The sequence below is a fragment of the Dryobates pubescens genome, chromosome 20, assembly GCF_014839835.1.
Source record: "Dryobates pubescens isolate bDryPub1 chromosome 20, bDryPub1.pri, whole genome shotgun sequence".
Taxonomy (NCBI): Eukaryota; Metazoa; Chordata; class Aves; order Piciformes; family Picidae; genus Dryobates; species Dryobates pubescens.
In genome coordinates this window covers 5036242-5159645 of record NC_071631.1, presented here as the reverse complement: position 1 = coordinate 5159645, position 123404 = coordinate 5036242, and the positions used below count along the sequence as shown (strand labels likewise).

At 47.0% G+C, this 123404-nt stretch overlaps 4 protein-coding genes across 6 annotated transcripts; all 4 read left to right on the top strand.

The window, feature by feature from the left end:
- The first annotated feature begins 25037 nt into the window (after positions 1-25037).
- On the top strand, positions 25038-36118 carry TMEM200B (transmembrane protein 200B). The gene is made up of 2 exons (XM_054171046.1): positions 25038-25227; positions 34345-36118. The coding sequence occupies exon 2, from the start codon at positions 34368-34370 to the stop codon at positions 35670-35672; it is 1305 nt and encodes a 434-aa protein (XP_054027021.1). The 5' UTR covers positions 25038-25227; positions 34345-34367; the 3' UTR covers positions 35673-36118.
- Positions 36119-49299: 13181 nt separating this feature from the next.
- GJA9 (gap junction protein alpha 9) lies at positions 49300-51045 on the top strand. Its single transcript, XM_054170656.1, has one exon. The coding sequence runs from the start codon at positions 49317-49319 to the stop codon at positions 50874-50876; it is 1560 nt and encodes a 519-aa protein (XP_054026631.1). The 5' UTR covers positions 49300-49316; the 3' UTR covers positions 50877-51045.
- A 2584-nt stretch (positions 51046-53629) lies between these two features.
- On the top strand, positions 53630-59597 carry MYCBP (MYC binding protein). Of its 2 annotated transcripts, XM_054170499.1 has the most exons (5): positions 53630-53689; positions 53880-53952; positions 55630-55678; positions 56365-56494; positions 59500-59597. In XM_054170499.1, exons 1-5 carry the CDS (start codon positions 53675-53677, stop codon positions 59542-59544), a joined length of 312 nt encoding a protein of 103 aa, XP_054026474.1. In that variant the 5' UTR covers positions 53630-53674; the 3' UTR covers positions 59545-59597. The 2 variants fall into 2 exon arrangements, with proteins under 2 accessions (XP_054026474.1, XP_054026475.1); XM_054170500.1 differs by lacking the exons at positions 55630-55678; positions 56365-56494; positions 59500-59597 and adding an exon at positions 54158-54397.
- An 893-nt stretch (positions 59598-60490) lies between these two features.
- On the top strand, positions 60491-72934 carry RRAGC (Ras related GTP binding C). Of its 2 annotated transcripts, XM_054170498.1 has the most exons (8): positions 60710-60813; positions 60902-61016; positions 65757-65960; positions 66927-67126; positions 67996-68110; positions 69543-69685; positions 71058-71206; positions 72442-72934. In XM_054170498.1, the coding sequence occupies exons 3-8, from the start codon at positions 65772-65774 to the stop codon at positions 72591-72593; spliced, it is 948 nt and encodes a 315-aa protein (XP_054026473.1). In that variant the 5' UTR covers positions 60710-60813; positions 60902-61016; positions 65757-65771; the 3' UTR covers positions 72594-72934. The 2 variants fall into 2 exon arrangements, with proteins under 2 accessions (XP_009908917.2, XP_054026473.1); XM_009910615.2 differs by lacking the exon at positions 60902-61016 and having other exon boundaries at positions 60491-60813.
- The last annotated feature ends 50470 nt before the right edge of the window (positions 72935-123404 follow it).

Here is a 123404-nt window from a genome sequence, read left to right as displayed (position 1 = left end):
GCATGATGAGCTGTCACCCATCTCTGGGGACCTGAAAATCCTTCCTAGCTGGCATCTTTGTCACCAGTGCTGTTGCTGTAGGCCCAGCCCTGCAGCTTCTCTGGGAGCTGCTGGGAACAGAACAAACACACTGTCCATGACTGTGCAGTGACACAAGGAGCATGCTTGGGCTTCTTTCCCTCATCACTCCATGTCCTTTGGCCAGCCTTCCAGCTGCTGAGGAGCAACCTGTGACTTGCCTAAAGCAGTAAGCTCCTTAAAATTGTCAGCAGAGCAGAATCCACACTGCAGAAGCCATTGTGTCCTGCATTCCTGTCCAGAGCAGTTTCTCTCCATGCTTTGTGTTTTTGTAGAAGGTGTTGAGGAGCTGAAGCCTTCCACAGAGAGGAGATAATGTTGGGGGTTGGGGGGGGAGATACTTAGCAGCTGAAACATTACATAGCAGCCAGGCAGCTGCAGGAGAGTATTTAATGCAGTGTTAAGGACTGAAGCTATGAATTAAGGTCTGAATTGAATTTATTGCAATACATTGCAGTAGGCTAACCAGGATATTCACCAAAGAGTCAGGTTCCTTCATGCCTCTGCACCTCCAGTGTCAGTGTACAGAGTGGAATCCTCAGTGGCATGTCCTGGGCTCTGACACAAGTTGCCTTCTAGGCAAAGCTAAATTGGTTCCTGACAACTGGAGCAGAGGATCCTTGGCTGGACTGTTTTGTTCCTGGCTTTTCAGTACTGTGCTAAAGAGCCCTGAGCCCTTCTTTGCTCCAGTGTCCCCTTGCAGTGACACCTAGCCAGGTGGGGTTTTACTTCGCTCTTGTTTCTAGCAAGCAGGTCCTGCCAGGTTTTCTGGTTTGCCTCCTTCCTTTGGGAGAGCGAGCTGGGGGACAGCAGATCACCTCCAGCAACAAAGAAACACAGGAGATTATTTCATCTCCTTTTACTATATATAGATAGAGGATGAAGAGACTCAGAGAAACAAGCAGTGAGATTCTAGTCACTGAAATTATTCAAACAGAAGTCTTTAATCCTTGAGGCTTCCAAGCCAGCTGGATCGGAGCTGAAAATGCGTACTTGGAGGCTGTTCAGTGACAGAGTGTAGTGCTCTCAGCAAGGAGGAAGGAGGAACCCTTTTAGGGCTGGAAGGAGGAGGAATGTGCTTCTTGTGCCTTTTTTTTTTTTTGCAACCCAATAATTGTCTTTGCAGAGCAAGCAAGAATGTGCACACATCTATTAGCAACTCCTTTCCCAAATATAGCTGCAGTCGCCTAAAACCCAGCGGCTTCACTGCCAGGCAGGGGCAGAAGCATTGCCAGTGTCTTCACCAGCCTCACTTACAGCTCCCTGTACACACAAGACACAAACCAGCTCGACCAGCTCCTCCTCTAGCCCCATAACTCGGGAGCTCCTTGGTTGCTGAGGTTCTGTCAGAGGCGGCTCGGGGCCACGTCCCTGCTGCCAGCCTCTGCCTTCGCCTTGGCCTGAGCTGCAAATGCCTTTGATTTGTCTGATGCCTTGCTGTTGTAATTTGAAACATGCACTTTGAAGCAGAAAGCCAAAAGTTGTAGCTGTGTGGTGAGCACAGCTGAAACTGGTTAATGCCACTTGGGGATGGGAGGCTTTTGTTGTCTGCTGCATGGCAGCAGAAGTCATTGGCCAAAGAGAGCCCAGGAGTGACTTAAGGGAAATCTAAGCTGTGCGTGGGGCTGTGATGGGGGAGTGTCAGCTCTCAGTTGCAGCTGATCTTTATTCCTGGGTATTTTTGTTGTTCCTGTATCCCTGGGTTTGAAATCCACATCTTTTCTCCTGGGTGGAAATTCTCCTGTTTCAAATGCCTCGGTGGCATCACGGGCGCTCAGCCTTGTAATCCAGAAGCAGCACATTTGCCTTCTGGGTAACGAATCGCATTAAAGTTGGAGAGAAGGGTTTGGCAACGCTGATAGCAAACCTCTACTAACCAAAGGGAAGAGGGGGGGAAAAAAATCAACAACCTAAAGCCCTGAACCACCCAGCCTGGGGGATAAGCTAGTTCAGCTGGAGAAGATTTCCTGCCTGCGACTTTCATGCCCTGCTTAGGGATTTATCCCACAGCAAGCTTTAAAGTTTGTGACATCCTCTGAGTCATGTGAGGAGCTGGCTTACTTCTGAAATTCCTCTTTACTTGAACTGGGAACACGTGGAGGGAGCAGGAACGTGCTCCCATCCCCTGGGTCCAGCCTCTGAGATGTTTGCCTGCTCTAAACCAAACACAGGCTGGAGGGTTCTGACCCTGGCTGTGACGTTGCACTCCACCGATGCTTCCTTCTGGAAATGTGAATAAAAGTAATATAAGGTCCAACCTGGCTGCTGCTTTCTGGGCTTGGGGCTGACCCCACTGAGTGTGCTCCTGCCCTGAAGGGCTGTCAGTGAGGAGGGTTGGTCAGCATGGAGGTTTGTCCCCTTCCGGCCCCGGCGCTGGCAGTCAGAAGCAGGCAGCTTCCTTCACCTCTTTCATCAGGCAGAGCTCTCCATGGTTTGGACACAGGACAGCAGCAGCCTTGGCCAGCATCTTCCACTGAGGCTGTACCTGATGCCAGGCTCTCCTCTGCTGCTGACATTAATCATAGAACTGTAGAATGGTTGGGGTTGGAAGGGACCCGAGAGATCATCTAGTTCCAACCCCCCTGCCATGGACAGGGACACCTCCCGCTGGACCAGGCTGCTGAAGGCTTCACCCAACCTGGCCTTGAACACCCCCAGGGAGGGGGCAGCCATGACCTGCTTGGGCAACCTGTTCCAGTGCCTCACCACCCTCACTGTCAAGAATTTATTCCTAAAATGCAATGTAAATCTCCCCTCTTTCCTTGCCCTATCAGTCCAAGCCCTTGCAAAAAGTCCCACATCAGCTTTCTTGAAGGCCCCCTGCAGGTAATCCCTGTTGGTTTCCTACTGCAGCCCAGCCCAGGACTCTGCTGTCTTCCAAGAGCAGCTTCCACATTCGAGTGTGTAAAGCTAGCAAATAGCAGTGTGAATCTGTGCTAAAGCTGCATGCTCACAGAGACACAGAATGGGTTTGGTAGGAAGGAACCTTTAGAGCTCATCCAGTTCAACCCCCTGCAGTCAGCAGGGACAGCTGCAACCAGAGCAAATTGCCCCAAACAGCCTGACCTGGGATGGTTCCAGGGATGGGCATCTCCCACCTCTCTGGGCTGCCTGACACCTTCAATGCTAAAAATCTCTTCCTTCTCTGCAGTCTGAATCTCCCTCTTTCAGTTCAAACCATCACCCCTTGTCCTGTCACAACAGGCCCTGCTCAAGTCTGTCCCTAGCTTTCTGAGCATCCCTTTTAAGCACTGGAAGGCCACCAGGTCTCCCTGGATCTTCCTCTTCTCTAGACTGAACAACTCCAGCTCTCTCAGCCTGTCCTCATTTTGGAGTCTTTGTGTCTCTTTACCTTTCCTTAGTGGCCTGCTGGGCTTCATGGTGTCCCCATCACCCTTTTCATTAACTCACCTGGCCCTTTGCATCTGCCTTAGTTGTGATTAGCTGGTAAATTACAGAACACTGTGGAGAATGCCCTTCGGTTGATTTTCCCCCAAACCAGGTGGTGGGAATCTTTCAAGGGTGGAGGTCATGAGGGTGGGTGGTTTTCAGTGCTGGCCAGTGATAGGCCAGGGAGCAATGGGCACAAAGAGAACCCAGGAGGTTTCACTTAAAGAGAAAGCTCTTTGGTGTGAGGGTGCTGGAGCCAGGTGCCCAGAGAGGTTGCAGAGTCTCCTTCTCTGGAGGGATTCTCAGCACACACACACACCCCACCCCCAGCCATTGTGATCCTGGGCAGGCTGCTGTGGGTGCCCTGCTTTAGCAGGGGGGTTGGACTGGATGATCTCCAGCGGTCCCTTCCTACCACCAGCATTCTATGATCCTCAGAGGCTCTGCTGGGGGTGAGGGGCTGAAGCTGCAACCTGCAGCACATCGCCGAGAGCTGGGCAGGAGGACCCCGGGCTGCAGATTGCCTTCAGTGCCTGAGGTTAGCAAACCTTTAGACTAAAAATATTGGCGAGCTGGCTCCCAGCCATCGTTTCAAAACTCTCCCATCATCAGGGTAAACATTGGCTCCCATTGGATTTTCCCTTCCAAGGTTTTTTTGCTTCTATTTAAACCCAGGGGTTGTTTGCTTTTGTTACCGTGATGGGATCCCAGCCTGGTGAGCTGGGGTGCTGCTGGCATGCTGGGGAACATCACATCTTGCTTGCTCTGCTGAGTCCCCTGGGGCTGTGCTGGGCTGAGTGCTGCTCTTGTGTCCTTCCACTTGTGAGAGCTGCATTTCTCTGCAGAAGGGATTGGTGTTTTTGAACCAAGCTGTTGATGGAGAAGCCTTAGCAGTGCAGGGTGCATTAATCACCCAAATGGCTGATTATATTTGCAGATTATTCTGCTCAGGCAGAGGGAATTTTTTTTGTCCCAAGTCATATTTCTCCTTGGCCAGGCAAAAACCTGCTGTTTATTTTTTTGGATGCTGGAGTTGTTCTGTGGTCAGCTCTGACCATGCTCCTCAGGGCTGGTTCCTCCCCCCGTGCCAAGGCTCTCGCACGAGTGCCCAGAGAGGTTTGCACACCCACTGGTGGGTTTGGGGGGCTCTGATTTAAGGTGAAGACAACCTGTGGGGGAAGGACGTGCCCCCTGCATTGCTTCGTTGCATCATCTCTCCTCTCATCGCCCCTCAGACCAGCTCAAGCCACCTGAGCAAAATCCCTTACACTTTGCCTGTCCCAGAGGCTCACCAGAGCCTTCCAATCATGCTGAGCTTGGAAGCTGTAACTTCGGGCTTGCATCTGCACAGCCTCCATTGAAGCAGGTGGGTGAACCACTTAGCCTGGACCTCTAGAAGAGACCTCTTCCACTCATGTTGCTCATCCTCCTCGACCTGCTCCTCCCCTCCAGCAGCTGTGCCCCGTGGAGGACAGCGATCCCCAGCCCTGCAGCGAGGTACGTAGAGGAACCTTCACTTGTTGCCTTTCTTTGCTGGCTTCCCATCAGGAAAGGTGTGTCCTGCCCTGCTCATGGGGGTCTGGGTGGCTTGATCGCTTGCAGCTCCCCTTTGAGCAGCTTCTTTGTTCTCGTTAACGCTGGTGTGAACGTTTGCCAAAGGAGCAAATGTGGCCGAGGAGGGTAGAGCCAGCAAGGGGGAGGAGGAGCATCACCTCCACCCCGGGCAGCACTTCTCCTGCACGATAAAACAAGTGACCACCCATCTTCTCCTCCTTCATCTCCTTTGGAGGGCTCAGCAAAGCAGCTGCCCTGGCACTTCCCTGATGCTTTCTTACATCCTTGCCACTGAGCACAGCTCAGTTTATTAATTTCCCCATGATGCTCTCTCCTCTCTGCATTATTCACCACCCAGACACTGTTAATGTAAGCAAGATATATTTTTTCCCTTTTGGAGATGGATACATTTGCTGCTGGAACGTTTCCAGCTGTTCCTCTGAGAAACACACTGAGGTCTTGTGCAAGAGTATCATAGTATCATCATAGAATCAGTCAGGGTTGGAAGGGACCACAAGGATCATCTAGTTCCAACCCCCCTGCCATGGGCAGGGACACCCCACACTAGATCAGGCTGGCCAGAGCCTCATCCAGCCTGGGCTTAAACACTCCAGGGACAGGGCCTCAACCACCTCCCTGGACAACCCATTCCAGGGCTTCACCACTCTCATGGTGAAGAACTTCCTCCTCACATCCAGCCTGAGTCTCCCCACCTCCAGCTTCATTCCATTCCCCCTAGTCCTATCACTACCTGAGAGCCTGAGAAGTCCCTCCCCAGGCTTCTTGTAGCCCCCTTCAGATACTGGAGGGCCACAATTAGGTCACCTCTGAGCCTTCTCTTCGCCAGACTGAGTGTCCATGCTGCAGCCCCGAGGTGCTGGCATGGGGGGGGATGTTCTGGCATCCACCCAACAAACCCCTTCCCCACCAGCTCCCATCTTGGAGCGTGGCACTGGTGCCCTCAGTTGTGTGGGTGTTGCATTTGCAGTATGGCTTGTCCTTAAATCAAAGGTTGTGGTTTCACCAGGGTCACTCTGACCTAGAATCATAGAATGGGTTGGATTGGAAGGGACCTTAAACATCATCCAGTCCCAACCCCCTACCATGGGCAGGGACACCTCTCTCTAGCCCAGGTTGTTCAAGGCTTCATCCAACCTGGCTTTCAACACTTCCAGGCTTGTGTCAGCAGTGGTGTGTCCTTTGGGCCCAGAAAGTGGCTTTTTTGCAGCAATGTTCATTTCAGAAGCTTTTCCACCTACAAAGTGTGCTCCAATCTCCCTTTCAGCTCTGTGCTTGAGTTGTCTCAGGTTACCGAAGTGTTACAAAACAAAACCAACTACCCAAACAAACAAAACCCCCAAACAAACCCACCCCCCCCCAAACCCAAACAAACAAAACCCCCAAACAAACACAAACCCCCCAAACAAACAAAACCCCCAAACAAACCCAACCCCCCCCAAACCCAAACAAACAAAACCCCCAAACAAACACAAACCCCCCAAACAAACAAAACCCCCAAACAAACCCAACCCCCCCCAAACCCAAACAAACAAAACCCCCAAACAAACAAAACCCCCCCAAACCCAAACAAACAAAACCCCCAAACAAACAATTGAATGTTAGGAAAAAATGTCTTTCTAGAAAGAGTGGTCAGGAACAGGCTGCCCAGGGAGGTGGTGCAGTCACCTGGAGGTGTTCAAGAAGCTGTAGATGTGGTGCTTCAGGACAGAGTTTCGTGGTCATGGTAGCTGGGTTATGATTGGACTCAATGATCTTAGAGGTCTTTTCCTACTTTAATGATTCTAAGGTAGTGCCAAACTCGGCTGGTTTCCATGCCTGGGGTGGTGGCTGTGCTGGGGGGCAGCAGCTCTGTGGGCCAGGGCTGCCTGGAAGCCTCCTCCTCATGCAGCAGTCTGACTCCGGAATGAAGCTTTTCCGCTCTGGTAGCCAGGGCAGGAGGCTCTGGGCTGTGTTATGCCTGGCAGCAGGGAAGCTCTGGCACGTCTCTGCCTTACCAAGTGGGACCACACAACTGTTCAATGAGTCTCTAGATGGCTTTCACACCGCCTTGAACTCATCTCTCTTAGGGGTGGAATTGAGAAAGGCCAGAGAAGGGCTGAGATATAAATTTCCCTTTCCCCGAGCACGTCTCTGCGGCTGGCCGCTGCCTGAGGGAGGTCTTGCTCTCTGCTTTTCAGGGGAAAACTTTTCAAGCAGCTCCTTTCAGAAGAAACACAACAATTGAAGCTTGGATTTATTTCTTATTTTTCCCCAGGAAATAGTTTTGGTTTTTTTTCCTTCTCCTTCTTACTCTGTGCCAGTGCCATGTGCTGAGAGGATTAACCTAATTAGGCTTCCCAGCTCAGCAGCACCTTCCCTGTGTTTCTCCCTGGGTTGTTTTTCCTTCCTCTCTCTGATCCTGCCTGGATGTGGCAAATGACTCCACATCTACTACAAAGGGAAAACCTTTATGAACTTGGATTGGAGCCAAGGAACCTTCTTCCAGGTGGGATAAAAGTACAGGGATTTGCCCCTAGGACTGCAAAGCAAAGGGCTGGACCCGAGCACAGACGGTTACAAAATGATCCCTGTCCACTCCTAGCCTCAAAGGGCTTGTGGTGGTGACCTAGAGGAGCATAACATGCTCATGTCCCCAAACCCCACATTGTCCACCCCAGCTGGAGGCTCTTGGCATGGCAGGAGTAGTCAACCATGAGCCTGGGCTCTCATTTCAGGTGCTGTGTTTAACTAACACCCAAGTGATTGGAGTACCCAACCTTTGTGGTGGGGTGAAGGAGCTTCTGGGAGGTGCTGCTGGCAATATCCTCCCTAGTGGTTTTCTATCACTCAGATAGAATCATAGAATGGGCTGGGCTGGAAGGGACCTCCAAAGGTCATCCAATCTGCCCTCCCCACAGTCAGTAGGGACATCCCCAACTGGATCAGGCTGCCCAGGGCCTCATCAAGCATCACCTTGAATATCTCAACCCTGCGCAACCTGTTGCAGTGTTCCACTGCCCCCATAGTAAAGGTGACACGAAGGTGATGTTTCTGTGTGAGGTTCATCAGTGGGAAAAGCTGGGAATATGTGGGTTTGGATGGTGGAAATTGGTAAGAGGTGTCTTCACAGAGCAGTGTGGTGTAGTGAAGTGAATTCTCAGAGCACCATTTGATCTTCCCAAGTCTTCAGCCAGAGCAGTAGCAAATGCATCCCTTTCAGAGGACACGTCTGGTTAAGATCATCTACTGCTTCCTCTGAAACAAGATTTAAAATAGGAGACCTCCCCTTCAAAGAGGCAGCTTTGTTTAGCAGTACAATTGATTAATTACTGGAAGGGCTAAAGAAAACAAAGTCTTCTGTTGATCCCTCAGGGTAGGACCTACTATGGCAGAGATCCTCTGCAGAGATGTGGCTTTACCTTCCCTCACCCTCACCACAGCCTCTTCCTCTCGGCCAGAAACCAAACAGCTCTGGACCCTGAGGGACCATCATTGCTCTTGCCCATTTTCTGGAGGAAGCAGTGTCCAGATGGGTGCAGACCTGTCTGCTGGTAGCTGCAGCACAGAGCATCAACTGCTCAGCTGGAGGGCAAGTGAGGACAGGAGCCCCAGCCCACCCCTGCCGTGTGCGAGTGCTGTCGGCTCTCATCCCTTCTCCCTGGGCACGTGCAGGGGAGAGGGAAATAAGGCAGGACAGGCTTTGTGTGGTCTGCTGTGGGCCAGGACACTGCCTAAAGGATGATTCCTTTCAACTGGCATCAGCTGAACGTCTTGTCTGAGGCATCTCAGCTCCCTGGTGAAGGGAGAAGCAACCAGCACGTGTGGTGGTGGTTGGATGCTGGTGCTCTTACACAGCTGACTGGGGATCAGCTCTGCAAACAGTGACTTGCCCCACACAGATTCACAGACTGCCTCAGGTAGGAAGGGACGCTCAAAGGTCATCATATCCAACCCCCCTGCAGGCAGCAGGGACACCTCCAACTAGTCTCCAGGGATGGAGCCTCAACCACATCCCTGAGCAATGTGTTCCAGTCTTTCACTACTCTCATTGTGAAGAACTTCCTCCCGATGTCCAACCTAAACCTGCCCTGCTCCAGTTTCAAACCATTGCCCCTTGTCCTATCCCCACAGGCCCTCCCCAGCTTTCCTGTAGGTCTGAGGTCTCCCTGGAGCCTTCTCTTCTCCAGGCTGAACAGCCCCAACTCTCTCAGCTTGTCCTCATAGCAGAAGGGTTCCAGTCCCCTGATCATCTTCGTGGCTCCTTGGAAGAGCCCTGAGGACAGCTGACTTCTCATGGCTGAGGTCAGTGGTGGTCAATCCCCACAAGTGAGATCTATGGGATGTTTCTCTGGTATTTATCTCCTGTGGAATTCCAGTAAGAGGGCAGGAGTCTTCTCCTCTCTCTTCCTTCTTGCCTATCTGCTCAGGCTCAGAGCATGATTAACCTAGAAAAGCTCCTTGGGTGTTCAGCAAGTGCTGAGTAACTCCAGGAAACCATAGGCTGGGAAACATCCTCAGCTGCTGGAGGGGCTGGTGCTGTGAGCAGAAGGCTCAGGTGGTCCCAGAGGTGGAGGGTGTGGAAGCTCCTTCCTCACAGGGCAGGAGGGGTCAATTAATTCAGTGCTGCTCAGGCAGCTCAGTGTAAATCCACAGATAAGAAAAATCAATAGTTGGATGTGAGATCATGAAAGAGTCCCAAAAGGATGAAAAACCAACCCCACTCTGCTGCTCCTGTGGGAGCTTGGCTTCAGCAGGACTCATAAAATCACCACTTGAGCTCTCAGCACAGTGTTAATTATTTCCCTGCCCCCGTTAGCAGGGTTAGTGAATTACTCTCCCACAAGGCATCTCCTTTTTTATCCCCTGGTTTTCATCTAGACACAGGCACTTGGAGACCAAATCTAAGTCTTCTGCTTAATGTGGTGTCAAAATCCATTGCTCCTCAGCTGATCCCTTTCCCCTGGAACCCCTTCTGTCTCGTTGAGAAGCCGAAAGAGCTCGTGCTGCTGCCTTGGGAGAGCTCCAGGGACTGTGAGCTGATTCGTTTCCCTGGTCTCCAGAAAATCATCCCAAATTTCACATCATTTCTAGGAAGATTAAGCAGCTCATAGAGGAAAGCAGCACTCCAGCAGCCAAGTTCCCTCTTGGGACATAACTGCTTCTTCTCAGGAATTTCTTCTCTCTGGGCAGGAGCTGAGGCCAAGGCTCTTCTTTGGTTACTCTTTAATTAGTTCCTAAGTTCCTCTGGTGTGAGTGTGGATGTCCATAAATTAGGATAACGATCTCTGCAAGCACTTGGTGAGGAATGGAGCTGTGTAAGGCTCCTGCATCGTGGCACAGCTTCCCCAACTTCCCTCTGGACCTGCACATCTCCTTCCCTGCCTGTTTCTTGCCTTTTTTTCACCCTGTGTTTAGCTTCTAGTGCTTGCTTAGGATCAAAGAACCTCAGACCAGTTTGGGTGGGAGGGGACCTTTAAAGGTCGTCCAGTCCAACCCCCCTGCAGTCAGCAGGGACATCTGCAACCAGAGCAGGCTGCTCACAGCCCCAAACAACCTGACCTAGAATGCTTCCAGGGATGGGGCATATCCCACCTCTGGGCAACCTGGGTCAGGCTCTCACCCCCAGCATAAACATTTCTCTCTTCTCTCCAGTCTGAATCTTCCTCTTTTAGTTGCAAACCATCACTCCTTGTCCTGTCACAACAGGCCCTGCTCAAAAGTCTGTCCCCAGCTCTCTGATCCTCCCCTTTAAGTCCTGAAAGGCCACCAGAAGGTCTCCCTGGAGCCTTCCCTTCTCCAGGCAGAACAAGCCCAACTTTCTCAGCCTGGCCTCACAGCAGAGAGTTTCCAGTCCTCCCAGCATTGCTGTGGTCTCCTCTGGCCCTGTTCTGGCCCCCTGTCTGTGCTGAGGACTCCAGAGCTGCCCCAGCACTGCAGGAGGGTTCTCAGCAGAGCACAGCAGAGGGTCAGAATCCCCTCCCTGCCCCTGCTGCCCACACTGCAGAGGATCAGCCCAGGACAGGCTGGTTCTGGGCTGGCAGTGCCCAGTCCCAGCTCATGTCCAGCTTCTCATCCACCAACATCCCCAAGACCTTTTCTGCAGGGCCAGCCTGGATTTGTGCTTGGGATTGCTTCTTCTTGTCCATGTCTGGATCAGGATCTCAGCTAAATACCCCATGGCAGGGGGGATGAGGAAAAAAACGGGTCAGATGGCTCAGACCCCTTCAAGGGTGGCTTAGATCCCTGCCACCATCCAGCTCCACTGAGCCTCCAACACTTTCCCCTGAGAGAAGGAAAGAGGCTGCTTTGGTTTTTCAACTGCAGCCCCCAGAGATGCTCCTTGGGCTTGACTCCTTGACAAGTTTCAGCTAATAATCACACCCCAAAGTGCCTGCAAATATAATCAGTGGTAAATGCAGTGCTATAGTCATGCTGGGCAAGAGGAGAGGTGCCACTTAGCAGCTCCAGAAAAGCCTGCAAGGAATCAGCTTTCTTCAGCCTATTGGTCCTTGGGGAAGGATAGCACATGCAATATTCAGTGGGACATGGAGAGCAACACGCAACAGCCATAAATATCTCCAGGAAAAATATCACTGGTGGAGATTAGGAAGCTGGAGAGGATCAGAGGGTCTGGAGAGCCTCTTCTGTGAGTCAACAGCAGGCCTTGAGACCTTTGAATCACAGAATCACAGAATGGTTTGTGTTGAAAAGGACCTTAAAGGTTGCCTGCTTCCAACCTCCCTGCCATGGGCAGGGTCATCTGCAACTAGAGCAGGTTGCTCAGAGCCCCAGACAGCCTGACCTGGAATGATTCCAGGGAAGGAGCATCTCCCACCACTCTGGGCAACCTGTGACAGGGTCTCACCACCCTCAATGGAAAAATTTTTCTTCTCTCCAGTCTGAATCTCCCTCTATTAGTTTCAAGCCATCACCCCTTGTGCTGTCACAAGAGGCCCAAGTCTGTCCCCCTTTAAGCATTGAAATGCCACAAGAAGGTCTTCCTGGAGCCTTCTCTTCTCTGGGCTGAGCAACCCCAACTCTCTCAGCCTGGCCTCACAGCAGAGGGCTTCCAGCCCCTTTCCTACCCTTTAGCTCTTGCTGAGCATTGATCAGATCCCCTCCCAGGCTGCTCTTCTCCAGGCTAAACAGCCCCAGGGCTCTCAGCCTTTCCTCCTCACAGAGATGCTCCAATCCCTTCAGCATCTTTATAGCCTCTGCTGGACTCTCTCCAGCAGTTCTCTGTCTTTCTTGAACTGGGGAGCCCAGAACTGGACCCAGGACACCAGCAGGGCAGAGTAGAAGGGGGGGAGAACCTCCCTTGATCTGCTGGCCACACTCTTCATGCCCCTCAGGAGACCATTTGCCTTTGTGGCCATGAGGGCACATTGCTGGCTCACAGGCAACTTGTTACCCCTCAGAAGGACTCCCCAGGTGCATCTCTGCAGAGCTGCTTCCCAGCAGGTCAGCCCCACACCTGTACTGGTGCAATGTATACAGGCATGTGTGGCCTGGGATGGGTTGTATAAGGCTTGGTGTTTTCTAGGTGAAACTCCTCACCAAAGCTATGTAACTGCTGTTATTTCACCTCCTGGATTCCTCTCTGTGCATCCAGCCCCCTCACCTCTGCTCCATGCCCTCAGCCCCACCAGCTGAGTCCTTTCTAACAAGGCTCTTGGAGAGAAGAGGTTAAAATCCACCCGGTGCCAACAAACTCCAACCAAGGGCTTTGAAGTTTGCTGAGGGCCAGAGGCAAGACCTTGCAGTGGGAATGGCTGTGCTGTGCTAATTGCAAACAGCATTGCTGGCTCTGCTCACAAAACCACTCCACACTGCCTGACTGCACCTTGACAGCCTCCAACCCTGTCCTGGCAGAGTGGGAGCTCACGAGGGCTGCTCCCAGAGTCTGGAGAGCAGCTTTTGGATGTTTGTCCTTGAGAACTGGGTCACACAACAGAGCAGGGAGAGGCTGAGCAGTCCTTTGGCTGGGAAGGCTCAAGCTGGGCTCCTTTTGGCAAAGCAGGGGGAGGCAGGCTGGCGTTGCCTGCTTGGTAGCATGTCGGGCTCGTCAGGAGCAAGGAGGGCAGGAGGCTGGCAGGGGAGGGAGCAGAATGTCTGTGTGTGTGTGTGAGCCTGTCTGTCTGTCTATCTGTGTGAGTCTGTGTGTGTGTGAGTCTCTGTGTGTGTGGTAATGGTTGCCACATGGATGCTTGGCTGGCTGGGACTGGGCAGATCCCAGTTCTCATGATGGGTTGAAGCTGCAGGATGTTCTTTGTGGGCACCTTTGCCCTGGAGCAGCCCAGCCTGGGCCAGCAGCAGGGTGGCTGTTCTGCCCTGCTGCAGGAGGCAGAGGGTTGCACTGAATTCCACATTTCCATTATTTCTCCAGACAGGAGTGTGAGATAAATGGGAATCTGCTGACACATCTTTGCTTTTGGGACCTTTGAGCCTCTTGTAGCTTCTCCTTGCAAACCCTCTCCCATGCCCAGCAGGGACCACGCTCAGTACTGACTTTGCACCCAGTGAGATTTAAGCCATCTCCCCACTGGGGACCAGGGAAGCCCAGGGAAAGGGAGAGGACTTTTGTCCAGCTGAGGATACAAACCCAAGGCTGTGCCCAGCCCTCACCAAGATCCCATCAAAGAGGATAACACATTTCAGCTGTTACCCAGGGCAGAGGGGACCTCATGGAGAAGCTGCAGAGCTGGGTGGCTCAGCTGAGGCTGGAAAAGGACAATGCTGCAGCCCATGACACGTGGGCCTTTATTTAACTCCCAGGCAGATGCTGTTGCTCCCTTCCTTTGTGAGTGATCTGTGTTGGTGCTGAGCCTTTGGGTGGGAATTTATAAGGTGCTCTGCAAGAGGTGCTGGAAAGGCACTGGCTCCTGATGTGCTGAGGTGTGGAGGAGGCTGAAGTCAGCACTGGAGGAGAGGCAGAGCCTGGAACACTCACTGTAAAGATGAAAGAGAGCAGGGTTGTTGCAACACAGCCTCTTTTTTCCCCTCCCCTCTTCTCTCTTATTTTCAAGGTGAAAATGCTTTTGCTGCAAAAATTCTGACTTTAATCTTAATTGCAGTCGTTAGCAAGGAGCTAGTCTGGGGTGGCAGGCTGGCTGCTGGAGGGTGCTTTGCCACTTTGGTGGCCTGAAACTGCATATTTCTGGATCTTTTATCACCAGGAGTGCCTGTGATGGAGTGGGAAGCAAGGGCAGGGTGGCACAGCCTGGTCCCACAAGTGCCATTGACCTGTGAGTGCTGCAGAGCTTCAGCCCAGTGAGAGAGGTCCTATCTCCCCACCTCACCCCATCTCCCCCTGCACTCCCACACAGAGCAAGACCTCAGAGATTCGGGTCTGCAAGTGTCCTACTTTCTCCTGGAGCTGCTCTCCTGTCCCCAGAGCCTCTGCTCTGGCAGTTTTACCTGGGTAAGCTCCAGCTGTCGCTTCCATTTCTCTGGGCTCTGTTAAGTGCTTGGCACTTTCATTATTCTTTAAGTGTGCAGAGTTCTTCCAAAATTCATCTCCTTCCCGGGGAGATTCAGCAGTTCCCACAAGCTGCCAGTGCTGAAGGTGTGCAGCATCCTAGCCAGTGGCTCCCAGTGACCTTCCCCAGCAGCTGGTGGTCCGTGCTGGGGGGATGCTGAAGCTCCAACACTGTGCTTTGTCCTGGTAAACATGGAAAAGTGGGATCACAGCTTCACCATCTGGGCTTTTGCTTGTACCCCATCAGCTGTGGATCTGCTGGTTTGGATCTAGAGAACAGCAGATTGAAGGTACATCCCTGTTGCTAACAGATCATAAAGTGATTTTGGTTGGAAGAGACCTTTCAGATCACCCGGTCCAAACATGAGCCCAGCACTGCCAGGTCACCACTCAACCATGGTCCTCAGCACCACATCTCCATTGCTCTGAAACTGCTCCAGGGATGGGGACTGTACCACTGCCCTGGACAGCCTGGTCCAGGCATTAACAACCCTTTTGGGGAAGAAATTGTTCCTCATGTCCAACCTAAGCCTCCCCTGCTGCAACCTGTGACCATGTCCTCTTATCCTGTTGCTTGTTTCTTTGGAGAAGAGACCACCACCCATCTGGCTCCAACCTCCTTTCAGGGAGCTGTAGAGAATCAGAAGGTCTCTCAGTCTCTTTTCCTCCAGGCTGAACACTCCCAGTTCCCTCAGCTGCTCCTCACCAGCCCTGTTCTCCAGACCCCTCCCCAGCTTTGTTCCCCTTCTCTGGACCTGCTCCAGCCTCTCAATGTACTTCTTGGAGTGAGAGGCCCCAAACTGAACTCAGATTCAGGGTACAGCCTCACATTTCAGTTGAGGTCCCAGTGCAGTCCCTTGGTACATCTGTGGGGGTGGGAAAATGCAATTAAAATCTCTCCATTCTGCCAATAATAATTAAGTTCATTAATGAGCCAGAGACTCTCCATTTCTGCTGAGCCCTGGGAGGGTCTGGGGGTGCCTGGTGACATGGCATTCACAGGGAGGTATCCTGCATCAGGACTTATGTTCTGGAGTGAAAACTGAGCTGTCCAGAGGGTGTGTAGCAGGCTGGGAGCAGAGCCTGGGAACTGGGATTTTTATATCCCAGGACCTGGAGTGCATCAGCAAAGCAGAGCTGGGACCTGTGCTGGGAGCTGCAGCTGAACCCACCCTGCTGCCAGCTCCCAGTGCTTGGAAATGGGGATCCCTGCCCCCCAGCTCTTTGCACCAGATCTCCTCAGATTCTGTCCCCAGTTCATCCCACTGCCACTTCCAGTGCTCAGCATCAGCCCTGCTCACAGCCAAAACGACCTACCCCAGCACCAGCCTGGGCAGGGGGAGATGCCTCCAGCTCTCCTGCAATGCAGGAGAAGACATCAAAGGTATGAAACCCCTGACTTGTCCGTGTCCCTCCTCAGCCCCTCTCCTTCCCACATCCCAGTTTGCATCATGGAAAATAGAGTCTGCAGGCTCCAGCCCAGGCTGCTGGCTCTGCTCCATGGAGCTGCTCAGCTGAGACACAGACACCAGTTCCTCCTCTGTCCAGGGAAAGGGCATTTTCCCCCCTCCCTCCTCTGATGCTGCATCACTTCCCTTCTCCAGGAATAGTTGTAGCTGCCTGGGAAGTGCTGAGGAAATGCAGCGGAAGAACCTGCTGCGATTTTCTCCTTCCCTCCTCCTTATCCACCAGCCATAACCAATTAAACCCCCAGAGGCTCAGCTCTTCCCTGCTTTCCTTTTAATTTCAGACCCTCCATAAGAGGAGACATGATAAAATGCAAGATTAAATGCCTAATACCCAGGATTTGGGATTACAGAGGCCAGGCTGGAGGTAGAAGGATGTGTCTGGTTAAAGTGAGGTTGGAACTGGTGATGCCTTCCTGTGTTTGTTCTCCTGTCAGTGGCATCAACAGGGCAGGACAAGTGTGGAACCCCTGCCCAGATCCAGCCTGGAGGTGTTCAGAAATCCAAGGCTTCACTCACTGATCTTCAGGGGTGGCCTTGGAAGGGGTTTCTGCACAGGGCTGAGGCCCAAATTCCCACCCCACAGCAGCAGGCTGAGAGTCTGTGGGACCAAGTCTCCTGAGTTTGTAGGCAGCAGCATCAAATGGCTTCTGTCATGAACCAAACACATTGGCTTGACATCCCCTCTGTTCTCACTCTGTGCTGGAAGGTTTCAGGCTTTGATGGCTGGAAAGATGCTGCTGATTTATTCATGGCCACTTCCCACCCATTAGCATTAATAGCTCTCCTTGCTCTGGTCCATCTATGGAGCTCACTCCTGTCCCTGGAAGGTCAAGCACGGTGAGATGCTGGAGCCCAGGTAATTCCTTGGAAATAACTGGTGTGCCAGGTTCCCACCCTCAGCATCTGACCTTTCCAAGAGGAGAGGAGAAGGATTGCAACAAATGCCCTCTCTCTGATTCTTCTTTCTCTTGATCCTCTGGCTCAGGAGAAGGAAATTGCAAAGATGAAACTGTGGAGAGCTGGTCTGTGGCTGCCTCCCTCCCAGCTGCTTGCCGGCCACACCATATGGCAAACAAGCTCTGCTCTGGCTTGCTTTGGGTGGGAACTGCCCTTCTGAGTGAATCCCAGCCCCGCATAAACCCCACAGCCCTTGATGAGGTCCCCACGTCTCACTGAGTAGCCAGGGGGTCCCCAGGACCGTTCTAGAGAAGGGAGAATCAAATGTCTGAGATAAACCTCAACATCTGAGCTGGTCAGAGGGAAAGGAGCTCCCCAAAAGACGCTGTTAAATGCCTGGGTGCTTCTGCCCTTCGGTTCTCTCTTAGCTTCAGACCCTCTCCTGCTCAGCCTGCTCTGGCCCTACGCTTCCACCCCACCACCATCACCTTTAAACACAAACAGGATGCAGCTCCGGGGTGCAGCTCCAGGCCTGCTGTCAGGCTGATGTCCCTGGGGGTGGGAGAGGAAGGTTCTGTGTTGTAGGACTGAAATCCCCTGCTGAGACCCTCAGGGGGCTGCCCTGCCAGGAACATGGCAGGGAGCTGCGTGGGAGCATTTTGCATCCTCCCAGGCCCCGGGAAGTGAGAGATGCTCTTTGCTCGTGGCAGCTCTGCGCCTGCGGAGCAGCGTGGGTGGGGGGATCCGAACGTGTCGAGAGAAGGACTGCAGAGGATGAGTTTGTGGCCAGGGATGAACCCAAACCAAGAAAGCTTTGTGTCTGAGCTTCAGGTTGGGAGCTTCAGATTGGGTTCATGTCCCTTTCCAAGGTCCTTTGCACAAGTCCTCCCTCCTCCCGAGGTCTCCACCCCTTGCCTGCACCCCAGGATGTTCATAGAAAGGTTTGGGATGATATGGACCTTGAAGATCATCCAGTTCCAACCCCCTGCTGGGAGCAGGGACACCTTCCATTAGCCCAGGTTGCTGTTATCTGAAGCAAAACCACGGATAAAAGCACAAATGTTTGGGAGATGCTGAGATGCAGCTGATGGGAAGAGGAGCAGACAATCAGGTTAGTGTTGAGCCACTGCTCAGGCTCCTCCTGCAGTAACTCACTTGCACACACAAGACAAGGCTCTGCACCACTGCACCAGGTGATTTGTTTATTGTTACTAATCCTTTAGAGGCTCAGTAGCAGAACTGGAGCCTTCTCCAGGGCTGCCTGGGGAGGTGATGCTCAGGCACAGCAAGAGGTGTCTGAAGTGAGCAAGGCCACGTCTCTGCTGTGGGGATATTCCCTGGCTTTGGGAGATGCAGGGACATTTGGGACATGTTTGGGGGATAGTCAGTGTGCTGACCCGTTAAAGGTGTGTGTCTTGTGGACCAAGAGAGCTGAGGGGACATCTTCTCCTCATGGATGCCCAAACCCTGTGGTTTCCCTTGAGTGCTGGAGTGAAGATGCTCAGCTTCTGCATCTGTGAAATGAGTATTGAAACGTTTTCATGAGATCATGGAATGGTTTGGGTGGGAAGGGACCTTTAAAGCTCATCTGTTCCAACCCCCCCTGCAGTCAGCAGGGACATCTGCAACTAGAGCAGGTTGCTCAGAGCCCCAGACAATCTGACCTGGAATGGTTCCAGGGATGGGGCATCTCCCACCTGTCTGGGCAGCCTGAGCATCATAAATCTCTTCCTTCTTTCTGGCCTGAATCTTCCCTTGCCCTGTTGCAAAGAGCATTTTGGCACAGGATATCTCTGTGTTCTGCCCGTGGCAACAAAGGCCAGGGACATTGGCAGACCCCATTGGTGTCCCCTCCACTTAGTCCTTCCATCAGGCTGTGAGCAGGGGACAGCCTTCACCCCTTGCCACCCAGCACAGCGAGCTGCTAATGAAGTGCTAATGGGGGTGTGACTTAATAGGGGAGAGGGTAAACAAGGAATGGGCAGTGTGGAGGGTGTGAAGTGCAGCCTGAGAACCAAGGTGAGAACTGGGCATGAGGAGGACAATGCTTTCCTGGTGGGCTCCATCCCTTGAGAGCGCCCATGCCAGAAGGGTTTCTGTGGCTGCAGATGTCACCCCATCGATCCCAGTCGTTTCCTGCTGATGGACTTCTCCATCAGTCCGAGTTCTCCCCTCTGAGCTCGTTCATGAGCTCTGGCAGCGACGGGTCCAGCAGTTCAATCAAACAGGGTCTGCAAACCTGTTTCCCTCTTTGGCCCTGATGGTTTTGTTGGACTTCCCCAGGCTTTCTCCCGTAGCACAAGACGTCACAAAGATCCCTGAACTGCTGGGGTTTGGCCAAGCTGCCCTACCTGGCATCAGCAAGCGCCCAGCCTGCCCTGAGCCCTGCCCCAGCCCTGCCCTGCCCGCGCCGGCAGAGCAGGAGAGGGTTGGAAATACAAATTGCCTTCCCCCAGGAGCTGTGTGGAGCTGGAATTGTTATGGCTCATTTTGAAATGAAAAGGCAATCTCCAGATATGACATTTCTGCAAAACATCCCAGCCCAGCTTCAGCTGAAGCACTCTGCTCCAGCTTTTATATTTCTTGCTTCGACATTAGCAAGCGCTAATGCTCTGCAATTTAGAACATAACCCAAATGACAAACCCCAAGATTATCATGCAGGAACATCTCCAAGATCTGGGGAAGAGTCAAGCTTTTTGGTGCATTTTGGGACAAGCCTTCATAGATTCATAGAATGCTTTGGGTTAGAAGGGACCTTGAAGACCATCCAGTTCCAACCCCCCTGGCATTGATAGGGACACCTCCCACCAGCCCAGGTTGCTCAAGACCTCATCCAACCTTGGCATCCATGACCTCCCTGGGCAAGATGTTCCAGTGTCTCACCACCCTCACTCTAAAGAATTTCTCTCTAATATCTAGTCTGCCTAGATGGTCCCTTCTTCCCATCAGGAGTCTGATCTCCATCCCTTGTGTGACCAAGCAAACAAAGCAAAGTAGAGAAGAGCAGATTTGGATTGGATGTTAGGAACAAGTTCTTTACCATGAGGGTGGTGGAACACTGGAACAGGTTTCCCAAGGAGGTGGTTGAGGCCCCATCCTAGGAAGTATTCAGGGTGAGGCTTTAGAGGGCTCTGGGCAAGCTGATGTAGTGGAGGATGTCTCTGGTGACTGCAGAGGGGGTTGGACCATATATCCTTTGGAGGTCCTTTCCAACCCAAACTATTCTATGATTCTCTAACCAAATGTAGCTACTCCAGAGCAAAACCCCTTGATCTGAACACTTCTGGCTGCTTAAAATTAGGGCCTGAGCCACCCACAGAGGTGGTAGACATGTGCAGGATGGGAGCAACCACCTTTCCTCTGTCTCTCTGTGGTTCCACACACCACTAGTATGTATTCAGCTTCAAAGAGATGCTGGGGGAGATGAAACCCAGCTCCAGTGCAGATTTACTCCCCCAGCTCCTGCTGAGGCTCTGCTGTTGGAGCTGGAAACGCAATGGCCAAGTGGCTTCTGGCTATTGCTGGTCCCAGGTGTGCAGCATCTTCCTCCTCATTCCTCCTCCTTCTCTCCCTGAGTGGCTGCTGGAGCATCAGGAATGTAACTGCAGCAGGCAATGTTATCTTCCCAAGCAGTCTGTGTCAAGAGTGGAGGTGTTCCTGTGGACTTCCAGTTGCATAAAGCTTGTCAGAGCTGGGTTTTGGCCTGGAGTTATCAGCTCGACGTTCCCTGCAGGGGGAAAACCTTTCTTTTGGGCTTGTTTGTGTGGAAGGAGGAATCCTTTACACGGAGCTCTGCAAGCCCTGAGGCTGGTCAGGCGAGGAGGAATGGCTTTACATGGCAGTGGAGGAGGGATGCCATAAATCAGATCCCACCTCCTCTCCTGCACAAGCATTCCTGGGGCAGGGAATAAACTCCAGCATCACACGGAGCAGCGTGACGCGGTGCCATCCAGGAAAAGTGTGCAGAGCCGGATTAGAAATCACTGGAGAGAGGAGAGAGATTTCCTGTGAAGCTTTGGGAAGCTGCTCAGAGTAGCTGGCTTTGTAAATTGGGTTAACTGGTATTAATCTGTGAGAATCTGCAGGTTTTCCTCCACGTGGAGACGGGTGACATTTCCAGAGCTCCGCTCTTTCTGCTTCTCCAGGCTCCCACTGAAAAGTCAGAGATAATTACTTTTCCAGGGACATAAAGGTAATAACTCTGCATTGACAGAAGATGATTAATAACCAGGCTGTTTGTATTTACAGCTGCTTCAGCCACCACTCAAACAGGACGACCTCCCAAGCAGCCCCTGGAGCTCTTTGTCCCGTGGCACTGGGAATCTGGTGCCGTGGGGAGGCCCAGGCAGGGCACCCAAGGAAAAAAAATCTTTCTGAAAGGGACTTTGGGAAGCTGCTGGCTCATCCTCTTGCTCCTAGTGCCTCACCCTAACCTCCTTCCCTGCCTGCCTTGGATCAGTGGATGGTGCAGAATGGTTATGCCCTCTTCTCTCTGCAGCAACCTTGTGAATATTAAGAGAGCTGCTGCAGCTTCTCCCATGGGTGGAAGCTGGATGAAAGCTGGATGAAAGCTGGGTGGAATCTGGATGGAGTAATAGTGCCCTACAAGTGTTGTCTGCCAGCAGCTCAGGAGGGGATGATGATCTGACTCCTCAGCGGGAGATTGCTTCCAGCCACAAAGTGGTCTGGCTCTTCCCAGCATGACCACAGACTGAGGTTGCAGCAAACAAGAGCTGTCCTGAGGCTTCATAAGCTCCACAGCTGACTCTGTGGTAGGAATGCATCACATCCCTGCTCTGGGCCTTGCTTTCCACAATACTAGGAAAGGCAGAGGAAGAGGGAACAGCTTCAGGCTGCACCAGGGGAGGTTTAGGTTGGGACTTGAGGAACAATTTCTTCCTCAGAAGGGTTGTCAAGCCCTGAAACAGGCTGCCCAGGGCAGTGCTGGAGTCCTCCTCCCTGGAGGGATTTAAAAATCTGTGTAGATGTGGTGCTGAGGGACATGGTTTGGTGGTGACCTGGCAGTGCTGGGTTAATGGGTGATCTTACAGCTCTCTTTCAACCAAAACCATTCTGTGATGTCTGCTTCAGACCCTGAGGCTGAACAGAGCTGACCCACCCAGCCCCATCCCATGGCAGGGGCGTTAGAAAGGTCCCTTCCAGCACAAACCATTCTATGATACAATGATTCTATGATCCCAGCCCCACTGCTCCACCTCCCCCCTTCCCCAGGCAGCATCACTGACCCCAGCCAAAAGCAGCCCAGCCTCTGCAGGTCCCTCAGCCAACAGTGACCCTGCCAGCAAGAAACCTCACTGCTGAGCCTGCTGCCCAAAATGCCTCCCCGAGCCATGACCCTGCCTTGGCAGGCAGTCTTCCCCTCCCCATCACCTCCAGCACAGGTTGGCAGCTGCCTCTGCCAGATCAGAGACGTTGTGGAGGCTCCTCTCTCCCCTCTCTGCTAATGGGGAAGGTTCAGGAGCTGGTGCCAAATCCTTCTCCAACAGCTGTATGTTCTCCAGCATGAGTCATCCCCACCCCGAGCTCTCAGCCTCTCCATAACAACATTCCTTCTCTCTGATCTCAGATCCTGGCTGTGATCACTCGCTGTCTAGTTGTCCTGCCTCCATCCACATGGTTCCTCCTGGCCAGGCTCTGTCCCCTCCTCAGAGAGCAGAGGAGGCTTTGCCAGGGTCTCCAGAGTTTGGACCAGGGCTGATGCAGATCCCCTCTCTCCCCCAAAGTCAAAGGAGGTGCCCAATTTCCATGAGATCCATTTCTGCTCTCTCTGAAGAGAGACAGTGACACTGATTCTTTTTCTTACTGCTTTTTGTTGTTCTGCCCCATCCAAGACTTGTCTAAGAGCAACCACCAGCCTCTCCCAGAACATCAGGGAAAGTGCTCAGAGCCTTTGGTCCTGCTGCAAGCAGATCCATCTCCTTTGGTCTTGCTGCAAGCTCCTCTCCAGAGCCTTCTTCCTCTGCCACTTCCCCTCTCTCCCTGCTGTCACTTTCATCCCCAGTGGGCTCATTTCTTTGTCTCTCCGGACACAGACAGCAGCAACACCCACCTCCTGCTCTGTGAGGAGGGGTGGAAGAGCCAGGCAGACCTCTTCCTCCTCTGCAGGAGCTTGTTCCCTGCATGGTTCACCTTGAACCCTGGAAAGCTGCAGGCAGCTGCCTGCAGCATCTTTCATCATGTTAGTGGTAGGCCCGAGGTGAGACCAACATTGCTGGGTGGCCTGCAACTGGAAAAGTGTTTTGGAGCTGGCTCCTATGTGGGGCAGTGCCAGAGCTGCTCTGGCACTGCCTGTCCCCTCCCTGCCCGTGCTGCCCCTCACTCCCAACACAGAGCTCTCGACGCTTCCCCCTCCTGCTCTTTAGCCAGCTCAGCCTGGCACAGGTACAGCCTCTGAATAGAAACCAAATTTTTCTCAAAAGCAGTAATTTCTCCTGGAGCGTGGAGTGCCCAGATGGCCTCCAGTGGCAGTGAAGGGAGACCTTGAGCACGTCACTTGAAAAAGCCAAAGTCAAACAACGCTCCGCGGGCGGTTGGGTTTGGTCACTTGCCTGGGCGGCTGGGATGAACACAGGATAGCTCCAGTCTGGCACAGCTGGAACCTTGAACCCCCTTGCCTTTCCCTGGCACTCAAGATGCTCCAAAGCCTCCCAGGTGCTGCAGGGGGTGGATGAAGAAGACCCCACACAGCATCTTCACAAGTGGGGATTTTCTTTCTCTCACCATCGCCTCACTGGATGCTGCTCCTCTGCCAAAGTCAGGTGAGGAGTCGGTGTGCTGTGCCCCATTCCTGGGTTTTCCCCTAAAACCCTTTTCCTGGGTGCAGTAACGCAGGGAACTGTGGGGTTGTGGTCCATGGGGAAAGTAAGGTCTGGGCTGGTACTCTGAGATCCACCAGGAGGATGGGGAAGGGGCAGCCAAACTTGGGGCATTTTCATTGAAGGGCTGGTAAGGATTCTCTGCCTGCAAAACCTCACTGGCCTGGGAGGACAGCTGGGCCCAGTCCCCTCAGCACTTCCCAGTGCAGTGTGGTGGTGAGAGCTGGGGTCACTGGTGCCAGAGCATCCTGATGTGACACCCGTGGATACAGCCCTGGGGGATGCTGCTTGCTGCCCTGTGATGGTAGAGATGTGGGGATGGGGATAGGAATGTGGAGATTGGGATAGGGCTGTAGGGATGGAGATGTGATGATGCAGGGCTGAGGATGCAAGATTGGGGATATGGGGAGGGGAATGGAGAGATGGAGATGTGGGGGTTGGGATGCTTGGGTAATGGGTACATAGAAATAGGGATGTGAGCATGAAGCTGTGTGTTGGAGATACGGAGCTGGAGATACAGGGACATGGAGATGGGGATGTGGGGACGAGGGTGCAGGGATGCTGGGATGGGGATGTAAGGGTAGGGATATGGGGATCCAGTACCATGATCCCTGGGGCTAATGAGAGATCTGCGTGTGTCTCTTTGGGAGGTTCAGTAGAAGGAAAAGCAAAGCACTGCACTGCAAGCCCGGCAGAATCTCCCTCTGTGCCTTGCCTGGGGGAGAAAGTGCCTCTGGATCCTGCTTTAGATGCTGTCTGCAGGGTGGGGGCTGCATCAAACGCCTCGGCTGCCAAAGTTAACTCATGGCAATGCTACCCCTCCCTGCGCCCTCACAGCTGGAAAGGGAAACTCCTGCAAGTCCAGAACTGGTGCGTACTGGACTGACTGGGAGAAATAGGATCTGCAGGGCCGGCGGAGCTGAGGGGCTGTGCTGTGGGTGAAGGGTCCCTGCACCCTGAGCATCCCCCCCGGGGTACCTGGGGGAGGTCTCAACCTGCGCAAGGGGCTTGGCGCAGCAGAGTGAGGAATCGACACGGGGCAGGGGGGGTGAACCCGGCGGCTGCCCGCGCTCCCGCCGCCGCTCCCCGGCTCCAGCCCCGCTCCCGGCCGGGAAAACCTCACCGAGCCCCGCGGAGCGATCGCAACTTTCCCACGGCCGGGAAGCGGAGCCCGCACCTCCGGGGAGGGGCAGGGGGGGACCCCGTGTCTCTGTACCCCCACCCCCTCCCCTCTCCCCGCCATCCCGGCGCTCCGCCCTCCCGCGGGGCCGCGGCCGGGGCCGGGCGGGGCGGAGAACCGGGGCCGGGCGGAACCCGCCGCCCCCCGCCCCGAGCTCCAGACGTCCCGGCGGCGGCGAGCGGGAAGCTGGGAGCGGGGAGCCGGATCCCGCTGCCTCCTGCAGCTCCATGGCCCCGGCCGCGGCGGCGGAGCCCAGCGCCCGCCGCCCCCGGGGCACTGGCACCGGCTCCGGTCCTGGTCCCGGTCCCGGTCGCGGCGGGAGGAGCACGACTCGGAGCCCCCCGGTGAGTGCGGGGCAGGGGGAGGGTAGTTTGAAGGGGAGAACAGGGGGAAGGGGAGAGAGGAATCGGCGGGTGGTGATCGACACAGGCACACGGACATACGGACACACGGACTTAAGAATACGGCACCCGTCGGGCGCGCTGAGATCAGCCCCGGGCACACCAACCCCACACTGGGGGGCACCCACGGGCAACGGAGCACCCACAGGCACGGGCACCCACAGAGACAGACACCCACGGGCATAGAGCACCCACGGACACTGGCATCCATAGACACAGGGTACCCACAAACACCAGACACTCAGACACGAAGCATACAGGGGCACGGAGCACCCATGGGTACAGGGCACCCACAGGCACAGGGCACCTATGGAGACAGAGCACCCACGGACACCCACAGGCATGGGCACGCATAGGCACTGGCACCCACAGACATGAGCACTCACAGGCACCAGCCACTACCAGGCGTGGGGCTCCCACGGGCATGAGACACCCATAGACATGGGCACCCACGGGCACAAGGTGCACAAAGGCATTGGGCAACCGCTGGTGTGAGCACCCCATGGACACAGGGCAGCTACAGGCATAGGGCACCCATGAACACAGGCATAGGCAAGGGGCACACATGGACAGTGGGCACCTGCGGACACAGGGCACCCACAGATACCAGGCATCCATGAACACTGGCACCCACGGGCACAGGGCACCTGCAGGCACAAACAGGCTCCCACAGACACCCAGAACACACAGGGACAGTCACAGACACAGGCACCCGGGCACACAGCCATGGACACACACATGCAGCCCACACAGTCTGACGTGCAGGCACCGACATGCAGGGGTGCACAGATGTGCACAGATGTGTGCTCACACTCGTGTGCAAGCCCACAGGTGGGCACACACAAGCACCCTCGCATGGCAAGGATCGGGGAGCTGGGCAGCACCCCACTGTGGGGCCGAAATCCCAGCACTTCTTGCAGCTTTCTAGTCCCTTGGCAGAGTGAGGAGCTTTTCACTGTGCAGGGTTTGGTGTAGAGCCTCGAGAGAGGGGAAGAGGATGGAAATTATCCCAGTAGCTCCTGGAGTTTGGGATTGGAAGAGTTTTTGGCATAAGGGGCACAGCTTTGCTCTGTGGAGCAGGGAATAACTACAGCGAGCTCCTGGCACACTTCCAGGTGGATTTTGATCCTGGGCATGGAATTGTGGGGTTTGCAGGGGAAAGAGGGGAGATGGGAGGTTTAAAATGCTAGAGGTGAGAGTAATCCCAGCTGGGAATATGGCTGGGAACTTCAGAGCTTGCAGCAGAGTGGGATGTGTGTCCCTGGGGTGGGACGAGATGGGTTTGTCACCCGCTGGATCACTTGTGCCATGTCTGGGAGCAGGGAGGACTTGGCAGCTCCCTCCCCACTCCTCACTGGCAGGGTTTTTTCACAGTTTGGTCCCAATTCCCTGGAAATCCCAGTTTATGGATTGGTTTTGTCCCTCCCTCCCTCTCTCTTGGCCACGAGGATTTGCATGGTGCCTGCCTGCAGCCCACATCCCCGGGTACCCTGGCACCCTGCATTGCTTCCAGGAGGCAGGAATTCTCCCAGGAAATCCCCCTGAGCTCCCCACTCCTCCTCCTCCTCCGAGGCAGCAGAAAGCTGCCATTAGAAACCCGCTCTCTGTTTAAATTTAGATGCCTGCATTAGCTTGAATTTGGATTTATTAATTATTTGCATCTGGTTCCTATCAGACAAAGTTGAGCAATGCAGATGTCCTGGTTTCAGCATCAGCGCCGAGGAGGAACTCACAACTCGGTGGTGGTTCTATTGTCTGCTTAAACAATGGCCTGTTGGGGAGCGGGAGCAGGAGCAGTCGGGAATGAGGATCCCCAGGCAGGGGTCTGACACGAGTTAAGCATCCAGCTGGCTTGCGTGGTCTGCTCGTGGCTCTGGGTGACTGCAGCTCATTTCCCAGCCGTGGAGATTAGTCTAATTAGCAGAGCAAATCTGGGTAAAGCAAGCGCCAGTAATTAGCAGTCGGTTGGATGTTTCCATGCACTTTCTTTGCCTGAGGGGCAAGAGGACTTTAGAGGATGGCCCTGTTTTGGGAGCTGGGAGAACTTTGGAGAAGTCAAGGTGAAAGGAGCTGCTGGGGGGCACTGAAGGTTCTCCTCACTCCCGGGCACTGCTGGAGATCATTTGCCCATCAGGACCTTCTGGAGGAGCTCATCAAGCAGGGAGTGGAAAGCAAAGGGACAGGCCCATCTGTGTCCTCAGCCCACCCCAGCACCATCTTTGCTTGTAGCCTGCTGTTCTGGATTGTATTGCAAGTGACAGTGGTGGCCCTGCTGGCTCCTGGCTGCTGTCTGGGATGTGTGACCTGAGAGACATGGTTCAATTGGTGACCTGGCAGCTTATGGTTGGATGGAATGATCTCAAAGGTCTTTTGCAACCTACATGATTCTGTGATTCCATAAGATGGGAATCCAGCAGAATGCAACTCGGTGTTCTTCAGCCTGGAGAAGAGAAGGCTCCAGGGAGACCTTCTGGTGGCGTTTCAGGACTGCAGGAGGACAATCAGAAAGATGGGGACAGACTTTTAAGCAGGCCCTGTTGTGACAGGACAAGGGGTGATGGTTTGAGCTAAAAGAGGGAGACTCAGACTGGAGAGAAAGAAAGAGGTTTTTTTACTCTCAGGGTTTTCCTGGCCCAGGCTGCCCAGAGAGGCAGGAGATCCCCCATCCCTGGAACTGTTCCAGGTCAGGTTGTTTGCGGCTCTGAGCAACCTGCTCTAGTTGCAGATGTCCCTGCTGACTGCTGGGAGGTTGGAAAAGATAACCTTTAAAGGCTCCTTCCCACCCAAACCATTCTGTGATTCTGTTACTTCATGATTCTTCTCCACAGCTTGGCCGAGTGTGGATCCACGCTTGGCCAGCTCCATCCATGTGGAGCGTGGATGTCTCCCTGAGCAGTGGAGGTGATTGGAAGTGAACATCTCATCCCCCCTGTCCTTTTCTTGGCCAGACTGAAGTCTTCACTGGTGTGGAGAGAGGAAGAAGGGATGTTCAGACATATGAGCCATCACCTTTGGGCAATGGGCAGAAGAAGGTCACACCTGGGGTCTTCTGCACTACAAGCCCAGTTAAAATCAGGTGTGAGACCCTCAGCCCAGGACCAGAAGATGATTGCTGCTGGGAGGGGGGATAATCCTTCCCATAATTAGCATTACTGGGTTATGTGGAAGCTTCTATGAGGGAACTTAATTAACTCTGATTGATTAACGTGTGTCCCCCGTGAAAGCTGAAGCTGGAGAGACAGATTTTGTCACCATGCTGGGAACACGCTTGTGCCAGGGTCACAGTGGGGAGGCTTTTACCCCTCAGGACTGAGCCTGGAGGAGGCTTCAAACTGGAAGCTGCTGGGGGGTGTTGGAATGGTGAGAGGGTTTTCTCCTGCTTGGAGAGACCCAGAAAGATGCCTGGTGGCTTTTTATCTTGTTACTTCTCTCTGGACATCTTTAATGTGCAGCCAAGGGGGAGGAATTCGAAGTGAACTGAGACAAATAGGAAAGGAGGAGGCACCACAGAGGCCTCAAGCCACCCCGAGCATCCAAGATGAGGGGTGCCCCCGCACTGGGACCGATCCTGCTCCACACAGTCCCCTCCCAGCCCCGTAGTGGGGGCGGCAGTGGAGGTTAGGCTGAAGCAGGGAGTTATTTTTAATCATCAGAGCGCAGTGCAGACTGTCACTACCCTTCTCCCTGCCTTCAGGTGGGTGGGAAGCCAGGAGGGCTCTTGTGGCACAGCTCAGAGCATCCTCATACCACTAAAGTCCTGGCTGCTGGGTCCCCCCTTCTCTGTGGATTGGGGTTTTTGGGGGGGCTCAGCCACCGCAGGCTTTGGCATCACTGACTTCGTCATCACAGACAACCTTGGGGCATTAGATGAAGTGGAGGAAGCTGTTCTGTGCCTTGGTGCTTTGGGGGGTGTGTGGGCTCACACATCACCCTGGCTGATGTGGCACCAAACTGAGCTTTCTTTCCCCAAGATTAGGAGAGCAGCTTTAAAGTCATAGTGATTGGGGGGGGAATGGGGAAATGTGCTTCTGTTTGCCAAGCATTTCCTGAGTGTTGGTTACACCTGGGCTGCTCCCAGTGCCACCTCCCTGGGGTGATGCTCTGCAGATGTGACCCAGGGGATGGGATGCAGGATGGGATTGTGCCATACAGCTGGAGCAGGACAGGACAGCAGTGGAAGCTCTTTCCCTGGGGAGATGCTGGGCTTTAGGTCCCTGGTGGAGTCTGTCCTGCACCAAAGCCCTTTCCAGGTGTGATCTGGGCACACTCCTGGAAGGATCACAGTATCACAGTATCACAGTAACTAAGGTTGGAAGAGACCCCAAGGATCATCAAGTCCAACCTGTTCCAACAGACCTCACAACTAGATCATAGCACCAAGCGCCACGTCCAATCTCCCCTTGAACACCTCCAGGGACGGCGACTCCACCACCTCCCTGGGCAGCCCATTCCAATGACGAATGACTCGCTCAGTGAAGAACTTTTTCCTCACCTAATGGGTGGGATAATGGGTGAAGGGGATCAAACCTGATAAACCTGCAAAGGTGGGAGGTGGCAGGTGCCCCCAAGTGTTGCCTGCACTTGGCCCTTTGGAATAGGATGGTGTTGCAGCTCTCCAGGACATCACAGAGCTGGCTGGCTGCTAGTGGCATGTGTTGTGGCACTGCCCTGATGTGGCACTGCCAGACACGATCACAGTCCCTCATCCTTTGCCTGAGGGGAGGTTTTGGGAGCAAATCTGCATTTTGATAGCCTGTGGTGTGCTGCACATCAAGCTGGCAGTGTGGGCATGGCAAGGTCAGAGCATCCCCAAGGCACCAAGGGGATAAGGGAACCCATCTGCAAGAGGGACCCTTCTCAAACTCCCCTTTACCTCCCATCCAGCTGCACTGTTCTGAGATGTGTTGGGGTGTAGTGTCAGATTTTGGGGTGTTCTGTTTGTGAAAGAGGCAGAAGAGGATTGGGGTGGGAAGGTGGTGCCAGCAACATGTCCTTGTGATAGGGGGATTAGAGAAATATTTGTGTTTATTTTAATGAAAGGGATTGGAGGCTTAACTCTGAGCCTGGCAGCAGAGCAGCTCCTTGTCCCTTTCCATCCTGCTATCAGTTTCACAGAACCATGGAATCACAGAATCCCAGCATGGTGGGATTGGAAAGGAACCCCTGGAGACCATCCAGTCCAACCCCGCTGTGAAACTAGGGTTACCCACAGCAGCTTGCCCAGGACCACAATGGCCAGGGGCAAGGTTGGAATCTCTCCAGACAAGGAGACTCCACAACCTCTCTGGGCAGCCTGCTCCAGGGCTCCAGCACCCTCATGCCAAAGAAGTTTATCCTCCCCTTCAGATGGAACCTCCTGGGTTCCAGTTTGTGCCCATTGCCCCTTGTCCTGTCTGGGCACCGCTGACAAGAGTCTGGCCCCATCCTCTTGGCCCCCATCCTTTAACTCTTGTCCTGTTGTTCCTCTCCACTGGGAATCAAAACCTCAACACTGGAGGCGTTCTGTGAACCGTGGCTGCTCTAGGGCTGGAAGGAGGTGTCCAGGAGCCCTGGGCTGCTGCTTGCCCTCACCAAGGGTCCGGGCTGCCCCTTGCCCTGGCAGCACCCCCAGCCCTGTCCTCCAGCTGAGCTGGGTCCAGCCTCGGGTGACTGCCTGTGCTCGCCGGTGGCTGCGAGCGGCGGCGCTGGATGGCAGCTCCTGGGTTTATTTTTTTCTGGTCTTTTATTTTTTTATTTTTTTTTTTTCAAAAAGAGCTTATATAACCTTGGGGATGCTATTAATAAAAATAATGGGTTTGAACTCTGGGAACAACCAACCCCAGCGATGAGCAATCGAATGCTCCAACTTCAGGAGCAGGCAGGGATCGGGCGCTGGGGGCATAAGGAGGAAGGCGCCGGGGCAGGAATGGTGTCAGAGGACCTGTGAGGGGTGAAGGGAATTCCCTGCCCTAAAGTGGGTTCCTGGCACCTGCCTGGCCCTCCTGCCTGGGATCTCCATCCCTGCACCCAGGGAAAGGGATTGGAGAGGGGAAGGAGGTCTGGATGTGGATCCTGTGGATATGAGGTGGGTGGGCAGCCTCTGGTCTGCTGCACCCTTTTTTGAAGCAGCCCAGTTCCCCCAGTTTAACTCTGTGTCCAGTACTCAGGCTGGGTACAGCAGTGTGGTAGAGCCAAGGTGAACATCACCTGGACTCAACCCAATCCCTGGGTGGGACCTGGAGGGATATTTGGGATACCCCTAGGTGCTGGCTTTGGCTCCATGAGGCTTAGCGGGGGTAAAGAAATTGGGCTTAAAGAGGCAGAACTGGGTTTAAGGAGGCAGAACTGGACTGATAGAGACAGAACTGGGTTTAAGGAGGTTTGGGTCCAAATCCAGGAGATGGTTGGTGTGTGTGTGTTCGGCATGACTCTAGGGGCTGGAACCCCTGGGTGGGGTTCAAGTTCTCCCTTTCCAGTCAGCATCAAAAATCCCTTGCTCCTCTCTTGCGGTTTAGGGAGCCCTCTTTTAATCCCTAAGTAGCCAGCAGGGTGCTTAGAGGGTTTGCTATAAAATGAAGAGAGGCTGAATCAAAGCTGGTCACTGGAGAGAGCTGGAACAGAACCTAAATCAGGGCATTTGGAAGCAAAAGACCCCCAGGCTTTGTTCAGTGCCCGGTTGTTTGCCTTCAATACCAAAATATTTAAGGACTCATTTTCCCACTCAGGGCGAGCCCTGCACTGGGTTTGTTGTGTTTCCCCCATTGCAGTGCAGGATTTATCAGCTGGTTTGGCAGGAAGGTTGAACATCCCACTCAGCAGTGGGCCGTGGGTTGGGCTGGTTTGTTTGGGACTTTATTTTTTCCCTTTAAATCTCCCTTATTCAAATTGTCACAGCTTGACAGCCTTGTGCCAGGAACACGCTGTCATCCTGCAACTCAGAGCTTTAATTCCTTCCCTCTGATGCTAATAACACCTAAAGATGATTAAGACTAGGGAGAAATTAACAAAAGCAAAGCAAAGCAAAGCCCAGCCCATAGTATCTTCTGTTTCTGCCATTGGTGGTGCTGGTTGTTGGCTCTGGGTGCTTTATTCATCTCAGGGAGTAAAATCAGAGTGGTCAACCTCCTCCTACCAGGGTGTTTCTCCTTGGGTTTGCTTTCTGGCCTTTCATTGCTGAATACCATCGAACCATGGAATTGTTTCAGTTGGAAAAGCCCTCTCAGATCATCAGATCCAACCATCAACCCAGCACCACCATGCCCACTAAACCCAGGCCCTGCAGTGCCGTGTCTACACATCCCTTGAAGACCTCCAGGAACATTCACTCTACCACTTTCCTGGGCAGCCTGTTCCAGTGCCTGACCACTCTTGGGAAAGAAATTGTTCCTCATGTCCAGCCTAAACCTCTCCTGCTGCAGCTTGAGGCCATTTCCTCATCCTACCGATGCCACCCTGCTGTCTGAATGCTTTCCTTTGGCCATTGAAGCTGCAGGGACTTTGCAGCCCCTTCCACAGCAGCCCTTGGCTGGGGGCCACCCTGCAGCAGTCCCTGCTCTCCCCAGTGGCACGTCCCTGGTTTGGGAACAGCCTGGGCAGCGTTCCCATGCTGGCAGTGTCAGGAGATGCAGCCGAGGGCACAGACACACCGTCCTGCCCTGGTTGCAAAGCCACAGCTCACGGTGCCAACCATCACTGGGCACGGAGCAGCCAGGCTGTGGGGACACAATTCCTGCCAGCAGGAAGTATTGATTTTATTTTAAAGGTGTTTTTTTGTCTGGGCTGTGCTCAGAGCATGTTTTAGCTTTGCTGTATCACAGGGCACCACTTACCCCCTGCAAACCGGTGCCAGCCCAGCTGATGCTTCCTTGCTGGACTCGTCACCAGCTGGTTTTGGCAGCAACTTTCACACCTCCTTGCCCCTCTGGGAAACAAGTTGCTGAATAGAAGGAAATCTCATGTCCTCTGCAAGGCCCCCAAGATCCCTAGGTGTGGAGATCTTGGTGTGTGAGAGGGCAGGAGCATGCAGATGCACCCAGGGGGTTGGCTTCCCCCTGAAGCAGGAGGTAGCAGCAGGTTGGGGAAAATGCCTCTTTCAGCTTAAATCTCAGGTGGGTGCTGTGTTGGTGCTTGCTCAGGCACAGGCTGGTGGGCAGCTCAAGGAGGATGGTTTGGGGTTTTAGGTCACATTTTGGAAAGTGAACAGAGCAAAGTGAGGAGCTGCATCGCTCACAGGGCTTTGTCAAACCCTTGGTTTGGGGGTGCACGTGCAGCCATGCCTCAGTTTCCCTGGTGGGCAAATAAAGAGCCCCTTCCCTCCCTGCAGTCAAGGTGAGCTGGCTGCTGCCACTTTTTGGAGATGGGGTGGAACTTGGTGACCTAGGACAGGTCATTTGGGCCCCTGGTGCCAATGATATCTCCATGCCCATGGGGCAGTTGTGTCCCTTCCATCCTCGCTGCCTTGCTCAGGGGGGTTAGGGGTAAGAGTGCTGAGGTTTTGGCAGTGCAGAGGCAGTTCCATGGCCCTTCCACCACTTGAGTGGGGAGAAAGGACAGTGGGCTGGGAGGAAGGAGAGCAAAGCTGCACTGACATGGTCCCTGACATGGTGCAGCCCATGGATTCTGTGTCCTCTGTGCTCCCAGCATCCCCATGCTCCTGGTATCCCTATGTCTTCCATGTGACTGGCATCCCCATGCTTCCAGTGTCCCTGTGATCTTTGTGCTCCTGACATCCTCATGCTCCCCATGTTCTTGGCATCCCACTGCTCTCAGTGTCCCTGTGCCTCCCATGTTCCCAGTCCCTCTGTGCTCTCAGAGTCTGCTTGCTTCTCATGCTCTTGGCAACCCTTTGTCCCAGTATTCCTGTAGTCTTCATGCTCCTGATGTCTTTATGCTCCCCATGTTCCCAGCATGCCTATGCTCCCAGTATCCATCTGCTCCTCATCCTGCCGGCATTCCCATGTTCCCATCTGGTTCCCATGCTCCTAACATCCCTGTAGTCCCAGCATCCTTTTGCTCCTGGATCCCTGTGCTCCCCACGTTCCAGTGATGTCTCTCCACCTCTTTCTCCTCCCCACCCTGCAGGAAGAGCAGCCGAGCCAGAGACGATGACAGCTGAGAGCACCAAAGCCAATGGGCCCACGCGGGAGCCAGAGGCAGGGGGCCCCAAGGCAGCGGCGCCCCCAGCCCCACCGCGGCGCCGGCGGCGTCGGCTGCGGCGCAAGTCCCCTCCGGAGGTCCAGGTGAAGGGGCAGCTCCGCATGCGCTCGCCCTCGGGAGCCTTCGTCATGGTGGGCATCTCGGTGGTCCTGGTGGGCATGACCATCGCTGTGGTGGGCTACTGGCCCCACCGGGGAGCTGGGGTGAGCGGGGCCAGCACGGGGAACAGCAGCACCTCGGGGGACGTGAGGCGGGAGGTGGCCCCGGCGAGGAGCCAGGTGCCTCACAGCGAGAAGCTGAAGCTGATCGGCCCTGTGATCATGGGCATCGGGCTCTTCATCTTCATCTGCGCCAACACCATGCTCTACGAGAACAGGGACATGGAGACCCGCCGGCTGATGCAGAAGGGGCTCTACGCCATGGCAGGGGGGCTCCCCGAGGGGGCCGTCCCTGGGGATGGGCACTGCCAGCCTGAGGAGGGCCAGCCCGTCCCCAGGGCCAACGCCGAGTGCGTGGAGGGCTGCTACCAGGTGGATCTCTCCTGCCAGCCCTGCCGCAGCCCTAGCAGCAAGTGGTCTGACTGCTATGGCCCAAACAGGCTGCAGGCCACGGCCGAGTGCCTCCGGCACCCAGCAGCATCCCCCGTGGCCTCCCTCCTCAGCCTCCGCTCCGGCACCTCCGCAGAGGCCAACCTTGGCCTCTCCTGCCACGCTGGAGCCGAGTCCTTGGTGTCCTCGGCCGTGGGCGCCTTGGCCTTGCCTGTCATCAAGCTCAATAACTGCTTGCTGGACGCGGCAGCGCGAGGGGCTGGTGCGGCAGCGGAGGGGGACGCCACCCAGCCCCTGCCTGAAGCTCCACAGCTCTCCCAGGCTCCACTCTCCACCAGCAGCAGCAAGGTGCCCCGTGGCCAGGACCGTGGCGGTGGCGGCCACGTCGTCATCAACATGGATGGCAGCTGCCCCAGCGCGGAACTGGCGATGGCAGAGCTCAGCCTCGATGCACAGCTCCACACCCCAGGACACTCCAAGTCCCTGGACCTCGGGCGGCCAGGGGTGCTGCTGGTGGCCCCCATCAAGGACCGTAAGAACCGGAGCTGGCCCCGTCTGGACCAGGTCAGCCTGGTGGGTTACACCAAACTGGAAAGCACTGGCGAGTCCTCGGACCAGCTGCTGGAGCCCTGCCAGCCCCCGAGCCGGGGCGAGCCCCGACCCAGCTCCTGGACAGTGGGGATGGAGCAGGGCTCACAGGTCTGACGTCCCGACACCCTGGGGACCATGACATCACAGTTCCCCATCCTGCCCCCAGCACCCACATCCTGGAGGGGTTTGGGGATGGTGGTTTTAAACAGATGCCAAGTGGGAGGTCCTGACCCACTGCTCCGGGAGAAGGACTCACCGAGGGTGGGATGTCCTCTTCTGGCTGTCTCTCGATGGCTTCCTGGTAGATGCCCTTGGCCTTACAAGCCCTCATCCTCGGTGTCTTCTCCAGAGGAGCCCTCGCCTTGGGACCCAACACAAACTGTGGGATGGGGACATAGGGGCAGGTGAAGCCCCACCAGCCCCTGCAGCACTTTATTTCAGCGGGGATGGGGTGGGAGGATGTTTTTGGGGGTGCTGTCCCCTTGTCCAGCCTCAACCCACCGGGAAGTTTGCTTGACCAGAGCACGTCAGCCCCAGGGGGCTATTAAATATTATCTCAATGCCATGCGGTCCTGCCTCGCCTTGGCCTCTTCCCTCTGGGATGCTTCGGGTGGGCAGCTCTAGAACTGCTGGATAGTATCAGGAGAAGGTTGAGGAGCTCAAGGTTTGGGTTTTGTTTGGTTTTGTTTTGGTTTTTTGCAGAGTAGGGACAGGGAAGGTGCCCATGGGAGATGCAGGCAGCAAGCGAGGTGCTGCTACCCACCTTCCTGCCTCCAGGCACCTGTGGGCTACAAATGGATTCAACGGGATGTGGTGGGTCCCAAAATCCATCTGCAGGTTGGGGTTTATTTGTGCTGGTTTCTGGTGGGGTGAAGGATGTGGGTCACAAGAGCATGAGGGTAGTGGGAGGATGTGATGGGGTAGAGAGGTCAGGGTGAGCACGGGGCTGTTTTTGCCCCATTAGGTCCCACCGTGGTTCTTTGGTCCCCTTTGGATGCAGAACAGGGATGAGGCTGCAGAGAGACTTTCCGCCAGCCCAGGCTGCTCAAGGCATCATCCATCCTCGCCTTGAACACCTCCAGGGAGGGAACATCCCTGGGCAACCTGTTCCAATGTCTCCCCACCCTCACTGTAAAGAATTTCTTCCTAATTTCCAGTCTCAACTCCCCTCTTCCAGCTCAAAGCCATTGTCTCTCATCCTGTCACTACAAACCCTTGTAGAAAGTCCCTCCCCAGCTCTCCTGTAGCCCAGGAGACTGGAAGCAGAGATGGGGCTGGGACTGGCACTCTGGGAGTGTCCCTGAGGATTGGCTGGGAGTGATCCCAGCCCTTGGCTCAGCTCTGTACTGGGCTGGTGAATCTCACAATTCTTCAGGCACAGGTTCAATGCAATAAACAGCAACAGCAGAAAGTCAGCAGCAGGGGCTGCCCCGCAGCAGCATCCCAGGGGATGTGCCAGGAGCTTGTTTTTAGCCCAAAATAACTTAACCAGCTGCAGCCAGAGCTGAGGCCAGGCCCTGGGCCACAATTCTGAAACCAGCAGCAAGGAATTGGAACCCAAAATGCCACTGGGAGCTGCTTTGGGGGTGGGAGCTTTTGCTTTAGTTTTTCCCCTTAATCTTCTGGTTGAGGCTCAGCCTGACCTCCAGAAGCAGCTGGAACCCAGTGTGGCAGACCATGAGGGATAAGAGGAGAATCTGCTTGAAACATCTCCTGAGTGGACCATGCACCCACTCCAGCATCCTCCTCCAGCCCCTGTATCCTCCCATTGCCCAGGCCACCCCAGGCAGTGTGGATGGGGCTCCAAGCTCACTGCTGGGACATGTCTGTCCCCAGTAGAGGTTGTGAACCACCTCTGACCACCTACATGGAGCCAGAGCTAAAAACCATGCAGCAAAAATGGGACAGTCAGAGCTAGCCCAGAGAAACATCCCCCAAGGAACAAAAAAGTGGTGATAGAGAGAGGATTGGAGCAGCCACACCAAAACGCAGCAGATCCCCTTTGCAAGGCATTCAGACCCCAGTCTCAGAGCCCAACAGCTGCAGCCACGCTTGGACAGATCAGCTGCAGCTGGGGGATGGTTGCTCCAACCCCACACCTGATGCTGCTCAACCCATTGAGTCCACCAAGCTGTAGCTCTTCCTCCTCCTGTTCCCACAGCAAGGGAAGCTACAGGCTCTGCCTGCCCTGTGGGTCCTTCAAGATTTAAAGTCCCTGGGAAGGAGAGGACTCTGCCTTTGGTATGTGCTTGTGGTACAGACATGGAAGGAACTCGGGTGAGAGCTCTCTGCTGTGAATCTCCTTCCCAAGGTACTGGGATGATGAAGTGCTGGGGCTGAGCTTGGGGCTGTTGTGATGCATGAGGAACCTTGTGTGTGGAGATGAGGAGCCTTAAGTGGGGCTGATGGAGGGTGATGGGGTGTGGATGTACTCCCTGGGGCTCTCAAGCCTTGTGACCTTCTGGTGAGGTGTGGAAGGTGCTGCTGTTGGGTGCTTTAGTTCAAAATAAGGAAATCAGAGGAGTGCCTCTTTGCATTAATGAGCCAGCACTGAGCCAAAGATGCACATCTTGGTGCTTCCCAACACCTAAAGGAAACAGAACAGGGCTGGAGTTGGGCTGGGCTCAGAGGTTATTGCTTAATATTTCTTTTGCTTTATTTTCTGACTTCTGTGGGGTTTGAGGTGTCCTGCAGAGGCTCACTGGCTCTGCATGCTTCTCCTGCTGCAGAAATGGGCTGAGCGAGGTGGAAATGGTCCTCCTGGAACTGGTTCTGAGTGGGATGGTTTGAGCTGAGCTCCCTAAACAGAGTCCCACATCAGCTGTTATCAGGATCCATGCTATGTCCTGGCAGCTGAGTGCTGGGCTGTGGCTGGAGCCCACAGCGGAGAACAGGGAACAAACCAGGGGAAGGAAAGGATACAGGGATAATGTGGTGTGTCTGGTGTGTTAACTGGGTTCTGGGAATCCATCACTACCCAGGAAAACTCTCACCTTGAGCAGCTTGGTAGGACATTGGTGTTGGGGGGAGCAGGGGGAAGCTTATGTCTTCAAGGTTTAGCCCTATGGAGGCAGAACAGCGAGCAGAGCAGGAACATCCCAACATCCCTGGGGACCCAGCCAGCTCTGGAACCTGCACCAGCCTCTGTGTCCCACAGATCTTTCAGCCTTTTCTCTTCACAGAGATGCTCCTGTCCCCACAGCATCTTCATATCCCTTAGACATTCTTTGCTTCCAGCCCTGTTTATCCCAGACCCCACCCTGTGCTCTTCTATCCAGAAGTGATGTAGCCAGCCCCACTCCTTGCCTGGCCCCTGCACCCATTCCATTCCCCTTGGGACCCTGAGAGTAGCCCTGGCCTTGGGGCTGATACTCCTGGAACATGACTGGCTCTGCCCAAGCCCCTGACATGAGAGGAACAACCTAAAAATAACCCAAGCTGGAACAAGCTGATGTTGGAATGAGAATGTTCTCCTCTTCCCAGTCTTGGGTCAGGGTCTGGGGTGGAGACCTGAGGAAGGACCAGGGATGGTGATGAAGGGAAATGGCTTTTGTGTCTCTTTCCCAAAGGATGGGACCTCTGAGACAGAGCTTTTGCCTTTGGTGTGGAATTTAGGGGCTGGAGCTGGCATGGAGCCACTCGGGAGCCTGGTCTTGGCCCCCTGGGACCCTGCAGGCTGCTGCTGCCTTCTGCTGGAGTTGGGACAAAGGGTTTGGGTTTTATTCTTTCTTTATTTGCATCTCTCCAGATTGCCATGGTGTTTGTTTACCTAATATTTTCCCTTGCTTGTAGCCAGGCAAAAAAGCTGCAAGGCTCCAGGCTTGGCAGGGTGCAGTGTGGGGAGGGGGGAAACTGAGGCACAGGGAGTAACAGGAAGGATGAGAGCTGAGCCCCCTCCTGCTCTGGCTGTGAGGGGGGAATGGGGTGAAGGCATCTTGTGCTTGGGACACTCAGCCCCAGGGAGGCTCTAAGGGAGGGGTCTTTAAGGAAAAGCCTTTCCAGTTTTGGTGATCTGCTGGTTGATGGCCTCAGGGCTTGGTGGCAGAGCAAAGGCTCCTGGTGAGCATCAGTGGCTGGTGTTTGCTGTCCCTGTGCTTGTCCCCATGGGGAATAAGCTGCAGACAGATGTCCCCTGGGCATTAGAGGTGGGGCTCACGTCCCTTTGCTGTGGGTGTCCTTGTGTCTGCCATGGCAATGATCCTGCCCAGCAAGGCATCCTGGCTTGCTTGGGTAGACCATGAGTGACCAGGCTTGTGTCTGGCCTCGATGGGCTGCGACCCCCCAGGGGAGGGCGCCAGGCGGTGGGGATAGGCATCAGCTCATCTCCCCTCACTGCAGGCTGCCCTGGTGCAGGGCTCCTAGGGCTGGTGGGGTTTCTGCCGGGACACACTGCTGGAGTCTGCATACCCCAGAACATGGTGCTTCCCTCTATCACCAGCGAGCAGAGCTGATGAAGAGCTGGGAGCTCTGGGAATGGGCTGGGAGCCACCTCTGCTGTGGGGCAGCTCACTGGAGCCAGGCAGGGCTTGGAGGTCACAGAATCCTGCCGTGGGGGGGGTTGGAAGGGACTTCTGGAGCTCATCCAGTTCAACCCCCCTGCAAAGCAGGGTCACCCACAGCAGCTTGCCCAGGATCAAAATGTCCAGGTGGGTTTGGAATCCATCTAGAGAAGGAGACTCCACAACCTCTCTGGGCAACCTGCGCCAGGGCTCCAGCACCGTCACGCCAGTTTCTCCTTAAGTTACAAGTGAAACCTTCTGAGTTCCAGTTTGTGCCCATTGCCCTTTGTCCTGTCACAGGGCACCACTGACAAGAGCCTGGCCCCAGCCTCTTGCCCTCCACCCTTCAGCTCTTGCTGATCATTGCTAGATCCCCTCTGGGGCTGCTATCCTCCAGGCTCTTCAGCCTTTCCTTCTCACAGAAATGGTCCAGGCCCCTCAGCATCTTTGTAGATGCTCCTTGGGTGACATTAAATCATTCAGAAAGTGATGCCTTGGCCCCTGGTTGCTGAGTAGGAGGTGGCTGACACCCCATAGTGCAGCTGAGCAGAGCAATGAAGCCATTTCTCAGCTGCTTGGCCCCCAAAACACTGTCTTTGGGGCTGCAGTTTGTGGCTCAGCACAGCAGAGCTTCATCTGAAGGACCTGGCAGCTCGACAAGCCCCAGCTCCCTGGGACAGGCTTCCTTTATTTTTATATTTATTTAAAGTGTCTTTTGGTGTGACCCTGATGGGGTTGGCCACAGGCAGGAGCCCGGGGCTGTGACATCCCACGCTCCTGGTCCCAGCTCTGTCCCTCTGCGCACCGCCGGCGGTAAATCCTGTGGCTGGGATGTGGTAGGGAAAAGCAGCTCCAGCTGTGGCTCTTTCCCAGCCATCCAGGGCTGAGCTCTCTGGCTCCTTGTGGGATTTTTGCTTCACAGGACTGAGATTTAGTACTTGGAGCTGCTTGAAAGGCAGCACCCGAGGGCAGGGTGACAGCAGGAGGCAGCAGCTCCCCTCTGCAGCCCCGTGAATTGGTGTTGCTTTTACCGTGTGAGTCTAGACTTGTGCTGTGTAACCCTTCCCCTTCCCTTCTGCTGGGGAAACTGGGGGGTGGGATGGTGGAACTGCAGCCAGCCCCTTCCCATGATGATGCGCTTCCCATCCCATTCCCAGTCCCCTGCTGCCCTAACCGGGCCAACTGGCTTGTGTCCTTTCAGGCCAGGGGCCAAGGTGCTCCCTCAGCTTTCTCTTGGCTATTTCTGTCCCTGCTGAAGCTGCTGCAGCCAGAAAAAAAATTAGATGGGACCAAAAAAAACAACTGAAAAGAGCTGGGTTAGCTCTCTGCCCTGCTCCAGTAGCATTCACTTGGGGTTGGGCAGCAGGTGGGGAGCAGAAACCCTCATCTGAGCTCACTTCAAACTCAGGAACTCAAAGGGAGATTTGATACCAAGGGATGATGCTTTAGGGAGAACAGAGAATCACACTGTATTGGAAGGGACCCTCGAAGGTCGTCTAGCCCAACGCCCCTGCAGTAAGCAGAGAAATCCCCAGCTAGATCAGGTTGCCTTGACTCCATCAAACCCAACTTTGAATGTCTCCAGGGGTGGAGTCTCCACCACCTCCCTGAGCAACCTGTTCTAATATTTCACTACCCTGATGGTAAAGAGCTTCCTTTTGATGTCCAACCTAAGCTTACCCTGCTTTGGTTTAAAACCATTGCCCCTTGTCTTAGTGCTACCAACCCTTGTAAACAGTCCCTCCCCATGGGCTCTGGGGCTCCCTTTTGGCCCTTTCTGGCTGCTGTGGCCCCACTCACTGGGAGCTGTTTAAAGCCTCTGAAGCCACCAAGAGTGGCAGAGTCAGGAAGAGCTCCAGCAGTCACAGCATACGGTGGCACAGCCAGCACCAGCTCTGCTGGGGATACCCTTGGGTCTGGCTTGGAGAAAGCCCATTTCCATGAAGCCAGGCTGGGAACAGAGACCTGGAGGAAGGTGAGATGGGGGAAAAAAGCTGCAAGGGTGGGGAAAGAGTTTTGTTTGAAAATGTATTTGGAAAATGCAATACCCAACACTGAGGTCTGGCTAAATGCTCCAGCAGCTTTCCCTTTGTTTCACTATGAAAGTCCAAAAGAACAGCTCCCATCCCTGGTCCATGGAGAAAGCTCTGCCCCTTTTCAAGGCTGCTGTGTTTTTGAGAATGAAGAGGTGTGACTGCCTTGCCCTGGACAGTTCACAACTGCCCTAGAAATAACTTTACAAAGCTCCTTCACAGTCTCAACTAAATTCTTTATTGTTTTTTACAAGTTTCATCTCTGAGGCTGGGACACCAGGACCTTTCCAGGTGAGTTGTGAAATGAGCAAGCTCAGCCAACCACAGTTCATGAGAAGCAGAACGTGGTCAGTCCACTGCTCACAGATCTCTGCTGGGTCAGTGATTGGCAAGCGCAGTCCTCGTCCCAGTCTAATGGAGGAGGAGAACAGGAGCTCCTTGCCTTCCTCTCTATAAAAACATTCATTCATATATAAATAGCTTCCATATAATGTATCTTACACAATCAAGGCGTGCTCTGGGTGAATTGGTGGAGTGGGAAGAGCTGGGAACATTCATATAAATAGACCTTCCTTAGTTGGTTTGTCCCTAGAAATGACACAGCAACGCCAGGAGCCAAGGAGTGGCAAAGCCAGCAGAGGTGGAAGGGATGCAGCAGCCCCACCATGGCCCTGAGGATGGGGAAAATCAGAGAATGGAGCTGGTTGGAAGAGACCTCAAAGATCATCCAGTCCAACCCTAGACCCAGCACTGAAGGGTCAACACTAAACCATGTCCCTAAGCACCAGGTCCACACAGTGCTTGAACACCCCCAAGGATGGTGACTCCACCACTGCCCTGGGCAGACCATGCCAAGGGTTGAGAACTCCTTCAGTGAAGAAATCTTTCCTGACATCCAGCCCAAACTTCCTCTGGCAGAGCTTGTAACCTTTTCCTCTAGACCTGAAGCTGCTGATGCTTGTAACTCATCTTCTCCTCAGGCTGTTGCTGCTCCTGGCCAGCTCCTGGAGGTCAGTGGCCATGTCAGCTGGGGAGGGTCAGCAGGGCTGGAACTCCCACTGTGGGGTCACCCAGAGGGGTGACAGCAGTGGTGAGCTGAGGCTCAGTGCAAGGGATGAGCTTGTCTGCACCAAGCTCTGGGCAGTGCTATCACCATGAAGAGGCAATGATTTCTTTAAAGTACTCAGGGAGAAGCAAGGACTTAGAAAGGGGAAGTATGAGAATGAACAACTTGGAAACAGCCACCCAGAGTCCAGGGGAAGAATAAGCTCTGGGTTATTGTTGCCTGTGGCTCCTTAAAAAGAGATGTCTGCAGCCACTGTGAGCACATCCTTTTGGACAGGAGAACCAGCTCTCTTGTGCCAGCAAGTTTCTTGCCCTAGAAAACCCCTGCTCGGGGTGTTTTGTCCTGCTCACTGTACCCAGGACACCCACAGGGCACCCAGGGCCAAGCTTCAGCCTCACACCCAATTCCACTAAATCCTCCTGATGGCCAAGTGCTTGTTGGTGTTGTGAACAGACTCAACTTCACACTGGATTCCTCTGGTGAAGCTCAGAAAGCCTCTTAACAACCCAGAGCACTCACTGACTCCTCCAGGAGCTGCTACAGGGTGAGAAGGAAGGGCTGAGTGGCAAAAAAAAAAAGGCTCAATTCCCAGAAAAGGGACTGTGCCAGAGGGGTGCTCAGCACAACAGGCATTGAAGGTGAGCATTACTCGGCTAAGTTGAGGACAGCAGGGACACAGAGGTGTTGGAGGCTCTGTGCCACACAGAGTAAGGAAGGAAAGAACTGCTCAGGCATCAGCAGGAATCTCTGAACTGCAGCTGTGGAGGCTTGGACTCCTCAGATTCCCCAAGGAGGATGCTCTGTACCCAGAGCATCGCAGGAGAGGACCACATGCCCAGAGCAGCCTGAGAAGCAGCAACCAGCATGGGAGGGCTGGAGGCTGGGAAGGACCCACAGCCAACAAGGCTCCAACAAAGCAAACCTCCAGCAGCTCCAGCATTTTCAGCAGTCTCTAATCAATACTGACAGCTTGATTAAAATTGCACCTGAATGGGAGAGGCTCCAACAGCTCCAGTGTAGTTCCAAGGCTGGTTCTGCAGCTGAACAGCGAATGGTTGCTGCCTGAGCTCAGTGCAGTGACTTCTGAAACGTTATTCCAATTCAAACTAGCAGAGAAGATTTGATTGCCTTTTTCTCCCCATCCTCAACTGAGGAGCAGCAGCAAAGCACTCCATGCCCTTAGCTACCAATGTGCCACACTATATTTATACAAAGAAAATAAATCACACATTCCAAGTGTACTAAAGTGTTCACAAGTGTCTGGACAGACTTTACAACGCTTGGCTTTTTTTTTTTCTCCCCATGGAAATACTGGAAGGAGAAATCTGGCCATGATCAGAGCGTTTCCATGCAGCTCAGCGAGCACCAGCAGGAGCTCAGGCCTGATGCTGTGGAAGGAAGAGCATCCAGCCCCACAAAAGATGTTTTCTGGTCATCCCTGCCCTGCTGGAGCTGGCCCCAGTGCTCCGTGAGCTCAGCTTAAAGATGCAACCACTAATCTTGGTATTTCCTTCCAGCGAGGTGGTCACAAAGCCAGACAAAGCCCACAGCTTGGAGCCGGTGTGGAAGAGGGGTGGGGGCTTCTTCCACAAGGTTTGACTCCATCACAACCAGCAACACCTCCTAAGGTACCTCCTTCTTCAGTCTCTCCAAACACTGTTCCAAACCTAGGAAGGGTTGTCTAAAGGGTTTTTAATTCACTGGTAGCAGGATATATGCTCTGGTCTATGGATAATGTGTTTAGCTTTAACTAGCACTGAGGGGAAGAAGGAAAAAAAAACCCAACCCATGACTTACAAAAGAAACCAACCAAGCAAACAAAACCCACCCCCACCCCCCCAAAAAAGGCAAAAATCAACCCTGAACTGAAAAATCCTGAACGCCAGTAAGTGGAAAACTAGGAAACTGAACAAAGACTATTAATCAGTTAGTGTGAATGCTGCCTAAGCCTGCCCTGATGGCATTCAGACACCTTAAACACGATTCCAGGGGCTTTGGGATTTAATGGCAGCTAGAAAACACCAAGGGGCAGCTGGCAGAAACTTACCTACCGAGGCACAAACAGCTGCCATGACACCTACCGAGGCACAGGCGGTCGTGATGATACCTAGCGAGGCGCAGGCAGATGCTATGGCATCTACCGAGGCACAGGAGGCCGCCATGACATCTACCGAGGCATAAACGGCAGCCATGACCGCTACCGAGGCTAAAAGGCAGCCATGACATCTGCCAAGGCGCAAACGGCAGCCATGACAGCTACCGAGGCTAAAAGGCAGCCATGACATCTGCCAAGGCGCAAACGGCAGCCATGACAGCTACCGAGGCTAAAAGGCAGCCATGACATCTGCCAAGGCGCAAACGGCAGCCATGACAGCTACCGAGGCACAAACGACAGCCGTGACATCTGCCAAGGCGCAAACGGCAGCCATGACAGCTACCGAGGCACAAACGACAGCCGTGACATCTGCCAAGGCGCAAACGGCAGCCATGACAGCTACCGAGGCATAGAGGGCAGCCATGACAGCTACCAAGGGGCATTTCCTGTGTCATTTCCTGCAGGGGAAAGTCCCCGGTTTGGGCTGTCAGCTCCAAATGAGGATGAGATAAAAGGTGGGGAAAGAGAAGTGGGGGCTTTTGAAAGTGGTTGCCTATCTGCAAGAGATCTTCCTCTTGGAACACATTAAAAAAAAAGGGTTTTAGTGATTCTAAAGACAATGATAATAGAATGATAATAGAATAGTTTGGGTTGGAAGAGACCTTCAAAGGTTACCCAGTCCAACACCCCTGTGGTCAGCAGGGACATCCTCCACTAGATCAGGCTGCTCAGGGCCTTGTCGAGCCTGACCTTGAATATCTCCAGGGGTGTGGCCTCAGCTACCTCCCTGCACAGCCTGTTCCAGTGTTCCACCACCCTCATGGTGCAGAACTTGTCTCTCACAGCCAGTCGAGGGTTCCCCACATTCCTCACTCTTGCAGTTCGTCACTTGTGATCCTAACTTCACTGCTGGGAAAACTGGGAGTGCATCCACGTTACCCTGAAAGCCTTTCGGACACACTGCTGCTGTTTGTGCCTCTAGTTATCTAGCTGGCAACTGGGAGTTAGGCAAATACAGTAGAAAATAAAAATCAATTGTACACATGAAGTGCACATTATTGATGAGTAGGGATGAAAAGGTCTTGGTTTTCAGAGTATTTCCACAACTGAATGATTTCCATGGCTAGCCCTGAGCTAACAAACTGCAATATAGACATTGAAGTTTGGGGGATGTTTTGCAGCAAAGCCACCATGGATGAAAAGCCAATGAGGTAGCTTCTAGGCCAGGAAGAAAGGCAAGCATCACTAACTGTTCAGTTACTAAACATTGAATGCTGCTATGACAGTTTGTGTAGAGAGTCGCATCTGCAACCCAGAATCCTAGCCACAGAATGATTTGGGTTGGAATAGACCTCCAAACACCACCTAGTCCAATCCCCACTGCACTGAGCAGGGACATCCTCTACTAGATCAGGCTGTCAGAGCTCTGTTGAGCCTGACCTTGAATATCTCCAAGGATGGGGCCTCAATGACTTCCCTGGGCAACCTGTTCCAGTGTTCCACCACCCTCATGGTGCAGAACTTGTTCCTCACATCCAGTCTATATCTCCCCTTCTCTCATTTCAGGTACTGGAAGGCTACTATTGCATCTCCCTGGAGCCTTCTCCGGGCTGAACAACCCCAGATCCTTCAGCTTGTCCTCAGAGGAGAGGTGCTCCAGCCCCCCAGTCATCTTCATGGCTCTCTTTTGGACCCACTCCATCAAATCCATGTCCTTCCTGTGTTGAGGTCTCCAGGTGAGGTCCTACCAGAGCAGAGTCTGGATTAAGGAATAGAGCAGCATGGCATTATCACAGGAGCTCAAACTAATTTCCCCTCCCAAGTTGTTGTCATTTGCCTGAAATACCATTTGAAATGAAATAATGCATCTCAGAACATTATCTGCAGATCATGACATGTTCATCTTAACATTTTCAGGACAAGCAGATCCTCAGCCACCATAGTTCAGTCTCACTGAACCCCTGATGATTTTCAAACAGAGCTTCAACATCTTTGCAGGAGGCATGGTTGGGGGGCAGGGGGAGGGGGTGTCTGTGGTCCCCTTCAAAGGACCTAGAATTTTTTTCACCAACAGCAGAAAAATGTTTAGAAAGCTACTTTAAGTACTCAGTGGAAGAGATGTGTGTTTAGAAACCTGCTTGAAGTACTTAATAGAGCTGCTGGGCTGTGGGCTGCGAGCTCACCAGAATGATCGAATACTTCCAGACGAGCTGTTATTTAACTCTGAAATCGGACGTGACCTATTGACTGAGCCTCAGCATCAACATTGAAAAAGGATGATTAGCATTTTAGCCTCCCCACCAAAGGGAATTTATCCATCCTCTTCAGGATGCTTGGATCAGTGATAGACTTTTACAGGGCACTGAAGAGAATCATCTAACATTATAGTGCTAGCTATACTTTTTAATTCATATTGATCTGGGTGGAGGAGTTACACATTAATACCAGGCGTGCCCAGTGGCCTTTGCACTGCTCATGCTGGATTCAAGACAATCTTGTACACAAAACAATGAATTTTCTAAAGGGAGGCCTCTTTCCCTCCCCTCTCCTCACCAGTTTTTGCAAGCATTTCCTGAAGTTTAGAGTGTTTGAAAGGGTGCTCCCTGGCCTCACATCAGTCCCCCAAATGGTCTGCAGCAGTCTGATTGACTCCCAAGATATTCAAGGAGATTTCAAGCTCTCTTTAAATACATTTTGTGTGTTCCCTCAGGTTACAAGTTGTGATTTGTGCTAAACTGCTCCAGGAGAACAGGCTGTCTGTAAACATTTGCAACTGTAGTATTTGCTAGGTGTATTTACCACCTTTGCTTTTGCAGTCAAGCCAAGTGTTTGCTGCTACTGAGATATGTAAGCTTAGGCCAACAGTTTTCTTCTATTCTACTTCTCTGAGGCTGAGATTGCTCTAAAAACCTGGGATGTGCTGGAAAGGCAAAAGGCAAAGATAACCTGAAGGAAGTTAAGAGATGCAGATTTTTCACTCCCCAGCTTTTAAAAATGATATTCTTTTACTGGTCATAGTGAAATTATGCTTGGAGCAGTAGCAAACTGAACAGCAGATTGATTTTTCTCCTCCCTCTATCCCTGGCAAAAAATAAATTCAATGTGCAAAGCCTGCGCTCCATTGCTTGCTGCTGCAGAGAAATAAACTGCTAATAATGTGAAGTTTATTCACACAGATGGAAGATGGAAGGGGTTGGGACACTGCAGATCTTCACTTTGACCCAGTTTTGTAAAGGAAGGTATGTTTCATTGCTAACTTGCCATTTGTTTTTCATTCCCTTCTCTTTTAAAATGTCTGACTTGCCTTTGTATGCCAGCTTGTTCGTGTTTAGTCTGCTTTAAGATAAAGTTTCTCCTGTAGTCATTGGTACTGCAGCTGTAAGGCTGCAACTTCTGTGTGATTTCTTAACAATCCTGTTTCACAGGGTGAAAACTAACCCCATCTGAATGGAAAATGTTGTGTCAAACCGCCTTTATCCTAAAAATAAAACCAGTAATAATCAAATACTCAGTTTTTAGAGCCAGTCTGTGATTCTCTGCTGTTCCTTCGTGTATCCAATTTGCCTGAGAAACAGTGACTGGACATTACTGTAACTTCAGCTGCAACATGGGGCTCAGAACATCTGAAAAGGAGGACCAGGAAATATCCCTGTCTGTGTCCTAAATATGAACATACCATGATCACACTGCTATTGGGTGATGGGGCAAATGGACCACATAATGCTCTTAAAATCCTACTACAAGTAAGTCACCTTAGTTTCCACTAATTTCTGTAGACTGAGAGTGCCTAGCAGCTCATAGTGATGTGTTTATCAGGATGCCTTTTACTGGTAAATTAGACACAGGTGGATGATGCACCTCTCCATCGTGCAGATGTGAGGGAAAAGTACCTGGAGTATATATGAGCAGTGGGTCATGTTGCTGTGGTTACAAGGTGAGATACAACAATTTTTCCCAGTGTCCCTTTTTTTTGTTTTGGTAATCCTTTAAGGAAAGACTACAGCTTTTACAATGTTTGATACTTTGTTCTCTCATGCATTATAGTGTTAACATGGCAGAATAACCATGGGAGACTGGAATTTCCTTGGAGGCATTTTAGAAGAGGTCCACATTCATTCCACTATTATTGGAAAGATCTGGCTAACTATCCTCTTCATATTTCGAATGCTTGTCCTTGGAGTGGCAACTGAGGATGTCTGGAACGATGAGCAGTCAGAATTTATATGCAATACTGAACAACCTGGTTGCAGAAATGTGTGCTATGATGAGGCCTTTCCCATCTCTCTCATAAGATACTGGGTCTTGCAAGTCATATTTGTGTCTTCCCCTTCCTTGGTATATATGGGTCATGCCTTATACAGATTAAGAGCCTTGGAAAAAGAAAGGCAAAAAAAGAAAGCTCAGGTAAGAGTAGAACTCGAAAGCACCGAATTAGAAATGACTGAAAGTCGGAAAAGGCTGGAGAGAGAACTCCGGCAGCTGGACCAAAGAAAGCTAAACAAAGCCCCCCTGAGAGGCTCTTTGCTCTGCACTTACGTGATACATATTTTCACCAGATCGGCAGTGGAAGTTGGGTTCATGATTGGGCAGTATCTTCTGTATGGCTTTCATCTAGATCCCCTTTACAAATGCCAGAGAGACCCGTGTCCAAACACGGTCGACTGCTTCGTCTCCAGACCGACCGAGAAGACAGTGTTCATTTTATTCATGCAGTCGATAGCGACGGTGTCGCTGCTTTTAAACATCCTGGAGATTATCCACCTGGGGTTTCGAAAGATTAAACTAGGACTCTGTGGGCAAAATAGAAACAAGGACGATCCTGAGCATTTCTGTGCAAACAAATCTAAGAAGTACTCTGTGGCCCCTCACTCTTGCTTGGGAATATCCACGGCCCCGCAGAAGAATCTCCCGTCTGCCATTAGTGGTTACACTTTCTTCACGGAAAAGCAAAGTGACGCTGCCGTCCACCCCGTTCTAACCTCTCCTCTCATGTTTCAGTCTGTGCAAAATAACCATACAGAGAGGAGCAGCAATTACACCCATCACAATCAGGAAAATAAAGTGCCAAAGAAGGGGCCAGCTCCCAACGCTTTAGATAACCAGACTCAAAACGCCAGCACGGTGAATAACGAAGGCAAGCTCGGCAAGCTCGGGAACGAAGCGCAAGATGCGCACAAAAAAGCTGAAAAGAAACATTTCCTTGCCGTTGCTCAGGATGCAGACGTAGCCTCAAGCACCTGCTTGAGAAGCTTTGGTGAAATGCCATCTCAAACTTCACTACAACCTGAGGCAGCTTTTCCTGCTGCCAGTTTCAGAAGGCAACATGGACTGGGTTCGTCTTGGAACTGCTCGGCAATGATTGAGAATGAAGGAGCCTCCACAAATTCTCTTCCGAAGAGCAGCAGCAGAAGGCAAAGTGGTTTCAGTGCAAACAAAGCCCAACCTCCTTACAATATTGATGTAAAATATTCTAGACCAGATACTCCTGACTCTACAGGGGAGGTGAGCTCAGAATCCAAACAAAGTAGGAACTGTGACAGTCCAAAGCCTTTCTCCCTGTCCAGGCGACTATCACTGTCCAGTAATGCCAGCAGCAGGCGTGCCCCCACTGATCTTCAGATCTAGTGTGAGCTAACCCATCCACTGCACTTGGCAGTGCTGGGATCATTACTGAACACTGCAACATAAAGAAGAATTATGTATAAGAGCAGATGAAGGGTTTGACTTTAACCAGCTGTTTCACATAGATAGAAAAGTTGTGTAGCCCTGTGACTGTTAGCTAAGTAACATTTAAACAGTCCCTTTGCTTCCTTTGTGATGAAGAAAAGACTGGATGAGACATTTAGTGCCATGGTCTAGTTGATTATTTAGGGTTAGGGTTGGACTTGATGATCTTGGAGGTCTCTTCCAACCTGGCTGATTCTGTGAAAGGGTGGCTTAAACCTCAGCATATAAACTTCTACACAACCTTTCCAGCTAAAAAGGAAAACATGCTTGTCAAAGTCCACATATTAGGAAATGTCAGGCATAAAACCACAGCTGATACTATTTAAAGTGAATAAAAGTACAAGGCAAAATATAGTCTAAAAATATATTTTCCAAAGACCAGTAAATGCAGTGAGGGAAAGGATGGCATTGGTGCTCTCAGGAGAAATTAATGACTGGGAAATTATGTTTCTGTTTCGTGTCTCTGAGAATTCAGACATTGGATGCCTGTCTGAAAGCAGAGTGTCATTTTCTGCTGTATGAATGATGGTAAATACAAAGAACAAAACAGTTGATACATGTATCACTAATTCTTGGACTACACAGGACTTTTTTTTTCCCCAGTGTATCACCATTGGCTTCCTCAGCAGAACAATCAGAGTGAATCTCAAAGAGTTGGGGCTGTTCAGTCTGGAGAAAAGAAGGCTCCGAGGGGACCTTATTGTGGCCTTCCAGTATCTGAAGGGGGCCTACAAGAAGGCTGGGGAGGGACTTCTTAGGATATCAGGTAGTGATGGGACTAGGGGGAATGGAATGAAGCTGGAGGTGGGGAGATTCAGGCTGGACGTGAGGAGGAAGTTCTTCACTGTGAGAGTGGTGAAGCCCTGGAATGGGTTGTCCAGGGATGTGGTTGAGGCCCCGTCCCTGGAGGTGTTTAAGCCCAGGCTGGACGAGGCTCTGGCCAGCCTGATCTAGTGCGAGGTGTCCCTGCCCATGGCAGGGGGGTTGGAACTAGATGATCCTTGTGGTCCCTTCCAACCCTGACTGATTCTATGATCATAAACTGCCACCTTTAAATACACTACTATATTTTCAAAGCATCATGAATTACAGATGAGTTAAGAGCTTTAATTATGAGGGTTTTGCTTAACACAAATAAGATGATCATTATTATTTTTAATAAGAAAAAATTACTGTAAGTTATTATCATTATTATTCTTATTCTTCAGTTCACAAACCAGAAGGCTTAGTGTGGTTTAAAATAAAAGAAAAATTAATTATTTTGATGGGTTTTTTTTGTTTTAAAGGTAGTTCCTCCCTACTTTCAGTTGCAATGACAAAGAACCATATAAAAGGTTTATCAAACTGCAAAACTTCTCCTTTTCTGGATGCTGGGGGATTCATCTGTCCCCCAAATTCTGATAAACTGTTAAATCAAACTTATAATAATTTAATTGAGAAAGACTTTATGCTTTTTATAGGGGTAATAAATAAAGGACATTCAAGCACTTGCTGCTGCAGTCCATAGATTGTAAGGCGAGTTCCGTGAGCCAGCTATGAAATAATAAAGATGAAGGAAACACAATGTTACCTTTGTGTGCAAGACTGCTATGAATGAACTGCATTTACTTGAGTAGCACAGCACTGACTTGGTGAGGCAGGTGGTCCTATCTGGGGTGCATTAATGTGTCCACATGTATTTTATAACAGTGGCATTGACTTCTTGTATGCATATTGGAAAAATCATTTGTGAGGCACCAAGTCACAGTGTTCCAGCATCATTAATTCTTAATGTGCATTATAGTCATGCATACAAGCCAGCCATGTTTCAGGCTGGCTTGAAGGTTCTACAAATAGCAGCAGCATTAAATTTAACCCTGTCCACATAAGAAATAGGCATTGATACTTTTAAACCTATTCACTTAAGATTTCTCTCCAGCAGATAATTCTTCTCACTTCTAGTAGCACTCCACACACATATATATATAAACACAGTCCTATGCAGCTTGCCCTGCTCCGTTAAACTGATATCCAAGGATGGTATAATTTAGCTGAGTTCATTCTGCTAATGTGGTTTGAATTCTTGCATTCCTTGATGTGTAAGTTTCTGTGGGTGGTAACTGTGCCGAATGCACATTTTGCATTTAATGTCTCTTAACAAAAAGCCAAGCATTTAATGCACTCTGCTCCCACTGTATAAGTATATAAAAGATTTGGGGGATTTTCTGATGCCGATAGTGGATTTTTACCCTTTATGTTTGCGTGGACATGGGTCAAACATTCTCTTTGGCAACTTGACTAGTGGAAAGTGTAACTTAATTCCACTGAAAATTGAAGACACTGTAGATGACTGTGCAGACGAAGTGTGAAAAGACCTTTACACGGCAGGTGCAACGCTCTTCCGTTGGGGCATTTTTCCAAATCTTTGTAATAAATAGATTTTATCGGTCAGTGCACACCTCAGCGTTGCACACAAACAAACCGGTGTAACCGCCTCCCGTTCTCAAATGTGGAATTCCGTGATGAGCAAGGCCGGGAACAACCTGCGAGACGAGGCCGGCAGCGAGATGCCGCGCCGGCAGCAGCGGCCGCCCGCCGCTGAGCCGTGCTGGGGGCCGCCGTCGGGCCCCGTCGCTGTGGTAACGGCTGGGGAGCAGCCGCGCCGTTAAAGCGCCGGGCGCAGGCGCGGGGCGGGGTGCAGGCGCGGTGAGGGTTAGATGGCGCATTACAAGGTAGGAGGGAGCGAACCGCCGGCGGCGGTGCGGGGTCGGTGCGGAGGGGCAGGCTGCGGACCGGTCCCCGGCTTGGCCCTTTGTGCTGCCTCCGCGGCGGGGAGCTGGGGGCCGGCCTGGTGCAACGAGCCGCCTCCGTAAGCTGAAGGGTGGGCGCCGCCGATCTGACCGTGTGGGCGTCCTCCCTCAGGCCGCGGACTCCAAGCGGGAGCAGTTCCGCCGGTACCTGGAGAAGTCGGGGGTACTGGACACGCTCACCAAGGGTAAGTCTCCGGCCCTAGTCGAGCCGCTAGACAGGCCTGGGGGCGGCTCATGGAGCGCTTTCGTGGGCCGGGGCCGTTCGCTGTTCGCCTAGGGGCAGTCCCGCTCCGGCTTGGCACGGCTGTGTTGCGGTCGCCTCTCGGGCTGCTCCGGCATTCTCCGCCTGCACCCCCGCCTCTCGGCAAGCCGTTCGGTCTTTTTCCTCAGCCTGCGTGGCGGCCGGCAGCAGAACTCGCCCGGAAAGCACGGTGCGGTGGTGGAAGCGGAGCCCGAGCTGGGCGGCGAGGCAGTGCGAGCTGGGGCAGGCAGAGCACCTCCTCTCCCCGGACGCGTGGCCGCGGCGCCGCGGCGCCTTAACCCCTTCCTGGCGGCTCAGGAACGGTGGAGAAGCGTGACGAGCACGGTTCCGGTTCTAGTCCCCTTACAGGGTGTGTTGGAAACCTCTCTTAGCTGACCCAAGGGCTTGTTGAATTTCACGGGGGCTCCAGAGAAAGTAAATGCTTGAGGCAAAATAGCAGCAAGTGTACTCTTAAAGACCTTCCAGCTAAAAAGACTCTTAAACAGAGCGGGGTACTTCTCCTGAAACTCATGAGCCTCTAAGTTTTGTGAGAGCAATTGGCCGTATCAGAATGAGGACAATTACGATGCTGAACTTGATGCATAGTTTGGGCTTCTTTATGGCTTAGCTTCTTTTAAATTTATCTAAAGCCTTTTTGACGGCCTTCTAATAGTATGTGGAGAAAATATGATAATATTCATGCTTGCAAAAGACGCTGTTTAAAGAGGGAGCAGCAGGTCCAGGATATCAAGCAAATACTGTGTTGTGCTAACTTTCTTGGGCTGGTTTGTGGATACCATCTGATTTTTGTATATTGCAATAGTGAGCATCTTATGGGATGGCAAAAAGTCTTCCAAGCAGAGTGGCATCCTAATTATATGTTTAACTTAGCTGCTTAGATTAAAACCAGTTTAGTGGACAAAAGAGCACTTAAGCATTTATGAAAGCAGATGTCTTCTTGTAGCCATGTGTGTGCCCCTATGGGAGCAAGATGTGATTATGGCTGGGAACTTTTTGAGTATTCATGTAGCTGAGTTATGCAGATATGGAGCTGATAGGCATGGGGATAGTTTTATTTAAGCCATCAGGGTACTACTGCTTGTACCTTACACCTCTGGCATGCTGATGGCTGCTAGAGCCCTCATCCATCAAGATTATCAGTGCCACCTGCTCTGCTGGTAGCCGTTTAGTTTTGTAACTGCAGGTGTTTGATGGAAGTTTTATGCTGAAAGCTATAGATGTGCTGATGTCCTGCAGCTTACAGATGTAGCTTAAATGGAAGCTTTGGTTTATGAAGGGACAGTCTCAAAACAGAATTTCTGTTTTGGGTGCTGTGTGGAACATGTGAAAATCGCCCAGGCAGGTTTGTGTTCTCTGCTAGAGTAGCCAAAGACTCTGTGTAGTTAGGGAATCAACAAAACTACTCTCCAGCTGTTAACAAGTTGAGTGCTCTGTCCCCTCCTGTACAACAAACCTATTCTTAAACCTCTTCTTTTTAAAAGAGGCAAATGGGTTCTAAATGTGGTGAGCAGTCTGTATGCCTTGTAACTGTTCCTGTGTGTTTTAAAATCTTCAACTTGCACGACCTTCTTGCAATTGTTGAATATGTTTTTATTTGCAGTGTTGGTAGCCTTGTATGAAGAGCCAGAGAAACCAAATAGTGCACTGGAGTATCCTTTTTCTCTTCTGTGAATGGTTCCTAGAAACTTCACATGGAAGCAGTCCTGCTTCTGACCTGTAGATTAACTGGAGAGGCTCATTTAGAAGACTTACACTTTGAACATGGCTTTTATGGATGGATTCTAAGCTGATAATTGCATTCTTGCAAGCTAACAGTCTGATGGGATGCTGGAGAACTCTTGCCAGCAATTGGGAAGTTAAATGCTGTCACAATGTGATAGAGCTGAAGCATTAGATTCAATACTTGTAGTATCTGTGGCTTCTGAAGTTAGCTTCTTTACACTGCTGTTTTTAAGCAGCCTGCCTTTTTGGCTCTTGCTTTTACTTTAACTCTTCAGAATTCCTTTTAAGACAGGAGAAGGAGAGTGTAGTAAAACACAAGAATATGTCCTTTGTGTACTGATGTCTGTGTTCATTTGTTTTTTGATTGTTTGATGGGGTTTGTTTGTGTATGTGTGGTGGGGTGTTGTGTTGTTTTTAGGGAACATATGAATTAACTGAAAGCTTTTCTTACTTCTGTAACTTCATCTAGTAAGATGAAAAACCACTGTAGTAGATCTTAAGTGATTTAATGCAATTTCAGTCGTGTATTGCAGCACTACCTTCTTCCTAAGTGCTAAAACTACGAGGTGGGTATGAAATCTAGCTGAAGAAATACTTAACATCTAAATATCAGCTTTCTGAAGCATCACCTGGGAGCTTCAGCTCCTGAGAATCCAGAGATAGAGGCACTTCGCTTGGAAGTGGCAGAGATGAAAGAAAAATACGACGCTGTGTTGGAAGAAAATAAAAAACTGAAAACCAAGGTAAAAGTCTGCTCAGTAGTTCCCTGTTACACAACCAGAATCCTTGAATCCTTACAGTACAGCTAACTTTCTTCCATTACAGCAACTGATTAAATGTTATTCCATTGTTTAGCCTCATGGCTGAGGAATGAAGACAGAATTCATGGCAGTAAAGATTCCTCCCCCCCTGCAAATTAAACACTTCTTGCAGTCTATAGCATAGCACAGTATTGCTGAACTAGGGATTTTATTTGTTTATTTAGTGGAAGTATGTGTCACTGAGGCTAACCCCCTGTCTGCACTCGGTCCTGTCTGGATGTGTTTAGGCTGTCTGATATTATGTAGCTCATGCTTCCAGGAGGGTTTTGAAAAAGGTCAGTGTGTGTGTTACAGAGGTTTTCAAAAGGCCAACTGAAGGAAGAATATTATATATTATTATTATTATTATATATATCCATGGGACAGCAATGTGCCCTGGTGGCCAAGAAGGCCAATGGGATCCTGGGGTGTATTAAGAAGAGTGTGGCCAGCAGATCAAGGGAGGTTTTCCTCCCCCTCTGCTCTGCCCTGGTGAGACCTCATCTTCAGTACTGCATTCAGTTCTGGGCTCCCCAGTTTGACGGACAGGGATCTGCTGGAGAGGGTTCAGCAGAGGGCTGTGAGGATGATTAGGGGACTGCAGTACTGCCTTGTGAGAAGAGGCTGAGGGACCTGGGGCTTTGTAGTCTGGAAAAGAGAAGGCTTAGAGGGGATTTAATAAATGTTTATAAATATCTGAGGACTGGTGTCAGGAGGGAGAGGACAGGCTCTACTCACTTGCTCCCTGTGATAGGACAAGGAGCAAGAGGTGGAAGTTGGAGCACAGGAGGTTCCACTTCAACACAAGGGAAACTTCTTTAATGGTCACAGAGCACTGGAACAGGCTCTCCAGAGAGTTTGTGGAGTCTCCTTCTCTGGAGACCTTCAAGGCCTGTCTAGACGTGTTCCTCTGTGACCTGAGCTAGATTGTATGGTCCTGCTCTGGCAGGGGGGTTGGACTTGATGATCTCTTTGGGTCCCTTCCAACCCCTGTGATCCCATGATGTGACCTGGCAGAGACATCTACAAGGCAGGATGTTACCAGTGGAGGCACTTGTATCCATGTGGAACAGTCATTTGCAGTTTTCATTTTGAATGGCCCTGGTACTCCCCTCTCTGCAACAGCAGTGGGTCTTGAAATGCTAGGTAAGGTAGAGCCAGCCTGAGTTTACAGGCTGCCTGAAACAGCTGCGATACAAACAATTTCCTTTTAAGAGAGGGCACTGACTGTATGGTCTTTGCTAACAACACTGAAGGAAACCTTTGAGAACCTTAACAAGTTAGTAGTTTGTGTCACTTGTGGCTTCCATGCCTTTGTTGGAAGAGGATGGTTGTTGCTATATGTGAGCATCCCTATAGATTTTTTTTACTGGGAGGCAATCACGCTACCTTAGTTTGGGGCGAAGGGATTCTTGGGCATTGCCATTTCTCATCTGAAGTGCCCTCTTGCTGCTCTAGTCATTCTCCTCCTTCTCTGTTATCCACTGTGAGTCCTTACAGCTACATTTGTTATTTCTTGATAGGAAATAAGGCAAAGAGCAGAATTTTAGGGAGAGTAGCAATAGACCAGCAGTTCACTCGGTGTAGCCGACTTAAAAATGCACCTGATAGTAAGTAGACACTGAAGTAACCTGAGACTTTGTTTAAATCTTTTAAAGAAGTCTGTTCCAGGAAAGTAAACCTTTCCATAGCTGTGGGTTTATTTGTGGTTTCACCTTCTCTCCAGCCATGAAATAACTCTCAATGTGTTTTCCAGTATTATGTGTTTTGGTTTTTCCTTTTCTTTCCCCTACTGTTGTCTGCCTGTTCTGACATACCATAGCAGCTCACATGGCCAGAATGCAGGAAGAACATCACTGTACAGCTTTGTTTTAACAGCCCTCTAGCATAAAATAGATGCCTGTAAGAGTGCATTTATTGGTAACTTGAATTGTGTCCAAGTAGGTGACATTCTATTACATTAATCTGTGAGGATCTGTTCTTTTCTTTACATTTATTGATCAGAATGTTGGGTATTTGGGTGGGGCTGGGGCAGGAAGTGAATAATTAGGCCTTTTGGGGAGGGAGGAAGAGGAAACAACTGTTTTGTGTGGTGGTTTGGGGTATTTTGATTGTATACTGGCCACCTTTTGAAGCAACATCTTAAAAGAATGGGAAAATGCTGCTTTTAGTGGTCCCTGTTAGTGGTGTAGTTGATTGCTGTAATGCAGTGTTGCTACAAGGAACACCTGGGTATTTTAAATTCTTTTATGGGCTTAGTTTATTTTTGACCTACCCTGCAATTTGTAGGGAGGGGAAGATCTTAACTGAGGAAACTGGACTGGCATATTCCAGAGACTTAAGTCCTAGTGCTTGAACAGTATTTGAAGCTTGAGCTTATCTTTAATGTAACTTGAGTTCAAATAAACATCTTTAGAGGTGGTGTTTGGGGTTTTTTTTTTGGAATAACTTCACAAGTAAAGGTTGTGCATAGTTGCTTAGACCAGATTCTCCAGAAAGCATAATGAAAGCCAGAATGATGACAGGAAATATTCCTTTGGGTACTGATTCTATGAGAATGAGTGTTTGATTTAATAGTATTTCACTGAAATCAAAGCTTCTAAGGCACTGATGGTTATCAGCTGCTATCTGAAATTAAAAGCATTTAATGAGACACAGAACAGCAACAAAAAAAGCACAGAAATCTTCCTTAGTTTTTGCCCTAAATTGCATTTTAAAAGCCTCCCTTGCCTTAGCCGCATGATTATACAATGTGACAAAGTTTTATGCTGTGAGGGCAGGGCTACTTTGTTGCCTGACTTGAAAATAGACTGGCATAAATATTAGCGATGGATTAAAATAGCAGAGAGTAAATGGAATGCTGCCACACCAAACAGTTTCTGCGTTTCCTAGTGTAGAAAGTATCTGAAATGATGCAGCTAACGAAATTCCTCTCTTTAAATCCACAGCTGGCTCAGTATGAACCACCTCAAGATGAGAAGCATGGTGAATAACAGTAGTTTCTCCTTCAATGCCTTGATTTAATAAAAGGCTTCCTGGGAACTGCAGTCTTTTTTTTTTTTTTCCTTCCCCCCCCTGGTGTATGTGAGGGGAAAATACTGTGTTAAAAGTGTGAACCAACAGCCTCCCACCCCAAACAAAACGAGAAGGAGGGGGGGAAAAAAAGTAAGCCAACAAAACCAAACCCCCTCAAACAGAAAATAAACCTCACCCTCTGCAACAGAAAGAAGAAAGCCCCTTCTAGGTTAGAACACATACCTAGCATTAAGTTGCAGCCTGTGGAAACAGGGAGAGGGTAATTCTGTAGAAGCTGCATCCTGTGTGCTGAAATTAACGTGACTGGAGGTGAACAGAAATAAATGCAGTTCAGGGTGCACCTTGGCAAAGCAGCAGCCGGCAGGTAAGGTGTTTAGAAAGAGGGCATGAAAGACTCCTTGGTCGCCCCATCAAGTCTAAGGGCAGTAACGCACACAACTTTGTGTAACGATTTGCCGCCTTCTGCCAACAATTTGGACTTGTGAGCTTTACATTTAGATCGTAATGAAGTAGTTAAAACTCCGTTTGAGCTGCCTGTACAAGTGACACCGGTAGAAGATTAATGACTGTTTAATGAACGTGACGAACTTTGCTTCAGCGATAAGGTTCGCTTAGAGGGCGAAGCTGCCCCTTCAGCAAAGGCTCTCGTGTCTCGCTCCACGTCTGCTCAGCGTTCCAGCTGGGGCGACCCCCGGGCCGGACCCTGCGCCCCTTCCCCGCAGGAGCCCGGTCACGGGGCGAGTCCCGCCCCTGTGGCTCACGTGCGGAGGCGCCGTCAGGTGACTCGGGTCGTCTGACCGGAGCCATCCTACCTCGCTGGCTTCCTGAGCCAATCGGCGCCCAGGAACTTGATGGCAGCCAATCCGGGGCCGGCTGTGTGGTGTCGGGTTGGGTTGGACGAGCAGAGAGAGGCCCTGGGACGGGCGCTGGCGGTTGGAGGGCGGCGGGCTCGGGCGGACATGGCGCTACAGTTCGGCGGGGCGGGCGCGGCGGGCGCGGCGGAGGAGCCGGCGTTGGTGGGGGGTAGCTTCGGGGCTGCGGACTCGTTCCCCAAGGACTTCGGCTACGGGGAGGAGGAGGAGGAGGCGGAGCTGGAGGGAGGCCCAGGGCCTGGAGGGCCTGGTGGCGGCGCGGGCGGGCCCGGCGGCGGCGCGGGCGGGGCGGACTCCAAGCCGCGGATCCTGCTTATGGGACTGCGGCGCAGCGGGAAGTCCTCTATCCAGAAGGTGAGGGGCAGCCGGCGGCTCCCCGCCCCCGCCTGCCGCGCTGCCTCTCCGGCGCCGAGCTCTTTCTCCTTTTTCTATTGCTGTTTAGGCAAATTCTGCTTTTTAATGTGGGCGCATGTGGCGAGGTTGGAGCGGAGGGAGACTCCTGCTTAAAGACGCTTACTTCCCAGAACGGACTCCGATCATCTGCCCTAGAAAGGAAGGTTGTGTAGCATAAGTTGTAGCCTTTATAGTTCTTGGCTTTGATGCTTCAAAAATAAAAATTGAAGATATTGGTGTAAAGTCTATCATGAGGTGTTTTACGGATGTGAAAGCACCGTGAGCAGGACAGGTATGTGGTGTTTAGCAAGTGCTTCCGGTGGGAAGAGGACTTGAGCTGTTCCCCTTTTGCTCTTTTGAACGAGATCTGCTGTGGTGTGAGCAGAGAGGCAGCCTCTGGTTTCCTTCAGTAGAGAGAGCAAAGGAAAGCTGCTGGTCGAGGAGGAAATAAAACAGTTTCGGTTCCTTAGATTACTTGGTGAAGTTGCTCGTGTTTCTTAATGCAAATGAGACGAAACTGAGTATCCTCGTTGGCTACATAGCTCAAAAGAAGTGTAGATCTTTGCTCTTAGGTGCACATTTTGTGTTTGTAGTCCATCTTAAGAAGTTACTAGGGGATATTTTTGTAGGAAGATGTTGAAAGTGAAGTACAGTGGTTCTGAAGCTTAGACCTAGGGGCCTCAAATTCTTCCCAAATGCAAGCATGGAATCCTTCAGAGATTTCTGAAAAGGTTTTATGCAGAGAAGCCTCTTTTGAACATTGCAGCATAGCAGGTATGAATCTCTTACACTGCTTGGTCTAGGCAGACTGTAGTAAACCTGTGGGTTTTAAACTGTAGTCTGAAGACTCCTGTCTCTTGCTGTAGGCTTTTCTTGCTAAAGCTCTTCAGACAAGGTTTTCAAAAGGTACTGTAGCTGTTGGTGAGAAATTGTTTCCATGGTGCTGTTAGGAAATACAGCGGCAGACGGGGCTGTCAGTGCTGTTTGGCCTTTCCTAAATACCCAGTTATTCAAGCTTAATGCCCCCAAATGCTGTGATTGCACTGAAAGTCTTGTTTGAAGTCTTCAGTCATGTGAATGGCACTCATGGTAGACCCTCATTAGAAATCTTAGTGTGTTATCCACAGTTGAAAAACGTGAACCCTAAAAGCTAGAGGGAAGCAGTAACTCCAAGTTGTGGCTAGATTTTAAGATGTAGGTTTGGGATTGACAGACTTATTTGATAGTAGCATCAGTTCTCTGAGGACCCATTCAAGTAGTTGTACAGGAAGGGATCAGTTTGATGTTGGGTCTGCAAGAAGAGAACATAGAATTTTTCATCTGTGTGTCAGTTGTCAGTCTGGCTGGGGAATTGGAAGCGGTGGTTCTGTTGCTTAGGAGCTCGTTGTGCTGCTGCCTGAGTGAGCTAGCTGTGGCAATAATTTGAGACACTCTTGGAGCATCAAAAAGTTTTTCTTCAGTAGCATTCCTGCTCTTACTGCTGGACATAAGCAGACCCAGTCCTTATGTCTGGGCACTAGTTGCTGATTGTCTCCTTGAGAGTGAGGGTATGTGTGGTGGGTTGACAAACACTGGAGCAGGAAAAGTATTTGCTTTGTGGAAATGTGGATTTACTTTTTTGGTGGAAAACATGAATTATTAAACAATTCCAATCATGAATTCCAATATTAGTAGGGGGAACTCTGTTCCTTTAGGCAGTCAGATTTTCCATACTGTTACAGCTTGAGAATATTCAGTACCAAATCAAGAGGAGAAGATTCTGGGAATGTGATGATTGCTTCAGTTTATAAATCAATTGTTTTGTGCATACTTAGGTAACTGGATTTGTTGTACTGTCCTCTTCTCATGGGAACCTGGAAAGAGTTCAAACTAACTGATTTGGGGTTTTTTTGGTGGATGGGGGAAGTGTTTGGGGTCTGTTTAGGGTTTTGGGACAGCTCCTAGTGAAGGCTTCTTCCTGCTGGATGACTTGCACTGTGAAGATCCTTAGAGAAGGTCTGGCTCCAGTTGTTTTTTCTATTCTGAGGAAAAGGATGTAGATTTCTCAGGTATAAACCAGTTGTTCAGGTTTCCAGACAGAACCCAAATAAAAGGGAAGCTGTCCTAGATTTGTTACTTTGACAGTAACTTGCAATTCCTGCCTTAGATATTCTTGCCGTTTACAGGTGTTGCTACAATGTACTGTGTGGTGCAGTGGCAAGTTATATTTGATTGTAAGCTGTTGTAGCAGGGATGTTGTGGAAACCATGCTTATGATTATTGTTTGGTGGGGGATGTTTTTGTTTGTATGGATTGGGCCAACATTTCAGCTGGAAGTGTAATTCCAAATAGGACTCCAAATAGCAACAAACAAAAAACCACCAACCTGCCTCCCCCCCCCGCCCCAACAAGATCAAAACCCAAACCAACAAACAAAACCAAACAACAGCAAAACCCAAATAAACCAACCAACCAAAAACTACCCAGAGCCCAAATCACATTCTTCCTTGGGGATGCCATTCAAAGTGTAAAGTAGTGGGAATTGAATATGTTGGACAAATTCAGCTGGCAGATCCAAGGAAGTCTTGAAAACTGAGACAGAAATAGTGGGTTTAAAACACAGTAAGAGAAGAAAGTCTGCCAGGAAGTCAGTGAGACTGTTGGATGTTAAAGGTACAGAAGGAACACTCAGGAATGATAAAAGCCTTAGCAAGGAAACTCAGCTCAGGATGTTACCAGTTCTGTCTGCCTAACACCTAGTCAGAATTGCTTGGCATCAGTGTTGGCTGCATAAGTATCAGATGCTTCCTCAGCTTTTTCATTTGTTTAATTGAAGCTGTGTAGAGCACAGCTCTAGGTGGTTGGACTTTATGATCTTGGAGGTCTTTTCCAACTGAAATGATTCTGTGATTCCATCAGGAGGAGTGGAGGCAGATGCTAGGCGATAGAAATGGAATTTCAGCAAGAGTGTCTTGGTTCCCCACCAGATGGGGAGTATCAGTCTGATGAAATGCACTGCTTTGGGTAGGTGGAAAAAGGGGGTTGATGGCATTGCTTCTGAGAGACTTCTCTGCCTTAAACTGGATTCACTGATTCTCTCCTAATTCCTGTGGGAGACTGAGTTTCCAAGGAGGAATGTTGATTTCAGAAGGCTTTATGACTCTTGCAAACCATGAGTATAGTAACTACATAACCAGAGCTGTTCTCTTCCATGGAAATGTCCTGTTACTTAAAACCTCATGGAGATCCTGGCTAGCTCAAACATGCCTTGAAGAACTGATTTTACTTTTCCTGTGGTCTTAAAAATCTAGGCTGATGTTCTACTTTGAACCTCATTTAAAACAAATCTGGAAATTAGGGTGGCTGTGGTGGTGTTTGTCTTGCTGGCTTTTTGACAGAGATTGTGGCACTAGGTCTCTTGAATGGGTGACTTCTGTTGCTTTGTCTGTGTGAAACATGTCAAATAATAAATTGCCAAGTGCTACAGAGTGGGTTGGGGGTACCTCTGAAGAGTGAGTCTTGGATGTATTGATTGATGAGAAGCTCATCATGAGCCAGAAGTGCACTTATACAGCTGGAATGCAAATCCTAGGCTGCATCAAGAGGAGTGTGGCCAGCAGGGCAGGAGAGGGGATTCTGCCCCTTTACTCTGCTCTGCTGAGACCCCACTTCCAATACTGTGTCCAGTTCTGGTGTTCCCATCACAAGAGGGACACAGCTGTTGGAGTGAATCCAGAGGAGGGCCACAAAGATGATCGAAGGGCTGGAGCACCTCTGCTATGAGAACAGGCTGAGGGAGCTGGGGGTGTTCAGCCTGGAGAAGAGAAGGCTCCAGGGGAATCTTGGGGCTGCTTTCCAATACCTAAAGGGTTCCTACAGAAAGGCTGGAGAGGGACTTTTCATAACAGGGAATGGTTTTAAGCTGAGGAGGAACAGGTTCAGACTGGATCTTGGGAAGAAGTTCTTCAGTACAAGAGTGGTGAGACTCTGGAATAGGCTGCCCAGCAAGGTTCTGGATGCCTTATCCCTGAGGGTGCTCAAGGCCAGGATGGATGATTTGGCTTTGAGCAGCCAAATCTAGTTGAGAGGCATCCATGGCCATGGCAGGGAGGTTGGACTAGATGATCCTTAGGGTTCCTTTCAAACTAGGCCATGCTGTGATTCTATGATCTCTTTTTGCAGTCCTAACATTTGAGTACCTTGTGGTTTGTAGTAACTTTTGTAATACACAATTGAGCTGCTTTAGAGAAAAGTTGGCTGCTTTTGCTACAGGCTTCTATTGCTAGTTCTATTTGTTCAGAGAAGGGCTAAAATCCAAGCAAGGCTTTTTTAGTGCTAGCAGTTAATGTTTTTCATCACAGCTGCTAAACTATCAACTAGCACGGAAGCTTTCATCCTTTGTTTATAGGATGCTTGAAAGGAGCGAGTCAGCAAACATGATTGTTAATAGATGGCAAACTACCTAGCTATTTGGGTCTCTGAAACTGAGATGTTCTTTTCATTTCCTTTTATTGTAGTACAGGAACAGTCTGATTGTGTTGTGTCATAACACTTGACAGCAGGCTAAAAGCTTCCTTTAGGAATTTTTAAGACAGGCTCAATTCTTCACAGCTGGCAGTTGCTTAATTAAGGTGCTGGGTTTATACCAGCTTTGACTTGGCTAATGTAGCACTACTTGAAAACACTGTGTTAGATTTGCAGGGTAGCAAGAGTAGCTGGGATGTCTGTGTCTTCAGGCAGTAGTGTTTTTTAGACTTGTGAAAAACCAAACTGTGATTCTGGGTCATGGGGTAGATTATTTCCTTAGCTGTTTACCAAAAGGAAGCACTTCAGAAGGGGTGAACCTGTTTGTAAGATTCAACTCACAGCACCTCTAGCAATCTCTTCTGATAAAGTCAAGACTGTTATTTGTGTTCTTTTAACAGGTGGTGTTTCACAAAATGTCTCCCAACGAGACTCTGTTCCTGGAAAGTACCAACAAGATCTACAAAGATGATATTTCCAACAGCTCATTTGTGAATTTCCAAATATGGGATTTTCCTGGACAGATGGACTTTTTTGATCCAACATTTGATTATGAGATGATCTTCAGAGGAACAGGTGCTCTAATATATGTTATTGATGCCCAGGTAAATACAAAGGACTACGAATCCCAAGGAAGTTTTCTTTTTGCTTTGTGTGCAAGGGGGATGATCAAGGACAGAGTTTGTATTTTTAGATAGGTTCATAAACCTTCCCTTATGTATGAAAGGATGCATTGGCAATCTGGCTCTTGGTGTGGGAAGTGACAGGAACATACACTCCTGGAGGAGAGAATGAAAAGGGACAAGTACTCTGAACTTGCCTGTTCTACAATAATAGTGAGAGCTCACTATGCTGGGTGGTCTGAATTAAACCTTCCTGCTGCAGTAGAGTTAATTTAGTAACAGCACACTTCTGGCCTCATTTTCTGGTACTGGTGCTGTTTGGCTTCTAATCAACTTAGGAATGATACCTTGGGAGATAACCTGGTTATTACCTGCCTTCCAGTAGCTGAAGGGATCTTACAGCAAGGCTGGAGAGGGGCTTTTCATAAGGGTGTCTGGAGACAGCACAAGAGGGAATGGTTTGAAGCTGAGAGTAGGTAGGTTTAGACTGAATCTTAGGAAGAAGTTCTTCAGTATGAGGGTGGTGAGACACTAGAATAGGCTCCCCAGGGGAGCCGTGGATGGCTCCTCCCTGGGGATGTTCAAGGCCAGGTTGGATGAGGTCTTGAGCAGCCAAATCTAGCTGAGAGGCATCCCTGCTCATGGCAGGGGGGGATGGAGTAGATGATCTCTAAGGTCCCTTCCAACCTGAGCTATTCTGTGGAGTTCAGTGTAACCTACCTTTTCCTCTGAATCCCAGTTACATGTAACTACAGAGCTAATGCAACTTAATTTATGTATCAGAATCTGAACTACTTGTATTTTGTGACACCTCAAGGTGTTGTCTTCTATACTTTTGTCTAGTTACAGAAGTGAATTCTTGCACTGAAATATTTTGGGTTTTGTGCAGAATGGAATAGTTATTGGGGATGATGATTGTCATTCATTCCTGCCCAAACTGATTTACAGGATGACTACATGGAAGCCCTAACAAGACTCCACATTACAGTTTCTAAAGCCTACAAAGTCAACCCAGAAATGAACTTTGAAGTTTTTATTCATAAAGTTGATGGCTTATCAGATGACCATAAAATTGAAACTCAGAGGGATATCCATCAGAGGGCTAATGATGACCTTACAGATGCTGGGCTTGAAAAACTTCACCTTAGGTGAGTTAAAGATTCTGGCTTATATGATTCTACCGTTGCTGCTATGCATGCAGATTAATGACTTTTAGATGGAAGAGTGGATGGACCAGAGCAGGGCTTTGTTAGCTTCTTAATACTGCACAAGCTCTTGTTATAAAATACACTGCTGAGTTTATGGCCAAGCCTCAGCTGTTAGGCTGACTGAGATAAAGCAGCCTACTGTTACCACACTCCAATCAACAGATTTATTCATAAAGCTCACTGATAATTCCAGGTCCTTTTGCATACTTGTCATTCAGGCTGAGTTTGTGCATGTGGCCTGGAGAGGCAGGGGAAGGAGAGGAAGCTGCTTGCCTTCTAGTCCTGGCTAGCACCAGCTATTCAGCGTGATTAGTTTTAAAGTTTAGTCTCTTGCTTGATACTTGGCTCACTTTTAATGTGTTTCCTACCAAGACCTTTAAAATGAGCTGTCTTTTCTCTGTTTGTTTTTTTTACTGCTATTTTGATTCTCATGGAGCCTTTAAGTATTGCCAGAATCTCTCAGTGTGAACTAAGTGGAAGGCCAGGAATGAAACTTGATGAAATCTAGTTGAGAGTTTAATTCCTCTGTGATAAGCGTTCCGTAGGCTAAGTGTGTTGTGAAAGCATGGTCAGCTTTTCATTCTGTTACCCCATCTCTCAGGGGTGGGGGAAGTCTGTTTCATGTTTATTCCAGTTGCTCAGAAATCAGATTCTTGGTGCAGTGGCCAAAATAAAGTGATAAAGGCATCCCAGCTAAAATCATCAGCCCTGAGTGTTGGAAGACACTTGATGTTTCTGTTGCAATTCTGAAATACTCTTGAATTTTTGTGCTTGTTTTTCTCTTCCTTTTCCCTCCCTCCCCATCTCAGCTTTTATTTGACCAGTATCTATGACCATTCAATATTTGAAGCCTTCAGTAAAGTGGTACAGAAGCTAATTCCACAGTTGCCAACGCTGGAGAATCTACTAAATATCTTTATATCAGTAAGTGTTACTGTAACAGAATTGGAAGTTAAACGCATGGCACAGTGAAAGAAGTCCTTCTGCTAAGGGGAGCTGGCTAGATCTGCCCTTGGGAGATTTGTAGGGCACTTGTGCTGGCCTGGTTGTCTGCATTAGAAGCTCTCTACTACAGCCATGCTTTGCATGGATTTCCCTAGATACTGACTAAGCATAGTGTGCCTGGCTATGACTGTTCAGGCACTGATTGGTCTACTCATGCACTTAATAGCCTAATCTACCTTCACTGGCAAGAGACTTTTTTCCTACTATTAACTTGGCCTTGAGCCACACTGTCTATTTCATGTGACCTGTGGAACTTTTGCTCTTATCCTTATGGTGTTCACACTTCTTGTGACGCAGACATTTGCTGCTGTATACTCCACCCAAGAGGCCAGGCTGAAGTAGGCTGCCTCATTTGAGCTATGTCTGTCAGGCTGTTGCAAGCATGGGGGAAATAGGAGGAAAAAGTCAAGTTGTGCTTAAAAAGAGCTGTGTGGGTCATACATGTTACTCTGTGGTACTTATGCTGGTTTGCTGTGTTGGCAGAGGACTGTTTTTAATAACCTGGCCACGTGGATAAAGGGTGCATGAATGCTAACCCTGCTCAGTGCCATGGGGGTATGGAGTGTGGCCCCTATGCCAACATTTTTGTCTGGGTGTCCCAGGACACTGCCTTGAGTGTTCAGACTAGCTATGAAGAAGTGATTAGGAATACTTGTGGTGCATAAATAGAAGTGAAGCTTTGCCAGAAGTCCACAGTGTATATGTGGTAACTTACTTAGCAGTGCAAGGTTTCTGAACTCAGCGTGAACAGATGCACTTAGCCGAAGTGCTGAGGTACAAGTGGGATGGAGCAATTGGCTTGCTGCTTTTCCATACCCATAACTGCCATTATGTGATCCTCTTCAAGGAGTCAGAAGTTCAGAAGCTGACTTTTATTTTCTCTGCATGTTAAGCTACGTGGCAGCTGTCTCACACAGAAACTGAACTACCAAGACAGCACAAACACAGAACTTCGGTGTCAGCATGCTGCTGTGAAGTAACTCATCTCTGAGCTTTGTCCACTGGGTGGATGTGAATGTGTGGCTCTTCTGGAGTTAATAGAACCACAGAAGAGGAAAAGGGTTTAATATAGGTTGTGGAAGCACAGTAAAATGTAACCTTAGTTATGACCTGGTAAATAATAAACTAAAAAGAATTCTAACCAAGCCCCCAGCTTTTGCCAGCTGGAAGGTGATGTTGATATGTACTATGCCAACAAGGGTATTGTGTCTTGATTTTTTGACTTAAGCCTCTAAATTGGTTATGTTTAAACCCTTTCCCTGCTATTAAGAATGTGAAAGTGTATGAATTCTACTTTGAAAAATGCAGATTTAAAACCAAAACCTCATCCAAATTCTTTCTCTTTCTGAAGAATTCAGGCATTGAAAAAGCTTTTCTCTTCGACGTAGTCAGCAAAATCTACATTGCAACAGACAGTTCCCCTGTGGACATGCAGTCATATGAGCTGTGCTGTGACATGATTGATGTAGTGATAGATGTTTCCTGTATATATGGGTAAGTGATGAATGCTCTTAAGGTAAAAAAGTCCTTTGAAAGCTGTACCATAGGTTGCAAACTGTGCAAATCGTGCTGGCTTTGTCATCCCGCAGGATGCTATTGATTGGCCATTAGAGCTCATTGGTTCTGTAAGTAACTGGAATAAAGCCAAAGGATTTGGCAGCTGGATCAAGAGCAGTTTGTTTCCTTCCACTCATGTCTGGCCTGGCCTTAGACAGCCACCTGACATTCATGAAAGTGTTTTACGTGGAATATGAATACTGCTGGGATTTGTTGGGTATGGTGGGTGGAGGTGTGCTAATAGCTGCAAGTCACTGGGACTGATGGCATGCCATAGCTCTGAAGTGGAACTTGCAGTCACATTGCTTTGAGATTGCTGCTGTTTGAACAGAGAAGCTTTTGCAAGGCCAGCCCAGCTCTTGCTGACTTTCTCTGAGGGGTGCACATAGTGCCTGTTATTCACAATTTACAGCTGAATTATGCCTCACCGTGGATTTCTGAAGTGGCTCTGGAGAAGCAGTGGATTATTTTGGAACTGTGATTTAGAACTGCACTGGAAAATAAAGTGCTGCCAAGAAATACCACAGTGTTTAACGATTTGCCTCCTGATAGGATAGGTCAGCCCAGAGTTAGTTGTTTGCTTTGGGTTTGTGGTTTTTGGGTTTTTTTCAGGAGTGAGTATTTAGAAGCAACTTGTGACACATCTTTTGCTTCTACAGTAATTTAATGAACACTAATAACTTGAAGATAGAAAGCAGTATCCTGTTCTTTTCTTGTAAATGAAGGCTGGCTTAGTTTAAGAGCAAAATCTTGTGCTCCCCACCCTGTCAGCCTCACTAAGGAAGCCTTTGAATTAATTTACCACAAGTAATTTCACTGAGGTGTCACTCCATCGATGCTTCTGTGTAAATGTCCTGTATTAGAGCCTTCAAACTCATCACTCAGTACCTTGCTGTGACACTGAAAACTCAGTGAGGCAGCGAGCAGCAGTGACTCTTTGGTTTGAAGGCAGACTTCTGCTGTGACTCATGTACTGTACTACCTCCATTAGCAATGCTCAGCTGTTAGCCAAAACCGGTACTGACAGTCACAGCTCTTAGTTGATACCAGAAGGGTGCATGCTGATAGGCTGCTCTTAACTTCTCATCTAAGTAGCTAGTGAAGGTCTCTGTTTAGGTCTAGCTTTTCTAAGGAACATAAGGTGTGATAATGATTTTACAACAGTATTAAGACCTGCATCACAAGTTCTTCACTTGCTTAGCATTTGGCATGACTAATCTTCTTCTATCTGTAGTTACCAGGTATTTGTCTTGAAGTTACATATGCACATCAACTGGGTTATGTCTTGGCTTAACTCCTTCTTTCCTAGGTTAAAGGAAGATGGCACTGGAAGTGCTTATGATAAAGAGTCAATGGCAATTATCAAGCTCAATAACACAACAGTCCTGTACTTAAAGGAGGTTACAAAGTTTTTGGCATTAGTTTGCATTCTTAGGGAAGAGAGTTTTGAGCGCAAAGGTAAGGACTTCCCCCGCTGCATGACTTTTATCTCATGTTTACTGTGGGGTTTTTTTTCTGTCAGCTCTAAAATGATTAATAGGCCTCTCCAGGTCACTTTGACTTTGGGCTAACTACATTCGTTTTATTGCTTCCGGGAAGAATTTTCTCCTTTCCTGGAGATTGATGTAAAGAGATCTTATTTTTATTCTTGTGAATCATCACTTCAGTCTCTCTCTTCCTGCTGAAATGACTTGTGTGGCTAATGTGGCCTGTGTCACTACCATCTGGTGTAGTGAAACAAGTAGAATGGAGTAATTCTTGCAATGTTCTGCTTGACAGCTGCTATATTGTGATAGCCATGTTCTCTATCATGTGCTGCACAAATGTAGTTTTTTTTTACTGCATGACTGAAGAAATCAGCAGCGGTAGATGAGCGAATGAAGTGTTTCGTACTTTGCAGGTCTAACCAACAGTGTAGTTGTTTGGACCTGTAGAATATGATGGTTTGAGTGGTCTTGCATATGTTATAGGGTAGAAATGGCAGTGTAGTCCCTAATCTGACTTAAATGGTGCCAGTACTTTCCTTGGCATTTTAAAAAGAGGGAGGAAAAAGAAACCCAAGAAGAGGCAGGTGTTCTTTTAATAACTCTACTGCATTTTTATCTCAAAGGTTTTCTCACCACAGATAGAATGTATGTCAATGGCATAAAGTGCAAGCTAGTGTTAGGAAGAAATTCTTCACCATGAGGGTGGTGAGACACTGGAACAGGTTGCCCAAGGAGGTGGTGGAAGCCTCATCCCTGGAAGTTTTGAAGGCCGGGCTGGATGTGGCTCTGAGCAACCTGCTCTAGTGTGAGGTGTCCCTGTCTATGGCAGAGGGGTTGGAACTAGATGATCCTCGAGGTCCTTTCCAACCCTAACAATTCTATGGTTCTAACATTCAGGTGATGGTTGTGCTGCACTAACGTGGTTTTGGGTGTCAGTGTCTTCTGTTGTCTGCTTAGCTGCTGTTTAACTACGAATATACACCATGGAATGAGTCAACTTTCTGACTTTTCCTGAAAGCTGAGGCAGTCCAGTGGAGCACTGGCATCAGTAAAACTTTCTGGATCCAAATTCATACTGAACTAAGGAGCTGTTTGTTCAGTGAAATGTTTTATATTGATTTGTTTGAAGCTCTGTTGATTGCATAAATATGCCAAGCTGAGCACAAGTTCTTTTTTCCCCCCTTCCCTCCCCTGCCTCCTTGACAGGTCTGATAGACTACAATTTTCATTGCTTCCGCAAAGCCATTCATGAAGTCTTTGAAGTAGGTGTTGCCTCTCACAGAATCTGCAACCATCAATCCAGCACCTCCAATATGAAAGCAGTGACTCACAATGGCACACCTAGGAATGCAGTCTAGAGGGAAATCAAAGACGTTGGATAGACTTGTCAGCTCTTCACTCCAAAGTTTTGTGGGAGGAGAGAGAACAGTAGTCTGAAAGCCTGAAGCGTGTTTCACAGGAGAAGAGAAGTGGAGCTAACTGTGAAACCAGCAGCTTTGTAACTCGTGTTGGACAACTGAAACTACTGTAAAAATAACCTTTGAGGCCAGTGGGGTTAGAAACACCGGGTTTGGAACCAGCTTTATTGCAAGTGCAGTGGAGGGGTTTGGGTTTGGAGTCCTGTTTTAACAGTCTGACTGATTGCCTGGTCAAAACGTGAACGCCATGAAACACTGAATAATCACTTGGCTCAAATTTGGTTTTTATTTTAATCTGTAGAATATCCACTTCTGCTTTAAGTTTTACCCTTTTGTCATTAAAAAAAGAAAAAAGAAAAAAAAAAAGAAAAGCAAAAGGTGATGTTACTGTTCAGCTTGTGAAACTCAGGCTTTTTGTTTCGTGAGGCTGAGCTCACAAAGCATTCCAGAGAAGCAGTGCCTGCTCTCGCCAGCCTGAGTCCTGTCCTCGTTAAGTGGGTGCAAGGTAGAGCTCTGTTCTACTGATTCTCTGTTTGCCTGGAGAGCTGACTTGCAGCATCACTCTTAAGAGATTGTGATACTTTGCTTTCAGACCACGCTTCTTGGTAAGCACCCTTGGAGGGAAGGGAAGTAATAAACCCAGAAATAAACTACCTGCTCTCTGTTGCAAAAACATGGATGTCATGGAACTGTGATTAATCCTGTTCACAAAACAACTGCATGGCTAACTAAACTGGAATGTCTGCCATCTGTTGGAATGAAGCAACCACTTCCAGCTATTCCCAAGCAGAAGAAATAGCAAGTCACTGACTTCTGATAGTGGATCTCTCTGTGTTCTCTGACTGATCGTCATGGCAGTTCCTAGGAAGATGTCTGAGGGTGTTAACCATTGCACAGCAGTTAGGTATCAGTGTGCCAGAGCCTCCTGGTGATTCTGGACGTTGAAAGTGTGTTGATTCTGTACCGTGGCAAACACCTTCTTGTTTGTCTCCGTGCAATCTGAAGAGAAAAGTGTCTTTTCTGATGTTGTGGATGCTGGCTTTCATACTATGGGAAGTATATGTCTATTGTTTTAATCTAATTTATTGATACTGGTATTATTACTGCAGATGTCATACTGTACATTGGCCTTGCTATGCATTAAGCTCAGCTACTGGCCTGTAAAGATCTTGCCTCTTTTTACCTGTCCTTATGTGTGTATAGGTGTTGCAAAGCCACTGGACCAACTAACTATTCAAGTGCCACTATAAAAGTTTCTGCAAGATTTAACTGTAAGAGATCTCTGCAACTGATGTATTTATGTGGTCAGAAATAACCATGGGATTGCTTCTGTGCTTCTAGAGTCGATTGTCATTGAACTATGTACAAATGAATATCCATTCATTAAGGTTAGGATGTATGCACAATGCTGTGTGAATGTGGTGGGGTTTTTTTTTTTTCCTTTTGCTTTAAAGATGTTGTATGATGCTAAATCCATAAAGGATCTGCTCCAAAAGTTACCACAGTCAGATAGAGGCCTTGGCAATTCAAGCGTTCTAGTTCAGTTCTCTTCATAGCAGTTGTAGTTCTGAACCTTTTTAAGGAAGTGCTGTAGGCTTGTAAGGTTCTGTTTTGTAGCTTGCAAGCTCTGTCATGGTGTTCTGGTACTCAAGGTGAGAGGAGAAGTAATTGGTGAGACCACAGGAAGGAAGAAACCATTCCCATTTGTGCAGTGAGTTTTCCATGCTCTCAGTTCAAGTGTATGTTCCCCTCCGTCTTTACTTTCTACATGATTTTGTGCTAATAAACTGAAGAAAGGTCCCAGTGTAGCACTGCTGTTTGTGTTGGAGGCTAAGGTGCTGCAGCAGGAGGCCTGTATGGGTAAGCAAGTTTTGAAAAGCCATCTTACTTTCACAGGAAGAGTTAAAGACCACCTCCCCACCTGTGGCTTTTGGGTTCTTCTGAGATCTTTGTCCTGCCAGAGAGGGAGGGGGAAGGATGTGAATTCTGCTTGATTCTCCTCCCTGGTGTGGGATACTGTCTTCCCTGCTGCAGAGAGAGATCCTGTTGGAGATAAACAACTGAAATTTTGAAGGAGATCATCAACTATTGCTTCACTTGCACACCTTTTTTCTTTTTCCCCTCTGAGCTTGTAGTGGTACAGCTGCTCTGCAAGCGCTCTGCGGGTACTTCTATGGCAAACAACTGGGCATATGTGCTTGTAAGAGGGGGGAAAAAAGGTGCAGAGAGGGCAGGCAGTGGGAGGGAAGGTAAGTGGCCTGCAGGAAGAAGGAGTCAAAATATTTTCTCTTGAAGATGAAGCAGGATACTTTTCAAGGCTTCCAGTTGCCTGGTACCAGCTGGTTGCCAGTCAGTACCTAGGTTTCCAGTTGACAATCGCACCTGCACCTGCTGTAGCACAGGGAAGGAAGAAAGTCCAAGCCTGGGAAGAGGGGGCAGAGCAATAAAAGATGGTGTCTGTGCTATCCTCAAGACTTAAATCTCTCTCCTAGCTGGAAAAGTGAGGTCCTCTCTGACCTCCCTCTTTTTATTGCTCTGAGCTTGCGTTCCTCAACCTTGCGTTTCATAAACAAGGTTCTGTTTCCCACGAGCTCAGTGCCTGTTGTGGAATCCAGCAAGGAAAAGGGTAGAGTGACATCTGGGAAAGAGCAGCTCCATGTACTGGTATGTGTTGGAGAGCAGCTCTGCAGAAAAGGACCTGGGAGTCCTGGTGGACAGAAGGATGGCCATGAGCGAGCAGTATACCCTTGTGGCCTAGAAGGCTGATGGCATCCTGGGGTGGGTTAGAAGGGGGTTGGCTAGTAGGTTGAGAGAGGTTCTCTTCCTCCTCTGCCCTGGTTCAGCTGCATCTGGAATGTTGTGTCCAGTTCTGCCCCGTTCAGTTCAAGAAGGACCTCAGGGAACTGCTAAGAGTCCAGTGCAGAGCCACAAAAATGCTGAAGGCAGTGGAACATCTCCCTGTGAGGAAAGGCAGAGGGAGCTGGGGCTCTAGCTTGGAGAAGAGGAGCCTGAGGTGTGCCCTCATTCATGTTTATAAAGATGTGAAGGGCGAGGGTCAGGAGAAAGGAGCCAGGCTCTGCTCAGTGATGCCTAATGACAGGACATGGGGCAAAGAGTGCAAGTTGGAGAAGAGGAGGTTCCACATAAACACGAGGAAAAACCTTTTCACTGTGGGGGTGCCAGAGCACTGGAGCAGGCTGCCCAGAGAGGCTGTGGGGGTCTCCTCTGGAGAAATTCAAAACCCACCTGCATGCATTCCTGTGTGACCTGCCCGAGGTGATCCTGCCCTGGCAAGATTGTGATTCTGGGCTGTTTCCGAGCTTTTTCTTTGGTTAGTATCTGAGTTAAACACAGAAGAGAAAGGGAGTTATGACCTCAAGCGTGTGAGAGGGGCCCTAGGCGATGTGTGCGGGCGCAGGTGTCCAAACACTTCCATGAGTCATCCCTCATGCATATGCACTAGGTAGGAGGAATAATTGTGTTAGGTATATGTGACTTTGTGACAACTCCTGTATAAAGCACCGCGAAAACTTCACCTCGGGGGACCCCTTGCACTTTTGGCAGCAATCCCACGAGGGTGCCTATCTATCGCTAAACAGCTGGAAACGCCTCCTCTTGTCTTAAGCAGTCTTTTCGATTCCAGCATCGGAGCCGCTCCTGGGCGCGGCGGCTGGCAGCGAGGCAGCCCTGGCGAGGGCGACCCTTGCGCCGTCGTTCTCCTGCGGGACGCTCGCAGCCGTCGCCGCCGTGCTCAGGATCGCTGCGTGCCGGTGCGCGGCCTGCTGCGCATCGCTGTGTGCCGAGCTGCCGAGGGCTGCGAACGCTCCGTCCGTCCGCCCGCAGCAGCACGGCGGCTGGCAGGCTTTGGGAGCTGCGGTCAGTCCGGGTATGTGCCTCCGGGCACCTCTGTGTGCTCCGTTCACCTTTACCGAAGGTTCTGTGTCCCCTTTTGCTCGGAGGAGCAGCTGGCTAGCTTTGACTGCGTGCTCGCAGCAGAGGGCGCTCTTGTAACGTGTCTGCAAGATTTTAAAGCGTTTCCCAAAGACATCTTCACTTTCTGGCTTAAGTGAAGTCTTAGGACAAGCCAACCATACATCCATTTGCTGCTGCACTGCAGAACAAAGTTGTTTATAATTTCCCCTTGAAGACAGAGTTAACGTTCAGAAGAGAGCAGCTGAGAAAAGCAATCTTAAGCTTTCCTGTTCTGGCAAATGCTGTGGCTGTATCCCAGGTTTTATTTGCTTTATGTTTCTGCTGACTCCTTCTACTGTGCTTATGGCTTCCTTTCCTTCTGCCACCGTGCTTTGCCTTCACAGCACTGGTTTCCACCCTGAGAGCTGGAAATGGGTAGCAGGTGAGAAACATTCTTTAAGAAAGAGTTCTAGAGGTGCTTTTTCGGAATGCTGCTGTGGTTTTGGGGACACCTTACCTTTGGTAAAATTCTCTTATGTTGTCTGGATAAATAGGGGTTTGACCTCTGACTTACCTTTGGTAAAATTCTCTTATGTTGTCTGGATAAATAGGGGTTTGACCTCCTGTCAGTTTGTTCAGGTTGGAACAGGTTGCCCAGGGAAGTGGTAGAAGCCTCATCCCTGGAGGTTTTTAAGGCCAGGCTGGATGTGGCTCTGAGCAGCCTGATCTAGCATGAAGGGTCCCTGCTCATGGCAGGGGGGTTGGAACTAGGTGATCCTTGAGGTCCCTTCCAACCCTGACGATTCTATGATTCTAAGTGTTAGGACCTTCCATTAGCTGACAGATCAAAAATCTACCTTTATGATTCCTGAGGGAGTTTAACTTCATCCTATTAAAAATGAACAAAAAAATTTAAAGCTTTCATCATAAAAGGGGTTAGGAACAGCTGTTTTGCTTTTTATAGCTATACAAACGATTGAGACGACAATTGAAGCTGCAGTAAAAGTAGGGAAGAGGTCACCATTAGAAGACCAGTATAAAGAATGCTTTAAAGGAAACTTTTGGATTTAATTAAAAGGTTCTTTCTTGCTGGTGTCAGTAAGTGGGCCATCTGCACCTCATGTCAGATAAGAAACAAAGGGAAAGTGTGAAATGTCCCCCCTTCAGGGTGAAGTCTTCTGTAGACTCTTTCCTAAACCAGTATAGTACATTTAAATGATCCTCCACACCCTGCACAACCCCATTCATTGACAACTCAAGACCTTTACTCCATACTGTGGAGTAAAGGCAAGAGATGTGAGAGAGTTTTGTATGTATTTGTCCCTATATAAATTAAAATATGCCAGGTACCCATAAAGGGCTTAACAGGCAGCCTGCAGTGGTCACTGTGGACTTGCTAGGTTAAGAACAATTAGATCTCTGGTAGGGTAGAAAATGAGACCAACAAAAAGGAAGTGAGTCCAGAGAGAGAGAAAAGCATCGCTGGTTAACTCTTTGTTTCACCCCACAATTCCCCCTCAGCCCAGTCTGGAGCCAGGCTCTGCTGGGTGGTGCCCAGTGATGGGACAAGGGGTAATGGGTGGAAGTTGAGGCACAGGAAGTTTCATGTAAATATGAGGGGAAAAAAAAATATTTCCTTGTGAGGGTGACAGAGCCCTGGAACAGGCTGCCCAGGGGGGTTGTGGAGTTTTCCTCTTTGGAGATATTCAAAGCTCACCTGGATGCATTCCTGGATGCTCTGGCAGCGGGGTTGGACTGGATGATCTTTCGAGGTCCCTTCCATCCCCTGAAATTCTGCGATTCTGTGCTTTTCTTTGCCTTTACCTCTAGATGGCTGTCTTGGTCTCTTTTCAAAGATTCTGTTACACAGCCTAGTAGAGCTGTAAGGGGGAAAGTTTGGTCAAATACAGTTTTCATGTGTTTGCATATTTGCAGTGTACTTAGGCGTTTATGAGCAAGAGTGTTGGTATGTGACCATATCATCGAAAACCTGCTGTGAACAACTGTGAGCTGATACATCTTTCGCTACAGGGCAGGAGGAGAACAGTAGAAATGTTTCAGAGAAGTGAAAATATTTCCTGATACATTTTTCATTGCATCAAAAAACCTGCTAATTTATCCTGGGAGTAAGAATTCTGCCATGGTTCTAACAGGCACAGCTGGGGTAGTATTTTTCCATCTACCTAATTCCACAGGAATTTTGCTTCATTCATTTATCTTAAAAACTTCTGTAAGTGTTTAGACTATAGGCACAAGTGTGATGGTAAGTACAGTAAATCTACTGAGGGAATGATTGTTCTTGGAGTATTTTGAATGCATTCCAGCACAGACATGCAAGAAGTTGGGGGGGGGGGGAGGGGGGTTAAGGGGGTGGGGTGTGTGAGCTATGGGGTTGTGTCCTGCTTTGATTTGTCTTGTGGGTTTATTTGTTTTAGTTCCCCAAAAGACTTCTGCCTCCATCTTACAAATTTATATTTAGATGAACTAAGTCTTCAGAATCATAGAATCAACAAGGTTGGAAAAGACCTCAAAGATCATCAAGTCCAACCTGTCGTCCAATTCCCTCTTGAACACCTCCGCCACCTCCCTGGGCAGCCCATTCCAATGTCTAACAACTCTCTCTGTGAAGAACTTTCTCCTCACCTCCAGCCTAAACTTCTTTGCCACATTTAACTCCAGTAGGGCCATAGCTTTCCTTACTGAATCCCCTATGCACTCTGGTAATGTTCCCATATTCTTCCCAAGTGGCCATCCCTTTTTTCCCACATGCTGTAAACTTCCTTCTTCCATTTGAGTTTTTGCAGAAGCTCTCCTTGTTCACCTGTGCAGATCTTCTGCCTCCTTTGCTTGATTCTAACTCATACAAGTAGGTTTTCATACTTGTTGGGATGTACCCATCTTGAGCTGGAAGTGGTGCTTAAATATTAACCAGCTCTCTTGGCCCCCCTCCTACCTTCTAGAGTTCTAACCCATGGGATTCATCCAAGTAGTTCTCTGGAGAGGTCAAACTAAAGTCCAGGGCTGCATTACTACTTACTGCCCTGCTGCTTCCTCACATGATTCTGAACTCCACTATCTCAGCCAAGGCTGCTCCCAACCTTCGTATCTCCAACTAGACCTTGTTAGCACAAGGTCCCGCAGCACACTTCTCGTTGGTGTGCTCCAAAAGCCTGCCTCATCTCATAAGTTAATGCCTCTGAATGGGAGATGTTAAGATTATTAAGCATTCTTCTACTGTCATGAAGAAAGACACCAGTTTCCTGAAGTGACAGGTAGCATGGTCTGATAGTAACTTTGGTTAAGAAGTGACTACCTTAATCTGCCTCTCCTGCACACACAAGTCATAATGTGAGTGAGAAGCAGTTATGCTTACTCCATGATTAAGTATGAATGGTGTTTGAAGATCATGATGTATAAAGCATTCAAGTGATCTTATCAATCATTCCTAATAACTCCTGTGTTATACAGGCTTCTGATGAAAAAGAGCAAAGTAATTGGTATCCGTCACATGCACTTGTGTTAAGATCACAATTTCCATGACAGTGCTGGGCTTTAATCGAGTCTGTCAACTTAGCTTAGCCTGTAATGGCTCACAGCACGGCGGGCTTAAAGAATACATGAATCTATTAGTTGAATAAGTTAACTGTAATTTTGCATAGAATTGGAGCATGGAACTCTCTTAGGGATGAAAAAAGTTAAATAGAGAGGGAATCCAGGGCAGTTAGGTCATCCAGCTTCTCAAGTGGCAGGAGGAGGAGGATAAATGGTCAGTTCAGAAGATCTAAAGCCAAAGAAGAGACTCTTTTGAGATTAAGGAAAACCCATCATGAGGTGTACATTTCACTGAAGTTTTCTAGAACTTGCATTTAAATATTTTTTTCATGTATTTCCAACCCAGGAGATGGCTTGGGAACAACCTTAAAAAAAACCCCAACACTCAAAACCTGCCTTAGTTTGGGTTTTTTTTCCAGAAGTGCAATGGTCACCTGAACTGTTTATTAATAAAAAAATAATAAATCAGGAAAACTCCAGAAGCAGCAAAAAGGTTAAGGTTTATTCATTGTGCAGCTCTCTGGTTGTGTGAGAATGATGCATTGCCGGTGGCTGTGCTTACAGAATACAGAATTAACCAGGTCGGAAAAGACCTTCGAGATCGTCAAGTCCAACCTATCACCCAACACCATCTCATCAACTAAACCATGGCACCAAGTGCCTCATCCAGTCTCTTTTTAAACATTTCCACTGATGGTGACTCCACCACCTCCCTGGGCAGCCCATTCTCATGGCCAATCTCTCTTTCTGTGAAGAACTTCTTCCTTACATCCAGCCTGAACCTTCCCTGGCACAGCTTGAGACTGTGTCCTCTTGTTCTGGTGCTGGGTGCCTAGGAGAAGAGACCAACCCCCCCTGGCTACAACCTCCCTTCAGGTAGTTGTAGAAAGCAATAAGGTCTCTCTGCTTGAAGAGCAAAGGAGGATCCCTGAAATCTGTGAAAAGTACCTGAATGGAGGATTTGTTGGAAGAGGGGTTTGGAAAACCTGTTTTCAAGACAACAGGATGGTGATTTTTGTCTGCAGCAGTGCCCCTCAGTCACAAGCTGGATAATCTTGGTTTTTTACCCTTCTGTGTTGCATTCTTTCTGTTTGGTGTTTGTTTGCTTGTTCTGATAGTGCCCTTTCCAAACAATTCTATTGTCAAAATGCCAAGGAAGAGCACATCCTGTTCTCAAACTTCATTGAAAATACCATAAAGACGATGACTTTAAATTAAGCTCTGAATTTTGTGGCCTATCTGTGCACCATGTAGACCACCATCCTCTCACAAATCCAGGACTGGAAGCTGATCACACCACCATTTTCAGCTGACATTTTCCCCCTATTACTCCCTTTCAATACTCTATAGATAACAGAGACAGAGAGAAAAGTCACAGTGAAAATATCAGTGTCATAACACTGTCAATGTGGGACAGGCACACTTGGCATTGATTGACTTTTTCACAGCCTCTGTTTCCAGGTGTTTTCCACACACACACACATTTATTTTAATCTTAGTTTTTCTATCTGTGAGGTTTGCTCCCTTTAGCTCACTGCCTGGTATCGCTAGTGTGAAAGTAATCTAAGGTTGCCCAGGGAGGTGGTGGAAGCCCCATCCTTGGAAGTCTTTAAGGGCAAGGCTGGATGGGGCTCTGAGTAACCTGATGCAGTGTGAAGCATCCCTGCCCATGGCAGGGGGGTTGGAACTGGATGATCTTTGAGGTCCTTTCCAACCCTGACAATTCTGTGATTCTGTACCTACAGTTTTATGGCTTCTGTGACTGCAGCTCCTGTAGCACCTGAGCTCTCTCTATATTAGTCTGCTTGGATGCCTCTAACATTGTGACACCAGACTGGAGTTGCAGTGCATGGGAGAGGAGTGGAGAGGAAAAAAAAACTCATGTATTTGGAACATGCCAAGGTCCACCTGAACCAGGCAGTTGAGAGCTTAAGCTTGATTGATCTGTCAAAAGGAGAGGTGCATGATTGAAACACCTGAGGATTCCAATCAGGTAAAATTAAGGCAGATGTGAGCTTGTGCTCATGTTCAGTGTTGCTGTAGCACTGCTGTTCTCTGATTACACACGAGTGCTGCTCTTTAGAGATCATTGATAACTTCAGCTTTTTTTTATTGTTTTTTAACACCTTCCCCCCCCTCTCCCCCCCCCCCCCCCCCTTCTTTCTAATGACAGTGCTGATAGGGTCTGTGTACAAGGCAATATCCAGATTCCAGTGTGTGCTCTCCTTTAATTGTTTTATTTTTCTTCCTGCTTAGCTGGCAAGGCACAGAAAAGACTTGCAGCACTTGCCATTATTGTGAGGGAGTGATGTAACTTTTGTCTTGCTCCTGTCTTACTGCCAGGACACATGAAAATGTGAAGGTGGGAGAGGAGAGTATCAAAGACTGACACTTCATGAATCCTCCATGTGTATAGCTCTGAAAAACTTTTGTTTGCAGAACATTTTAGTTAGAGAGGAAAAGCTGGAGGTGAACTTGGAGAGCTCCACTGGCTTTGGTTTGTATTTTTTTTCTTTTTAGATTAGTGGTGTACTTTGTATGATGACTGACTGGGATAGATCAGAACACAGCAGTTTGGTTTGCAGGTTAAGCTAGTCCTCTACAGAAGCTACTCCATGTAACTCTTGATAAAAGTAGGAAAGGGTACTGCAGTTTTAGGAAGTTCCCATCTTTTAGTCTCAGAGCAATGATAGTTTGTTAGCACTCAAGCATATCTAGGTTTTCTGTAAAGAACATCAAAACAACAATTGGATGTGGCCAGGCAATTAGTAAATGGCAAGTCAGTATCACTCTGTGTAAAATGTAGCTGAGAGAACTACATTTTGGGTTAAATAACATTGAATTCTAGAGGAGTTTGCTTTTCAGACAATGCACAAAAAATATAGGTTGGGGGATTAAGTGTTTTCAATCCTAGATGCTACAGTGGAGGTAAATAATTGAGTTTGGTTTTGGTTGTGGGTTTGTTTTGGTTGTGGTTTTTTATGTGTGTGGTTTTTTGTTGTTGCTGTTTGGGTTTGTTGTTTGGGGTTTTTTTTGTGTCATCCCCCCCCCTCCATTTTTCATCTTGCATAATACCATTAATAAAAGAGAAGTGTGTGAAATATTTTACCTTTGTAACCTCTGTTGGTTGGAAGGAGGATATCTCTATCTCTGTTTATTAGGATCTGATAAGAGGCTGTATCATATCTTATTGTTCTGCATAATCCTCTGCCTTAAGTTCTGTGACTACCTCACAGCAGAAGGTTATTAAACATGGGCATATGTCTTCTGTCCTGGTGGTAGCATTAAGTACTCTCTGTGAAATGCAGCAAGCATTTGGAGGAAGGAAAAAGAATACAAAAGAAAAAAAGGGGGGAAAAAGGAAAAGGGGGGGGAGGAAAAAGGGGAAAAAAAAGCTGTAAAATGATAATGAGGGAGCATGCAGTCCCTCTCAGCAAGCAGCTCACCAGAGCAGAAGTGTGGCCTCAGTCACGGCACTGTGACTCATTATTAGAATCCTTTGCCTAAAGGCTTGGAGCAGTGATGCAGGAGAACTTCACGCTGAGAAGCTGATAGCTCGTTGGAGTGACTGTGAGACTAATCAGGCAGCCGCGGCTGCTGAAGGCTTGCGCTTGTTTCCTGACAGACATATTCAGAATCAAACATTAAGACTATGGGGTTTCGTCCGTTTCAGTGAGGGCACAAAGCATGCCAGCTTATTTGGTATGAAATGTTGTTGTTGTTGTTGTTGTTACCATTATAGAAATTATTATTATTACCAGCCTCAATTCTCCGAGGGCTAAGAAAATGTCCTTCGGGAGCTGCTGCTTCTGTGCTGGCATTTTGTTTTGTAGAATATTTCTCTGACTTGTAGAGGGCAGGATGTTCATTTTCGACATTAGAATATTTTCCTATTAGCTTAGGGAAGGCATTACTAGAATGATTATTCTTCTGGTACTGCTCTCCATCATTACAGTGACAGCACAGGAGTCAGACTACTAACCTTATTCTAAAAATTCCTACTTTGTGCTCATTTTCTGCTCCTGATTGGTTCAGCATCTTCGTGCAAGCCACACAATCCTCTTTTGTGTGATTAAATCTCTTCATTATTGGTCACCTCATAACAAATCTATGTCTTCAAATCTAAAAACCTGTTATACTAAGTTTTCTGGATTATTTTTTGTTGGTTGGTTGGTTGGGGGTTTTGTTTGTTTGAATGTTCTTAACCGTGTTGTGGGTTCTTGGCTGTATATCTGTATCTATAATTGTTCATAAAGAGAGCAAAATTTGATGTTAAATGGAAACATGGGAATACCAAACCCTGAGAGAGCTTAAGACGCAGGCTTATACACTGCAGGCTGTCATTTCAGCATCGTAGTTCCTATCTCTTATGTTTTATGGCACAACATAATCTGTTTTCCTTTATCCTGTGATGATGCTGAAAGCAGTTACCTCACATACCTTTATTTTGACACAAGAAGTTCAGTCTTGGGCATCTCATTTTGGATCTATCACATAGATAAGATATTGAATGCTCAAACCTGGGATCCACAACAGCCTGCTTACCCAGTTGCTTTAACCAGCAAATAGAAATGCCAAAGAAAGAGATGGGCTTAGGATTCTGCTTTATTAAGGATTCAGATGCCTGACTTTGTTAAACAGTCAAGGCAGGTCAGTGTTTTTTTCATATAGAATACTGCAATGGAAAGATTCACTTATACTCAGTATTGATAGGCAGGAATTGAAGTGCCTTAGGGATTTGGCCAGTGGAAACTTAGATACACAGCAGATTCAGGTAAGCTTCAGAACTGACTGGCAACTGAGCAGAGCATTTAGGAACTAGGCTTATAGGTCCCACTTGGTAAATTTATTCTTGCACAGTTCTTTTGAGTTTTATAGTTCCTTTTTTCCCCCTGAAGATCTAAGAGAAGAACATGTGGTTCTTTATGCCTATGTACATGACCAAACCAATAAAGCACAGGCGTGCTCACAAGGACATTAGGAACAACACTTATTGGGTCTTGGGGTTTTTAATTGTCTTGCTTGGAAACATGAACTGTCGAGATTCAGGAAACTGTTTCCCAAAGCAAGTGGTCATGACACATGGTTTTGTCATCTCATTCCCCCCATTGATTATATTTGAAATGTATTGAATCCAGGAATGGTTTGGAGTAAAGCACTTTAGGTGGAGACGTGATTAAACCAGAGAGAGTATAAAAGGGGGAAGTGTCTGAGACCTTGTTTTGCCTCTGTCTAGCTGAAACAAATTTGAAATGTAGGATAAACTTATACTCTCGTGCATTCCTGTGACAACCTACTTGACACAAACAGCAGTTCCACAGAAATTTGACCTCTGTGTGGCTGGGTTTAAACATAGTTTAAAACATCAGCAAAACGAATGCCTGGATTTGGCTGCTTATTTATGAATTTGCACCACTGCATTCTATGCAATGGCAGCAAATGGACTGCAGATACCAATTCAGATGCATACAGGTCTGAACCTTAAGTATTTAAAATAGTATTGGTAATAATTTTAATGGTTTGGAGGCTGGAAAATATGATTTCTGTCTGTGTGTAGTTTGTTTAGCTTGGAAATGTTATCATGCTTTGGAATGGTAACTTAGCAGGGGATTATACTCAGCTAGGAAGTATTTGTGTGCCTGCACTTAGCGACTGGTAAATACTAAACTGTAAGCTGTGTGGTTAGAATATTTGCCAGCTATTTGCAGGCTGTAGTACATATGCTAAAGAAATTTATGCAGCACTTGAAATTCAAGACTTTCCACTTTAAATACATTAAGTCATTGTCTCTGCTTCAGATGTGATAAAGCTGCAGGCTGGTACAGTGCAAAAGGCATGTTGGCAGTGCCAGGTTAAAGCGGTTATTGAAACATTTTGTTCCTCGCTGAGTACTTGCAAATAGTGCCCTAAATAAAATTAAATGAGCAACATAAGTGCAGCTTAAACCCCAGGCTTAATGCAAGCACAAAGAAACTGTGTAGTTCTGTATAACTCGGGAATACAGTATTTCTATCTATTATCATTTTGCTGACCACAGCGAATGAAATCAGGGAGGAATTTTGCTCTTTCTTATCTGCACGTTATTTCCACATGCGTCTTGATTGATTGGTTTGGTTTGGTGTTAATTCTCTAGGCACTAAGTGAACAGTACAGGCAACAATTGCAATCTGTGCAGCAGTTTTCCTTTTCGATGCTGTTTCCTGGAGGATTATAGTGCTTGTTTTCCTTTGTAACTGGCATCTTACTTACAGAGGGAGAGATGCTAAATGTGCTGCTTCTGCCACCTCTTCATGATATTCTTTCAGTGAGTTTCCTCTGAGTCTTTCTAAAGAGTTCCTTGTGTCCTCTCTTAAAAGAAAACTTTCTAAAGGACAGTTTAAATGTCTTTATGTTGCATCTCTTAAGCCTCTAAGTGGCCAAGGCATTAGTCTGGGTTTATTTTTTTATCTTCCCTTCTGTTCTGTTTATTGCTTTGGGCAACAAATTTGGGTGGAAATCCGAACGCTTCAGTGAAGTGCAATATGCTGAAAGAACATTATACCTTAATTTTAAATATATTCTGAATACAGGTAGAATATGAGGCTTGTTTAACATAATATTGCAGTTTAGTTATTGTCTAACAGGATAAGAAATCCCAGAGGGATTTTGTTAGCAAGGTAAAATGGGATCACATACACTCCTTATTATTGCAGGAGCTTCCTTAATCACATTGTTTAAACTTTTCAATACACTGTAATGCTTATTAGGGGTTTTTCATTTTCAGCTGTTGGATAATTCTTTTTGCTAAGTCTGGATAAATAGTACTCTCAATACTTTTGGTTTTAGTTATAGATGATTTATATACGACCAGACAGCTGATATAATAAAGAAGTATTGTGTTTTCCACTGTGTTGAACGTCGAGGTTCAAATGTGTTAATGCAATTGATTTGATTTTAATGTTTTATAAAAGTTTCTTCAACTAAAATACTGTTAGGAATTCGTCTTGTCAAAGGTTATGAAAGCAAATTAAATATACTTTGAGCTGTAATGACAGCAGAGGGTCAGGGTCTAAAGCAGAGGAAATTGTCTTAGGGTCTCCTTTTGGTTTTGTTTTTCCAACGAAAACTGTGCATTAGTAGAGAGCCTTATAATTAGAGACAATGAAATGAATCTTCTGCCAAATAGGCAAAGGAAAATTTCTCAGTGTTTGGAATATCATTTTCTATGCAACTCCCAGAGATGGTTCCCCCTTTTCAGCCATGTTTTCCTTTTATTTACTTTTTGTTTATTTCTTTGTTGCTGTTTGTTTGGTTTTGTTTTCTTTTGTATATTCAAAATGTGCTTCCTGCTTGAGTTGGAAGCAATCTACAGGACAAAAGGGTAAGAAACGTGAATAGATCTGTCATGAACTTTTAGACCCAAATACCTAAATAAATCTGATTTCTGTGTTGTTTGCTGGTTGGCTTTCTTTAATTTGGGAGTAAAGAAGTACTCATCCTGGAGTACTGTGGAGATCTGAATTGTTTAGTGTGGGAGAGTCATTTAGTATTCATAAATGAAAGGAGAATCTACTGTTTAAACTTCTGTTCAAGTCTAGCCATGAGCATTCAAGATTTGAACTTTTAAAGTGACTTCTGTGTTTTGGGAATCGAAGCAAAGGAAATAAAGAAAGTGATGTAGCTGGCTGTTGAGATGTTGTAGCCAGGCTGAGTGGTATTGGATAAAGGAGCTGAGAGAACTTCAGAGGAGAAAATCTTAACAATTCCAAACTACTTACATTGTAAAACCTTGACATTTAACAACTTTTTAGGAAAGTTAAAGACTGAGGACAATGGAAATGGGCCAGGCTAATCCTGTGTATTTCAAACATTAAAGCCTTCTCCAACCTACTTACTTTTCTAAATATACTCAGCTGGGTTGTCTGGAGAGGAATATGCTTTAAAATGTCGAGTAACTGTGGACAGTCCACTGCTAAGCCAGATCATTTCTGCCATTAAAAAGTGGTGATGTGGAGAGTTTGGGGTTTTTCACTCTAGGTCTGATATGTACATACTTAGCTCTGGTTGCTCTTTGCTTGGAGATCAGTCTTCAAATGCTTGTAGGATATTTATGTCTGTGATGATCCTTGTAAGTGATGAAGTTAGTTCTCAAAGTCTTTTCATAAACAGAAGACCCTGAGTTCTGTAAGTCTTTGTTAGCTCTTCCAAATGGGAACAGCAGGATAATTAGCTAACACTTGCTTTGATTAATTAATGCAAGCTTCAATATTGGAATGATTTCCCCTTTCCTTCTGTACTATTTCATGCACCCACTTAGTGCTTTCAGCTATTTTTTTTGCACAGCATCTCAGTGGAAGTTTAAATTGGAGTGCTTCCTTGAATCCTTCTTGGAATCCTTCTTCTCTTAAGGTCTTGTCCCCTAATCTCTACCTGTGGCTCGAATCCCTTTTCGATATCCACACTTGTGTTAGAATACGGTAGAGTAGCACCCATTAGAATGTAGCAGTAAAAGTTTGTTACAAATCCACACTACTTTTTATGCCTGAACAAATCTCATAATCATTAAGGACTTGGCCAGTACTGAAAAATGATGGAGAGCCAGGACTTTACCCTGCAGAGGGATGTGTTTGTTTAAATAGTTCTGCATGTAAGACTTTTTCCAAAGGACAAGGGTTTGAAGGAAAATGGTATGTTCTGGGTTTATAAAAACTGTCTGGAGCCTTTTGAATTGGTAGAATTTTAAGTACCAAACCATTGCAATTTCTTCTGTATCATAAATGTTCCATGGGTTAGTTGTTTAGGTGGGTTTGATTGGTTGATGGGTTGGGTGCAATGATCTTGAAGGTCTCTTCCAACCTGGTTTATTCTATGTATTCTATATTCTATGTATTCTTGATCAACCTTGGGATGCCACATTGGGATTGCATTAACAGAATTCCTAGAGGGGTATCAAGTGTATAGTTGGAAAATAAAAAGGGAGAGAGAACACACATTTCCTGCAGAGATGTTTAAGCTATTGATCCTTTTCCTTTAGTGAGCATGGAATACTGTTGCATGGAATGTTAATAAAACTCCCCCTAATTCCAAGGTAGAAAATGCAGGCACACAGAAGATCAATCAGAAGCCACACATGATAATTTATTGTAATTTTTCTGGCCAACACAAAAAGCAAGGGTGATCCCTCTTGTGTGGTCCACCCTTAACCTTACTAGTGGTTATAAATAATTGCCATTAAAAGACGTTGCCTCCTTCCAGACTAAGTCGTTTGAGATAATTAACATTGCAGTAAATGATGAGGGACAGCTTATCGTGAAAACCTGAGCTGCTTGGCTTATGTTCATATTCTTTTCCCTTGCTTAAAACTCCAGGCTGGTGTTTCCACGTTTTCCTAGCTTCAAGATGTTTACAGGGAGTGAGTGACCGCTGCATTGGAAGGCAGAGCGTGTCCTCCGCGCCAGCTTCTCCCCGTAACGTTCGGTGGCTAAAATAGAATTCTGCTGGAACACTGAGTCACGAGGGCTGACCCAGCAGAGCGCTCTGTGTGTGACACATAATGAAAGGTTGAACTGTCTGTCTCTGAGGTGGCGTAGCAGATCAAATCACAGAGGATCAGGCGGAGATATGTTGCCTTGCTCTGAGTGACAGAAGTTAATAATTAGTGACAATGATTGACAGATACACTCCATCTGCCGCTCTGACGCCTAGGAGCAGTTATTCCACAACTGTCTTCAGGCACAATGAACTCCTCTGGGAGAGAAAGATGGTCTGTGATTGACAGCTGCCTCCGAGAGAGACAGGCCACTGACAGTAAAGTCACTGTCAGCAAAAGTGTTGAAGTCTCCCCCTGTTCCCTGGAAGTTTCACTAGCTGTATACATTTATTCTCTTTCATTTATCATGTCAGGTGGGGGGTTAAATATATTACTAGCCAGCCAGTTTCTTAACTGCAGGTTTTGGTGTGTTGCTTTTTTTTTTTCCAGTGGTATTGCAGACATCCAAATGCAGTGAAACGACTTCACCTACCCTGGGCTGAATGAAATCCTGTGCCCCAGCGTGCTGACATAGCTCCATCTAATCTTTGTGTCTGTTGTGAGAGAAGAAACCTTGCATTCCTTCCTCTGCACGTTGCTGCTTTGAATGCTCATTTAACAAAATGCAGAGAAAAACAATACTTGAGCAGACTTTGCATCTTAAGTCGTGTGGCATTATCCCTTCAGGTTTGCACTATCATGGTAGAAATAAGAGGTGGGCTTTGAGAGAGCCTCATCTGTAGTTCTTAGGTGTTAATTACATCATCAGTGATTTGCAAACCCAGCCCTAAACGAAGTCAGCCCAAATTTATTCTGAATTCTGTGAGGTACAAACGTTGCATGCTGAAGGTGGGCTCCATCACTTCACCTCATTAGAGACGGTTTGCTTTCACCTAAGTACAGATTGCTCTTTGAAAAGGGGTGAGAACAGCATTAAACCCCCGGGAGGGGGGACAACGACGCTTATTTAGCTATGAGGGAAGGTTTAAGACTACAATACTTCTTTTCATGTTTTCCCTTCTTTTAAGTTAGATCAGTATATTCAGAATATGTTTAGCCAGGCACTATATAAAATGGTAATCACAGAGCATTAGATACCAGGCTGTCTGCCTTTAGCAGGAAGTAGGTCTTACCCTATCAAGCGTATAAAAAGGAATTCTGTGATCCATTCATAATTGCCTACTTTCTTTCTCCTAGCGTGGGAGATCGCAGAAAAGAGCAGCTCCAACAAATTCCCACAGATGCTCCAATAGTTATTTTATGGTGTAGGTTTCTTATGCTTTAAGGATGTGTTGGTTTTGGTTTTTGTTTTTTTTTTGCCCTGGTTTATGAAGCTCTAAGGTGAGATCTTGTTTTGCTAATCAAATATTAGATAGTAAGTAGAGGAGCTCTACATCCAATTTTGGTCCTGTTTTGCTTCTCGTTTTGAATCCTCTCCACAATTTTCTGTGGCTACGCATTTTGCATTGCCTGAATGCAAAAAAAAAGAAAAGGAAAAGCTATTGAATGCAGAATGAACAAAATACTGGAAGAGGTCTTTTGCTTCTTTTCATAGTAACCTTTATATTGGTTTGTGGTGGTAGATAAAATGCTTAACTTTTGAACATTTGGGGTTGTTTTGTGTGGTTGGTTGGGGGTTTGTGTTTGTTTGTTTGGTTTAAGTGATCAGTTAACCCTCCTGTACAGTTTGTGTGTTGTGGTAGCTGAAGAAATCTGAATGAATTCAGCCATAATAGAATGCTTGTCTGTAGAGAGGTCTGGGTAGCTATCATCTTTCTGTTAGTGTTCTCTCGCTGCTGGGGTGCTAAAATCTTTGCTGCTGTTCCTGTCAGTACGTGGTCTGCTAAAAATACATTCCTTTTGGTGGAGCAGTTCTGTACAGAAGGGTCCTCACACAGCAAAGTCCAAGGTAAAGGGTCACAGAGCACTGGAACAGGCTCCCCAGAGAGATTGTGGAGTCTCCTTCTCTAGAGACTTTCAAGACCCATCTGGATGCATTCCTGTGCAACCTGTGCTGGATTCTATGGCCCTGCTCTGGCAGGGGGGTTGGACTCGATGATCTCCAGATGTCCCTTCCAACCCCTAACATCCTGTGATGGATTCCAGCATCACTGTGCTCCCCAGGGGGTGCATATTAGACTGCTCTATATAAAAGCACCTCCAAATTGTATTTTAGAATTGTTTCTAACAAAATACATGTGGAGATATTTATGAGTACAAATACAGTCATAGTATTTTCCCTTGCTCTAAAAAGCATTTGAAGGCATTTTGTTTATACCTGATTGTATGAGCTGCAATTTCCTCCTAAAAAATCTTTTCTGTCACAGGTTTCTCTGGTTCTGATTCTTCTTCACAAAAAGAGCTCTAGTCTTGATTGACCTTTTTTGCTGTGGAGCTCTTTAAAGCTAAGGCTTAGGGTATTTGTGTTTGGTACACACATTGTCACTTGAAAAGTAAGATTGAGCTTTTTGAGCTGTTGTGGATTCAAATGTTGGTGAATCAAATTGCATCTTAGTTTGACACTGTTTTGAAATATGCTTTATTTTGGTGTTTTGTTTTGTTTTCAAACAAGAGGAATGAAAATGACTTTTGAATTGTTCTGTGTGCCTAAATGAAAGGATTTAGTGGAGTTGAACTTCCTGCGTGGTAATGGACTTGACATGGTGACACTTGGTCTATGTTTGCCCCTGCTTACTGCAGAGGGGATTGGACTAGATGACATTTGGAGGTCCCTTCCAACCCAGTCCATTCTATGATTCTATGTTTATAACAACACAAAGCTATTGGGTGTTTTTTATTGTTGTTTTAAATGTCTCATTGGTCATCTGGCTCCAGTTGTCTTAAATAATGGTAGACATAAGTATAGAATTGCTGTCATCCTTTTAGTTCTGGACATAATCCTTGATGGTCTCCCTGCTTGCCTTCCAAATGATTATTTAGATAAACTGGGAATTTCTATGTTACTGTAAAGAAATGAAGTTGAACACACAAAGTTATTTCAATTATTCCAAAGTCTACATGAGCAAACTTTTATGCAATATAATGGTCTGGGACCAGAAATCTAAAGCAAATTTGTTGTCTCTGTTTTAAGAGGGAATCACATTACTCTTCCATTAAACAAAAAACTATATTGATTTTCCACAACATTACATTTTTGACTGTCAATAGCCAGGTTGTGTGTCATTTCCCATTTAAAAATCTTTCCTTGATTCACAATTTGAATTAAAGATCTGGAAAAAACAAGGCCAGCCGAGAAAGCCGCTGCCATCAAGCTGAGAGGCAGAGACTACAACTTTGAGTCTGAAGCTCTGGGCTTTTTTGGACACATTCTTTCAGTGTGAGGCTTCATTTGCAAAGTTCAATGTCCATGCCTGTTAGCAGTGAAGTCAAGTCTTGTTGAGTGTCTGTTTGCTAGCACAGCAGGAGGTACATCATCTGTCTTTGAATAGGGCTGCTGTCGTTTCAGCTGACATGTACAAGAAGCAGCATGCCTTGCAGAAATAAGTGTGTGATAACTATACAGTGAACAAGATATTCTTAAGGCATTAGGAAACTGAACATATCTCTCTGTGTTATATTTCATCTTCCCAATTGGAAATGACACATTTTTAGAAGTTCAACAGTCATAACAGAATGTATGTGTCTGGCCCTCGGAACGTGACCCTTTAAGAACTCCCAAGTTCTATGGACTGCTTTGCAATGAAGGCTTGTATAGAGATGGCTTTTAAGGGAAAAAAAACCCCTTCATCTGCTAAAGTATGATCAGAAAGAAGCTTCCTCCCCAGCCCTGCTCTGCTACAATTAACACTCAGAACTTGAAATACTTAGCAGAATGAGTAACTACCAACTGAGAACGTAGGTTTGGGGATTTTTTTCCCCATCCTCGTAATTTTCTTTCCTTCTCACTTTTTGTGTGTTCACCCCATTCATTCTAGTGTGTGCTACCTCAGCATTACCATTTCTGAGTGGATCTCCTTACCAGCAAGATGTGTCTAAGCTGTAATCTTTGTCTCGTCATTAGCAGCCTGCCGGGAAGCTGTTCTTCAGCTGCCGGCCGTTGATTCGGTAATGCTCATTTCCGCACTGATACTTTCCCCTCAGAGTGTTACTACTTCCCACTCCTCGCTGTAGAATAATTAATCCTTTTGACCAGGATACTGAGATCATCTCGAACGCTACACATAAGCCCTGCAGGGTTGTGAGGAAACAGATGCTACCAGCACTTTATCGTTTAATTATGATTACAGCTGGTTTTGCACTCAGCAGGCTCATCTCTCCTGGCAGTACATTTCACACCCATTCCGCCAGCAGAACACGAAATGCATTGCTGAGTTGCTTTTGCAATACAATACTGAGTTGCCTCTCAATCAGAACACCCCCACACACACGCACACCAACATAAGCTGGAGTGAAGCAGATCAGGAGTTGTTTGGGTTTTCTTCCCTGCAGTCAGAGCAGCGTTAAATTGCCCAACTCTGCCTAGACTTGATTTCAAATCTAATTAAAAGGGGGAAAAAAAAAATAAGAAAAGAATAAGTCCCAAGTTACATGAGGATGACTATGTAGAAATACAGATGTGCAGTGTTCACATGTTTTGGGGAGCATGGGAAGTGTTGAAGGCAGGGAGGGTTGGAACTAGATGATCCTTGAGGTCCCTCCAACCCTAACAGTTCTGTGATTTGGTTCATCCCTTACAAGGTTTTTCCTCTGTTGTTTTTTTTTGTCCCTTTAAAGTGTATTTTAATGTTCTGTGTGTTAGTCTGTGTCTTTGTTTTCTCAGTTTTCATTTGAAAGAGCTGCTTCATGTGGAGAGTGGAAATAAGCCTGTGGTAAGGGCAATCACAGTAACAACAGACACATGAACTGCTTCTGTTTCAACTGAGAGCGAGCTGAACAATTGGACAAATTTAACTGCAGTTTGCTTTTCTATAACCTGTGTGGGGTTAAGCTGTTTCTAATCTCATTTCTTCATGAAACTCAGTGCCAATTGTAAAGCCATTTAAGTATTTTAGTGGCATTTTATTCTTCCCTATCATGAGATGCCAAACAGTATCTCATCTTATGTTTGACTCCTCAAGATGGGATTTCAGAAAATAAGAACTCTGCTGCTGAGGAGGCTACAAGTCTGCAGCTGGATTTGCCCCTCACAGAAATCAGCTTCAGCTCTTCAGTTCCATGGGGTGTGACCACATGGTAATGTATGCACTTTGCTTTGGTGGTGGCGTGGGCTTGTCCTTCCACAACAGCCAGTGTAAAAACCAAACCAACAAAACCAAAGCCCCTCCTGGATAGCTTAATTTGTAACTCATTGAGGTCTGCAGAAGCTCTTGTTCCACTGGTACTGAAATTAACAGTGAGTGCTCTGGATATTACCTTTGTTATTCCCTTGTGGATATCACCTTCATTATTCCCCTGTGTTACCAGCTGTGAAAATATGATTTCTTGAGAAGAGCTTTTGCAGTTGGTCATTGATTAAGCCTTTAGTCTGGACTTTATTTCTGCAGTTTGTTGTAGGTACAACATTAGAGGCTTTGGGAAAAGATTAAAGAAAACCACTTTATTGTTTTTAATGCACTTAATGAGAAAGCTTTAAGAGAATAGGGAATGCTTGAAGCAAAACTAAATGCTCTAAAAACGATATAGATGTCTTCTTAAATTAATACCAATATTTGCTAGCTTGTTGCTTTTTGCTTGTGTATATTTACATCACTTTTTATTAAGATACTTAAGATTTCCTGAAGATAACTTAGTGGCAGACTGCTTGTACAGAAGTCTTTCTTCCTGCTTTTTGGGGCACCATGTGGGATCTTTATGCTTTGAAGGGAAAGTCCTAGCTATTGAATTTGGAATGATAACTTTGAATAATACATTCAAAAGTAAAGCAAGCAGTTCACAAAGTGTCAACAAGTTTTGCTCAAGAGACCTTAGAAGGTAATTCAGAAGTATCCCAGCAGTTAATGCTTGTTTATGGAGGATGGATGATGATTAGATGGTTTTAAGGATGGGTGCCACAGTGTACAAATACCTTTAATACATTTAAAAATAGTTTGTGAGGGACTTTGGTGACTCTTTACATCCAGAGTATGCTTTCTTCAAGTATGTTTTCTTCAGGTGCCTGCATAAGAGAATCAGTTATGAAGTCTGTAGCCTCTCAGCTCTATCCCAGGAAGGGAAATAAAGGAAGATCACTTGCAGACAGATGGTTTTTATTTGATCACAACAAGAGTAAAAGCAGAACCATTGATTTACCTAGACAGATGAATTGAGAATGTCTGTTAAAATCCTCAGTGTTTTTAGGTAAGACATGTTAGATTTTTCTTTGAGAGGAAAGGGTGAGAGCCTGCAACAAAGCTGCTCCAACTGAAAATGAAGCTTCACATGAATCACATCAAAGACACTTCTCCCATTGTTAGTTTTTCTCAAGCAGGGGAAGATTGTCTCATTAAAGGAGGAAAACCACACTGTTTACGTACAAGGATCTTGATATATAGCATACAATAGCTGCCATATTTATGCCACATTGAGCTGTTCTGCCACAGGAGAGTACTTCAGCTATCATCTGGTATCTCCTTTGAAGGTGTGTTCCCTTGAAAAAGGATGTCTCTGATTGTCCTTGTTCAGTTTCCTCTTGGTTTTCTTCTCTAATTAGGTGGTTACAGGTACAGCAGTATCTAGTAAGCTGAGATGTAAAACAACATAACTCCATCTGCAAAATTAGCTCCACAGTTATGTTGATTAATCTGTGCAGTGTTAGAAGCCTTGTGATACTACACTATTAAATCCTCATTCGTGTGAGACTTCCACACTTTTGATCATTAGGCCAACATTTGTCTAGCTGCTAGGGATATGTTTTTACAGAAGCTGGATGAAAGTAATCATGATATAATTATTACGTTTCTCCTTCTACTGTGCAAATATTGTGGCTCTGGTTCAGTGACTTAAAGGTAGGCTCTGCTAATTGGAAAAACTAATTCTTTTTCCCCAGCCCCTTTTAATAAAGAAGAGATGTCTGAAGTGTCTGGTTGTGGCTCCCATTTCCTTTGCAGGGTGTTGGCCCTGCTTCATTCATGCAAAGGTCACGGAGATTAAATAGCATATTTAAAAATGTTAATGATGCAGATAAAAGAGAAGGCTTATGTCACACTTGTACCATCTACATTTATTTTTTCACTAATGTAATGATTCAAGATCTGTGTTTGTTAGAAGATAGAGGTCTTTGACCTTTCTTTGGCTGCATTAACTGAGAGCGAGGTGGTAATTTTTAAACTGATTGGCCCGGTATTTAATTTCTTCCACTGCTTTGTTTGTAATTAAACAGTAACACTTTTAATGGCCATTTAAATCATTGGAGTGGTTTGGTTTTTTGAGCAGAGTTTCAAATATTGGCACAAATTTTTTATGTTGTCACTTGTGGACCTAATTGCTTTGGTGTTGAATTAATAGAGACTTTGCCTAAGACCCAAATGAAGAGGCAAGGCGAGGAAGGCAGATTCTAAGCTTGGATTAGAAGGGCTTAGGGTTGGCAGGCGCAGTGCTCAAAAGTGGTGTACATGAAAGCATTGGCTGCTGTCTAATTAAAACAAACCTTTCAGAGTGTGACAGATGTGGTTTGTTAGAAATGAGTATGCACAGATAGCATGTGCCATGTACTTGTAGCTCTTGTTTCCAAAACGTGTAGATAGGAATTCAAAACTTGTAGTTATGAATGACTCGATTCAGGTACCTCAAATCAGCTCCTAATAGAGTTTTAGGGGCTGCCACCCACAGCTACCTCTCCAGAAGGGTGTGGGTTTCCTGTCCCGTATTATGTTTGCAAATCATGTGTGATTGATTACTTAGGGAGTCTGAAAAAATGAAGAGCTCAGACCATGTAGTAGCAGAAGCCAGTTACGTTTGAACGGTGCCTGTCTTATTTCTATTGCTAAAGCTGATGTAACCCTCATGAGGTTTACATGGGCAATGCTCTAATTTCCCTGATATTGCATAAATGGGTCTGTTGTCTCCAAGTACAGGTACGCTTCCTTGTTGCATACCTGGGGGGATTGTGAAGGAAGAGTGCAGCAGTTTTGCGCTGGGTGCAGCTGTGCTGCTGATTTCAGGCTGAGCAGACTGTCTTGCCCAGTGCTCTCATGTACTGAAAGCCTATATCCGTGGGAGGTTGAGAGATACCACTGGACCAGTTGCATGCTGTGATTCACTAAAGGATCTTCGTATAAAACTAGTCAGACTTGTTTCACTGCAGGTCCTCATCACCTCCCTAATAAGAATGCACTGATTGAAGCATGTTTGCCCTTATGGCTCTCCTAGAGGAGCCGTCTCCTCACCTCTGCTCTATCTTCAGTCACCCCTCTTTAGCTGTAAGGAAAGTTGTTAAAAAGAATGTTTCTCCCTCTGCTGTTACAATCCACTTAGTGACACAAGAAATGTCACTCACGATGATTAACATTTTAAAGCAGTAAATCTTGAAGGTCAGTGTGAAGCAGAGGACAGAGAATGCTTATGGCTTTCCTTCCCTGTCTGCCTCCCATGAGGAAACCTATTGCACGGAAAGTAGTGTTGGCAGGGTACTAACGACCCCTTGCTTTTCCACCGTTTGCCATCAATAAAAAAAGGGTAGAGATTATTTTAGGCACATGTCATGCAAATATAGAATAAATAACTGTATTTATCTTCTGGAAAATGCACTGTTTTGACTTATTCCCCTGTTCTTACAAAAAGAGCTGTTGCTTAAACCAGTGCACCTTCCCCTAACACAGGGCCAGACTGCTCTTAGGAACTCGCTAATTAGCCTGTTGAAATGATACAGTAAACATAAAGAAACCCCAGTAACGTAGGGACAGGGGATTGTCTTTAACTGCAAAAGATGCCCCTTCTATAAACCCACCGTATTTATACAGAACTCCTCCTTCACCCCCACCCCCGCCCAGGTTTCCTGCTAAGTGCATTCTGATGCCACATGGAAACATAAAATAGGTAGAATCAAGCAGCCACCAACGGCTATTTATATGCTAATGTATATCCTCTGAGCTGAAGTAGGCACCTAAAGCCTATTGCCGCTACTAATGATGGCTACGCTTTAACCTCTACGGGGGAAAAAAAAAAGTATTTTTCCTTAAGAAAACAACTCAGTTTCTTTAAGATGAAATGTAATTATCTATTATCAGATGTCCTTTAAAAATGGAAGGCCTATTTAAGCTGCTAAAAATATTGAAGCCCTAATTCCACCATAATAGCATTTTAATTTCAGCAAATCACAGTACTATTGTTACAGGACATTTTGCTGTGGGAAGGCGGTAATAGGTCCATCTTAGCTTTTTAAAAGAAGCATTTCCCTTTCTTTTAGACATTCAATTAAATCTTTACAATCATCTGACCTTTGGCGACACCAAATTTTACTTACTAAGGGAGAAAACAATGGCCATTAGCATCTAAAAGAATTTGTTTTAAAAAGTAGTTAAACTTTAATTGCTGTATGTATGCTCGTCAGAATATTTCTTTTCTTTTCCCAGCTGTTGGCTTGCTCTTTTGCTTTAGAAAGCCAGACTTCAATTCATTATGGTTTTCCCCTGAAAATATTTCAGTCACTGGACAAAGTTGGTGTAAACTTCTGCTGTGAAGCGATGGTGACAGTCACTCAATGAGTAATGTCAATGGCAGGAGTCACTGTTTTCTCCTTAAAATTGCTTTATTTACTAATGTTTTTATAGCTGCACATGTGCACTTAGTGCATGTAGATGGGTGATAAAATTTTAGCATCCTCATTTCTGTTCTGTAGAGAGTAAGTGGCTCATACAAACCCATGCTGTCAACAGGTACTCTATAGGTTTTGTTAGAGTTTTGTTGTAGAGCTGAGCTTTGCTTCACTTTTTCTGTTGCATGTTACCCCTGCTTCTTTTTAGAATGTTGTTGTTCTACAGGATTTGATGGAAAAACTTTTGTTTACTGGCTTCATTATGATTTCCAGAGCGATTCTATGACATTTTTTCCCTCCCCAGTGTTGAGCAGCATAGCAGCTTCTGGTACCACGAAGCAATTTGATTAGCCTTTGAGCAGAGCCTTAATGTCACTTGCATTTAAATGACAACATCTGTAAAAAGACAGATTACTCTCACATCAGAGAAAACAAATCCTCTCTACCACCTCTCTCTACCACCTCTCTCTACCACCTCTCTCTACCACCTCTCTCTACCACCTCTCTCTACCACCTCTCTCTACCACCTCTCTCTACCACCTCTCTCTACCACCTCTCTCTACCACCTCTCTCTACCACCTCTCTCTACCACCTCTCTCTACCACCTCTCTCTACCACCTCTCTCTACCACCTCTCTCTACCACCTCTCTCTACCACCTCTCTCTACCACCTCTCTCTACCACCTCTCTCTACCACCTCTCTCTACCACCTCTCTCTACCACCTCTCTCTACCACCTCTCTCTACCACCTCTCTCTACCACCTCTCTCTACCACCTCTCTCTACCACCTCTCTCTACCACCTCTCTCTACCACCTCTCTCTACCACCTCTCTCTACCACCTCTCTCTACCACCTCTCTCTACCACCTCTCTCTACCACCTCTCTCTACCACCTCTCTCTACCACCTCTCTCTACCACCTCTCTCTACCACCTCTCTCTCCTCTATCATCTCTCTCTATATCATCATCTCTATAAAGCTGTTCCCATCTGTTTGCCTCACCCGGCCTTGAACACCTCCAGGGAGGAGGCATCCACAACCTCCCTGGGCAACCTATTCCAGAGTCTCACCACCTGCATACTGAAGAACTTCTTCCTAAGATCTAGTATAAACCTACTCTCCCTCAGCATAAAATCATTTCCCCATCTCCTTATAGATGCTCTTAACTCTGTGGTTTTATGGCAGTAGAAAAGGTAGTGGAGTCTCCTTCTCTGGAGACTTTCAAGGCCCATCTGGATGTGTTCCTCTGTGACCTGATCTAGATTGTATGGTCCTGCTCTGGCAGCGGGGTCAGACTTGATGATGTCTTTGGGTCCCTTCCAACCCCTGACATCCTGTGATCCTGTGAAAAGGCAAGGCCAAATGCTCTAAGAGGAGTTCAGTCTGGTCCTGTCAGATTCTTGTCCAGGCTCTTCTGTTATCTGGACAGTATTCTGCATCTGTACAAAATCAGGTACTGCAGTAAAGGTGTCTTGAAATATGCAGGTGAAAGAAACCCATTTTTGCAACGCAGCAACTGACCACGTTTGCATGTGGTCTTCAGTAAAATTGCCTTTAAAGAGCGATGGTCTTCATCAATTAATCAACAACCCTTGTCAAACTTGAAGCCAAAAAACCCAACCAAACCACCAGATCTCTAAGCAGCAGGGTTCTAGCTCTGCAGCGTGTGGAATTAGTACTGCTTTATTTTGTAAGATATAATAAACAGGATGCAGGGTCATCATACGTACCTGGAACAGTTATAATTCAATTAAACTCCAGTTATTCCAGCACTGAAGAGAACAGCAGTGGCAGGCCTCTATAACCCTGGCACACAGTGAGATGAAACAACCTACTTAAGGTAAATCAACTCCTACTTAAATGACTGTAATAAGCACTGCCCGTGCAGCTCTACCCCTGGGGGTGTCATTTATCACAGTGTAATAGAAAATTGTAATGAATAATAACAGCAAGCTCTGCTGTAGGAGCTTGCATGTGTTAGGGGAAATGCAAACAATGTGTCCAAGTGGAAAGAAGAACATTGGAATGTTTTGGTTTTGTTTTGTTTGTTTTTTCCTTTCCCTTTCCTCATCCCTTTAAAAACAACACATCTGTAATGTGCGCAGAATGAATTCTTGCCTGGAAGGTTTGTGTTTGAAAGGTAAAGCCTCTCTGTACCATTCCATTCTATGTCTCCCTTTGCAGTGTACTGTACAATACTGGCCTAGTTAATATTTACTACACAGGAAAAAGAAGCATGGAGAAAACTGTTACTTTATAAGGAGTGTGGGCTTCAGCCCAAAACTTAGCAAGTGTGCAGGAGTGCAAAATGACAGCAAATTTTCTGGAGCTCTAACCAAGATGTTACAGTTGTCATTCCCCTTCATGCTGGTGGCTAATTTTCAGTGTGCTGGTGGCTAATTTTCAGTGTGCTAGCAGCAGTCACCCTTGTCCCTGCACCTCTTGTGTGAGATACCTAAGCCCTCACATTTTCTATATTGCTACAGATGTCCCTGGAGTTGATCTTGCTATAGTTACTCATCTATACCATACCAAGACAATAGCAGAGTTTAAAGGGTTAGGGAGCTAGAATGATGCTGCTATTTTGGTTGTCCAGGGTTCTCTTTTATCCTTGGTGGACAGGTCTAAGATTCTGAGAAGCAAAGTGTTTGTCTCCAAGGCTGAGCTGCCCTTCTCTTTGCAATGAGCTGTGGTCCTTTAGTTTGCTCTCTACAACTACCTGAAGCTGGAGCAAGGTTGGGGGAGCCTCTTCTCCTTGATGACAAGCGACAGGACCAGAGGAAATGGTTTCAAGCTGCGGTAGGGGAGGTTCAGGCTGGATATTAGGAAATATTTCTTAACTGAAAGGGTTCTCAAAAAGTGGAATGGTCTGCCCAGGGCAGTGCTGGAGTCACCATCCCTGTGGGTGTTCAAGCAATGTGTGGACCTGGTGCTTAGGGGCATGGTCTAGTGCTGACCCTTCAGCGCTGGGTTGAGGGTTGGTCTGGATGAGCTTTGAGGTCTCTTCCAACCTGATGTATTCTGGGATACTCTGTGTACAATGTGAACTATGTGTGCATCATAGGAAAGTTCATGTCATTTCATACTAATTGGTATAATAGGGAGGGAGATTTTTCTGACACCGTAATGGAAGGTTTCTTGCACTCTGCATGAAACAGAGTACCTGCTTTCTTGTGAAGCTTTTGGTTTTAAGAATTGAGATTCACATGCTGTAATACCCCACAGTAAGCTGGCTGAACTTTTTGCACAACTGCTTTGTCACGGGTGTAATGGACATCCCATCATCCGAGGTGTGATCATAGCCTTCACCTAGTTATTATTCCATTAATAAGGCCATTTACAACCATTGAATAGCAGAAACTTCATTTAAGGAGCAAATATCGCTTACAAGTGGGCTGTTACAGCTGAATAAGCATATTTCTTAACTTAAGTTCATAAAACACATCTGCTAGGAATACTTTAATTTTGATGATGAATGAAAAAAGTAAGCCATTAACAAGCCCTTTAAAAGCTACTGACTGCAGTAATACCTTCTGTAAATGGAAGTAGCACTTTTTAATCAAGTGTTTAAGGTTATATACTCACTAGTAAGTGCTGCTTTTGTGAATTTAATAGGGAATAAAATGCTGTTCTATATTGAGAGGTAAAAGTTAAGAGTATAATTTCAAATAGCTAATTAAGCTATTTTTGTATGCCAGGTTATTGAAGCTGAATCAATGTGAAGCTACCATGCTACCTTGAGAAGTTCTGGGGTTTTTTTACAACATTTTTTCATTTGGATCATAAATGGTGCCTTAGAATCACAGAATGTTCTGGGCTGGAAGAGACCTCCAAAGCTCATCCAGTCCAACCCTCTCTGCAGTCAGCAGGGACATCCTCAACTAGATCAGGTTGCCCAGAGCCCTGTCGAGCCTCACTTCAAATATCTCCAGGGATGGGGCCCCAACCACCTCCTTGGGCAACTTATTCTACCACCACCCTCATAGTAAAGGACCTGTTCCTAATATCCAAACTAAATCTCCTCTTTTCTAGCTTGAAGCCATTGCCCTTTGTCCTATTCCCTTTGTAAACAGCCTCCATCCTTCCTGTAGGCCCCCTTCAGGTACTGGAAGGCTGCTACTAGGTCTCCTCTTCTGTGTGTTAGGGGGAGTTTAAAAAGGAAGAGTGAAATGGTAAGGAATTCTTTCCATGTCTCACTTAGAGCACTTGTCCTTTGAAAGAAGTTTTGGGGGTAAGAAGCAAACACCCTCACTGCAGAACATGTTTCAGTAAAAATGACCCTCCCTTGTGCTGGAAGTTCCTCATTGTTAGGAGTTAATAGCTTTAAAAATGTCTTCATAGTAAAACAGATTTAGGATTATGTGTATATATTTATACCACCAAATATTTAGATTTAGATTGGATGTGAGGAACAAGTTCTGCACCATGAGGGTAGTGGAACATTGGGACAGGTTACCCAGGGAGGTGGCTGGGATGCCATCCCTGGAGATATTCAAGGTGAGGCTAAACAGGGCTCTGGGCAAGCTGATGTTGTAGAGGATGTCCCTGCTGACTGCAGTGGGGGTTGGACTGGATGACCATTGGAGGTCCCTTCCAACCCAGAGCATTCTGTGACAATACGTTTTTCTAGAGGTTCAGGGCTGGGGGATGACTAACTAGGAAATAGTGTTCTTTTAAAGCAAACAACAAATCCCAAACCATCACTTTTTAGATCTATGCTGCAGGGGCTGGTGGCTGTGCTGTGCATGGAGTTTGTTTTACTTGCTGGGTTATTTTTAAGTTGTACCTTAGTGTTTCTTTTCAAGGTAATTATTTCACCCATAGATCTCTTTGAACAATGCCTCTATTTCAATGTTAAAATGAAAAACCCCTTGCCTCCTAGGGGATGCTGATTTGAGTCCTGTTCGTTGTGCAAGATAAACTCTAAAGAGAGAGTTTTGCTCCCCTGATGGTATCATCATAGCTGAGTTCTGTTCTTTCATCTTCATGCATTAGCACTATCAACAGCCAAAGAAATGTCAGGGAAGTTCAGATTAGTGGTTGCATTTTTAAATGTTATTTCTGGAGATCAGAAAGACCTGGTTTAACCCCTTCTGATACATTTTACAGGTGATTCTCTCTGTGGTTCACCTTAGAAAAATCAGTGTGCAAGCTTGGATCTCTCACTTGCAAGTCAAAATATTTTGCAGTTTCTTCTGATCTTTCTCCTCTCTTTATGTGGAACATTCACAAAGCAGCTTGATGGTTATTAGTAGAATAGCTTCTGTTTGTATTAGTAAAATCAGGGTTGGTGTGGGACTTTTTCCCCTCCTGATTAGTACTATTTTTCTTATTAATTAATTTTTAATTGATTTTTAAATAACCTTTTTTTTTTTTTTCTCCTATGGCTTAAGTTGGAAGAGACCTTGGAGGTCTTCTACTCCAATATTCCCACCATGGGCAGGGACACACCTCTCAACTAGACTTGGCTGCTCAAGGCCTCATCCAACCTGGCCTTGAACATCCCCAGGAAGGAGGCATCAAGAATCTCCCTGGGCAGCCTATTCCCAAGTCCCACCACCCTTGTACTGATGAAATTCCTCCAAAGATCCAGTCTAAACCTGCTCTCTCTCAGTTTAAAACCCTTCCCCCTTGCCTTGTCTGTAGACACCCTTATGAAAAGTCCTTCTCCAGCCTTTCTCTAGGATCCCTTCAGGTATTGGAAGGCAGCTCTAAGGTCACCCTGGAGCCTTCTCTTCTTCAGGCTGAACACCCCCAGCTCCCTCAGCTTGTCCTCATAGTAGAGCTGTTTCAGCTCTCATCATCCTGCTGCTCATGTTCAACCATTTCTGTAATTCTCTTTCTAAGAAGGTGGGAATTGTTGTTTCAGTTTCTCTCAGCTGCACAGCTCAAAGAATGGGGAAGGGATAGTTTTAAAAACTTAGGAAAAAAAAAATAAAAAATGACAAAAACCTCAAACAAAGGCCTCCTGAACCAAGAAGCAGAGGGGAAAGAAATGAAGGCAGGCAGAAGAAATATTTAGATGTAAATGAGTTAAATATGTTTTACAGCAAGGGATGGGAGCAGACACAACTCAGAGTTACAAGTGCCAAAATGATAGGTCATTATCACAGCGTGGTGATAATGACAATTTAAAGTCATATTAGCTTTGTGATGAGGGCCATTCATTCCCAGAAGTTCAGAAAAGAAATGGTCCTGTGTAATGCTGCTGCTAATACAAATAATGGCTCATTTGCCTGTAAGATGTTGATGTAAAGCTGCAGTTGACAATATTTCTCACCTTTAGTGGGAATGTGAAAGTTTGGTACTGAGATGCTTTAAAGGGAAAGAATGAAAAAAATAAAGGAAAAAAAAAATCAAACCAGAAAGCCTCAAACAAAGAGCAGCATAAACACAGAGTGTTAGGGGTTGGAAGGGACCTCCAGGATCATTGAGTCCAGCCCCGCTGCCAAAGCAGGATCACCTAAGGCAGGTCATACAAGAATGCATCCAGGAAGGTTTTGAAAATCTCCAGAGCAGGAGACTCCATAACCTCTCTGGGCAGACTGTTCCAGGGCTCCAGCACCCTCACTATAAAGAATTGTCTCCTCGTGTTGAGCTGGAACCTCCTGTGTTCCAGCTTGTACCTGGTTTACTTGTCCTATTGCTGGGCACCTCTGAAAACAGCCTGGCACCTTCTGCTTGACACCCAGCCCTCCCTTCTCCCCACCTGAGGGTATACCCAAATCCCTCAGGGCTCTTTCTTCCCCCCCTGCTGCTAGGCTGGTCTCAGCTGGGCCAGGTCTGAGACTGCTGGCTGCCTTCTCCTCCTGGCATTAGGCCCAGACAGCCTAAGAGGCCTTCAGAGATTACCCCACCATCACCCGATAGGGAGCATCTCCCATGGGAGCAGAGAGGGAAGAAAGAGGAAGAGAAGGACTTTGCAGATGGATTTATAGGATGCAGGATTTATGGGTATGAAATAGGCTGTTTCCTGTGTCCACCTTACTGGGTTGGACACTTGGGACACCGGAGGTGTAACTGATGTGGCAGTAACAGGAGGCACTTAGCCTAAACTGCCACAGTCATCGTGTCCAACCCCCCTGTCAAAGCAGCATCACTTGGGGTAGTCTGCACAGGAATTTATTCAGGTAGGTTTTGAAAGTCTCCAGAGAGACTTCTCTTATCTCCCAAGAAATAAGAGAATCACAGAATGTTATGGGCTGGAAGGGACCTTGAAAGCTCATCCAGTCCAACCCTCCTGCCAGAGCAGGATCACCTAGAGCAGATCACACAGGAATGCATCCAAGTGACCTTTTTCTGAAGTCCTCAATGTAGACTGAAATAGGTTTTCCCCTCTTGTAAAAGTTGCTAAACTAGATTTTTTTTCCCTCAAAATATTTCTTCTTTAGGTATAGATTAGTGTGAAATAATGGTGAAACAAGGATGAAGTTCCGAGAGGCTGCAGCAGCAACCCTTGTAATCCTCAGACTTTCCCACTAGTTGGTCGTTACTTGTTGAACATAGATAGATGAATGAAAGCTGGAACTTGTTGTGCCAGTAAAGGCTAGCATCCTGTCTTTGTGTGAGTGGAGCTTTAAGCTTTGTTATCAAACTTACAAGTCTAACAACCAGCAGCCTCATAACATTTACTTCTAAACAATAAAATACAGTTTTGATGAATTATTGTCTATACTCAAGTGCCCCTCCAAACTTAAACCTTTTCCTTTGCCTCTCCCTACTGGATGCACAAGCTCTGGGGTCCATATATTATTCATTACAATCAAATAAGACACAGTGGTGGCTCAGTAAACTTGCTTTTCATATAAGAATTGATTTTATTGAGTAACGCACACTGCAGACCCTAGCTTCCAGCAGCCAGGGCTGAAATGAGCAATTCTCTCATTGTAATAATGTGCCTCTGTCATCTCCTTATTATCAGCATGATAAAAGATGAAATATTCACAGATGCTGCCCTCCTAACCTGATCACAGCTTGATATTTGAGCTTTGGAAATGAGTTTTATAAGCTTTAATATACTCCTTGGCGGAGTGACCCCTGAAATTAAACATTATTACAGAGCGGATATTTAAAAAGCTGGGGCTGCAAATTACATCAAAATGAAAATATTAAGGAGTATTACCACTATACCAAGTGGGAACTCACTGCTGTTGAAACTATGAATGCCACGAAGCTCAGCACATTGGTGTCAAAAACATCAGAAAAAAATAATAACAGCGCAGGCACCTTGACTTCAGATATTTTATACGTAGGGCTAAACTAAATTACTGGAATGCTTTCTTTTTAGGTTGGGTTTTTTTTTTTTCCTTCCCCCTATAGGGTGGTTTTCCAGGAGGAAAAGGCACATTATGCTCAACTTTGACTGTAGTAGCACTCTTCACAGTTCTTTTCAAATGCACATCGCTTCTCTTCTGTGCAAACACCAATAAAGGAGTACTGAAGGGATTAGGGAAAACAAACCCACGTCAGTAGGTGAAACGTTTTGATTCCATTTCTCCCAGGCAACCAGCACCAGAACTAGAGGGCACAGTCTCAAGCTGCACCAGGGGAGGTTTAGAGTGGCTGTTAGGAAGAAATTCTACACAGAGAGAGTGATGAGGTGGTGGAGGTGCCATCATTGGAGGTGTTTAGTAGGAGACTTGATAGGGTGCTTGGTTGCATGGTTTAGTTGATTAGATGGTGTTGGATGATAGGTTGGAAGCGATGATCTCGAAGGTCTCTTCCAGCCTGGTCTGGTCTGGTCTGGTCTATTCTATTCTATTCTATTCCATTCTATTCCTGTCACTCTTTTAAATCACAGTATTGCAGAGGCTGGAAGGGACCTCGAAAGCTCATCCAGTCCAACCCCCCTGCCAGAGCAGGATCACCTACACCAGATTACACAGGAACACATCCAGGTGAGTTTTGAGTATCTCCAGGATATACAGGATATTGATGGACAAGTTTCTATCAAAGCCTGGAACATTAAGATCTAAGGAAGCTTCCTAAAATTGAAACCAGAGGAATGTACAACACGTATTCCAGGTCTTTCAACCAGAATATTTTATTGTCTTATTAGTAAATACCAAATTTGGTCTCCCTGGTAAGGCCATTTTACCAGCAAGAAGCATATGATTTTCCAGCAGCACATTTGTAGTCTGTTTGATTTCCATCACTGACCAAAGAGATGACTCTCTTCTGGTTCTGTATGTGAAAATACTTGTGGGTGTTAAAACTTAGGCTATAGCCTGCTTCAAACCCTTGTAAAACCTGGTAAATGGTAAGGAAGGGAATGAAACATTTTGGTGTGTTCTGTTAGGTTTGTTTAGCTATGCATAAACTAAAGAGAAACAATTTTACAGGACAGAGCTATTCTGTATTTAAAGCTGTTGGCTTTCTCCTGAATTTGGTGGACATTAAATAGCCCTCTCAAAGAAGCATAAAGACTGAAACATGAATCCTGTGCAAGTCATGCAATGAGATGGTGCTCAGTGGTAGGAGTGATGGGGAAATGTTTCTCCTTTCTGTGATGGAAATGAGTGGTGCTGGTTTATTGCTGGTTTATTGCTGTTTTGTGGACTATTTTTGTTTGTTCATTTTAAACTGATGCCTTTCATGACCCTCTGAAGTTCTTTTTGATTTCAGTCTGCCTGCCTTAGTGCATGAGCTATGCCCTTTTACTCTTGATTTGTAATTAATGATGCCATTAAGGCCCTTATTTAATTTGTATTTACATCTTAGCTTTCAAAATCTGCCTGCCTACTGAAATGTATATAACTTTCAGTGGATTTATAGTTCTGAGTTGCCTATTTGTGGTAGTTTGGACATCACCAAGTCAATGTGATTGTAATATTCTCTGCACTGATCTAGCCAAAGCTCTTGCTAAATTGAGCTCAGCAGGAGCAAGTCCAGTGACCTCATAAATAGTGGAAGTGATTGCAAATTGGAATTCATATATGTTCCTGTCTCAGTGGGTAACCGTATCCCCCACAAAGGAAGCAATCATCTCTTTCAAATTTCTGTTTGCCCTTTCACTCAGAGATGTTTGAAGATAATATGGAGAGGGAGATGTGGCAGCATCTGACAGAACTGTTACTGGAAATTTAAGATAAACGTCCTGTATCTAACAATACTACTTAGAGAGGCACATTTCAAAGGTTGCTCCTGCTGCAGAGAACTTGGGCCATGGTGTGTTACAGTTCCCTAGCTGGGTTTGGTGGAGTTGGACATCTGTACTTAGTTCTCTAAGTGAGCTTTTAATTATACTTTTTTTTAGAACTAAAATTCCTTTGGTTTTCCTTACAGTTCCATGATCTGGATTCTTGTTTGGTATTCACAGTTTGGTGTTGAAAGCATGGAGATTCATCTGCAGTTTTCCTTCAGTAACATTCTCTACAGTTCTCATCATGGTCTAGTAGTAATGAGGTCTTGGCTGACAGGTTGGACTTGATGATCTTTGACGTCTTTTCCAACCTTATTGATTCTCTGATTCAGGTAGGTGCTTTCTTTGCCAGACTCCTAAGTTGAAAGCAACTACTCTTTTCGTACATTCATAATACACACAGTAAGAATTCTTGCCTTAACTTCTCTGTATTCCTTCTATATTCCAGATCTGGGCCCTTCAATTCAACAAGGACCTCAGGGAAATGCTTGAAAGAGTCCTGGGTGATTCTGTGATTTGTGAAAGGCTTTCATATGTTAGAAAAGAAATTAAAGCATTGAGTGGTTTAGGATGGAATAGACTTCTGACCTCTTATGCTTGTCTCAGCTTCTGCTTTTTAGAGGTACGACTGGATATTAGGAAGAACTCCTTTACAATGAGGGTGGTGAGGCACTGGAACAGGTTGCCCAGGGAGGTTGTGGATGCTCCCTCCCTGGAGGTGCTCAAAACCAAGCTGGATGAGGCCTTGAGCAACCTGGGCTAGTGGACGGTGTCCATGCCTGTGTCAGGGGGATTGGCACTAGGTGACCTTTAAAGTCCCTTCTAACCTAAACCATTCAATGAATCTATAAATATCCACATTTTAGGGTTTTTTGGTTGGTTGGTTGGTTGCTTTGTTGGTTTTGTGTTTGGGTTTCTTTTGTTTGTTGTTTGTTTGCCTGGCAGTGGAAGCAGCCAGAAAACATCAATTCAAGCCTTTACTGGTAAGTAAGCAGCTCTGTTTGATGTGTTTTGGTTTATTTTCTCATCACATTACCCAGGCATACTTAAACTCATCAAGTCAAACTTAGGGGTGGACATAATCTTCCCACTGGGATCTTTCAGAGGGTCTTGTAGACTGCAGCTACATCTCAGTGCTCCGGTGTCAATGTTAGCTGTGCTGAGCAGCCTGTTCTTTGGCTGTGCAGTAGTACACATGTACTTTATGTTCTTAGAAATAGATTATTTATGTTGGGGGCAGGGGGATTTGGTTTAGGTTGGAGATGTATTTTGGACCATGTTCTCTTCTTGCTCCAGGAGATAGTGACCTCCAGTGGCAGAAGTCCCTTGAATCTTCTGATTTCAAAAGCTAGCCAAGAAAAACAAATTCTACTGACTTCTTACTTTTGCTAAGATGCTTCTGCCTATCACTACATTAAAAGAATGGTGACTGAAAGGAATACTATTACTCAAAACTAGAGATGACAAAGTAAGTCAGTAAGAGTTACAATGGCAAACTCGTAGCATTTAACATCATCTGAGATCAAATTTGCAGGTCATTCCATGGGAGAAGCAAGCATGCTCCTTGGAGAGTGACTACTAAAATCCCTTTGCTTGTGTAACATCTTGGGGAAAGTTTAGCTCAGAAGTGCTCACTGGTAGGGAAACAGTCCATGCAAAGAAATATTACACAGCTACAGCTTTCAAGGACAGAAAGAAGCACAAAGGGCTAGTGCAGGTAGCAATACTGAAGGTGCAGTGTTCATCTATGATTTGGGCAGTGTGGGAAAGCCAGGAGCAGAGCATACAGAGAGGGCAGAGAAGAAATGCACTTCTGCCTGGCTGATGTTGAATGTTGAGGAGGCAATAAATAACTGGCTAGCGAGCTGCTGACAGGGAGGAGAGAAGCAGGAAAGCAGGGCTCAGCTAGAGAGAAGCCACAATGAAGGATGAGCCACCAAAACTCTAGAAGTGTATACCAGTGAGAAGGAGAATTAAATGCATGCAGAACCTCTGTTTTTTATCAGATTGAATAAGAATTGCAGTTCAGGTTGCACCCTCTTTCTATTTATGTTTTTTTGCTTCACCACTGTCAGGAAAGTGTTTGCTGGAAGCACAATCTCTTTGCTGCACTAATTAGTCACAGTCAGATGTGTGTTTGGAAAGTGGCATTTCTTGTTATGTTGTTGGCTTCTTTTTTTGGGGGGGTAATTTAGTTAAGTTGTCTGCCCTTATATTTGTGAAATATAACTTGAGAGTGGCATCTTTAATTGGGTTTTATTTTATGTTGCCTTCAAATTTATTTAATTGTCTCTCACTAAGTTGGAAGAATTTTGCAACCAGGGAATGGGAAGAGTAAGAAAGGTTTAACTAACTCTTAATTTGTTCGCATTTCTGCTCGTGAGGTAGTTGATTAATAGTTTATTTCCAAGGTGTCCTTATCTTAAATCTGCCAGTTCTTCTCCCTCTTCTGTTCATCTAACTCTCTTTTTCTTTTCCCCCCACCCCTTACCAAATGATTTAGCAGGTGGCTGAAACCGTTTTGTGTTTCAATGTCGGTGATCTATGCTGGAGACCCCATTATGTCCACCATAAAACGGTGTTGCTGGCATATTTTATGGTTTTCTGCAAAAGTACTTTGATATTTTAATTGCAGTCTAGCTATTAATGAGAAAGATCTATAATCTTCTAGAGATGAGTGATACATTTGGCACTTTCAACCCAAGCAGTGCATTCCTTTAAATATATGTACTCTTCTGTGCTATTAGCCAGGGAGGGGAAAATTCTCACTGCTTAAATCATTCCGTGTGCTTGCTTCATCTAAATAGAACTAGGAAACCCTACATGAGAGCAAGGAAACACTACATGAGAACAAGGAAACACTACATGAGAACAAGGAAACACTACATGCTTAAAGGCATGGGACTGCAGTCAAAATCTCACCTTTCTGTGTTGGGTTATAATACTTCCACCAAAACTACCACAGGAAGTCCTCAAGCACTTAACCTCTTTATTACTTTGAGGTTTCAGGTATCTTTACCCTGAGTATTTATGGTTTTTTGCACATCATTATTACCTGTAGAGATTAGCTGGAGGGGAAAACATGTCAGAATATCCATGCCTAAACAAGCTAAGACCTCAAGAAAATTTCTGCCAGTCCAGCTGTCACTTTCTTATTTAGCAGCCCAGATGCACCTAGGGATGAGCTCAAAGCATTTCAAACATCTAAACCAGGTTTGTTTGTTCCTCACTTCTTGACTGCATTGCAGGATACTTCTTTTTCTGAGAGGTTCCCTTCAATCACAGCTGGAAGAGGAAGCACCAGTTGTCAGGTTGTTGCTGGTATATCAGTGGTGGCAGGCTCAAGTTTTGCAGCTATAAGATTCAGCACACAGAAACAAATGCCCTGGCTAGGTAGCCCAATTTTTAGTAAAGAAGAGACAAAGAGCTGGTAGCAGTTTGATAAATCTCTAATCTTGGTCTTTATATTTTGAAAATGCAGGTTGTTGGTTTGCACTAGGAGGTGCTTGGTCCATTATGATCCCAGTAAGAAAGGCACTCAAGACTCTGTAGGATGGCTTTTAAAGTGTTATTTGTTAAGAGCTAATGCTGTAAGAAGAGAATTGCACAGATAATCCTGCACTGGGAGCAATGTAGACTAAAACAGGACTCTGATCCAAACACAGCATGCCACTCAGACCTCAGCCATAAGCAGAGATTCTCTCAGTCAATCAAGCTATTGTATGATTTTCATACAGGGAAACAACTCTGATTATCCTTTCTGCAGCCAGACATGAGGCTGTCTCATGAGAACCTCTTGCTGCATTGCTAGGGAAAGGCAAGGCCACACAGATGGCATCATCACTGGTACCAAGTGGGAGCTGCTCCTCTCTGAGTTGATGGAGTTTATCCTGTGGCCAAGGGTGAAGCCCAGCCCTAGGCCATGCTGGGTGTGCAGATTCTATTTCTTCTTAGGTGTGAAAAAGCCAAGCACTGCTAGCAGCAGCAGAATGGGAAGAACACCTTTGCAGATACTTTTTGCCAGTATTTCCTGGATCCACTGGTCCTGGCTTGCAACTGAGTCCAGTGCTTTAGCTGGTCTGGTAACTGAGGAATGTGCAGGGCTGTGTTCTGGGTATTTATGAGCAGGCATTACCTCTTGTCACAGGCAATTAGTGATAGAACAAGAGGGAATGGCTTCAAGCAGCGTCTCAGTAAGTTTAGACTGGATATTTGGAACAATTTTTTCACATAAAGAGTGGTCAGGGATTGCAATGTGCTGCCCAGGGAGGTGGTTGAAGTCACCAACCCTGGGTGTGTTTAAAGGTCATTTGGACATAGTGCTTGGGGATATGGTTTAGGGGTGAACCTTGTAGAGTAGGGTTCTTGGTTGGACTGGGTGATCCTGAGGGTCTTTTCCAACCTGAATGTTTCAGTGAGTATGTGACGATGTTTGAGGTTCATGCGTTTTTCACATGTCTGCCTTTGTGTATTGTCTCTGCTGGGTCACAGATGTGCCTGTGTCCTTGTACACTTACAGTTTTGCAGGTGTGCCTGTGATACTTGGCTGCAGCATCCCTGGGAAGCAAAGGAAGCACAGTCTGTGTGGGTTAGCAGTTCGTGTGACAAGTGTCATCAAGCAAAAGTGATCTGCATGTATTGTCAGGTAGAAACTTGAAAGTTTCGTGGTGGATTTTAAGCCTTTACAAAGTGTACTGCCACTCCTGAGTGTTTCTCAACTGCTTCAGCAGGGGATGCAGCACATTTCCCCTTCCCTGTCGTTGTGAAACGTTCCTGGAGATGGCGCTGTGTAACAAACACACAGTTCAAGGGTGCTAGTAGTGCAGCACTGCCGTATTAGCTTCCAGTACGTTCTGGGATTTGGGGCTTTTTTCTTAGTTTGGGGGGCGTGTGGGGGGGTTAACCAGTTTCCTATTCTGAACTCCTCTTGACTCTTCTAGAGGAGCTGTCTGGATGAAGCCTGTCTGTATCTCTGAAAGGACAGAAATGGTTCTTGATGAGATTTGTTGCATGTAAAATCCAGTAGCTGTGCTCAGATCTCTAGCAGGCTACTCACTCTTTAGTTGTTGACTGCTGTACTGACATAGATGCTTGTCAGAAATTTTCTATATGCATTTCTGAGTATGCAGAGCTACCACTGCTGGAACATGACCTAAAAATACTGAGAACACCCCTTCTGTTATTTGAGAGTATCATATTTGTGGCTGGTAAACTGTAGCCAGCTGTTGAGGTTACATGTAGGTGTATTCCCATTAAAGTAACATCCACTGTCTAGTTGGAAATTGAAAATCAAATCCCTACTGAGAGATTGTTTAATTGAACATAACCTGTATCTATTGCATTAACCACTAAAGCAAGATCAGAGATGTTTTATTCAGTGAAAGATTATTAACTACTGAAATATTAGACCAGAGGTCTAGTACCTGGGAATGCCTAATTGAAGAAAACCAATTGCAGCAGGGTGTTTCAAATCACGGGATTAGATTATTGGCAATTTGCACTAGAGGGAGCCAGTCTTCAGGACTTTAATGAAATACAGCTCCCAGGACAGTATGGTGGAGTAGAAATTGAAACATGGAGGTGCATAGGTGCTGAAGCTGTGACATTTTTGGTGCACATTTCTTTCTGCTTCACTGCTTTTCTGTTGGAAGAGGCAGGCAAGCAGTTGTATGAGCAGTGCATGATGCCCTAACTCCCGCTATGACCATGAGCTTCCATCAGCATAGAGAACCAGCTGTTGTTGCACCTACTTGAAAATGCTTTTCTTCTTCTGTTTGTATGGATGGCAAGGAGCTGTTGGTGGTCCTAGAACAGTGATCTGGTCCCTCGAGCTGTAAACTTGGGCTGTTGCCTGTCTTTGTAAGCAAAGCTTGGCACAATCCAGGATGCTTCCAAAATACATCAGTATAGAGAAACAACATTACCCTGAGAACAGCTGTAGTAGTTTTAACTCTTACTCTTCTTTAATTCTTCCTGGTGAAGTTTTTACTCAGATTGTCCCTCACTGCTGTGAAACATCAGCTACTTTTCAGTCACTTCCACACGGATGGAGCACAACATGAACAAGCACCACGTTAGCTCTGGGAGTGATTACAGGTCTGATTGAAACATATTGAGTTAGACTAGTGTTAGGAACAATAAAAGGTGTCAAAATAAACATATAGATCCTTGGCACTGCTGCTTATTAGTTGTTTTTGTTTGTTTGTTTCTTTGTTCTTTAAGTAAGTTGTTATGTCTTCAGTTTAAAAATGTCTTTTGATGTTGCAGGAGTTTGTGATGCTGAGCTAGTGCTGGCAGTGTGTTAGCAGTGCTGATCTCTGGTAAACCCTAACTATGTGTCCAAGAATTCAGAGGAGTAACATGAGGCAGGATACAAAAGGAAAACTTTGTAAAAACTGGAATTGTTCAGCCTAGAGAAGAGAAGGCTTCAGGGGGACCTTAGTGCTGCCTTCCAGTGCCTGAAAGGATCCTATAGAAAGGCTGGAGAGAGACTTTTCTTGAGGATATCTAGCGGTAGGACAAGGGAGAATGGTTTGAAGCTGAGGGAGAGTAGGTTTTAAGTTCTTCAGTATGAGAGTGGTGAGACTCTGGAATAGGCTGCCCAGGGAGGTTGTGGATGCCTCCTCCCTGGGGGATGTTCAAAGCCAGGTTGGATGAGGTCTTGAGCAGCTGAGTGTAGTTGAGAGGTGTCCCTGCCTGTGGCAGGGAGGTTGGAGTAAATGATCTCTAAGATCCCTACCAACCTAAGCCATGCTATGATTCTATGACATCATATCCTTCTGTTTTCTGCTGAAAACAGAGGAAGTGAAGGCACTACCAGATAATTTCTCAGTTATGACTTAAGTGACTGAGACCACTCAAATCCCTTTTCATATTATAGTTATTTGTGAGTTCCAGGGCGAAAGGCTAATGTGTCTGCTTTTCTAAAGCTTGTCCTTTCTTTTTCTTGCATTGCTGCAAGCTAGTTCACCACAGCTCAGGATTGTAATTGGCATATTTGGTCCTTTGGCTGGTGGAGACTTACTGCAGAAGTGACAGTAACAGCTTTTAGGGAGAACAGAGCTAGACAATATACGCAGCTGTCAGAGCCTGGTAGAGCAGAAGCTGCTTTCACTCTGGAGGCATTACTTGGTCATCTTTGCAACCAACAGAGAAGTAACCAAGGGCAAGACTAAGACTCTGGTGATGAAAAGAGTGTAGTACTATAAATGCAGGCCTTTTAATGAAACAGAATCATTGGAGGGGAAGGGAATATTGCAAGATATTTGTGAAACAAAGTAACTTTTTTTTCACTCCATTTTAATTTTTATATTTAATCCAAAGCCTGAGTTAATTATGTGGAAAATAAAGACTGATTCTGTACCTGCAATTGTCCCATATAGCCTGTGTGCATTTGTACAGCAGAGTGTATCAGATCAGCATGCAGCGTTTCATTTCTCAGCCCTCGTACTTGTGAAGCCTGGGGTTTGACAGTAGTGTGGCTTTGAGAAGCAAGGCTCCAATTTGGGTTACAGTAGGAAGATCTGGCAAAGAAAAGTGACTTAACTGTCTCTATTGACTATAAAATTAATGGGCTTACTAATATAGAGAGTTTATGACAGTAGTGAAGTACTGTCATGAGTGTCCTGGAAGAGAAGAGGGAAAAGGGAGAGTAACAGGATGGAGCAAGATTAGTAGAGTATCTTGGATCAATGTGAAGATACATAGTCTGAAAACAGCAACGACTTCAGAGAGGCAACCAACCAACCAACCATTTCTTACTGTCCATTACATATATTTTGGTTAAACTAGAGTGGTTAGAAGTGAAAAGTTTCAAGGAAAATGGTGATATGCATCAAAGTGCTCTGTTTTTCAATGAAAGCAAGTGAGTTCATCTCCTTTCTTTTGCTTTTGGCTTGTGTGTCCTTTGGTCTTGCCTTTTTGCCCTCTTCAAGGGAAACAGAAGGAGGAAAAAGAAAATCCTTTTGTGTCTCCTGACTAAAAAAAAAAAAAAGAAAAGAAAAAAGAAAAAAAGGGAAATCAGCAAGAAAATCTAAATGAAGAAAAGACTGAAACTGTGCCACAATTAAAATGAAGATCCTGGTGATTTGGTGCCCTCCTAAATTTACTGTGGTGTGGCCACAGGTTTTGGGTGGACTTGTCAAAGAAAGCAAGCTCCTGCTGCACCTTGTGAGTGTAAACTTTCTCAGGAAAAGAAGACAAGGTTAGCAGTCTGTTGGGGGCTGTTTCCTTACAGATACAGAGTGTGTCCTTGTGGAGTTGCCTGGAGCAGTGCTAGCCCTGCCAGTGTCAGGCTGATGATTTATAGGCCTGTTGAAGTGAAGGCCATGCATACTCCCAGCACAGCCATTTGTTTTACCTCTCTCTTTTTTTTTGAGAGAGAGGCAAATGAGAGCTATTGTAAATGAGAACTATTTTCTCACTGATGAGACCTGGAGAACAATTCAGCGTTACAACAGCAATGTAGATTAAAACCATGATCACGTTTTTATGTCTCTAACATTCTTCCCAAACATTTAGATAGCATTTTTTTAACAGCAGCTCTCACTATACCTCCATTTAGCAAATGGGAAGCTAGCTGCTTTAAAGTCCTGCTGAATTTGGCTGAAAACCAATATGATTATCCTGGCCTTAAAAATCTCCAGGTGGTGGAAGCCTCATCCCTGGAGGTTTTCAAGGCCAGGCTGGATGTGGCTTTGAGCACCCTGATATAGTGTGAGGGGTCCATGATCATGGCAGCAGGGTTGGAACTAGATGATCTTTGAGGCCCCTTCCAACTGTAACAATTTTATGATTATGAGGTCTTTGTGTCCCTCTCCTTAATAAGGTATCAATACAGGGGTTTTTTTTTGGTCTGTCTTCTCCATAAAACCTTAGTTCCCAGTGACTTAGCTTGGTAGTTTGCAAATAAATAACCCTAACTAAATAAATTAATATAATCCTGGATTTTCATTACTATTATGCATGTAGGTTATTGAACTTGAGTCACAAATGAATGATACAGGTTTTTTCTTTAACTATAACAGACTAGAATTCTTAGCAGTTGTGGCTACCTCACAGAAACATTCAGGTTGGAAAAGACCCTCAGGTCTTTTCCTCACGTCCAACCCACAACCCTACTCTACAAGGTTCACCCCTAAACCATATCCCCAAGCACCGTGTCCAAACGACCTTTAAACACACCCAGGGTTGGTGACTCAACCACCTCCCTGGGCAGCACATTCCAATGCCTGACCACTTTTTTTGTGAAGGAATTGCTCTTAATGTCCAGTCTCAACCTGCAGTTTAGACTGTTGCAGCTTGAGACTGTTCCCTCTCGTTCTGTCACTAATTACCTGTGAGAAGGGACCAGGCCAACTTCTCCACAACCTCCTTTCAGGTAGTTGTAGGTCTTCACTCAGCCTCCTCTTTTTCAAACTAACCATCCCCAGCTCCTTCAGTTGCTCTTCAAAAGATTTATTCTCCAGGCCCTTCCCCAGCTTTGTTGCCCTCCTCTCCACTTGCTCCAGCACCTCCACATATCTGCTTCTTGTTGATCCTTTCCTGCTGTCTGTGCTCACTTTCTACATGCATTTCTTAAATATGGTGCCCCAAAGCTTGATTTTGATATTCCAGATAAGGCCTTACTGTAGTATAGAAAACATCCAAGGCTTTACAAATGGACATGTCATCCTTGTGGAGGCTCCTATTTATCTAAGTACCATTCCATTTTCAGTTCATGTGACATAAAGGCAAGCATATAGCTTTATAATTTGCCATGAAAGTGTAGGTGCTTGTACTTGTCAGCTGGGATAACAGGGAGCCTCAAACTGAACAGGCTCTGAACATCCATTTGGCTGTACTACAATGATTTGGAACACTCTGCAGTAACAAACAGTGCTTCCCTTTCCCCCATTCCTATGAGCATGGCTCAGTGTGCAGCTGTAGCATGTGCCCTTTTCACCTGGCTACTAATATTCAACAGCCTTCATTTTGATGGGAAGCTGGCAGTTAGCTCATTGGCTACATTCTAGAGCAAAAAGGGAGCGTTAATAGAGCCAATGTGGGTCACTGTGTACATGTGCTTGTAGCTGCTGTGCTGGCATCTTGATCTGACTTTGCCTTTTAGCTACTGTGCAAGTTTCTATGTGGGCTCTGTCAGATCCAATATTGCCTACAAGGACAGCTGAATTTATTATGCGACTTGTACCTCTCTCCTCATTCCTACCTGTGGTCATGTCAGGGGTTAGGGCTGGGCTGGCCACTAGATGTATGACAAAGGCTCTCTATGAGCTTCTCTCCCTTCCCAAAGGGGAAGAGAAAGGGAATAAGGTACAGAGAATTGCAGATTGGAAAAGAAAATGAAACTGGTTTTAATGAAAGGGAGAGCAATACAATGCAATACATACAAATACATACCAAATAAGCACTGAATCCATGTGCCCACTCCCCATCCCACCAGTGGCAATAAAGTCACTGTCACCACTGTCGCTGTGAACAGGCACCGGGAAGTCCAAGACTGGACTCAACATCCAACAGGAGCTGCATTCTGGAAATGAAGTCAGGAACACATGGATCAGGATCAAAGGCAAAATGGATGGAGTCATTCTTGAATGCAGGCTGTTGAAGAAGAGAACTTGACCCTCATAATCCCTTAGCTTTATACTGAATGTGATGTCCATGGGATGGAATTCCATGCTGGTCAGTTTAGTATCACCAGTCCTGTCTGCTCTTCCCCAAAGATGCAACCTTTTTCTTTCTTCAACCCCAATACGATACACAAGATTTAACAAGGCTTCACAGTGACCTTGGTCAGCACAGGAGCAGGTATAATCAAGAGCCTTTCTGCACACTGCTCCTTCGTAGTAATTCTAAACATGAAGCATTATGACTAATGGAAGCAGATGCTGCTGTTAATTCCAGAAAGTGCCCTCATTGAGAAGAGACTGACCTGAAAACTAAAATCGCTGCACAGAATTAGTTCTGTTGTAGCTCAAATCGGGAGAAGTAACCTCTGTGTTCTCTAGGTCTGATGACTGAATTCTTACAAGTCTTCTATTCTTGTCTGCGGACTTAAAGATATTTGAAATGGACCTCAGGCCCCTCTTGTCCAAGCTGAAGAGACCCAGCTCCCTCAGCCTTTCCTCATAAGGAAGATGTTTCACTCCCTCATGTAAAAGGAAGACAACAGCTCACAGCTGCCTAACTTCTCTTAAGAGAGGCTCAAACAGCCATTTGCACAGCTGTCAGTGCTCTGTCTGCTCTTTATCTGTCTGCTGCTTCTTTACTGACCTTGTTTTGAATTCAGTCTAGAACTTCCATGTTTATCTGCACTGTATTTGCTGACCTTTTGCCCTAGCTTTTTCTGCTGTGAAGTATTATAAGCCATCTCCAAGTCCAAATACATTACATCCCTTAGTCTGTCCCATCAGTTCTTATTGCGACTTTTTCACAGAAGTTAATCAGATTTGTTCAGCATGACCTACTCTCTCATGATGTGCCGTTGTACCTTCTCCTTTTGCATGTGTCCCTTTATCATTTATGTCATTTATGCCCTTGTTGTAATGACTGCATCCAACATACAAACCCATTTTCCTTCAGTGTTAGTCACCTTTGCTTCCCTTCTGTTTTCTGTACTGCTGCTAATGCTTTTTTTCCTCTGCTTCACCAATTTTAATCTTTACTACTGCTCCATCTGTGTTACTTATTCCATTCCAAATCCAGCATCTATTAAGTGAATAGGATGTGAGTTGGTCCTGAATATGTTGATCCTTTTTCTTTTTTTTGAAGTAGGAGGAATTCAGTCCCTGTGTATTACACGTGTCTGATCCATCCAGACACTTTAAATGTCCCGACAGTCAATGGCCGTAAGCAAAACCAAATGCTGCTGGATAATTTAAATATAGATATTCCCTAATAGAATCTTGTTGTTCTTAGTGAGGTTAAAAAAATCTGTATTTATTGATTTCATACAGCTTTCTAGTACATGGAATTCAATTGAATATTGATATCTCGGTACAAGTCATTTCATCAAAGTGATTTTGAGGGCCCATTTCTTCTGCATTAACATTTGGCTGCAAATCAGTTCTTTAAATCTACACAGGTAAAGTTCTGTTCTTGCTGTTGGACCATAAATGTTGATACTGGGATAAGCAGTAAAAGGAATCTCTTGACCAGTGCCATGGAGACATGTTCCTTATCACCATCTGTTTTCTGGCTTCTGAAGCTTCTTCAACCTGCCAAACTGCTGAAGTTTTGGAACATGGTTCTTTCTTTTTTCTTACCCCTTGGCATTAATATTTGAAACAGTTATCAAACCAGGTAATTGCACAGTGAAGTTTTTGATTTTCCAGGAACAGAAAAATCTTTTTCTTGCTTCAGAAATACTGCTGAGGAAGAAATAACTTCTTAATGTCTGCCCAAAGTGTATAATTGTGTGTCTGTCATAGGCTGAACCATCTGTACTCTGAAAGACAGCTAAAGTCGTGAACTGATTTGTTGCTTTTTGATGTCATATGACTTTGTATGGGTTGTTGGCACTATTTGAAGTCATTTGTGTTCCATCATCAGGGTTTGAGTTGATCCCTCTTTTGTGAGGCACTGTCAACAGGTTCCACCCTTTTGCAAAGATGGTTGGAATAGGGAGGTCCTCAGAACTTGGCACACTCTATTCACTTTGGGTTCCTTGCCCCAAGATGCAGTTGGAAGGAAAGGTTTTGGGAAATGTGACAGTGGAAAAGTCTGATTAGAGTTGTTGATACCTGATGAATCCAGTCTGGTAGTGAATCTCTTGCTCTTCTGTGTCTGTTCAAGCCTTCTGTTGTTTTGTTCCGACTTATAACCTTTTAAATCTCTGACTGGGCTTGTTTTTACAGCAGACTGCGTTACAGCCTCACTTGGTAATGTAGTGATTATGTAAAGGGATGTGTTTCTTCTAGCAGCTCATTGCTGGTTTGATCTTTTAATAGTTATATGTCCACTGATTGTACTGGCACTGCATAAAGGATGGCTGAAACATTCTAAACAGCCCTTTGAATGGGATGTAGTTAACATCCACAAGCAGACAGCATTTTTCTTTGGCTTGTCTTGTGATGCATGAGTACTTAGGAAATATTTTTGGTTAAGGGTTAGGAATGACTGAACAGGTTTGATTTCATCTAGGAGTTCCTTTCATTCATGGAGAGAAATGCACAGGAAACCTCTGCAGTTGTTTCAGTCAAACCACAGCTGATTATCTTGCATCATTTTCTGTCTACTAATTGAATAGCAATCTATGAATAAGAATTATCTGAAAGAAGTAGCCATAATCATGACCATTATAAGGGAAATCCTCATCATTTCTTCCATTGCCTGCACCAGCATTTACTAGACAGAGAGAAGCAAGGGAGTGGTAAATGTAGATGTGATTTGACAGCAATTGCCTATTCCTTTGTACCATCAATTGTGATGCTTTGCTGCTCATTTATATAGGTTTGGTTTGTAAGAAGATGTGGTTAACAGAAAATTAGTCATCCTCTACTCAGAGCTCCTTTGTGGTATATTTGCCAACAACTACTCTTGGCAGAATGAATTACAGAGATGTGAAACCTAGAATGCTTTCCCCGTCTGAGGGAACCTTGGCTGATGGTTTGAAAACCTCCCTAGAATGTATGGAAAACAACGTGTGGTAGTCTTTAGAACCTGCCAAATCAGAGCATGTACCTCAGAGCTGCTCTGGGAACTTCATGGAAGCCACACTAGTTGCTCTGGCTTTCTCTTCTTTAACAAAAAGTGGAGGGGTAAAAAACCCAACCACCTAAAAGAGAGCTGGGGTGGGAATTGACAACAAACCAACCAAACCCAAACAAAGCAAACCCAAATCAAGCACCACCAACAAAACAAGCACAAACCCAAACCAAACAAACCACACCAAAACAAAACAGACAGACAAAACAGAAAGAAAAGAAAGGCAAAATGAAAGATGCAAGCCTC

Coding starts and splice junctions, on each gene's coding strand:
- TMEM200B (XM_054171046.1), top strand. CDS start 34,368: ATGACAGCTGAGAGCACCAAAGCCAATGGGCCCACGCGGGAGCCAGAG.
- GJA9 (XM_054170656.1), top strand. CDS start 49,317: ATGGGAGACTGGAATTTCCTTGGAGGCATTTTAGAAGAGGTCCACATT.
- MYCBP (XM_054170499.1), top strand. Junction 55,679..56,364: donor AAACCAAATAGTGCACTGGA/GTATCCTTTTTC, acceptor TCTAAATATCAG/CTTTCTGAAGCATCACCTGG. Junction 56,495..59,499: donor ATAAAAAACTGAAAACCAAG/GTAAAAGTCTGC, acceptor TTAAATCCACAG/CTGGCTCAGTATGAACCACC.
- RRAGC (XM_009910615.2), top strand. CDS start 60,547: ATGGCGCTACAGTTCGGCGGGGCGGGCGCGGCGGGCGCGGCGGAGGAG. Junction 65,961..66,926: donor TATATGTTATTGATGCCCAG/GTAAATACAAAG, acceptor ACTGATTTACAG/GATGACTACATGGAAGCCCT. Junction 69,686..71,057: donor GATGTTTCCTGTATATATGG/GTAAGTGATGAA, acceptor CTTCTTTCCTAG/GTTAAAGGAAGATGGCACTG.